Source organism: Lepidochelys olivacea (assembly GCF_965140295.1).
Source record: "Lepidochelys olivacea isolate rLepOli2 genome assembly, chromosome: 24".
NCBI lineage: Eukaryota > Metazoa > Chordata > Testudines > Cheloniidae > Lepidochelys > Lepidochelys olivacea.
This window is the reverse complement of record NC_140434.1, coordinates 17,495,445-17,636,623: the sequence shown is the minus strand read 5'-3', so window position 1 is coordinate 17,636,623 and position 141,179 is coordinate 17,495,445. Positions and strand designations below refer to the sequence as shown.

The window sequence follows — 141,179 nt, the reverse complement described above, 5'->3', positions numbered from 1 at the left end:
TTCATTGTAGCTGGATGGCCGGCGTCGTATGGCAGAGTACAAATCCACATCCACTTTGGAGCGCACAAAATAACACTTCTTTCCCATCCCCTGGATCTTCCTGGCCAGGTCGGCATGGCTGAAGCTGAACCGTTGCGAGGTAATGAGGATGAAGGTGTCATAGCAGCTGAAATTCACCTGCTGGAGGCAGCCGCCTGCCTGAAAGGTTGGGCTCCCAATTGGCGGCAGTTCCCATATGGTCACATTAGGGTGTGTGGGAAATGGATATGGAACTGGCTTTTGTGTTGTTTCTACAACTCCGGTTATTGCAGCATTCTCATCTTCATCATCCAGGTCCCGGATGGCGTTGATGAAGGATGATTTCCCAGAGCCGCACTCCCCGATGACGGCAATGTTGAGCTCAGCATTTTCGGAAAACGTCAAGGCTTCTCTCACGGCAGAAGCCATATCTCTTGGCCTTCCAGCTCTCACAGTAACCTTAAGTATTTCTATATCAATGGCATTTTGTCTGCTTCAAAAGAAAACAGTATCTCAGGAATTGTTCCTATCTGTTGTTATTATTATTATTACTTGTTATTTACACAGACTTTTTTACTGATAATTAAGGAGGCAGCCTTGAAAGCATGGAAGTAACTTATTTCAGAAAATGTTTATAGGAAATTACCAGTTTAGAATTGGTTTTGTTTTTTCAGGTTTTGGTCCTTTGTTGCTAGGGCTGTTTTTGATGCCTCCCCCTTTTTACAATTTGTCCCAGAAAAATGGGAGTTGGGAGAAGAGAACGGGTAACTTTAAAAATTCAACAATTTCCCCCCTCCCGGTTGTTTTGTTTGCCACATTCATTGAAAAAAATCCAAAACATTTCACATATATATACAAATTTTCATTTTAGAAAAATGGCCAGTTTTTGATGAAAATATTTTGTACTGAAATATATTAACCAATGCTGTGTGTAACGTTATTTTACAGAGAGGTTACTATTGCTACAAGGTTTTGTGTTACAGTGTACATTTATGCCTTGTCTAAGGGCCCTTTATTCAATCAGAGCTATTTAAAGAGGCCTCTGTGAACATAAGAATTTAAGGCATTTTTTACAAAAAAAAAAAAAAAATCACAGCTTTCTTAGTTCTAGTTCTTCCTTGTGCCCCCAAATTTAGCAATGAGTTACTATATGCCTGTACCACAGTTTAAAGTTTCTCTCTTTTAAAACAAAATATTTTTTACACGGTAGGAAAAGTGTTTTTATAATGCAGAAACAGCTGAAGGGATGTGTCTTAAAAATAAAAACTGTCACTCCCTGGGATAACTAAACATGGATCATTTCTGTACCCCCAAAATTCAATGGTTCGGAACGTCACAAAGGTCTGAAAAGAGGAAATTAGAATGGAAAGTATTGTGCAACATGACGCACTTGAACCTGAATACCTTAGAACAGCGGTTTTCAAAGTTTTTAGGCTGCGAACCCCTTTCCAAATAATGTAGTTTATGCATACCTTCAGCTGAGATAGGGTCATAATATATCTGTGATTAGATTGCCAAATCTTACTAAACAAAATACGCTGTCCGCCATGACAGGATTTTTCTGACCTACCCTCTCACGAGAGCTCGTGTACCTTAGTTTGAAAACCACTGAAGATCTGACCCTAAGTTAAATAAGGTTGCCAGCCCTCTGGGATTGGCCTGGAGTCTCCCGGAACCAGCATCGCTCTCTCGGTGACTAGTGAAAGAAGTCCGGGAGATTTTAATAGGATATTTTAAGAAAATTACATTATGTCACGGGGGGGTCTCGTGGAATAGCTTCAGTCAGAGTTGGAAATCCTAAAGTTAAATCATTCTGGTGCTTTTGAACATTTTACCCCTATTGCACACAGAAATAGGATACCCACACAACACACACACCCAGCTGGTTATTTTGACAAAATCTAACAAGATGGAAGATTCAACAGCAGGCCCCAGCTGTGTATTCAAGAGCAGGCTTCAGAGCTGTGAAATCCATAGTGTGTGTTCACACTGGGCAGCCATTTTTAAGGGCCACGCAGCCATTTTAAAGAAACCCTTCAGCTTTTAAGCAAATAACAGCAAGTGATTAAATATAGTAACAGAATCATTTTAAAAGGCACAAACCAGAGGAGATGGTCTTACCTTCCAGTCGCAAATGCCTCTGTTAGTCTGAGCTACATGGAGAAGTAAAGCAAATGAACACAATGTTGGTTTTCGGTCTCCTTCTTTCTGTCTCTGCCCTCTGTGGCTTTCCGTCTGAGTCAGAATGGAAGTGAAAGCACAAACGTCTCTTGCAAATTGTCACGTATCAGAGTCCAGATCACAATTCTGAACGTGCATTCCCTAGTTACAGCAGCAAGATGGGACCAACGCAAAGCCAGATTCTTGAATGTTAAAAATAGCTTGACCAATGCCTGACTGACCTCGGGCACAGTCAGGTTCTGAGAAAAGTGAGTTTGGTTGGATTGTTGTAAAAGTACTCTGAAAAGATTTCCTGCAGCAACTTTGAATTTAATCAAATCAGCTCTCATAAGATAAACAGGATTGGGCAGAGTCAGAGTACAGACACAGATCTCCAAGAAAAACATAAGCACTTCACTAGGGTGCACTATAATTGCAAGGTCTGCCCTCACGTGCTCTATCCCATGAGACCTCCAAGATCTGGGGAGAGAATCCAGGAGTTCTGACTCCCACCCTGCTGCTCTAACCACTAGTCCCAACTCTGCTCCCAGAGTTGGAGAACCCAGGAATCCTGGCTCCCAGCAGGGGTGCCATTTAAGGGACCCAGGGGAGGTCTCCTGCCCCCCCCCCCCAGTTTCTTACCACCAGCTGAAGCAATGTTGCTCACTCAGGAAGGACTCGCTCCTCCCCTCCCTTGCCCGAGCAATGTTGCTGGCTCTTCTCCCAGCCCAGCCCCTCTCCTCCCTGGCTATTCTCTGCTCAGCCAAGAGGAATGCAGAGGTGGATCTAGCAGAGCCAACAGCAGGGCTGGGACCTTCTGCAGCAGTTTCTCAGATTCATTCCTGGCACAAACACACTCAGGGAGTGGTCAGGGGAAGAAGCTCTGGGCTTAGGTCAGGAGATGCCTGCTGCAGATTTCATCATGATCTGCCCCCACCTTCCCATGGCGACATGTACAAAGGCAGGAGCAGCCCCTTGGCACACCAGTAGACACAGAGCTGCTCAGGCAGGGGAGGGGGGGGGGCTGCTCCAGGCACATTCAGGGGTTAAATATCCCCACAGCCAGCCCCACTTTGGGGGTTTCTGGCTGCAGGAGCAGTGCTGCAGAATGACCACCTGGAACCTCTCCCTGCTGGGAAGAAACAAACGTGCTGTCACACCACAAATAGTGTTTAAATTACACTGAACCTTTCCCATGTTTTCCAACTCGCTATTTTTGCAGTGAATGGCAGTACCCCAGTGTGGCCCTTTATTCTACCATTTAGTCCCACGTGTCTGTGGGAGCTATTCCTGTGCCAGCAATGGGCTTTGGGTCAGGCCCATAGGCTGTGACACAGAAACACTGATTCCCCTGTGAATGTCAGGATTTTACCAACTCTCCCCAGAGTGGGGTCATGCTTTTATGGGACCTTTTTCCCAGATACCTTTTCAGGAGCTGCTACCCCTCAACTTATTACCAGCAGGAGAGTGGGGTGTGAGGAGGCATCTTCTCATGCTTTGTCTGTATATAAAAAGATCTTGTAGATTCTCTACAGAATGCATCCGATGAAGTGAGCTGTAGCTCATGAAAACTTATGCTCAGATAAATTGGTTAGTCTCTAAGGTGCCACAAGTCCTCCTTTTCTTTTTGCGAATACAGACTAACACGGCTGTTACTCTGATACCCCTCAACTGCTACCCTCAGGCAGCCTGTCATGGTTCCTTCCCCCCTCTGAACTCTGGGGTACAGATGTGGGGACCCGCATGAAAGACCCCCTAAGCTTATTTTACCAGCTTAGGTTAAAAACTTTCCCAAGGCACAAATTCCACCTTGTCCTTGAACAGTATGCTGCTGTCACCACCAAGTGATTTAGACAAACAATCTGGGAAAGGACCACTTGGCATTCCTGTTCCCTAAAATATCCCCCCCCAAGCCTTTTCACCCCCTTTCCTGGGGAGGCTTGAGAATAATATATCAACCAAATAGGTAAACCAAACCCTGGGGTTTTTAGGACACTAAAAACCCCAATCAGATTCTTAAAAGAAGAATTATATTTAAAGAAAAGGTAAAAGAATCACCTCTGTAAAATCAGGATGGAAGATAACTTTATAGGGTAACAAAAGAATCACAAACACAGAGGAACTCCCTCTAGGCTTAGTTCAAAGTTACCAAAAAAAACAGGAATAAACCTCCCTCTTGCAAAGGGAAAATTCACAAGCTAAAACAAAAGATAATCTAACACACCTTACCTGGCTTTACTTACTATTTTTGTAATATTAGAAACTGGTTCAGGATTGATTTATAGGAGAAGGAGTTTTCTGACCTGATGCTTCTCTGCTTCCCAAGAGAACACACAAAACAAAGCCTCCCCCCACCCCAGATTTGAAAGTGTCTTCTTTCCCCATTGGTCCTTTTGGTCAGGCGCCAACCAGGTTATTTGAGCTTCTTAACGCATTACTTGTAAGGAGGAATTCTAGGCTATGATACAGCCATTTTGCAGCTTTCTGCTGTATCTCCTTCTCTTCCAGCTGGTAAATATTCTTATCTCCTGTTGTACTTATTGTTTAACATTTCTGAAGGGGGCAGAGTCTCACGAACTTGAATATCATTAGTGAATTTCCTGGAGGTGATGTTTACTCTCAAATCCTTACAGCAACACAAGAAACCTCCTTCCAACTTAATCTTTTGTATTTATCATAATTAGTTGTATAAACCCTTCAGTGAACATAACCCTAAGCCAATCTGAACAATTTGGCTGCCAAAATCTGTTTGTTATAGATCTATAGGTTAGGGTTAGGGAATTGGTCCTGCTTTGAGCAGGGGGTTGGACTAGATGACCTTCTGGGGTCCCTTCCAACCCTGATATTCTATGATTCTATGATTCTATGCTGCTAACATCCATCATTTAATTATATTCAAGGGAATGATTCTTTTTAAAGGAGTAGACCGTAGTGTTAATAAAAAATTTGTTTACATAAATAGATCGGGCTACTTGGGGGCTAGTTATCCACATATATATATATATATATATATATATATATATATATACCCATATCCACAGAGCCAGTTATGTTTGGAATCATTAGGAATCATTAGGAAAGGGACAGATAATAAGACAGAAAATATCATGTTGCCTCTATATAAAGCCATGGGATGCCCACAGTTTGAATACTGCGTGCAGATGTGGTCGCCCAAGCTCAAAAAAGAGATATTGGAATTGGAAAAGGTTCAGAAAAGGGCAATAAAAATGATTAGGGGTATGGAACAGCTTCTGTATGAGGAGAGATTAATAAGACTGGGACTGTTCCGCTTGGAAAAGAGATGACTAAGGGGGGATATGATTGAGGTCTCTAAAACCATGACTGATGTGGAGAAAGTAAATAAGGAGTAAATGTTTACTCCTTCTCATAACTCAAGAAGTAGGGGCCACACAATGAAATGAATAGGCATCAGGTTTCAAACACACAGCAGGAAGTATCTCTTCACAGTTGAACTCCCTGTTAGAGGATGTTGTGAAGCCCAAGGCTATAACAGGGTTCAAAAAAGAACTAGAGAAGTTCATGGAGGATTGGTCCACCAATGGCTATTAGCCAGGATGGGCAGGGACGGTGTCCCTGGCCTCTATTTGCCAGCAGCTGGGAATGGGCAACAGGGGATGGGTCACTTGATGATTCCCTGTTCTGTTTATTCATAGAATCATAGAGTATCAGGGTTGGAAGGGACCTCAGGTGGTCATCTAGTCCAACCCCCTGCTCAAAGCAGGACCAATCCCCAATTTTGGCCTAGATCCCTAAATGACCCCCTCAAGGATTGAACTCACAACCCTGGGTTTAACAGACCAATGCTCAAACCACTGAGCTATCCCTCCCCTCCCTCTGGGGCACCCGGCACTGGCCACTGTCAGCAGAGAGGATACTGGCCTAGATGGACCTTTGCTCTGACCTAGCATGGCCGTTCTTATGTTCCGTTCTGTGTCTTGGTAAATAAACTTTCACTAATTTTCGCTATAAATGTGTCCAGGTGCTGGGTGTTCAAGTGGAGCTGTGAGCTGAGGTGGAACTGGTAAGCTGGGGTGATGCTGCTGCTTTGGAAGCAGCAGATTGCAGAATCCTGCAAGCATCCAGTGGACCCGGGGCTGGATGTTCCAGGGGGGGTGCTCAGAAGGCTTAGAGATTGGGATGTGCCTATTGCTAACCTGTAAATAACAGCAGGGCTTGCAAGGCCTAGAGAGGAGAGCTTATGTTGCCTGTTGGTGGAGGAGTTGGGGAGCTGACCACTGGCAGGAATAGACAAGGCTCCCTCATGCTGATAGCGAAGTGACTCACAACCCTGGGTACCCACGGAAAGCATCACCGGGCTCTGCCAGCATAGTGCTACCAATATTGTTGTATTGGCAAAGCCTTTCTTGGGTAGACAAGTCCTTGGGTGCCTTATTCTTGTTCAGTGTTGCTGCATCCATCATACTACAGGCAGCATCCCTCCAGGGATGGATTCAGGCTCTCAGCAAACTCTGGCAGATGTCACTGCACTTGGCACACTCAAGCCATCTCTTTGAGGTTTTCTCTGCACCCAGAGCAGCCAGAGGCCAACTTTTAAAAAGAATTGAAAGCTGAACTTTGAGAGAGGTGTGTAAATCAGGAGTAACTCCATTGGAGTCAACGGGGCCCAATTCCCCTCTAAATCAGGAGTAATTCCCATTGGAGTCACTGAAGGAGAATCAGCATTTATTTCACAAGTCATATGACATAATATCATGGCTCATTCAGGAGAAGCTTATATTAGGACCCCCTGTTCCTGATGTTTATCGACACGGAAGACACCAATTCATTCATACAGCGTAGACAACGACTTTGCTGAGCTCCCCCGCAGGCACAGCACCCCCTACAACTGCGCTGGGATGCTGGGGCCAGCTCTTAGGGGCGCCATTTCAGATTTTGGTGTGTGTGTGTGGGGGGGGAGACTTTAACCATGATTCCCGGAGCTATTTTCTACTGCTTCAATAGTCCACAGTCACTTAAAACTAACCTGCTTGCTTGCCTATGTGTATTTTTTCTTATGGATTTCTTATTTCCTTTTGGTTTTGATTACTTGTTTTATTATAATAGATTACAATAGGTTTATATTAGAGTATATTTGGCTGTAACGCAAGGGACTTACAGGCCATATCCTCTATGTTGAGCTACGGCAAAGTTAGGGTACATATGTCTGGGACATTTCACCTAGATAGCAAAAAGAAAAGGAGGACTTGTGGCACCTTAGAGACTAACCAATTTATTTGAGCATGAGCTTTCGTGAGCTACAGCTCACTTCATCAGATAGATGGTGATGAGCTAAAGCATAAGGTCCACATGTGATGTGTTAAAGCAGGTTGTCAGAGGGGCTTTCCTAAGTTTCATACCCTTCTCAACTTAATGGGTACACCACAACTTGGAAAAACCCAGAATAGTCGGTTAGGACAGAAATAACAAATGTGATACCTAACCACAAAAGGGCCATGGTAACGAACTGAGGCATATGATGATAAGTTGAGATCAATGATATACTGACCTATAGGAAAAAGACACTCCAACATTAGTAAAGTGAGGAAATACAAATAAGGAAAAGGGGAAAATCCCCTTCTGAATATGCATCAAGCATAATGGCGTTGGCATCACATTGTATAAAAGATGGCCACTGGTGACGATGAGGAAGGTGAAGGTGATGATGAAGATGATGGATAACACTTCAGGTTGTTCTATAAGGGATGATGTGAGCATATGGAAGTGCAGAAGTAAAGCTTTTGATACGGTTTCCCACAGAGTTCTTGCCAGCAAGTTAAAAAGGTACGGCTTGGATGAATAGACTATAAAGTGGACAGAAAGCTGGATCAATCGTCTGGCTCAACGGGTAGCAATCAACGGCTCGATGTCTAGTTGGCAGTCCCCAGCAGTCAGTCCTGGGGCCGGTTTTGTTCAACATCTTCATTAATGATCTGGATGATGGGATGGATTGCACCGTTGGGGGAGAGGTAGATATGCTGGAGGGTAGGGATAGGGTCCAGAGTGACCTAGACAAATTGGAGGATTGGGCCAAAAGGAATCTGATGAGGTTCAACAAGGACAAGTGCAGAGTCCCGCACTTAGGACGGAAGAATCCCATGCAGCGCTACAGACTAGGGACCGAATGGCTCGGCAGCAGTTCTGCAGAAAAGGACCTAGGGGTTACAGTGGACGAGAAGCTGGATACGAGTCAGCAGTGTGCCCTTGTTGCCAAGAAGGCCAATGGCATTTTGGGCTGCATTAGTAGGAGCGTTGCCAGCAGATCGAGGGACGTGATCGTCCCCCTCTATTCGGCACTGGTGAGGCCACATCTAGAGTACTGTGTCCAGTTTTGGGCCCCCACTACCGAAAGGATGTGGACGATGAAGGGCCAAAATCCATATGTATGTAAAAACCTGACACAGGCCCAAAGTCCAGAGCTTGACCAAAGATCCAGAGGCTGAGGCATAACAAACAGAGAACAATATTTGCTTAGAGAAGCAGAACAAACAAGAGACAACCTTGCTTTTTTACTAAGATAAGCATGGTCAGCAAAAGGCCAGGTGGGAAGCAATAATTGGGGCCTTTATCTGAAGCTGCAAACAGACCAAAGGAGCTAGAGAGGCCCTATGTCTGAATCTGTGTATACTCCTCGGCAAGAAGAGATAACCATGCTCTCCTCACATGCCAACCTCAAGTTCATGGAAAGGTCCAAGCATGTCAGTATGAGATATGACATCCTCCCTCCCAGATACCGGTGTCTGCCTTTAGAAACACAAATGAGCAACTGAAAAACAATTTCTATTGACAAGTACTTTTCAATGTTTCTTTTCTTTTAATCCCCAGGTATGTATCTGTTGGACATCAGAGAAGCTACTTCATTCTATGGACTCCAAATCAGAATTCAATATATATTTTATACTAATATACTTTACACATTGTTTAAAGAAAAACACCTGTGTACTAATTGTATCATATGTTAACCTGAAACCATGGGCGGAGACATTAAGTAATCGTTAACGATTGGCTACTGTGCTTGTCTTATCTTGCTGCTAGACCTACCCAGGGGTTTGGGACTGCCTACCCCGTCTCTTCCCTCCGCCCATGAAAATCCATATAATCCATTGTAATCAAATGATTGGCAGTGCCTCTGAGCCTACTAAGCAAAGTGACACCCGCCAGCGCTGTGTCGTAATAAACCCACGTGCTTGATTCTACACGGTGTCCATTTTCATTCCTTCAGACAAATTGGAGAGAGTTCAGTAGAGGGCAATGAAAATGATTAGGGGGCTGGGGCACATGACTTATGAGGAGAAGCTGAGGGAACTGGGCTTATTTAGTCTGCAGAAGAGAAAAATGAGGGGGGATTTGATAGCAACCTCAACTACCTGAAGGGGGGTTCCAAAGAGGATGGGGCTCAGCTGTTCTCAGTGGTGGCAGATGACAGAACAAGGAGCAATGGTCTCCAGTTGCAGTGGGGGAGGTCTAGGTTGGAGATTAGGAAACACTATTTCACTAGGAGGGTGGTGAAGCACTGGAATGGGTTCCCTAGGGAGGTGGTGGAATCTCCATCCTTAGAGGTGTTTAAGGCCCAGCTTGACACAGCCCTCAACTCAAAAAGGATATACTGGCATTAGAAAAGGTTCAGAGAAGGGCAACTAAAATGCTTAGGGGTTTGGAACGGGTCCCATGTGGGGAGAGATGACTGAGGCTGGGACTTTGCAGCTTGGAAAAGAGGAGACTAAGGGGGGATATCATAGAGGTCTATAAAATTATGAGTGATGTTGTCACGGAGTCCCTGGGCGATGCTCTGGAACTGCTCCCCATGAAGCCAGGCAGGACTCTGGGGCAGTCGCCTTTCTGTGAGCAGCCTGTCTTCAGGACACACAGCTCACCCAGCTTCCACCTTCCTGGGTCTGACCTCGGAGCATTCAGCCTCCTCTGCCCCTCCGTGCGCTTCCCACAGTGAATCTGCTCAGGTGTGGTCCTGGGGAAGCCAGAGGGTCCTGCCCCCAACTCCGCAGTCAGACGTGACTCTCAGCCAGCCAGTAAAACAGAAGGTTTATTAGACGACAGGAACACGGTCTAAACCAGAGCTTGTAGGTGCAGAGAACAGGACCCCGCAGCTGGGTCCATTTGGGGGGGGGGGCAGTGAGCCAGACAACCATATCTGCACTTCACTCCATGGCCCAGCCAGCCCCAAACTGAAACTCCCTCCAGCCCCTCCTCCTCTGGGCTTTGTCCCTTTCCCGGGCCAGGAGGGCACCGGATTCCTTTGTTCTCCAACCCTTTAGCTCTCACCTTGCAGGGGGGAAGGGCCCAGGCCATCAGTTGCCAGGAAACAGGGTGTCGGCCATTCTCTGTGTCCAGACCCCTACACACACCTGCCCTCTAGGGCTCTGCAATGATCATACACCCTTATCCCACCACCTAGACACTTAAGAACTGCCTAGGGGAAACTGAGGCAGTCCCACACTATTCAGAGGAAACATTAAGAACAGTCCCACTTCGCCACAGATGTGGAGAAAGTGAATAAGGAAAAGTTATTTATTTGTTCCCATAATATAAGAACTAGGGGCCACCAAATGAAATGAATGGGCAGCAGGTTTAAAACAAATAAAAGGAAGTTCTTCTTCACACAGCGCACAGTCAACCTGTGGAACTCCTTGCCTGAGGAGGTTGTGAAGGCTAGGACTATAACAGGGTTTAAAAGAGAACTGGATAAATTCATGGAGGTTAAGTCCATGAATGGCTATTAGCCAGGATGGGTAAGGAATGGTGTCTCTAGCCTCTGTTTGTCAGAGGGGGGTGATGGATGGCAGGAGAGAGGTCACTCGATCATTACCTGTTAGGGTCAGTCACTCTGGGGCACCTGGCATTGGCCACTGTCGGTGGACAGGATACTGGGCTGGATGGACGTTTGATCTGACCCAGTACAGCCCTTCTTATGTTCTCATGATTTAGTTGGGATTGGTACTGCTTTGAGCAGGGGGTTGAACTAGATACCTCCTGAGGTCTCTTCCAACCCTGATCTTCTATGATTCTGTTCACTTTTTTGACTGCCACTGCACATTGAGTGGATGGTTTCAGAGAACTGTCCACAATGACTCCCAGATCGCTTTCTCGAGTGGTAACAGCTAATTTAGACCCCATCATATGTATAGCTGGGATTATGTTTTCCAATGTGCATTACTTTGCATTTATCAACACTGAATTTCATCAGCCATTTTGTTGTCCAGTCACCCAGTTTTGTGAGATTCCTTTGTAGCGCTTCACAGTCAGCTTTGGACTGAACTCTCTTGAGTAGTTTTGTATCATCTGCAAATTTTGCCATGCCATTGTTTACCCCTTTTTCCAGATCACTTATGAATATGCTGAATAGGACTGGTCCCAGTACAGGCTCCCTGGGGGACACCACTATTTACCTCTCTCCATCTGAAAACTGATCTTTTATTCACATCCTTTGTTCTCTTTTAACCAGTCACTGATCCATGAGAGGACCTTCCCTCTTATCCCATGGCAGCTTACTTTGCTTAAGAGTCTTTGGTGAGGGACCTTGTCAAAGTCTTTCTGAAAATCTAAGTACACTATAGCCACTGGATCCCCTTTGTCCACACGCTTGGTGACCCCCTTCAAAGAATTCTAGGAGATGGGTGAGGCACGATTTCCCTTTATAAAAACCATGTTGACTCCTCCCCAATAAATGGTGTTCATCTATGTGTCTGATAATTCTCTTCTTTACTATAGTTTCAAACATTTTGCCTGTTACTGAAATTAGGCTCACCGGCCTGTAACTGCGGGGATTGCCTCTGGAGCCTTTTAAAAAAATTGGCCTCACATTAGCTACTGGTTTCCCATGGACCCAGAAGAGGAGGAGCACGTCTCTACACTCTGGTGGGCAGAGCCACAGCAAACTCCCTCCGCTCCCCGCCCCCTCCGAAACCATGGGGCGGGACCTGAAATATAAAAGGGCAGAGCAGAAGGCTCAGTTGGAGCACAGCCACCGGAGGGGATAGACCCTTCCCCTGAGCTCCCGCGCTGGGAGGCTCCAGTAGATTGGGAGGAAGCAGACGACTGACCCAGACCACCCGGACCACTGACTGACTGGACCCCCGTGGAGCTGCTTGCGGTCACAGACACCCCCGTTGTTGGCTCGGCCCTGGCTACAGGCCTGAGCAGTGTCTTTCCAGGCAACGCTAATTCCCCACATAGAGCGATGCCTAGAGACGTAGTGAGGCGGGCTGGCTCCCCACGGACCCAGCAGGGGAGAAACACCCCCATAACCTAATATAGCTACCCCCCCAGTCATCTGGTACAGAAGCTGATTTAAATGATAGGTTGCAAACCGCAGGCCTGCAATTTCACATGTGAGCTCCTTCAGAACTCTTGGGTGAATCCCATCTGGTCCTGGTGACTTATTGCTGTTAAATTTATCAATTTGTTCCAAAACCTCCTCCGATGACACCTCAATCTGGGACAGTTCCTGAGATCTGTCACCTGAAAAGAAAGGCTCAGGTTTAGGAATCTCCCTCACGTCCTCAGCTGTGAAGATGGATGTAGAGAATTCATTTAGTTTCTCTGCAATGGCCTTATCGTCCTTGAGTGCTCCTTTAGCATTTTGATTGTCCAGTGGCCCCGCTGGTAGGCTAGCAGGTTTTCTGCTTCTGATCTGCTTAAAATTTTTTTTTGCTATTACTTTTTGAATCTTTGTCTAGCTATTATTCAAATTCTTTTTTGACCTTCCTAATTATTTTTTTACACTTCACTTGCCAGCGTTTATGCTCGTTTCTATTTTCCTTAATAGGATTAAACTTCTGCTTTTTAAGGATGCCTCTTATTCCTTCTTTTACTTTGTTGTTTAGATACAGTGGCACTTTTAAAATCCTTTTACTATGTTTTTAATTTGGGGGATAGATTTAATTTGAGCCTCTTTTATGGTGTCTTCAGGGGTGAAAGTAGATGCCGGGACTTACTGGTGCACCCTGTACTGGGCCTGATGTCCTTGGCGGGGGGGCAGGGGCAGCTCTGGGCCCCCCGGAAGGGGTGGGGTTTCAGACTGACGGGGTGGGTCTGGGGGCAGATTGCCCAAGCCACTCCTTCATGGCCTCTGCTTCTGCAGCGGCCAGGAGCCCTGGGCCCTTTTAAATCTCCGGGCCCCGTGGCAGCTGCCCCTTTTGCTCCTCGCCTTTTGGCAGCCCTGCTGGTAGGGTCTGGCAGCGGTGCCATGGCAGCGCTTTAACATCGGGTGTGTGCGGGCTGGTACCAGCAGCATACCGGCCCACACCGGCCCACTTTCACCTGTGGGTGTCTTTAACCAGTTTCCATGCAGCTTGCAGAGATTACACTTTTGGCATTGTACCTTTTAATTTCTGTTAAACTAACTTCCTCCTTTTGTGTAGTTCCCCTTTCTGAAATTAAATGCTAGTGTTGGGTTGCTGTGGTGTTTTTCCTGCCACAGGGATGTTAAATTTAATTATATTATGGTCACTATTACCAAGCGCTTCAGTTATATTCACCCCTTGGACTGGATCCTGTGCTCCACTGAGAATTTCCTCTCTCCTTGTGGGTTCCCGGACCAGCTGCTCCAAGAAGCCGCCATCTAAGGTGTCAAGAAACTTTCTCTCTGCATCCCGCCCTGAGGTGACCTGTACCCCGTCACTATGGGGGTAGTTGAAATCCCCCGTTATTACTGAGTTTTTAATTTTGATAGCCTCTCTAATCTCCCTGAGCATTTTACAGTCACTATCACCATCCTGGCCAGGTGGTCGGTAATATCTCCCTACTGCTATAGTCGTATTATTAGAGCCTGGAATTTCTATCTATAGAGACTCTATGGTACAGTTGGGTTCATTTAAGATTTTTACTTCATTTGATTTTACCCTTTCTTTCACAAATGGTGCCACTCCCCCACCAGCACGACCTGTTCTGTCCTTCCGATACGTTTTGTACCCTGGTGTTACTGTGTCCCACTGATTATCCTCATTCTACCAAGTTTCTGTGATGCCTGTTACATCGATATCCTCGTTTAATATGAGACACTCTAGTTCACCCATCTTATTATTTAGACTTCTAGCAATTGTATATAAGCACTTTAAAAACTTGTCACTTTTTAGCTGTCTGCCATTTCGTGATGTAATTGAATAGGACTGTTTTCATTTGACTGTTTCTCATCAGATACTACCCGTCTTTTATCTTTCATCCTCTCCTCCTTACTAGGACATAGACAATCCCCATTAATAGATCATCTGCTAAGGGATGTCTTTGTTCAAACTATATGCTTCTCTACACCTGTCAACTTTCCCCCAGCCCTTAATTTAAAAACCACTCTATGGCCTTTTTAATTTTAAGTACCAGGAATCTGATTCATTTTGGTTTAGGTGGAGCCCATCCTTCCTTTATAGTCTACTTCTTTCCCAAAAGTTTTGCCAGTTCCTAATAAATCTACAAACCCCCCCACCCCACCCCCACACACACACCATGGTCTCATCCACGCATTGTGACCTTGCAGTTCTGCCTAACTGGCCCTGCGTGTGGAACTGGAAGCATCTCAGAGAAGGGTACCATGGAGGTCCTGAATTTCAATCTCGTACCTAAAAAGAAAATGAGGACTTGTGGCACCTTAGAGACTAACAAATTCATTTGAGCATAAACTTTCGTGAGCTACAGCTCACTTCATCGGATGCATTCAGTGGAAAATACAGTGGGGAGATTTATATACACAGAGAACATGAAACAATGGGTGTTACCATACACACTGTAAGGAGAGTGATCACTTAAGATGAGCTATTACCAGCAGGAGAACGGGGGGAAGAGGGGGGTATTCTATCTGCTACCCAAGATCCATAAACCTGGAAATCCTGGGCGCCCCATCATCTCAGGCATTGGCACCCTGACAGCAGGATTGTCTGGTGATGTAGAGTCCCTCCTCAGGCCCTACGCTACCAGCACTCCCAGCTACCTTCGAGACACCGACTTCCACAGGAAACTACAATCCATCGGTGATCTTCCTTATAACACCATCCTGGCCACTATGGATGTAGAAGCCCTCTACGCCATCATTCCACACAAATATGGACTACAAGCCGTCAGGAACAGTATCCCAGATAATGTCATGGCTAACCTGGTGGCTGAACTTTGTGACTTTGTCCTCACCCATAACTATTTCACATTTGGGGACAATGTATACCTCCAGATCAGCGGCACTGCTATGGGTACCCGCATGGCCCCACAGTATGCCAACATTTTTATGGCTGACTTAGAACAACGCTTCCTCAGCTCTCGTCCCCTAACGCCCCTACTCTACTTGCGCTATATTGATGACATCTTCATCATCTGGACCCATGGAAAAGAAGCTCTTGAGGAATTCCACCATGATTTCAACAACTTCCATCCCACCATCAACCTCAGCCTGGACCAGTCCACACAAGAGATCCACTTCCTGGACACTGCAGTGCTAATAAGCGATGGTCACATAAACACCACCCTATACGGGAAACCTACTGACCGCTATTCCTACCTACATGCCTCCAGCTTTCATCCAGACCACACCACACGATCCATCGTCTACAGCCAAGCTCTGCGATACAACCGCATTTGCTCCAACCCCTCAGACAGAGACAAACACCTACAAGATCTCTATCAAGCTTTCTTACAACTACAATACCCACCTGCGGAAGTGAAGAAACAGATTGACAGAGCCAGAAGAGTACCCAGAAGTCACCTACTATAGGACAGGCCCAACAAAGAAAATAACAGAATGCCACTAGCACCTTCAGCCCCCAACTAAAACCTCTCCAACACATCATCAAGGATCTACAACCTATCCTGAAGGACGACCCATCACTCTCACAAATCTTGGGAGACAGGCCAGTCCTCGCTTACAGACAGCCCCCCAACCTGAAGCAAATACTCACCAGCAACCACACACCACACAACAGAACCACTAACCCAGGAACCTATCCTTGCAACAAAGCCTGTTGCCAACTGTGTCCACATATCTATTCAGGGGACACCATCACAGGGCCTAATCACATCAGCCACATGATCAGAGGCTCGTTCACCTGCACATCTACCAATGTGATCTATGCCATCATGTGCCAGCAGTGCCCCTCTGCCACGTACGTTGGTCGAACTGGACAGTCTCTACGTAAAAGAATAAATGGACACAAATCAGACGTCAAGAATTATAACATTCATAAAGCAGTCGGAGAACACTTCAATCTCTCTGGTCACTCGATCTCAGACCTAAAAGTGGCAATTCTTCAACAAAAAAACGTCAAAAACAGACTCCAATGAGAGACTGCTGAATTGGAATTAATTTGCAAACTGGATACAATTAACTTAGGCTTGAATAGAGACTGGGAGTGGATGGGTCATTACACAAAGTAAAACTATTTCCCCATGTTTATTCCCCCCCACACACACACACACACACTGTTCCTCAGACGTTCTTGTCAACTGCTGGAAATGGCCCACCTTGATTATCACTACAAAAGGTTTTCTCCCCCCCCCGCTCTCCTGCTGGTAATAGCTCATCTTAAGTGATCACTCTCCTTACAGTGTGTATGGTAACACCCATTGTTTCATGTTCAGTGTGTATATAAATCTCCCCACTGTATTTTCCACTGAATGCATCCGATGAAGTGAGCTGTAGCTCATGAAAGCTCATGCTCAAATAAATTGGTTAGTCTCTAAGGTGCCACAAGTCCTCCTTTTCTTTTTGTGAATACAGACTAACATGGCTGCTACTCTGGAATCTCGTACCTAACAGCCTAAATTTGGCCTCTAGGACCTCTCTCCTATCCTTCCCTATGTCACTGGTACCTACATGTACCATGACCACCGGCTCCTCCCCAGCACTACACATAAGTCTGTCTTGATGTTTCGAGAGATCCGCAACCTTTGCACCTGGCAGGCAAGTCACCATACGGTTCTCCCGGTCATTGCAAACCCAGCTCTCTATGTTTCTAATGATTGAATCTCCCATTACTAACACCTGTCTCTTCCTAATAACTGGAGTTCCCTCCCGCTGGGAGGTATCCTCATCTGGAAGGAGGGTCGCAACTATGGGATCGTTTCACTCTGCTCCAGTTGGATGTTCTCCTTCTCTGAGATTTTCATCCTCCTCAACAGCACAGAGGCTGTCAGACTGGGGGTGGGACAGTTCTGCTGTGTCCCGGAAAGTCTCATCTATTTACCTCTCTGTCCCCCTTAGCACCTCCAGTTCAGTCACTCTGGTCTCCAAAACCCGTACACGGTCTCTGAGGACCAAGATCTCCTTGCACTGAATGCACACATATGCCACCCACCCATAAGGCAGGAAATCACACATGCTGATGTTGTCAGATGTTCGGCTGTGTGTTTGGGTTCTTTCTGTGTGCTAGACTGGCTCTGGCCAGATAGCCCATACAGCAGGCTCCGGTTGAACTTCCCAATAAGATCATAAACTTTGTTTAGTAGTGAAGGCATCTGGCTAGGTTATTGCTGATGAAGAACGGTGCTAATGCCCCAGTGCAATGGTTGCAGGTACACTAACACAGGTATGCCCATAACAACGAACCAGCTCAGGCAGTGGTGGGATTTTCCACTGCCTTAGGCCAGACAAAGGGTTAAGGCAAGGTATTCCAAAATTTATAGACTGAGACAAACAAACAACTTGAGATAAACTTACATATCCCCTTATGCATTTCCTGACATTTTTGTTACCTCCCCTTGTACTTTCCTCCCAATGTTTCAGACAAAACATCTCTATTCATCACTTCTGTCAAACCATTTTATCGTGTGCGAGGTTGGGGTGTTCTTGTGCTGGCCTGCTGGAATGCTAGCAATACCGGTGCCGAGTTTGTGTCCCGGACATCGACTTGCAGGCAAACAACAGCTTTTGACAGGGCCTGACAGTTGCTCAGAGCATAACTTGTACTTACTCTGGTTCAGGCCTCAGGCTTTGCACCAGGCCCATGCCTCAGGCTCTCTCTTTCTACTACAGATGTATTCAGTGCAATTAACTGGATAGCCCCCCAGTCTGTTGCTGGTCGTCTGCCTGTGTTCTCTTTTTACTCCTGCAGTGGGTTCTTTTGTTGCTGTTTTCTTTTCTTAGTAGGGAGGGTTTATTACCTTAAGTGTAAAGAATGGTAATGAAGTATGTCTAGCCCCTCATTCTCAACTCCCTCACAAAACTCCTGTTAGCTGCTCCTGGTTGCTGTCTCCTCTGGTGGCTTAGGAGTGGGCTTTTGAAACCTCTGTTCTTCCTGAGTAACCCTGCTGCCTGGTTAAGGGTTGATGGGTGCTAAAGAGCTTGGGGATCAAAGCCTCATTAAGAAGCTCTCAGTCTTGCCTAGCAGGCCATGAGGCTCAGCACACAGTCCCCCAGACAAACAGACCACATTATGACAATAAGTTACAAGCAAAGTAAAATTACAACACACATTCTAGAGTCTAGACTTAATTAACAAGGTACTCGCACGCCTTGGAAGAGTGCTGCTCACCCAAAATCTCTGCAGCTAGGCTGGCTGGAACACCCCTTTCCTGAGACAAGCATGCTGTCAGTTTGCCTCCATGGTGAAGAATTCATTATGTCCCTTGGCCTCCCTATATACGCCCAAACAATCCTTTGTCTGCATTAAAAAAACAGGACACCCTCTGCCTGCTGTTTGTTTCATCGTCCTGATTTCCTTTCTTGTAGATTTCACAAGCTCTTGATTAGTGCCAAGCATAATATGCAAATAGTCTCAAAGTGCAAGGTAGATGATACACACACGGCCAGACAAGGAGACAGCTCTCTGTTACCTCAGAGGTGTTCCTTTCAGACAGGAAGAATGTGACTTCCTGACGACCAGCCCTAACTCCAAGAACATAATTTCCAATATAGGTAACTCCTTAAATATTATCTGCACACACATTTCACCACCTGAGTGACTGGTTCCTGGCACAGACCTCACATGCTGCCCTTCAGTGAATTATTATGCATAGATCTGACCCAGGGGATTCTCTGTAAAACCCTATGCACCTGTTGGCACCAAAAGTTCCCTGGGACACAAGCCCCCTAATGGAGACACAATTCAAGTCTCTAGGCACAGCCAAGTTCTTCTGCTAGACAATGAAAGTCATGCTGGTCGTATTCATTGTGAGAAAGGAGAAAAAGCCGTGGGGTGTGGAGCCCTTCTCTTTCCAGGCATTCTATGCAGGTGTTCTTGATTTGCTCCAGGATTCTTGACTCACTGAAGTTTCTCTTTCTTCTGTTATTGTACAGGTCCACATCCACCTTGGAGCGCACAAAATAAACCTTCTTTCCCATTCGTTGGATCTCCTGGGCGAGGTTGGCATGGAGGGTTGTAAAGTTGTCAGAGGAGAAGATGAGGAACACATCAGACTTGCTCAATTCGATGTCCCTGTCCAGTGAAAACTTCCCCAGGATGATTCCTGGCATGTCCCATATCGTTACGTTTGGGTGTTTGGGATGCTGATAAGACTTCCTCTTCTTTGTTGTCTCAATCACCCCAGTCCGGGCAGCATTGTCATCTTCATCTTGCAGGCCCCGAATTGCGTTGATGAAGGAGGACTTCCCACAGCCTGTCTCTCCCAGGAGAGCAATATTAAGCCCAGTGCTTGGTAGTGACTCATGAGAACCAGAAACTGAGTCTGAAAGGTCTCCTGTTCCAGAAGCAGCCCCTAGTTCTTCACCACCATCTTGAGAGAGATTGGTGCTGTCTCCGTCAGGACATAGGAGTCGTTCCTTGGGCTCCAGCAGACAGTCTTCAAAAAGGAGGAGAAATATTTTGGTTACTCTTTGCTTTAAAGTTACTGGTTGAATACTAAACTCTCTGCACAAGCTACAGCCTTCAGCATCGTTCTCTGGGGGCTAGAGGTGAGTTGCAGCAAACTATGAAACAGTCTGTTAAAGGAGTTTGATAACAACACCTTCCCGATCCCCCACAAAAGCACAGTTTCCACTAACTCGGGAAGTCTTGGGCTCACAGGGTCAGATCCCAGGCTCTTTGCTCTGCTCTGGTTGCATCAAGGAGTCACAAAACTGCCCTCATTGGGCAGCTGAAGATACCCCCAAGTTTTGTGGAGCTACCGTTGGTGGCTCTATGCCACCCCACTCCCAACACCCTGATGGACAAGCCTCTTAGAGTGTGCCCAGGGCATCAGATGTGCATTGCCGTGATCTGGCTATCCTCAACCAGCATAACAACCCCTTGGGGTCAGTTAGCAGAGAACATAAATTAGGACAGCCTTAGGGCATTTAGTTGCCACAGGGTTCAGGGAACACAAATATGGCATATAGTCACTTTTGCCCCCATCTCGGGTTCTGTGCCAAGCACTGCTTGGCTGTACCTTTGGATTGGGCAATTAATTACAAAACACTGGGCCCAGATGATGTAACATGTAATTTATCACTCATCTTTTGCTGCTGGAGTGATATAAAAGGGTTTAAGTGTCACTGATCAGGTCCACTGAAATCACATGCAGTTAACCTTGTTTATGAGGGCTTCGCTACAGGTCAGCCCAGACTTGCAAAAGACTTTGCAGTCTCTTCACGTTCATAAAGCCATGAACAAGGCCAGGTTTGCCTGAAGAGTTGCAAAGCCTTTTACAAGTCTTTATGAGCCATGGACCACTGTCACGGATCAGCTTGCAGGACTGGGGCCATATATTTCCAGAATTAGGGCCATATTATAGAGAGACAGTGCCAGAGGGCTTCCAATCTATTTAATGTGTCCTTTAATTATCTAGAAGAAGGGAGGAAACTGCATGTTATTTAAATTCACAGGCCATTCTAACTCAATGTTGAGCTGCAAACACCGATGAGGACATAGGAATAATGCAGTGTGACCTAGAGAAATTAAAAACATGTGCTGGTCTATGAAAATGCACAGGAATATTGGTGGGGAACTAACACACCATGAACTGTGCTGCCTTCCAGCTAGCTGGACAATGGATAGGTGTAAAATAATATTTCAAATAAAAGGGACATTTCTTGCAATGTTTATGTGTCCCAACTTGCCGGAATCCTGATGTCTGTAATTCAAGAAGGATGTTGATAAGGGGGTGAGAGAAGAGCCACAAGAATGATTCTGTGTGGGCAACAAATATTGGATAACGGGCTTTTCAGTCAAGCAGAGGAAGGTCTGACACAATCCAACAGCTGGGAGTTGAAGCTAGACAGATTCAGACTGGAAATAAGGCATCAGTGTTTAACAGCGAGGGAATTAACCAATGGAATAATTTACTCGGGGTCATAGTAGATTCTCCATCACTGACAAGTTTTAAATCAAAATGCCTCAATGCATCTTTGAACTAGCTTTTCTTCTTGCACCCAAACACACCTTCTTCCATACAGAATTATTTTACCTTCTTCTCTGGGATTCAGTGTCCCCCTTTCATGGTCCCCTGCTTCAGACCTACTCTGGATGATTCCATGGCTTTGAGGTCTTGGATTTTCATTCCTGGCTGGCCTCTAGAAAAGATTCATATTTGAAGAGGAAGAAAATTGGTTATTGTTAGGAACCAAAGAATATTTCCAAGGCTATGTCTACACTTCACAGCTTTTAGCAACAAGGCTTTGTCAACACAGCAGTGTAGCCGCTGTTTGTTGGCACTTTCGCTGACTAAATACTTCTACCCTCCACGAGCGGCGTTCGCTTTGTTGGCAGGGTCTTTCGCAGGGAGTTTTGTTGCTCAATTGCAAGTGTAGACATACCCTAATAGTAATACCTAGAAGAGCAGGTCCCCTCAAGCTGTTTACCCTTAGCCACTGGGTACATCTATACTGCGGTTTAAAGCCTGTGGCAGTGAGTCTCGGCGCCCGAGTCTACGGCACTAAAAACAGCAGTGTAGATGTTGAGGTCAGACTTCTTCACAAATCAGTTGTCCTCCTGGGTGGTGTTACTGGGGCTCTGGAACAGGGCCCATCACACATACACAAACAAAGAAGGAAATACAAATGGTCTGGAGAGTTACCTGGAGGCAGTCATCAGGGGGGTGTGGGGCTGTGGTGCATACTCCTGACTTCTGGGTTTCCCAGGGTCTAAATGGCTGCAGATTCTTGAGTGACTGCAGCAGGGAAGGATAGCGGCTCTTAAGGATAATATATATTAGTGGTGGAATGGTAACACAAAGCAGAAGAAGCCAGAGCCATGATGAGTGGGCATTCTCAGGAGCTGTAAGAGACAAAAATAATTGCAAGAGATGCCTAAAAACACAACTGAGAGAGGGGAAATTTCAAAATCCTTCCCTTTGAAATACGCAAGGAGCTCTGCAGCATCTTCATATCATAGAATATAATAGCCAGACTGGCAAATGGAAATATCGCTTCCCGTTCCCGCACCCATCCAGCCTCTCCACTCTCCCCTCCCATTCCTCCCCACACTTAGCCTCCATGCCCTCCTCATCCCACTCCCCCACCCTGCCTGGCCCCCCGTTCCCACATCACCCACCTCCCCCACCCTTCCCTCCCATTCCCTTGTCACCCAGCCCTCATCCATCTTACTCAGCCGCCCTCCCCTCCCATTTTCCCTCCTTGCCTAGCCCCACTCCTCTCTCACACCATCCCCCCAACCCTCCTCTTCCAGTTCCATCTGGTCTCCGCATTGTGCATCCCCATCAAACCCTCCATTCCCCAGCCCCCACCTCCAGTGCCATTTACAGCTCTACAAGATCCCTGTGCCTACACTGAGCTGTCCAGGTCTTTTCCCTGAGTAGTTATGGCTAGTTCAGAACCCAGTGATACGTCTGAGTTGATCAAATGGTCCTGGCTACCAAGCTTTGGGATTTTGCTGCATTCTGAAAGTGGAGCCCTACCTTTCTCCACGGTCACTCTCATTCGCATGGAAAACCTGCCCAGTTCCGGCTTGACGTGGCAGGTGTAGAAACCCTTGTCCTCCAGCCGGACGTTCTTGAGTCTCAGGGACGCATTTCCCTCGTGGAATCTCTCCGGATACAGCTGGGTCCGGCCCCGGTAAGCCTCATCCTGTGTTTCCAGCTGGTCCAGCTGAGAAAAATAGCTGTGAACCAGGAGATCTGATCCCTTCTTCCAGGTGATGTTCAATAGTTGAAGGTTTGACACAGGTCCGAAGGAGCAGTTCATGATGACGTCCTCCCCTTGCTGAGCGCTGATGGTCTCCTCTACTTGAATCTCCCCTTAGAGAGAAGAAAATTGGGATTATTCATCCCAGCTCCACCCACACTTTTTGCCAAATATTTTTGTTTAATTTTTCAGAAAACTTCCACCAACAAAACACACAAAGAACCTTACTCATCACACACACAACAGCCCATAAACAGATTTTGCATAATCTAAGAAGAATTCACAGCATATTATTTCTCTGTCAATATTTTCTCTAGGGAAAAATATGTTCTTCACCCATGTTCCTCCACCCCAAAATTTACTACTATAAAAATGTGTACAACAACCATGCCAGCCACCCCACCATTGGGATATCAGTGGGGATGGGACCTCGACACTTTCAGTGCCAAAAACATAAGTTTCTACTGCATGAGCTAAAAGAGTAACTCCTTTACCTGGCAGCAGTAGTTGGTTGTTCTCATTTTACGTGGAACAGGCACTAGAGGGGGGATAAAGACACTGTGGGATAGTGTGACCTACACTTGTGTGGAAAGGCAGAGTTTCACAGAGTTTAAGGGAGATCATCTAGTCTAATCTCCTGTATAGCACAGACCATTAAATTCCACCTAATTACCCCCATATTGAGCCCAGTTACTCTAATTAGACTAACACGTTTCAGTTCTCATGCAGAGAGCAGGAGAGCCAATTATTTTCTCCGCCGGCACAACTGGAGATGTGCAAGGTGCCTCCAAATACCCAGGGAGTGGTCCAGCACTACACCTCCTCTTGCAATGGGCGGTGTCTAACAGGCACAACTGGTGTTGATTTATGCAGCACCATCAATGATTTATGCCACAACTTTTCCCAGAGGAGAATTATACAGCCTCTGACACAGCCATGTAATCATAGTGCCCGGGGCCGTGACAGGGCGAGTCCGCACTGGAGAATGGAAGCTCGTCAGATGCTAGGAAAGTGCACAAGAATCACCATCATACTTATCACTGAGAGTGGCATCGTTCTAGAAGTTGAGTTCAGTTCAGAGTTGACATAGCAGCAGTACGATCCCTCATCCTGCATGCGGACACTATGGAGTTGTAAGGATGCATTTCCTTCAGGGAATCGCTCTGGGAAAAGCCGTGTGCGGCCCTTGTAATCTTTGTCCTGTTTATATAGTTGGTCCATCCCCCAGTAGTATTTGTGGACCAGCAGACCTGGTCCGTTGTCTCTTTCCTTCTTCCAGGTGACAATCAAGCGCTGAAATTTCACCCCAGATATGAAAGGGAAGGTGCAGTTCAGGATGACGTTCTCTCCATACTGAGCAGTGACGGGTGACTGAGCTCCAGCAACCCCTTAAAGGCAAGCAAAGGTGCCAGAATCTTTTAACTTCAGCCTGTTTCCCCTCTCTCTCCCCAGATATTTGTACAGGTTCTTTGAAAAACCTACCACACAGGTGAAAGGTCTGTTCCATTTCCTACAGAGACACGGTGGTTACATAGTTCATTATTAATAAATAATATATTGTTAAAAATCACAATACAATATTCCTCTGTTCTAAATACCAGTTGTTAGTTGGACCTCAGCTGCTGAGTAGATTAGTGGATCTGGTCAAAAATGTCTCTCCCTCCCCCTATGGAAATATTCTATAAAAAACAAGGAAAAATAGTTTCCACCAAAATTTTCAACTGATGCCTCATCGAGTCCTGGACATGGTGCATCATGGAAGATGTAGTCCAGCTAGGGAGCTTGGCCCATACAGGAAAATGAGGACGTGAGGACAACAACTCCTATGAGGCATCACAAAGCATTTTCAGCCAAAAACCAGAAACGTTTCGGGTTTTAGACATTCAGTTTTTCTAAAACCAAAATGCAAAATTCTGTTCTTTGCTTTCTGAAATCTGGAAAAATCAAAAAGCTTTGGGTGAAAATGTTTTGTTCAAAAATTTTCATAGAGGGGAAAAAATGTTTTTTTGTTTGTTTGTTTTTGCTTTTTTGACTAGTCCTTAGTATACTTAAGAAGTCACACTGGAGATTTTTACAATTAATGCATTGTTATTGATCCAATTTAAGCCTTTTCAAGGTGCCCAGATACCACAGTAGTGGGCATCTTGTAAATACTTAAGTTAAACTCCTTTGGAATGGTTAGTTATTCTTCTGTATTGTATTTAATCTCCCTGAAAAGGCCATTTTATCTTTCAGTTGTGACAAAACCAGCAGAGTAATTTCTGCAGCACTATCATCAAAGATAAGGACTGACTTCAGGATAGGAAGGAGGCACATGGCAAGAAAGCTGTGGGTGTGCGTGAGCGTGTGTGTGTGTATAAAGAAGACTATATTAATCTCTTAAGAGATGCAGAAGAGCAAAGCAGGAAATACGTACCACCGAGAGTCCACAATGTAACCAAGCGAATCAACCAGCGGGGCTCCCACCTCATCATGCTGCAGACAGGCTGGCATCTGCAAGAGAGAGAGTAAGAGGTTCTGTCCAAAGCACCATTAACTTCAGAATTGTAACCCCAAGATCTGATTCCCCTTTCTCTCACCCGGGAGGTGGTGGAGCTCCCCATAAAAATCAGCAAAACCTGTTCAGTCCATGGGATGGACTGAGAGTGGAGGAGGGCTGTGTGATGAACCAGGCTATTGTCTGTAGGACCCCTGTCTTATGGAAGGTGTATAGTGACTGAGGCAGGGGATGTCAGAAAGAGAAAAGCTGGCACCCTGGTTGAGGAACCTGCATGCCAATGCTGGAGAAGTGGATTCTATCCCTGCCACTGTCCCAGAGCTGATCAGGGAAATGCAGTTTCCATCCTGCAGGAAATTGCAAGTTCTGAAAAGTTTTGATTCAGACACCACAGGATGTTAAAATTAAGAAGTGAAAAAAATGAAAAAAGTCAAGCACACTGGAAAACCTAATCCCAACTACACATATACACTGATGGGGTCTAAATTAGCTGGTACTACTCAAGAAAGGGATCTGGGAGTCACTGTGGACAGTTCTCTGAAAACATCCACTCAATGGGCAGCGGCAGTCAAAAAAGGGAACAGAATGTTGGGAATCATTAAGAAAGGGACAGATAATAAGACAGAAGATATCGTATTGCCTCTATATAAATCCATGGTACGCCCACAGCTTGAACACTGCATGCAGATGTGGTCGCCCCATCTCCAAAAAGATCTATTGGAATTGGAAAAGGTTCAGAAAAGGGCAACAAAAATGATTAGGGGGATGGAATGAGGAGAGATTAATAAGACTGGGACAGTTCAGCTTAGAAAAGAGATGGCTAAGGGGAGATATGACAGAGGTCTATAAAATCATGACTGGTGCAGAGAAAGTAGATAAGGCAGTGTTGTTTACTCCTTCTCATTACACAAGAACTTGGGGTCACCAAATGAAAGTAATAGGCAGCAGGTTTAAAACAAACAAAAGGAAGTATTTCTTCACACAACGCACAGTCAACCTGTGGAGCTCACTGCCAGAGGATATTGTGAAGCCCAAGACTATAACAGGGTTCAAAAAAGAGCTAGATAAGTTCATGGAGGATAGGTCCATCAGTGGCTATTAGCCAGGATGGGCAGGGACAGAATTTGGGAATAGGCGACAGGGGTCACTTGATGATTTCCTGTTCTGTTCATTCCCTCTGAGGCACCTGGCATTGGCCACTGTGGGAAGACAGGACACTAGGCCAGATGGACCTTTGGTCTGACCCAGTCTGGCCACTTTTATGTTCTTATGCCAGATTGGCTCAAACCCACAGCTCATCTAGTCCAGTGCCCTGTCCCTAACAGAGACTCTCACCAGACGTTTCAGAGGAAGCTGCACGAAACCCACAGCTGTGGATGGTCTGCCCGACTTGTGCAGTCTCATGCTAATCTTTTATAACTCGAGATTGGTGTAAGCATGTGGTTCAGTCTCACTTCCAAAATGTTTGTTAGCATTAAGTCCTCTAACTTTGGATCTCCCTGTTATGCAGATAACCGTCCAATCCCTCTTCAGATCTTGTCCAGGTCCTGGGCTCAACCACATCATGTGGCAGGGATTTCCACAAGTTCACTGTTCCATGAAAAAGTACATCCTTTAGTCAGTTTTGAACATGCTGCCTTTTCATTTCTTTTTTCCTCTGGTTATTTATTAGCAGAGCCAATAAATTGTTACAAAAGCATTCATATAACTAATGTCACAGCCCTGAAAAGACAAGGTTTGGTGTACTTACAAGACCTGGCCTTCAGAAAACAGTAAAACTAGGATGGTGGCCAAGCAGTAAGGTAGCAGTTTAACACTTCTTCACTCCCTCCTTAGTATTCAAAGAATGTCGGCCCAACTTGCAGGCTGGGGGCCTCTCTCCTGGGGAGCAGGGACTCTGAAAATGATTTAGGGGTCATGGTGGATAATCAGCTGAATGTGGGTTCCCAATGTGACTGTGTGACCAAAACAGCTGATGTAATCCTGGGATGATTAACAAGGGAATCTCAAGCAGGAGCAGGGAGGAGATTTTTCCTCTGGATTTGGCCCTGTTGCCATACTGTGGGCGTACCATAGAATCATAGAAGATCAGGGTTGGAAGGGACCTCAGGAGGTCATCTAGTCCAACCCCCTGCTCAAAGCAGGACCAACCCCAACTAAATCATCCCAGCCAGAGCTGTGTCAAGCCGGGCCTTAAACACCTCTAAGGATGGAGATTCCACCACCTCCCTAGGGAACCCATTCCAGTGCTTCACCACCCTCCTAGTGAAAAAGTTTTTCCTAATATCCAACCTCAACCTCCCCCACTGCAACTTGAGACCATTGCTCCTTGTTCTGTCATCAGCTACCACTGAGAACAGTCAAGATCCATCCTCTTTGGAACCCCCTTTCAGGTAGTTGAAAGCAGTTATCAAATCCCCCCTCATTCTTCTCTTCCATAGACTAAACAATCCCAGTTCCCTCAGCCTCTCTTCATAAGCCATGTGCTTCGGCCCCATAATCATTTTTGTTGCCCTCTGCTGGACTCTCCAATTTTTCCACATCCTTCTTGTAGTGTGGGGCCCAAAACTGGACACAGTACTCCAGAGGAGGCCTCACCAATGCCGAATAGAGGGGAATGATCACGTCCCTTGATCTGCTGGCAATGCCCCTACTTATAAAAATGCTGTTAGCCTTCTTGGACTGCAGACTTATATCCAGCTTCTCATCCACTGTAACCCCTAGGTCCTTTTCTGCAGAACTGCTGCCGAGCCATTCGGTCCCTAGTCTGTAGCGGTGCATGGGATTCTTCCGTCCTAAGTGCAGGACTCTGCACTTGTCCTTGTTGAACCTCATCAGATTTCTTTTGGCCCAATCCTCCAATTTGTCTAGGGCCCTCTGTATCCTATCCCTACCCTCCAGCATATCTACCTCTCCTCCCAGTTTAGTGTCATCTGCAAACTTGCTGAGGGTGCAATCCACACCATCCTCCAGATCATTTATGAAGATATTGAACAAAACCAGCCCCAGGACCGACCCTTGGGGCACTCCACTTGATACCGGCTGCCAACTAGACATGGAGCCATTGATCACTACCCGTTGAGCCCGACAATCTAGCCAGCTTTCTGTCCACCTTATAGTCCATTCATCCAGCCCATACTTCTTTAGCTTGCCGGCAAGAATACTGTGGGAGACCTTGCCTGTTATCCCATGGCAACTCATTTTGCTTAAGAGTAAACTGTTCTGTGCTTAAATAGCACCCAGCACAATGGGGCTCTGGTCTGAGACTAGGGAATTGTGGTGCTACCGTAATACATAGCAATAATAACATATGCCCCCTAGTCTTGGGCCATGATTGGGGTGCCTGGATGCTACCGTAATACACCTAATAAATAGCAATAGTAATGCACAGCACTGAGCACAATGGGGTCTTGCGCCAGGGCTGGGGTACTTGTGTGTTACCGTGATACACCTAATGAATAGTAATCATAATGTATCGTGCCGAGCACCTTGGGGTCCTGGGCCTGGATGGGGTTCCAGGGCGCTGCCATAGTACACCTAATAAATAGCAATCAGAATGTACCACACCGAGAAAAGTGGGGTCCTGGGTTGAGACTGGGGCTCCTAGGCACTGAAGTCGTTATCAGCAGCATCATGAGTCATCAATAAGACAGAGGCGAGCAGAGCTGGAATACTGACCGCAGAGAGTCCACTGCACTCTCGTCATGGAGCAGCCTGCGTCTGCCAGTGAAGGCAGGACAGTCTGTGAAGAGCTGGCTCCTGCCCCAGGCGATCCGCTGAACATCAGGAACGAAGGCACAGGGCGCGATTCCCCTCTCGCTCACCCCCGTAGCGCTCAGGCGTAACTCCGGGCTGGTTCCAATCTCTCATATCCTATGTAATTTAATAGCCAGGAAAGCAAAGGGGTTGCAGACGTATTTGGCAGGGTGCTGTGGAAACGCCTTTAAAAAATGCAGACCTGGTTTCTCATTGATGCTCACACCCCTTTCCCTGGTGTAAATGACATTGAATGCAATTCCGTAGCAGGAATCCAATTCTCTCCGGCATCCCAGGGGAAGCCGAAATGAAGCACCAGCCCTCTAGAGCAGACTACTGTACCCCTTTTAGCAGGGGTTCTCAAATTGGGGTTGGGACCCCTGAGGGGGGTCACTAGGTTATTTCATGGGGGGTCATGAGCTGTCAGCCTTCACCCCCAAACCCAGCTTTGCCTCCAGCATTTATAATGTGTTTAAAAAGTGGTTTTAATTTACAAGGAGGGTTGCACTCAGAGGTTTGTTATGTAAAGGGGGTCACCAGTATAAAAATTTGAGAACCACTTCCTTCCAGGAGTCTGATTTGTCTTGTGTACCCCCAAGTTTCCCCTCACTTAAAAATGACCTGCTGACAAAATCAGACATAAAAAGACCAAAGTGTCACAACAGCCACACTATTACTGGCAAATTGCTTCCTTTCTCGTAGTTAGCATATAATTATAAAATAAATCGATTGGGATATAAATATTGTCCTTACATTTCAGTGGACAGTATATAGAGCAGTGTAAACACATCATGGTCTGTATGAAATTTTAGTTTGCACTGACTTCGCCAGGGTTTTTTATGTAGCCTGTTGTAAACCGAGGCAAATATCTAGCTGAGTTAATGTACCCCCGGAAGACCTCTGGTTACCCCCAGGGATACACGTACCCCTGCTTGAGAACCACTGGTCTAGAGAAAGGGGATCGTTTTCTATTACAAATAGAAAATGGAGGGGGGGAGGATGTTTCTGTGCTGGGAACTGAGGGCTTGTGCCTCTCCCAGAGAACGTGTCCTCCCGATCAGACCGGAGAGCCTCCCCCATGGCCACATGCTGCCCAGCGTCCTGCATCGAGTGGCCTGACCCTGGCTAACTCGATGGCTCGTGTGGAGCGTTAGGAGCAGAGCCCAGCTCAGGACACCTAAAATGGCAGTTCGTCAGCAGCTGCTACAGTGCCTCTTTGGCCTTCAAACAACCAGCTGCTGACAAAACAAGGCCCAAAGCCAAGAAAGGCCACTTACCGGCTTCCCTCCCAGGTGCCCCGACTCTGCAAAGAGCTTACAGAGTGATTTGTGTTCGGTTTCCCATCGCTCTCATGGCCTCTCTCCCACCATCACCGAACAGGGTGAATGATCTGGAAAGTGAAAGCAACCGGCAGGTTTTTTTTTCTCCTGTTTCACTTTGAAAGCAGTGAGCAAACAGCCCAGTTCCAGAGCTGCCGGCTCCCCAGCCGACGAGCCGGGAAGCCGACCCGCACCAAGAATCCTGAACGTCACAGACGGTGGGAGATTAGGGGCAGGTCTGCACTAGAAATGGACATCGGCGTGGCTGCAGCACCCCCTCGCACATCTGGGGAGACGCTCTAAGCCAACGGGAGAGAGCTCTCCCCGTCAGCTTCGTAACTCCACCTCCGTGAGAGACACTCTCCCATCCACATGCAGCTGTCTACACTGCAGGTGTGTGGATTTGTCACACACACACACCCCCAACCCCCCTGAGTGACACAGTAAGTGTGTAGTGCAGCCCTGGCCAAAGAGCTGAAGGTGACGCTGCCAAATTTCCTGGGAGGACGCTCTTTGACTCTTGCCAGAGGGTTTACACATGCCCTAATGGGGTCCCCTGGCAGAGAGCTGGGTTAGCATGCCCCAGGCCAGTGCTAGGGGGCGCTGTGCTGCAGGGGGCAGGGACTCTCCCCTGGCACTCAGGGCTGGCCCCGATGCCCCAGCAGGGTGCTAGGGGTCACCAACCTCCTTTCTGTGGTGTTTCCAGAGAATCATGGCCATGTCGGGCTGAATGGGATCATGACGTCCAGCCCCCTGCGCCAAGGCAGGACCAAGTAAACCCAGACCTGCCCTGACTGGGTTTCGTCCAGCCCCAGCAGGGCTAGATGACCTTGCTAGATGTGTCATTTGTGGGTTGCAGTGGGTGGCCAGGAGAGGTGGCAGGGAATTGTCACTCTTAGCTGACCAGTTGGGCACTTGTGTGCTCCCCACCTTCTTGCCATGGCTTTAGCTCTCTCTGGAGTAAGGCCAGATAGGGGTAGTCCCCTAGTCCTGGGGGACTGACGGGGAGATGCTCATGAACTCCCTCCTGAGGGGTCACGGTTTCAAAACCCCATGAAGCTGTTTGGGGAATTGGATAATATCCAAATAAACAAGAACCAGGAGTAAACATTTCAAAAGTGCCTTAGGAGCTAAGGGCTGGATTTTCAAAGGTATTTAGGTGCCAGAGGATGCAGAAAGGCACCTAGTGGAGTTTTGGGAAGTGCTCCAGCAGGGTAGCCACCCAACTCCCATTGGTTTCCAACCCCTCTTTGCATCTTTAGATACCTAAATAGCTATGGAAATATAGCCCTCAGTCACTTATGAAAATAGAACTTTGGTGCCTAAGTCCCTTAGGCTTTGCTATGACCTGAGTTAAACAGTCTCCATTATCTACGTGCTCTCTCTGAGATGTCTCCATTTTATCCAGTTCCTGGGAAAGTCTTTGGGAGTGTGGATTCCCTTTAGTAGACCATCAGTGCATCTGGCTCCTCCGTTGCTGCACCTGAGAGGCTGGTTGTGGGTGTTCCCAATAAGGCAGCCCTCCCCAGAAACCTTCTGGAAAGGATTGCAGAGAACCTTCATGAAAGTTTCCTCGAGATCTCCATGGAGGATTCCTGGGCCATCCCTGTGCACATAAACATCCTTTTTGGGAGAGAACCCTCTGCGTAGTTGGGGCGGCCACTGGGAATCAGCTACACACTGCACCTCACTTTTCCTTCATATTAAACATAAAATATAAGAGCATGTAACCCCTACAGTTTCATTGGAATTGCATCCCCACAAGAGGTGCCTTCCCTGGCATCACACCTGACCACGATGCTGTTCTGGGAATGGCTGGACTGCTCTGGGGTTAAAAGTAGCTCCTGGCTCTCAGGAAGAATGGATCCCCTGCTCGCCTGCCTTCCATTCTCCTCCTCCTGCTCTTTGTCCACAGTGTCCTCCTCGTTGTTGCCTGAGGTAGAATCATAGAATATCACAGTTGGAAGGGACCTCAGGAGGTCATCTAGTCCAACCCCCTACCCAGAGCAGGACCAATCCCCAACTAAATCATCCCAGCCAGGGCTTTGTCAAGCCTGACCTTAAAAACTTCTAAGGAAGGGGATTCCACCACCTCCCTAGGTAACACATTCCAGTGTTTCACCACCCTCCTAGTGAAAAAGTTTTTCCTAATATCCAACCTAAATCTTCCCCACTGCAACTTGAGAGCATTACTCCTTGTCCTGTCATCTGCTATCACTGAAAATAGTCTAGATCCATCCTCCCGGTTTTGTTCAATATCTTCATAAATGATCTGGAGGATGGTGTGGATTGCACTCTCAGCAAATTTGCGGATGATACTAAACTGGGAGGAGTGGTAGATACGCTGGAGGGGAGGGATAGGATACAGAAGGACCTAGACAAATTAGAGGATTGGGCCAAAAGAAATCTGATGAGGTTCAATAAGGATAAGTGCAGGGTCCTGCACTTAGGACAGAAGAACCCAATGCACAGCTACAGACTAGGGACCGAATGGCTAGGCAGCAGTTCTGCGGAAAAGGACCTAGGGGTGACAGTGGACGAGAAGCTGGATATGAGTCAGCAGTGTGCCCTTGTTGCCAAGAAGGCCAATGGCATTTTGGGATGTATAAGTAGGGGCATAGCGAGCAGATCGAGGGACGTGATCATTCCCCTCTATTCGACATTGGTGAGGCCTCATCTGGAGTACTGTGTCCAGTTTTGGGCCCCACACTTCAAGAAGGATGTGGATAAATTGGAGAGAGTCCAGCGAAGGGCAACAAAAATGATTAGGGGACTGGAACACATGAGTTATGAGGAGAGGCTGAGGGAGCTGGGATTGTTTAGCCTGCAGAAGAGAAGAATGAGGGGGGATTTGATAGCTGCTTTCAACTACCTGAAAGGGGGTTCCAAAGAGGATGGCTCTAGACTGTTCTCAATGGTAGCAGATGACAGAACGAGGAGTAATGGTCTCAAGTTGCAGTGGGGGAGGTTTAGATTGGATATTAGGAAAAACTTTTTCACTAAGAGGGTGGTGAAACACTGGAATGCGTTACCTAGGGAGGTGGTAGAATCTCCTTCCTTAGAGGTTTTTAAGGTCAGGCTTGACAAAGCCCTGGCTGGGATGATTTAACTGGGAATTGGTCCTGCTTTGAGCAGGGGGTTGGACTAGATGACCTTCTGGGGTCCCTTCCAACCCTGATATTCTATGATTCTATGATTCTATGAATGGGGCAGGTGACAGTGTGGAGAGGAAAGGGGATAGGGTGGGAGGAAGGGAAAGGGGGAAGGAATGGGGGAGTGGGATGGGGCAGGGGGAAGAGAAGCGGGAGGGGATGGAGGAGTGGGAGAGGGGCAGGGAGAGGAGAAGGGGATGACTGTGAGTGCCACCGCTGGGGAAGCGTTAGCTCCTCGCTTCTGTGCGTCCGAGCCAGAGGTGAAGGAACAAATATGGACACCGTGTAGAATCAAGCACGTGGGTTTATTACGCACAGCGCTGACGGAGAGTCACCTCGCTTATTAGGCTCAGAGACACCGCCAAACAATTGATTACAATGGATTATATGGATTTTCCATGGGCGGAGGGAAATGACGGGGTAGGCAGTCCCAAACCCCTGGGTAGGTCTAGCAGCAAGAGAAGATAAGCACAGTGGCCAATGGTCTAAAAGGTTACATAATGTCTCCGCCCATGGTTTCAGGTTAACACATGACACTTAATTAGTACACAGGTGTTTTCCATTAAACAACATATAAAGTGTGTTAGTAGAAAATATATATATATGTTGAATTCTGATTTGGAATCCATAGATAATGAAGCCGGTATCAAGTGGAGTGCCCCAAGGGTCGGTCCTGGGGCTGGTTTTGTTCAATATCTTCATAAATGATCTGGAGGATGGTGTGGATTGCACTCTCAGCAAATTTGCGGATGATACTAAACTGGGAGGAGTGGTAGATACGCTGGAGGGGAGGGATAGGATACAGAAGGACCTAGACAAATTAGAGGATTGGGCCAAAAGAAATCTGATGAGGTTCAATAAGGATAAGTGCAGGGTCCTGCACTTAGGACGGAAGAACCCAATGCACAGCTACAGACTAGGGACTGAATGGCTAGGCAGCAGTTCTGCGGAAAAGGACCTAGGGGTGACAGTGGACGAGAAGCTGGATATGAGTCAGCAGTGTGCCCTTGTTGCCAAGAAGGCCAATGGCATTTTGGGATGTATAAGTAGGGGCATAGCGAGCAGATCGAGGGATGTGATCATTCCCCTCTATTCGACATTGGTGAGGCCTCATCTAGAGTACTGTGTCCAGTTTTGGGCCCCACACTACAAGAAGGATGTGGATAAATTGGAGAGAGTCCAGCGAAGGGCAACAAAAATGATTAGGGGTCTAGAACACATGAGTTATGAGGAGAGGCTGAGGGAGCTGGGATTGTTTAGCCTGCAGAAGAGAAGAATGAGGGGGGATTTGATAGCTGCTTTCAACTACCTGAAAGGGGGTTCCAAAGAGGATGGATCTAGACTGTTCTCAATGGTAGCAGATGACAGAACGAGGAGTAATGGTCTCAAGTTGCAGCGGGGGAGGTTTAGATTGGATATTAGGAAAAACTTTTTCACTAAGAGGGTGGTGAAACACTGGAATGCGTTACCTAGGGAGGTGGTAGAATCTCCTTCCTTAGAGGTTTTTAAGGTCAGGCTTGACAAAGCCCTGGCTGGGATGATTTAACTGGGAATTGGTCCTGCTTCGAGCGGGGGGTTGGACTAGATGACCTTCAGGGGTCCCTTCCAACCCTGATATTCTATGATTCTATGATTGTCCAACAGGTACACACCTAGAAGTTAAAGCAAAAGGACAAATGAAAAGTAACTAGCAATAAAGGTTGTCTTTTAATTATTCATTTGTGTTTCTAAGGCAGGTACTGGCAATGACTTGGAGGAGAGGTGCACGTCTGTGAGAGGGAGGATATCATATCTCATACTGATATGTCTGAACCTCTTCCATAAACTCAAGACTGGTGTGTAGGAAGGCACCTCTTCTACAGAAGAAACAGGGCCCCTTTCAATCCCATGGTCTGTTCGCAACTTTGAGATAAAGCCCCCAATTATAATTTCCACCTGGCTTCTTGCTGACCAAGCTTATCTTAGCGAAAAGCAAGGTTGTCCTTTGTTCTGCTTCTTAGCTAATATTGTTCACTATTTGCTAGGCCTCTGTCTTCTTGACCAAACTCTGGATTTTGGGCCTGTTAAAAGAGCTGACACAGTCTATATATCAGGTTGTAACATAAACAGCATATGGATTTTAGCCCTTCAAGAGGTGTCCGGAGAAATGGTGTGTGTGTGCGTGGGGGGGGAATATGTCCCCTCACTAGACACAGCTACATGTCGCCTCTGGGGGGGGATGAGCAGGCTGCAGCTGCCCTGTAAGTCTCGTCTCTGCGGGGGGAGAGCTGGTGTGGGGTGGAAATGTGTCCTGTGGGCGGTTTCCCAGCGAGGGTCCCCATGGCAAGGGGGGTAGGATCACCTCTGCTCTGGACTGCCTGGGAGCAGGCGTGGAGGGGCATGTGCCTGACCGGGCACCCACAGCAGGCGGGGTGATCTGTATATTCAGAGCCCTGCATGGACACAAAATTATGGATCCGCGGGTGCCAGAAACAACGTGCATCCGACCCGTGACCCGCATCAACACCCGCTTCAGCCAGCCGGCTCACAGGGGCTAGCGGGGGGGCGTGTGGTCTTGCAGGGAAGAGGCGGTGTGAGGGCGGGGGTTGGGGGTAAGGGCAGCATGAGGCAGGAGGCGAAGGGGCAGCCCCATCGTGTTCTGCTCCCGGGGGCGATGCGGGACTCACAGACACTGATCGGGCACGCCTAAAATCAATTGAAAAGTGGCTGGGTGGAGCTCACAGAAATTAGACTTGAGCTTGCAATAGACTGCGTGGTACTTTCAGTTTCCGTATTACTGCATCGCAGACTTACAGGAAGAGAGAGAGAGACACACACACAGAGAGAGATGGCTGAAACACAGAGGATTACCATATTTCTTTAACTTCTTCGTGATGGTCCCAGGAGTGGAAGGAAGGGTGGAAGGTAAGAGATTTTCTGCTCCAGGGTGGGTTGGTGAAATTGATTGCTGGTGTCATTTTAGCAGCTTCTTCGTGTCTGTAAGTTGACGGCACAACTGACTGAAAATGGCTGCTATGAAGGGCTCCCTGAAAACAGCTTCTAGATCGGGGTGAGCAAACTTTTTGGGCCGAGGGCCATATCTGGGAAGAGAAATTCTATGGCGGGCCACAAATGCTCACAAAATTGGAGTTGAGGCATGGGGGGGGTGGGGGCTCTGGCTGGTGGTGCGGGCTCCAGGGTGGGGCCAGAAATGAGGAGTTCAGGGTGTGGGAAGGGGCTCCGGGCTGGGGTTGGGGAGTGGGATGCGGGGGGGAGGTGAGGGCTCCGGCTGGGGGTTGCAGGCTCTGGGGTGGGGCTGGGGATGAGGAGTTTGGTGTGCAGGAGGGTGCTCTGGGCTGGGATTGAGGGGTTTGGTGGTCGGAAGAGGGATCAGGGCTGGGGCAGGGGGTTGGGACGTGGGGAGAGGCTCAGGGGTGCAGGCTCTGAGCGGCGCTTACTGCAAGCGGCTCCCGGAAGCAGCGGCATGTCCCCCCTCCAGCTCCTAGGCGGAGGCGCGGCCAGACAGCTCTGCATGCTGCCCCGTCTGCAGGCAGCGCCCCTGCAGCTCCCATTGGAGCAGGGCCATTGGAGCGCATAGGAGCTGGAGGGGGGCCATACCACTGCTTCTGGGAGCCGCGTGGGACCCTCCGCCCCGGCTGGGGTGAGCAGGATGGGAACCCAGGGCTGCAGTGTCTGTGTCCGTGTCCCGAGGGGCTGGTGTCTGGAATGCAGCTCATCAGAGCATTTTATCTCCTTTTCTTGCAGATGCAAAATGGTCAGAAGCAGAGTGGGAATGAGCCCTGGCTGGTCATTGCTTTTGACGGCTCTGTGGACTCTCTATGGTAGGTACTTCCTGCTTCACTCTCCTGCCTCTTTTGTGCGATCTGGGATCGCTTTAATTGTCCATTTCCCTACTGGGTTTGCCCCCCGCCCCTTTTTTTTAGCTGGTCCCAGTTTGTGCCAATGGCGCCGTTTCCAATGGGGGGGCCCCGGGGGCCAACTTTAATGGTGATTTCAAGGGGCTACGTAGGCACCTGAAAACTAGGTTTTTTGCAAAAAGAAAAGGAGGACTTGTGGCACCTTAGAGACTAACCAATTTAGTTTTTTTGCAGATAATAAGTTAGAAATTCGCTGACAGGAGCCCTGTATCTAAGTCTTTCTACAAGAAAGAAAAATATAGCTACCAACACCAATTAAAGCCATATCTTAAGTTTATATATAAGTTTAGAACAATCAGGAGACAATACAGATTTTATTTGCATATGAATTTTAAGTTATTTTACAGATATAATTAAAAATACAATTTGCAAATAATTGTACAATCTGCACAGTGTCTAAAATTACGTGTTTAGCTAATTTTTTTAAATTGGCACGGCAAAGGTGAGCACAAGCTAAATTTACGTTCTAGAAGGGTCCTGTCATGGGCGGTGGGTAATGGAGGTGCCTCCCCAAACCCCCACTAATGCTCACTGCCATAGCCCCAGGACCAAGCCGCGGCGGGGCTCAGAGCTCCCCTAGCAGCCTGGGCTCAGGGCTCCTCCGTGAGAGGGGGTGTGTGTGGAAGGGGCGGAGTGGGGGCGGGGCATTGGGCAGAAGGGGCAAGGCCTTGGGTGAAAGGGGTGGGGAAGGGGGCTAGCCTCCCCGAATGGGGGGTGCATGTGCCTCCCATGGAAACTATTATTTGATTGTACCCCACTGAACAATGGATGACAAAGCACAATAGGGTAATAAAAGTAATAATGATAATTGCTCCAGCCAGGACAGGTTAGACATTTCAGACCTCACTACTGAAAGAATTACATTTAAGCATAAGAGAGAAATAAAATGATGAACCGCACAGAGCAGCCAAACAGCGAAAATCGCAGGACGGTAATCCTTAAACTTTGGAAGAATAGAATTCCAGAGAATATATCTGCCTTGAGCATTTCGACAGGAAGTACCAGGAAGTAACTGCAACAACAACACAAGTGTGTGTGTGAGACTGTGGGTTGGGGAGTGTGGGAGGGAGGCGGTGTGTGCCCCGCGTGAGTGCGTCCACGTGCTTTAAGTCTCCTTAAGACCAGCACCCAGGAGCTGAACACTTTTCAGTCCCGCAGCAGCTGCAGCTCCCACTCCTGAGCCCGGGGCACCGGCCCAGACAGGGTCTCTGCCCCCCCGCCCCGGCTCAGCGGAGATCCACGTGGGCACAGCCACCTCTGGCATCGGGCGAGCCACTGAACTGCTTCCCAAAGAAGGGGAGACTGCCGCAGCGGTGGGGGCTGGGCGGCCAGAGAGCAGCTGGCAGCTCCTGGCAGGGTGCCCAGGTCTGGGAGAGGTGGCGATGGGGGGGGCTAACGCAAATTTTGGGGTAGCTATAGCCCCTGAAAACCTCCCCCGCCAGGGCCACGCTGTATGTCGGTTATGTATGTGCTGTTCCATTGATACAGTTATACTGGGACAGCCCCTAGAGCGCGTGCCCCGACTACGATGTAAAGCTGCCAAATACCAGTCTCGTGCAGCGTTACTGGGTCGCAGCGTGTCAGGCCCTGGGTTGCCTTGCCCAGCACCCAGGGACCCATGCGGCTCTGCTCAGCCCTGCCAATCAGGCTGTTAAAGGTCCCGTGGGCGGTGCTGCCCGGCTAAGGCAGGCTAGTCCCTACCTGTTCTGACACCACGCTGCGCCCGGCAGCTGGTCCGACTTCTAGGGAGTGGGGCCACGGGGCTCCACGCGCTGCCCCTGCCGTGAGCACCGGCTCTGCACTCCCATTGGCTGGGAACTGGCCAATGGGAGCTGCGGTGGGGAGGGCAGTGACTGCGGGCAAGAACAGTGCGGAGCCTCTTGGGTGCCTCCACCTAGGAGCCGGACCTGCTGCTGGCCACTTCCAGGGTGCAGCGCGGTCCGTGGTGCCAGGACAGGCGGGAAGCCTGCCTTAGCCCCCCGCTGCGCCACTGACCGGGAGCCGCCGGAGGTAAGCCCACGCCCGAACCCCACGCTCCAATTCCCAGCCCTGAGCCCGTGCAAAACCGGGATCCCCTTCCTGCACCCCTCATCCCCGGCCCCACCCCACAGCCCTCACCCCACACCCCAACCCTCTGCCGTAGCCCTGAGCCTCTCCCACACCCCAAACCCCTCATCCCCGGCCCCACCCCACAGCCCTCACCCCACACCCCAACCCTCTGCTGGGGATGAGCCTCTCTCACACCCCAAACCCCTCATCTCCAGCCCCACCCCTGAGCCCCTCCAACACCCCAAACCCCTCATGCCCAGCTCCGTTGAGTCGTGGGCATCAACAATTTTCTTCAGCTGGGTCCCCAGAAAAATAGGTTTAAAACCACTGGTCTAGGGTATTCCCCTTCACATACAGGAACTAGCTACACTGGTTTGAAACCCCTTTATACTACTGCAGCCATGTCTACACTACACACTTGTGCCCGCACAGGCTCTGTCTACACTGTGAACTGGGCGTCCCATTCCCCAGCTCGCGGCAGTTAAGTGACAGCTGGGGCGAGTATAGAAAGCAGGGTACGTGCAGTCATACAGACAGCAAGAGCTGCAGCCAGTGGGCACATACTCAGCCTGGCTAAGCCGGGTCTCTGCTGCCGTCACTTGTCCTGCCGTGGCCCTGCAGCTTATTTATACCCCCTACACTGGGTCTAGTTAACGTCTACAACCCGCGAGTGTAGACGCAGGCTCGGTCTGCACTAGGAGCACTTGGCCAGGATACAATCCCAGCAGAGCACTCCTCGTGTGGCCCGGCCCACAGCATAGTGCAGTAAAACCATCCCCTGTGAGCGCAACAAGCCAGATCCATACCCCGATTGGCTGGGATAGCTGTGTCCACAAGGGACTTCCTCCAGCCCAGCTGGGTTAACAGAGGAATTGTACCTGGCGGTGCTCTGATGCTTTTTGTTACCAACTAGTAACTGTGCACTGGCCATGTGTCTCTGGGAATGGGGACCACCTTCCACGGATGCACGTGTCCGATGGTGGCAGGCTAGTCAATGCCGATATTTGGGGAGGGCTTGGAAATGGGGGTTCAAGGTGAAAGGCTCCCACACCTACCTTTGCTTCCCTTTAAGGAGTCACTGGAGCACGGCCATCCATCACAGCTCAGGATGGCGAGGACATCACCCTAGACTGCACCTTCGACCACATACTGGAGGTAAAACTCCATCGACTGAACATCACCTGGAAGATGCAAAGAGCCGAGGGAGCAGATCTCCTGGTTCACAGCTACTATGGGAAGACGGACCTGTGGCAGGGACAGGACAAAGCTTACGGGGGCCGGACACAGCTGTACCCGAAGGGAATCCAGAAAGGAAACGCGTCCCTGCGACTCAGGGCCGTGCGCGTCCAGGACGAGGGCTCCTACTTCTGCTACATCACCTCTGAGCTGGGAGCCTGGTCCCAGGAGATTTCACTGGCAGTGCTAAGTAGGTTTCCTCTGCCTGTGTCATCTGAGACCCACTCACTCGCTGTGTACAATGTGATCCCCAGCAGAGCCAGGTCTGGTTAACGCCCCACAACCCCACAGTGCAGACACAGGCCATGTCTGTGGTAGCAGCGTTTGGCCTTGACTTTCAGCCACTGTGTAGCCTTGTGTTCTTCCCCATAGGTTTAGCCCACACAAGCGCAGTGCTTGCCTTTGTCCCCCGCCAGCGGCCCTATCACCTAAAGAGACAATAGCCTCCTAGCGGTATCCACTGTTGGAGTTGTTCCTTCAGTTCATGTGACAGCGGTGCGTGCTTTTGGTTCCAAAGGTCACGGGTTCAAATCCCCCTCACAGCCCAGGCGGAGCACTGGTAATGTTCTAGGCCTTTCTGTGGGTGTGAATTTTGAAGGAAATGGTACGTGGGTGCATACGCTTTACTGCAGAGAAAACGCGAAGGTGTATAACCCTGTTGGTCTTCTTGGTAACGTGGGAGGTCTGTGTGTGTTGTTCGGCGTGTGCTGTGTGAGCATTGTGCGTGTGTGTCATGTAAGTGTGGTGGGCTTGGAGAGTTGTGACGGCGGCGTGACTGTGTGTAGTGGGTGTGCGGGGTGTCTGTTGTGTTGTGTGCATGTTACGAGTGTGGCATGTTCGTATGGGTTACTATGGCTGGTTGGTTTCTATAAAATAGAACGGAAAACGTGACCGACAATTGCCTCTGGAGCTGGGGTAAATAATTCTGAGCCTGGTTTCTCCATAAGGGAAGCGTGAAATGAAGTCCCCTATCGTGGCTCAGCTGGGGCAGGACGTCACCCTGAACTGCTCCTTTGAAGTTGGATTAAACCGCCAGTTGTTGAACATCACCTGGAAGAAGGAAGAAGCCGAGGGGCCGGATCTCCTGGTTCACAGCTATTATAACGGGATGGACACGTTGCAGAGACAAGAGGTCACTTACAGGAACAGAACACAGCTCCACCCGGAGAGATTCCCTGAGGGAAATGCGTCCCTGACGTTAAGGAGAGTTCGCAGCCAGGATGAGGGATTCTACATCTGCCATGTCAAGCCGGAACTGGGACGGTTTTCTGTGCGGATGCAAGTTACAGTCGAAGGTACGGGACAGTGTATAGTACAAGCCCTGAGGGGTTTTCCTACACTTGAGAAAAGTGCTTGAGGTTAGCTACCTCGATGTAACCTTAACCTTTTCCCCAGCCTTGTCAGGTTCTAGCTCCATAGATCTGGTCCAGGCTGTCCCTGCTTCCCCATAGGGTTAATATGAGCCATATGCGCATTGCTGGCTTCTGAACCCCGCCATAGCCACACAAGCAAGAGGCCTTGCGGATACCTCAACTAAAGCTGCTGCTTAACATGCAGTGGCAGGGGAAAAACAAACCAGACGCTAGGCTGCACAAGAGATGGGAAGGAAAATACTAAGATTATGCCAATAGCATCCAAAAGTTTTTATTTTGTTTTCTGTTTGTCTTTTACAGGCATTGTGAGTGACCAGCCATCATCAGTTGTGTACTGGGTCTTCTTGTGTTTACTTCCGTTAGCAATTATAACATGTATTATTATTAAGAAGCACCATCCCTCCCTGCTGCGGAAATTAAGGACTTTTCAGTTTTGGCCCCAACAGAAACAGCAGGAGGGCAGAGACCAGCCTGAGTCAAACTTGTTGACAGCCAGTGAGTCAGAAAAGCCAAACACACTCCTGCCACCACCTGGCTACTCCTTACAGGTGAGGCACAAGACATGTTTGTTTCCTTCCTGTTTGCATATGTTGGGGGTTCCCAGTTCTGCCACACAGAGCAAACCCCTCTGGAAAGGCTTTTCAAAAGGGCCTTTCAATAGGAATTGTGTTCCTCAGTCCTTAAGATGCTTTTGGAAATCCTGCCCTTCAACTCCATTAATAACGTGGACCGTATCTCACAAGAGGTTGCAAGGGTAATTTCGTGAATGACTGGGAGATGCTCAGCTGCTACTGAGAAGGAGGGCTATGTAGTTGCCCTATTTGGCACAGAACAGATAGACCACCCATGTACCCAGAGCAGCTGCATCACATGTGATGCATTTAGGTCATCGGGGAAGAGAGAAATACACAAAGATAGCCAGGAGGGAAGTCTGGTGCTGTAACAAGGTGTTAGTTTCATAGAAAGTCCCCTTGCTATGATTCCAAACAAGCCACATGTCATGCACAGCACAGCTGGGGATCCATAGCTCCTAACACAGATTTTCTTTCCTCTCCCCAAATGTGAATCTTTTCTAGGCAACAGACTTGAACTCACAGCCCTATGGAGAGGTTACCACCAGATGCCCTGGAGGCTCTCGAGTAATGGAACATGGTGACACACAGTCTTCCAGCTCCTTGGGTAAAATACTGTGTTTTTCATGCTTTGGGGGTTTATACCCAAATCAGCCTCTGGCCCTAGCAGGACTTGATAGTTAGCTGAATTAAGACAGGACAAAGCCACTCGTTTATTAGGATGAGGAATTGTTCAAGCTGGTAGAAGATAGAGGACAATGTGCCAGATCTGGAACTACATTGATTTAAACCAGCTCAGGATCTGACCCTGGGCACTTCAGTATGCTCGGGAGAGCAAGTCAGGAGATCACGATTAAAATTTTCAAATGTGCCAAAGTGACTTAGGCGCTTGAGTCCCATTTTGTAGGATGACTGCGGCACTTTGGAACCTAATTCCCCATGATTCTCAGGGAAAGCAGAACTGATTTAAGTGACAGGCAGGACTAGTTCTACCATCCAATTATTGGGGAGGGGGAGAATTGAGTAATTTGGGCCCCCCGGGATATTGCTATTTTTAAAAAACAAACCACTTTCCAGGAGTCCAGAGGCTAACTCAATCCCTGGGAAATCTTAGAAATTAAGAATTTAAAAAAGTAAAATTTGGCCTCAGTGTTGGTATTTTGCTGTGATTTATGTAAAGGGTGAAGCCTCTTCAATCTGCCGTAATTCCACTGCTTAGCACTGGGTAACTTTGTACATAAAAGGGCCGTCCTGACGATGGGTTGGGGGCCCTTGAAAATTGTTTTTCTTTGTGGGGTGGGAAGGGGGACAAATGTGCCAGGCCTGGTGAAAGAACAACCAGGCCCCACAAATCCAGAGCTTCTAGAGAATTCAGTAAAGATTCGAGTGCTTTGCTGAATCAAGGTCATAATGAGCTGGAGCTTTCGCATGTGACAAAAGCAGCCTTCCTTAAATGTCATCAGAATCTTGTTGCCTATTGACTAGAGATCATATTGAGTGTAGCTGTTGGTTCTGATTGTATACTGCCTGTGGAAACGAATCGATCCATAACTGAAATGTGTCATTCCCTTTCCTTAAGACCGGCAGCCAAAGGAGCATGAACAACAGGAAAGAGCTGCTACAGATGTGGTTTGGGAAGATTTCGACATGCTCTCTGAAGGAGACATTGCAGAACTGAAAGCTGCTGTTGCAACAAATAACCCGTCAGGGCTGGCTTCCGCGCTGCAAGAAGTCAGTGAGGCCATCAAGAATGCAAAGCTCGAAGTTGCTGTAGTCGGAGAGACGGGATCTGGAAAGTCATCTTTTGTCAATGCCACCCGGGGTCTGAAAGAACAGGATACAGGTGCTGCTGATACTGGGGTGATAGGAGGAATCATGGTGGAGCCCAAGGCTTATTCACATCCCAAACACCCCAACGTAACGCTATGGGACCTGCCAGGGATCGGGACAAGGAATTGTCCCTCAGACACTTTCCTTACGCAGCGTCACTTCAGACAGTACGACTTGCTCATTGTCATCTCCTGTGAGCGCTTCACAGATACCGACACCAGACTTGTGGAGGAGATTCAGATGCTGGGCAAGAGGTTTTACTTTGTCCGTTCCAAAGTGGACTCGGACGTGTTGTCTGCACAGAGAAGAAACGGCCGTGAGGCGAGCGCCCTGCAGATGATCAGAGAGGACTGTATATCGCGCCTGGGAGGAGAGAAAGATGTTTTCCTTATATCCAGCTGGGACCCTGACAAGTTTGATTTCCCACACCTGCAGCAAACGTTAGCCAAGGAATTCCACAATCATAGGGCGTGTGCTTTGCAGCGGGCTCTCTCAAAGAGTTCTTTACCCATTTTGCAAAAGATAAAAGTGACATTGTAGGAGCCAACATGGGGCCAAACTCTACCCAGGTAGCTCCAATTTACGCCATCAGAGAATTTGACCCATGTCCCATTTTTGTGTCCTTCTGCCAGAAAAATCAAGTGCCTACGCTTTATTAGGAGTCCACTGGCCAGGGAGTCACAGTTCCTTCCCCGCTCCTCTGGAGGGTTGGTGTGATGGTCTGGGAAGATGTCTACAGACCTTCTGAATTCTGGGTGGAGCATGAAATTGCATCACCCTGTCGTAGAAAGCCAGATCCACCTCTGCCAACAGTGCACGCAGCCGGAACACGCCGGGAAGGCACTTGACGTTCAGCCATGGCACTTCGTCCGCACTAGCTCTGCTAAAGAGCTGCAGCCTACGGGAGAACAAAACAAAACAAAACAGGTTTATCGTCCCTGTCCAGAGGGAAGGGAGAAAATACAAAGGAAGGAAAAAAAAAAGGGTCCAAGGCACCAGCTCTTAGTGCCCGGGTCAATTGACTTGGATGTGCACTGCAGGGCTAAGAATAGACATGCCCGCTTGGCAAGTGCACTATTTACAGAGGGCGGGCACCTGCCCACCCCCCACCCCAGGTCCGTATCACAATGGCGTGCAAACAGGAGAGGAACTGCGAAGGCCGTGGGTGGGGGCTGAGAAGTTGCTGCTGGCACAAGGCTGTCCCCACCCCCACCCCGCCTCTCCCACTCCGGGCTGTGGGAACTGTAAATTCCCCAGCTTTGTCGTCGCAGCTGAGAACTGTCCGTATGGCTCTGTGCACCCCCACCCGGAGCAGAGCGGGTATAATGAGTTCCCTACATGCCCCCTCGGGCTGGGCGGCTGAGAGCCTGGGCGCCCATCAGCCCCCCCAGCCAGCATCAGCGCTAGCAACCCGGCACCAGAGGGCACTCAAAGCCCTTCCTGTGGGGAAATAGCTCCTCGTTCCCCCGCTGGTGGGATGGGAGCCAGGGGAGGGCAAGTCCTGTCCAGCCTTGGCCCAGAGAAGGGACCTGGTACGTGCTGATCTCCACGAGTCTCCCCCACAAAGCTGGGCCGTTTTATTTCCACTGTCACCGTCGGTGCTGCCCTGAGACGTTCAGTCACTCCTGGTGGAAATCAGAGGACGTTATTGTCCGTACCTTGGCGTCTCCATCAGCAAATACAAATGGTTTCTTTCTGAAATTCTTCTATGGACCTCTGGGACTTTTTTTTTTTTTTTAAACGGTTCCTGTAGGGGTCTTAATCCTCCCTGGTTATTACAGCCTTAGAAGTGGTTGCTTTCCTAACTTCCTTAATATGTGAGTATGCGCTAGAAAGGACATTGTTTAGAGGGCAAATTTTCTTAACATTTAAGAGGTCTAGTGTCATATTGTATTTTCATTAAGGCACAGTTAAGAATGATCCAGTTGGGTCATTGTTAGTATATAGCTGGTTTGTCAGCATGAGAGAGAATTTTGGGTTTGATTTTTGATACTTTTATACCCTTACTAATATGTGCGAACAAAGACAATGTGTGTCGCTTCTGTCTGGACAAATGGGTTTGGCAGTATAACGGGAAGAGATAAGGGATAGAGCTAAATCGTTACAAGGCATGGTGGGAGAGTAATATATGCGCATACACTGAAAGGCTGCCTGGCTCATTTCTCAAGCCAAGGTCAAGCAATTAGTTAGGAGAGGCAAGAGGGATGCGGGAGACATAAGAAACACTAAAAGCCTGGCCTTGGCCAGAAAACAACCTCACTCCTTACCCCTCCCATGGGATACAAAAGAGGTGGGACGAAGATCCCAGACTCACGACACCCCAAAATGGAACATGACCATAAGTTGTAAGGGGTGTGACTAGGGTTGAGCACAGCAGGTATATTGGGGCTGCTAAGAAGGAGATGGTGGGAATGGGGAACAGGGACACAGGTCCGGCTCTGCAGCGTCAGAGCTGGGAAGGGGGAAACAGACTCTGCCGGCATGTAGAGCTATGGATATGCTTGCTTGGAACTAATGCCAATAAACATTGCATTGGCTGCACTTCGGACTTCTGGTCTTCTGCTTTTTGCATGCGAGACAAGAACCAGGGGAGGGGGTGAAAGGAAACCCCTCTAACATCACTGTAGATACATACTTAGGATTCCTATATTACGTAATAGAACTGAAGAGTTTCCAGAGGCTAAAAGTTCAATTTTTAAATTCATTTTCCTTTACGCTGGAGAAATATCAAATGCATTGTAGAAATAGATTACAATGTTTAAGACTTTATTTCTAGTTACTGAGTAACTTAAGAAAAGAAAACACATGGCCACTGGAAAAAGTCATATTTTTATATATTGGAAATACACCTTCAGGTGTGTCAGAGCTGATGGGAAACCCGTGTTGGCCAATCTATTGTAATATTTTCTTTCCAATTATCACTTTAAAAGCTTTTTGACTATCCTTTTTGTTTAGATAGTGCCAAAACGAATTCGTTCTTCAATTTGTTAGTCATTCCATGTTTCAGAAGCATGTTTGAGGAGAAACACAACTACTTTAGACTTCATAACTTTTTCATAAGAAATGAGATTCACAAATTAAAAGTGCATATATTTGCTTGCTTATAATTTTTGCAAAAGTAATATAAATGAAAATAAACAAGTGTGCGGGTGTTTGTGGGAGATTGGTGTGACGTGGTAATGACAATGATATTGAGCAAATATTCTGCATGAATGTTATTTGCTGGTTAAAGTTATTAGTTCTTGTATTAAGGCTCCAAAACTGGTAAAGGAAAGTAACTGCAAAGTAATGCACATCGGAAAACATTATCCCAGCTATACATACAAAATTATGAGGTCTAAATTAGCTGTTACCATGCAAGAAAGATCTTGGAGTCATTGTGGATAGTTCTCTGAAAACATCCACTCAAGGTGCAGCGGCTGTCAAAAAAGCAAACAGAATGTTGGGAATGATTAGGAAAGGGAAAGATAAAAGAGAAAATATCATAATGCCTCTATAGAAATCCATGATACACCCACATCTTGAATACCATGTGCAGGTCTGGTCACCCCATCTGAAAAAAGATATATTGGAATTGGAAAATGTACAGAGAAGGGCAACAAAAATGATTGGGGGTAAGGAACGGCTTCTGTATGAGGAGAGATTCACAGGACTGGGACTTTTCAGCTTGGAAAAGAGACGATTAATGGGGGTTATGATAGAGCTCTATAAAGTCCTGATGGGTGTGGAGACAGTGAGTAAGGCAGTGTTATTTACTCCTTCACATAACACGAGAACTAGGGGTCGCTCAGTGAAATTAATAGGCAGCAGGAGGAACAAACAAACAAACAAACGGAAGTATTTCTTCACACAACCCACAGTCAACCCATGGAACTCTTTGCCAGGGGATGTTGTGAAGGCCAAGACTATGATAGGGTTCAAAAAAGAACTAGATGCATTCATGGAGGACAGGTCCATCTACAGTTATTAGCCAGGATGGACAGAGATGGTGTCCCTAGCTTCTGTTTGCCAGCACTGTTTTTTTTATTCCCTCTGGGGCACCTGGCACTGGCCACTGTGGGAAGACAGGATACTGGGCTAGATGGACCTTTGGTCTGACCCAGTCTGGCCGTTCTTATGATATTTCCAGGCTTGGCTAGGAATATCTTGCTGTATTATCTCCGGATTGTTCTAAATGTATATATAAACATAAAATATGGCTTTAATTGGTGTTTGTATTTATATTTTTTTCCTTTCTTTATATAGGAATTAGGTGCAGTGCTCCCGTCAGCTAATTTCTAAGTTGTTATCTCCCAAAAACACTTGAGTTTTCAGGTGCCTGAGTAGCTCCTCGAATCAAAGTTAAAGTTGCCCCCGCCCAATCTAAAATGGCACTGCTGCCAGACACACAGCCAGAGACAGCCGAGATCTGGGCCCAGTCATGTCAGGCACTGCCCAGACACACAGCCAAAGACAGTTCCTTCCCCTAAGAGTTCAGAAACGGACAAAAGGTGGGAGGGGAAATGGAGGCACAGAGCGAGACCCCAAGCAGGCCAGAAACACACCCTGCGTCTCCCCACTCCAAGGCTAGTGGGCTAAAAAAAAACCGCATGCCTCACTTCCTCTCAGTCTTTTAACTCCGCTTCCTTGTTCACCACTCAGCAGCAGGATCCGTGCCGCCTGGGACGGGGCGTTCCCGGGGGGCTGCCCAGGTCCTGGCATCTCAGCTCAGCGGCAGCGTTACGGGATGAGAAATCTGGACTGGCAGCTGAGCCACCTGTGTGGTCGCTGCGGGAGCTGCTGCTGCTTTCCCCGCAGCCTTAGGGACGCCTTTGCACAGTGGGGGCAGAGCCAGGGGCGTGCAAATTTCTGCACCCTCGTGCTGTTCTCCTCTGTCCCAAGCCTCCTGCCAGACTAGCCTGGGGACCTCAAGAAGACGGTTGCTGATAGAAACACCATGTGTATCGTTATTAATGCTGTAGGTCTCCCGGCTAGGAAATGGGTCTGAGTCCCTCACTCGCTGTTCGGTCTGTGTTACACCTCCCTCTGCACCCTGAGCCAGCCAGTCCCCACCTGGGGCCAGATTGGGGCTGGCGCCTCGTGGAGGGAAAAGGCCTCATTTCCCATTCCCCACTTCCCGAGCCAGTCATTTCAAGCAATAGCATTACAAACCGGGCGAGAGCTGATGGTTTATACCTTTAAAAGGTAATTGCTTAGCCTGCTCACCGTAGGTTAGCAAGACGCGAATACAGTGTGTCTGTTCACTAGCCTGTGTAATCCCCTCGTCAGACTTGCTTTATACTCCACTAAACAGGCATCTTTCGGGACTGAGCGTTTGTGTTTCTGAACCTCGTCACTCACAGAAGACTGCATTAATTCAGGGCTGGTGGACGGGTCAGTGCTGGATCGCATGCACGGAAGTAAGTGTGTGGTGAGCAGAAAATCTTAGGCCTTGTCTACACTACAGACGTTTGCCATGCGCCGTACAGTCTGGTACCTCTCAAAGGCTTGAGATGCAGGTCTAGTCCACCTACAGCATTGTTTGCCAACCATGCTGACTGCTGCCCAGCATCCTCTGTGCTTCATCAGGTGTAACTTAGCCCCCAGCTGATTCTAAGTCAGCACATTTATCCTTAAGGTGAAAGCATAGCAGAGAAAACACATTCAACACAATAAAAGTGCCCGCGCTAATAATCTCCCCAGAGCTCACCCACAGTCTCAGCAGGGCCCTGGTAGCTGATCAGTCCTGCAACCCCCCATCGGGGGTTTTCTGTGGTTACAAGTTCATCACAGCTGTTAGCGCAGAACAGGAACCCCCAGGAATAGGCCAAGTCCTCCCAACCCTTCCCAGGAAGGACTAGAGCTCTCGGGAGATTGTGCAACCAGAGCGAATTCACCTAATAATCCTCCACCCCAATGTTCTTAGATCCCAAAGGCACTGTGGTTCCCCTCTTCCATGGAATTACATACAATCCCTGCATGGGCCGGGGGTGGAGCCCCCATTTCAGGGAGACTAGCCCCAGCTCCGCCCCTTCTACCTGCCCCCCCACCCCTCCCACGGCCAAAGACCCGAGACCCCCGTCCCCTCGGATGGAGGAGCCCTGATCCATCTGGGACCCCCTCCCGCCTCCCCACAGCCAGTGTAGTGCGAGAAATTGCTATCTCCAATACAATACACCCACACAGCGTATACAGCCTTTGATTCCCCCCATCCTGGAGTTGGTGTGAATTGGCCAGTTGCCAAGGGCAAGTGAGAATGTCTCATTACAGGGGGAGATTCCCAGCAAGACTTACAAGAACTTTGCTGTGCACAGTCTGGCAAAATACCTTGCTCGCCTCAGCAGGCTCCGTCCTTTTTAGCCTTGGAGGCTCAGGTTTGGGGCAAGGCAAATCCTTATAGGTGGCACAGGGTCCTGCTACTCCTCTCCTCAGTCAGTCCCTTGGGCCTGTTTTCCTTCCCTCCTGGGGAGTGAGTGCAGCCTCCCTACTGGGAAGGTCTGGTGTCTTGCTGCAAACAGCCTACTAGCCCTTCCCGGCTCCCCTCACTCTCCCCCTCCTTCCACCAGGGGAGGGGTTTAAAAGGTCCCAAGCAGTTGGAGTCAGCCGAACCGAATCGCTTCCCTAGCCACCCCTTTCCCAGCTGAACCTTATTGCCCCCTGGTTCTCTCTCCTCAGTGGATAGGGAGGGGCCTTTTAATCCCCTGGGACTAATTACTACCCCCCTTTTGTAGCTGTTTGTCCTGGGTTTACCCCGATAGCAACATTACAGCTTTCAGGTTAGCTTTGAGAGCATCAGGGTAATTCAGGCACCTGGCTTGGCAAGGATGTAAACAATATGGTCCCAATAAGGCAATAAAATCAACAAACTTAAACAGCTTAATGTATACATCTTACACACACCAGCCGAGTCTCTCTCTCACTCACACACACACACTAGTTCTATCCATCGTGCGCTTGGCTGGTGTCGATCTTCAGAATGCGTTCCCTTTTCTCCTTTCTTTCATGGGTTGAGCAGTGAAATAGTTCACAGTGTGGCCATTAAAAGCTTTATTTGCAGTTACACTAAAGCCTCTTGAAAGCCCCTTGACACTGGCAGAGCAACCGAAAGTGGGTGTATATTATAGACACCCCCTCTGAGGCCCTTCAGGATCATCCCAAGTGTTTGAGTTCGCGCCCACGGGAATGAACGGGGCAATTCACACCTCACAGCAAGCGTTTCAGGCTCTCTGCAACCTTAGGCTTGGTCTACACTTACAACTTAGCTATGTACAGCCGCGTCTGCACTACAAAATAAACTCAACCTCGCTTCGGTCGGCAAACAGCCGCTGCAGTAAGTTCATTGCTGGGGCATGTCTCCACTTCGCTCCTTGTGCCGGCTGTGTGCGTCCTTGCTACGGGCGTGTCTGTCGACTGCACTGTCAGAGTGGGTGTAGCGGGGCAGTTACCCTGCTCCGGGGGAAAAAGCTCGGCTGATTGGGGGAAGCAGCCACAGCTGGCCCTGATATAAGGGCTGAGGGAGGAGCTGGGTCAGTCTCCCTCCAGCCTTGGAGGGGGAAGGACCTGGCTGCCTGGGAGACAGGGTACCTTGGGCAGAGCAGGGCTGGGGAAGGGCAGGAGGAGGAGCTGGGGTGCTCCAGCCTGGCAACTCCCCAGGCTGAGGCCTAGTTAAAGGCCTAAGGTGGTTCTGGGGCTGCAGAGGGGCAGCCCGGGGACAGGCAGAGGCAGCTGGTCCAACCCCCTTGCCCGTGATGAGCGGCCATGACAGTCTGCAGCCTGCCCCGGTGAGCAGGGGCTAGATGAGGACTGGCAGTAGCCACTGAGGCGTGCTGGGCCCTGGAGCACCCACGGAGTCGCACCTGTGCTCTGTAGCGAGGTCTCTGTAGTCAGAAGTTACCAGTGCAGCACTCAGCTCGTGTTGGGCGATGGTAACAGTCGGCTGCGTGCGCGTTCCCCCCGTGTGCTGCCCCGGCTCTGCGCAAATCGCTGACACAGCAGACCCCGAATGACCACAGGCTCTAGTAAGGTACGAAGGCACGTCGGCCAGGTTTATTGCTCAAACGAAGTGCAGGGATAGTTCCCCATAGACTCGACAGGGCATACTATGAATTTGTGCTCCCTGGCAATGGACACAGCTCAGTCAGCGGCGGGACTTTCCGCTGCCCCCTAGGCCGGACAGAGACACCCCGCCCCCAGGGATGTATCTTATACACAGGTACAAACAAGTTACACAACGTTCCTGGTGTATCGAGGTGCAACCCCTTTCCGTAACTATGCACCACCCTTCTACGCAGTGAGGTGCCGCCTCTCACCTTGTCCGTGTTGGTTCGAACAAAACAACTCTCTCCATCATACTAGCCTTTTGCCCCTGTCCTTGTTGTCTATGTGGATGGTATCAGAATGTTCTTGTACCATTTGTAGACCGTCCTGGTATCCAATACACTTTAGATCTATGTTTGTGCAACAGCATATCTTTATGCACCATCAGCCTTTTCCTTGCCAGCTTCTGCGAGCAGGGTCTGCCTCTGGCTCACAGCTTAACTTTGCTTTATGTTAGCAAAGTCTTGACCATTACTTTAGCTCAGGCCTTAGCTCTCATACCTGGCCTCTGATACCAAGGGTTTATGTTTCAGGGCCGCATCTTACTACCGTCTCAATCAGGGATGTGAAAAAGCCACCCCACCCCCCACAGCCAGCATTGCAATGTGTAGATGCAGCTGTGCCAATGGAAGAGCGCTTAGCTCTTCGTTCGAGGAGGCAGTGTTCCTACAAAAACTCCTGTCAGCATCTACGCCTGGTCTATACTTAAGAGTGAGGTCGACACAGCAACTAGAGACTTAATTTTGTTAAAAAAAAGAGAGAGAGAGACTAAGAGGACAAATGAGAAGTCCTGAGAAAGCCCTGGCTGGGATGATTTAGTTGGGATTGGTCCTGCTTTGAGCAGGGGGTGGGACTAGATGACCTCCTGAGGTCCCTTCCAACCCTGAACTTCTAGGATTCTATGATTCTAAGTCTGCTCAAAAATTTTTATAAAACAATTTCTTTTGTAATATGCAGAATACAGGTTTTATCAGCAAGAGTTTGGAAGGACCTGGATAATTCACACATAGCTTTCCACTCATGCAAAGGAGCAGAGCTGAGACCTCTATGACACATGAATTAAGCTAAATGTAAGGCACCAGTTTAAGGTGTCCTCAGAGGTTTGCTCTAGTCTAACTAAATCAAATTAAAAAAGGGATTTTGGTTAAAGTGGTGCAACTTTTGCCTGTAGACCAGGCCTGAACTTGGTATCATGTTGTCACGCTGCCCGGAGAGACTCAAGGGCATGGGTACCAACCTCAGGGCAAACTGCCAGAAATAGGGCACAAACCCCCAAACTGGGTGTGAGGTCTATGTTTCGATTTCACAAAAACCAAGTATCAAGTGTAAACTCCTCAGGCACCATAACAGCCCAATCATGGAGTCACAGACAGTCGCCTGGGGTACCCTGCTCGATTTTGCCACCCAGGCAAGCCTGCCTTTGTGATGGATGGTCACTTACACCAAAAATCACAGCAATATTTAGCATCCGAAGAAGTGGGTATTCACCCATGAAAGCTTATGCTCTAATACGTCTGTTAGTCTATAAGGTGCCACAGGACCCTTTGCCGCTTTCACAGATCCAGACTAACACGGCCACCCCTCGGATACTTAGCAATATTTAGGTTTCTCCCAGTTCCAAAGGACCAGTCACTTATACCATGCCAATTGCACTTTAGATCTCGCACCAAAGATGACGCTTGTGGCCACTCCTATAATAAACTCACTAAGAATTGATTCATTAAGAAAAGGAAAGAAGAATTCCTTATTTACAAGATTAACGCAGGTAAACAGACATGCACACATGGGGTGGGAACCGTGGTAATAGGTCATCTCCATACGCTCCTTAGGGTAACCCAGGCTAACCTGGGATTCTTTTGCCTGTGTTATGTAGCTCTTTTGCACTTTTAGAGTTCAAGCCACATAAAGATGATGATTTTTCTTGTCTGGCAGTTTTAGTCCCTCCCTTCCCCCAGAGTTTAAGCTGACAGGATGAGCGCTTCTGCCCCTCCCCTCTTCATGGGTGTGCAGGGGAACAACCAACAAAGTCTTTGGTTTATGACAGTGGCTCTCAACCTTTCCAGACGACTCTTCCCCTTTCAGGAGTTTGATTTGTCTTGTGTGCCCCCAAGTTTCCCCTCACTTAAAAATGACCTGCTTACAAAATCAGACCAAAAAATACAAAAGTATCACAGTGCTGTCAAAGCGCACTATTACCGAAAAATTGCTGCCTTTCTCATTGTTATCGTACAATTATAAAATAAATCCATTGGGATACAAATATTGCACTTACATTTCAGTGGACAGTCTATAGAGCCGTGTAAACACGTCATGGTCTGTATGAACTTTTAGTTTGCACTGACTTCGCTCGTGCTTTTTATGTGGCCTGTTGTAAAACTAGAAAATGCCTAGATGAGTTGATGGACCCCCTGGAAGACCTCTGCGTATCCCCAGGGGTACATGTACCCCTGGGTGAGAATCACTGGTGTATGATGTCCCACAATGGCCTGTTTGGATCCAATAAGCCTTCCTGATGGGCAGGAGATAACCCTTCCCGGGGCAAACCAGTATTTCACTCTTGATGAGGTTTCTTTCCTGGCTGGGTTTACGGTTTCAGAGCAAACGTTTTACAAAGCCCTCAAGTAGTACCACTAGAGCAGGGGATACAGACATTACAAGTGAAATTAAGGCAGGCAGCAACTCACAAGCATTTCCTAAAGTCTGAACACATTTTTGTAAGCTTAACATCTATATTAACAACCCTCACACACAGACTGGTTTCCAGCTCTGAATTTGTCAGGGCTGAGGCCTAGAGTCTTGGCATGAGCTGGCACCTGGTCGGCCAGCGTCACACCTGCCTCCAGCTGAGATTGGATTGGTTGGGGTTTTTTCATGCATTACAGGCAAATTGATTTCTTGGTGATGTTGTTTTGACTTTTTCTCTTCTCCCTCCAAAGCCTTTGCCAGGACTCTTTGGGTATCTTCAGCAAGGTCGCTTATAAAGTTATCCAGCATAAACTTTGTTGTGCCAAAAGAAACCTGTGCAGAAAACAGTGACCCGACCACTGGCATACTCCAGGCAAAGTAAGTCAGATACATCACTCCCTCACCTGCAGACTTTTCCAGCAGCTTCAGTACAAGGTCAGTTGTTATTTCGGTAACCAGTGGAGAACTTATCACGGCCTTCAGATCTTCCTCCCGCTTCCCAACCTGTTCAGCGAGTGCAGTGAGGGAGTCAGAATTCAGGCCAAAATTCTTGCAGTAATCTCTCATGCAACCCACCAAGATAGACATGTCAGCAACAAGAGAGAGACCTGGAAGAGGAATAGCACCAGGACCGCCCGACAAGGTAGCTGGATTACATGTGGTCTTCTGCATAGCTGTTTTCTTCTCCTGCAGGGTCGAGCATGAGGTATCGAGCAGCTTTTGCAACATAGCATGGCAGAGTTCTTTATCCAGAGTTTCCTTCAGGAGGGGAAAATCGTGCTTGTCAGATTCCCAGCTGGAGAGGAGAAAAACCTGAGGGTCATTCACCCCTGCTCTTTGCAGATGGGCTTTGCAGTCCTCTCTGATCTGTCGCAGGGTTCTCACCTCACTATAGTTTATTTTTCTCTTTTCCGCCCCCAAGTCTTGGTCCACTTTGGAGCGCACAAAATAAAACTTCTTCATGTTCTCCTGGATCTTCTCTGCAAGGTTGGCATGAATATCTCTGAAGCGTGTAGCAGTGACAATAAGGAAAAAATCATATCCTGACAAGTATTTATCAGTCATCTTGTGTTCAATTGACTGAAAATTTGGCGTTCCGATTCCTGGAAGGTCCCATAAGAAAACATTAGGGTATTCAGGATGTGAATACATGGTTGACCACACTGTCGTTTCCACCACCCCGACCTCAGCGGCTCCTATATCACCATCAGCTAAGCCCAGGAAGGCATTGACAAACGATGACTTTCCAGAGCCCGACTCCCCGATGACAGCAATTTCGAATAATCTGGGTGACTTGATCATCCGCTGTGCTATCGAAGCTGCTTTTTTAAGGTTTCCTTCTTGGACAGCAGCTTTGAATTCTTCTTCGCTCATAGTGGGAGATTTTTTCCCAACCACTACTGGGTCAATGGACTTTTACTGAGACTTCCTGTGAGCCGCTCAATCGACCTAAGCTGCCTGTCTTTGAAAAAGAGAACAAATATTTCAGTTATTAAAAATAAATGGAATTAATCTCCCCTATGACCCTGCCATTATATCTCCCATAAGTCCTCAAGACCTAGGGCCAGATCCTGGAGCTACGGCTGTTTTATCCCAGCTGGGAATCTGTCCCCAATCACCCCAGGGGAGCTACGGCCCCTTGACCCAAGCTGGCAAGCTGCCCCTTCATTACTGTGTTATTAGTACTCTTCTATTTTGGCCAAGCAAAGTGAGGTCCTACATGCAACTTGATGGCATTTCTCTGTTTGTTTGTCTGTCCGTTGGACAAGCAGAACAGACTGTAGAGCCTGGTGGTGAGAGCACCCACCTGGAAAACACAGTGTGGAGTTCGCCCGCTCACTGACCCTTCAATTATCTATCCACCACGGAACAGCGTCACCAGGAGAGACTCGGGGAGCCGGCGTCAGCCAGTCACCTTATGCCAGGGGCTACCGCAGCTGCCACTGGCTGCCCCATTTGAGCAGTTCCGGGTTCACCACGGCGCTGGGCCCACACTCAGAAGGGGCCCCGGTGTCCGGACTTGCTGCTTCAGCCTCCAGCGACCAGCCCGATTCCCCGGCCGGCTGAGCTGGCCAGGAAAACTGCCCCTGCCGCCAGTGAGTGCCGGGGGCCAGTTCCCCCCTGCCCCCCAAGTCCCAAGGCAGGAGCCAGGGGAGTAGAGTGGAGCGGGCTGGGGCTGGGTCACTCCACTTCCCGTCGCCCCGTGACTGCGGGGTCGGGCCTGCCTGCTCCTGCCCCCCACAGACCTTGGGTACCGTCCCCCTGCCGTGCGGAGGCCTGGGGACACCCCTTCCTTCCGCTGCATAGGGCACCACAATGTCGAGGGATGGCCCTGCTGGTCCTGGCTGGTTGTGCCGCTTCCGGGGGGCAGAGGGTCCCTGACTGGCCCCAGCAGTGTTGCTGGTTGAGCTCCCCTTCTGTGTGCTGGGAGCCATCCTGTTTTCCCTACGATGGTGAGTGCCTATGGGGGGGAAGGGCAGGGGCAGGCTGGGGCTAGGGGGAAAGAGGCAGGGGGGAAGGAAGTGGGTGGGGTGGGGAGGAGAAGGGGGCAAAGGAAGCGGGGGCCAGGGAAGCAGGGGCTGCGGGAAAGAGGCAGTGAGGACAAGGGGGGTGGGATGGGAAAGAGATGGGGCAGTGGGGAAGGGGCCTGGGATGGGGAAGGGAAGAAAAGGGGCCAGGGGAAGCAGGGGCTGGGGGAAAGAAGCAGTGAGGACAAGGGGGGTGGGATGGGGAGGAGATGGGGCAGTGGGGAAGGGGCATGAGATGAGGAAGAGAAGGAAGCAGGGGAAGCAGGGAAAGAGGCAGTGGGGAAGGAAGGGGGTGGGGTGGGGAGGAGATGGGGCAGTGGGAAAGGGGCATGGGATGGGGAAGAGAAGGGGAGGGGGAAGTGGGAGCTGGGGCGGGGATGGAGCGGTGGGGAAGGGACATGGGATGGGGAAGAGAAGGGGATGGGGGAAGTGGGGGATGGGGGAAAGAGGCAGTGGGGATGAAGGGGGTGGGGTGGGGAGGAGATGGGGCAGTGGGAAAGGGGCATGGGATGGGGAAGAGAAGGGGAGGGGGAAGTGGGAGCTGGGGCAGGGATGGAGCGGTGGGGAAGAGACATGGGATGGGGAAGAGAAGGGGAGGGGGAAGTGGAGGCAGGGGGAAGAGGCAGTGGGGAACGAAGAGGGTGAGGTGGGGAGGAGATGGGGCAGTGGGGAAGGGGCAGGGGATGGGGAAGAGAAGGGGATGGAGGAAGCTGGAGCCCAGCCTGTGGCATCCCCTTGGCAGAAGCTGGGGCTCCCCTGTTCAGCAGGCCCATCGAACCCTCACCCTGATAAGCCCCACCTCCCCTGCATCTGTACCACCCCGATGAACCCCCCTGACACCCTCCCCACTGAGCCCCAACCACCTGCAACTGGACCCCCACCCAAATGAACCCCACCTCCCCTGCACTAGACCCCCCTGCTGAACCCCAGACACCTTCACCTGGATCCCCTGCAGAGTCCCATTTGCCCCTGCACCTGGAACCCCCCAATGAGCTTCTGTGCATCCAGATCACCCACTGAGCCGCCCGCACCCAGATTGCCCCACAGCGAACTCTCTTACCCCCACCTGGATCCCCCCACACTAAGTCCCTCTGCACTTGGATCCTGCTGCTGGGCTGAGCCTGCTCACCCACACCTTGTGCGCCTGGCACAGGGGGGCAGGGCCCCAGGGTGTTGCTGGGACAGGCCTGGCCCTTGCATTGTGTCAGGGTCGGGTGCAGCCTCACTGCTGAGTCCCTGTCCCGGGGTGGGGTGGGGGGAGGCTGCAGGGATCTCCCACCTCCATGCAACCAGTGGCCTGTGCTCCTCACTGCCATGTTGGAGCCTCCACATTTATTTATTGGACAAATAAAATTTGCAGAATTTTAAACTATTACGCGCAGAATTTTTATTTTTTTTGGTGCAGAATCCCCTCAGGAATATGGGGTGCTGTGCAGCTGTGATGGTGGGCTGTGAGGAAAGTGGGGGGCAGTGGGGAGATCTATGGGCAGGGGGCGCTGGGCATAAGGGTGGGGCACTGGGCAGGGGGGCGGTGTGGTGCGGGCCCACCCTCAAGGGGAAGGGTCATGCTGGCAGCACAGGGCTGGGCAGGCCAGTGTGCGTCTGGCAGCTGCAGATTTGTAACCGTGCCCTCCTGCTGGGCTGTGTGGACCAGGGCTGCTCCCGCTGTGCTGAGCCTCATTGCCCCCAGCCCGTCCTTCACTCTCGAGACTGACCATCCCGCCCCCCTGCACCTTGCCCCATGGGGGCCCACAAATATGTATGGTGCTGGGCCCACAAAAAGTTAATCCGGCCCTGCATTTGAGTTCTGATAGCAAAGGGAGTGGGCTGAAGACTGTCCACTCTGGAACACACAGGCCCTCCCAGAAAATAGCCCGGGGTTAGTGAGCTGGTTAATTTTATTTCTGATTTTGTAACTTATGGCAGGGGCACGCAGCACCTTGAATAGGCCCCTTTATGCTTTTGCATACAAAGCTACATAAATTAACACAAACAGGTTTTAGTGACAGTCAACACCCCAGCAGAGGGAAGAGGCATTGGTCCACTCCCCACCTGGGCCAGTTGCTGGGGGGACACTTGACCTGCATGACCCCCCCGACCTGTGGCCTTGGGTGTAAATAATACTTTGTCCTCTCATGAGTGCTAGGAACTGGACTAAAAACCCTCTTGAGCTCGCTTCCAGTCCTATGACTCTGTGAATCTAGAGCTGGGAAAATAATGGATTTCACAGTTTGCTGGCAATTTTGAAAAGTCAGGGGAATAAAAAGCATTTGGGGTTGAGCTGAAAACAGAACTTTTTAAACCTGTCAGCTCATTAACGAGTTAAATTTCTGTTTTGTTTTGGGACAAAGGAAACATTTCATTTCAGTTCTGCCATTTTTTTAGTCATTGTGGAATTAAAGAAATCAGGAAATTGTGACACAAAAAGCCACTCTAAAACTTTTCATTTACAAAATGTCATTAGGAAACATTTCTGTTTTTTCCTGCAATTAGGGTGCCCCTCCCCCCAAACGAATAACTTGGCAAAATCAACTGAAATTCACAAAACATTTCAGTATCACCAAACCTGCATTTTTTGCACCGCCCCCCCGCCCCCCCCACACACAAATGTTTTGGGCAAAACTGTTTTGACGACAAGCCCCTGGAGTTGTCTTTGGCTGGGTGACCAGGGGGGAGCTGAGTGTCGAATGGTAAATACGGAAGTATCTAGAAGCTATTTTCAGCGAGACCTTCATAGCAACCATTTTCAATCACTTGTGCCTTGAATTTACAGACATGAAGAAGCTGCTAAAATGACACCAGGAATCAATTTCACCAACCCACCCTGGAGCAGAAAATCTCTTACCTTCCACCCCTGGGTGCTTCCATTCCTGGGACCTTCTCGGGAAGTTAAAGAAATATGGTAATCCTTTGTGTTTCAGCCATCTCTCTCTCTCTCTCTGTGTCTCTCTCTTCCTGTAAGTCTGTGATGCAGCAATATGGAAACTGAAAGTACCACGCAATCTACTGAAAAAACACGCAGCAGAGCTCAAGTCTAATTTCTGTGAGCTCCACCCAGCACGCAGCCACAGGGCGGCAGGAAGTGGAGTGACCCGGCCCCAGCCTGCTCCACTCTACTCCCCTGGCTCCTGCCTTGGGACTTGGGGGGCAGGGGGGAACTGGCCCCAGCCCGCTCCACTCTACTCCCCTGGCTCCTGCCTTGGGACTTGGGGGGCAGGGGGGAACTGGCCCCCAGCACTCACTGGCGGCAGGGGCAGTTTTCCTGGCCAGCTCAGCCGGCCGGGGGATCGGGCTGGTCGCTGGAGGCTGAAGCAGCAAGTCCGGACACCGGGACCCCTTCTGAGTGTGGGTCCAGCGCCGTGGTGAACCCGGAACTGCTCAAATGGGGCAGCCAGTGGCAGCTGCGGTAGCCCCTGGCATAAGGTGACTGGCTGACGCCGGCTCCCTGAGTCTCTCCTGGTGACGCTGTTCCGTGGTGGATAGATAATTGAAGGGTCAGTGAGCGGGCGAACTCCACACTGTGTTTTCCAGGTGGGTGCTCTCACCACCAGGCTCTACAGTCATTCTCACGTGCCCTCTGTCTGGCCCAGTCTCTCTTTAACTATTGATCCAAAGCTTCAACAGGAGAGCCTGAGGCCTGGTCTGTGCTACAGAATTTGGTTGACATAAGTCACTTTGCGTCCACCTCTCTGTGCACGTGTCTACACGCTAATTTGTCTCCGGACAACGTAAGCGCCCCGTTACGCCGATGCAATAAAGCCACCCATGCCAGAATGTCAGTCTGTACAACCATGAGGTTTAGGTTGGACATCAGGAAAAACTTCCTAACTGTCAAGAACAAATTGCCTAGGGAGGTTGTGGAATCTCCGTCATTAGAGGTTTTTAAGAGCAGGTTAGACAAACATCTGTCAGGGATGGTCTAGTTATTACGTAACCCTGCCTTGAGTGCCTAGGACTGGACTAGACGACCTCTCGAGGTCCCTTCCCGTCCTGCAATTCCATGATTCTATGAATGGAAGGAGAGAGTGAAGAAGGAAGTGTTATTTACCCCTTCACATAACACAACCAGCAGGGGTCACCCAGTCAAATTAACAGGCAGTGGGTTTAAAACAAACACAAGGCAGTGCTTCTTCACCTAACACACAGGCACCCTGTGGAACTTGTTTGCCCGGGGATGTTGTGAAGGCCAAAAATATAATTAGGCTAAAAACAGAATTAGATACGTTCATGGAGGGTAGATTCATCAATGTCTATGAGCCAGGACGGGCAGGGATGGTGTCCCTAAGCTTTGACTGCCATGAGCTGGACAGAGCAAGAGGGGATGGGTCACTTGATGCTTCCCTGATTATTCTGTTCATTCTCTCTGGGGCACCTGGCATTGGCCAATCTTGGAAGACAGGATACTGGGCTAGATGAACCATTGCTCTGACCCAGTCAGGGCTGGATAAACTTTTTGTGGGCCCCGATGGGAGCAATGGAACATGGCGCAGGGAGGTCGGTCCTTGGAGCGAGGGGCTGGCCAGGGGCAAGGCACGGCGGGGGCGGGCACGCCCAATGTGGGGGCACTGTTTAGAAACCAGCAGTCGCCAGACGCACACTGCCCCGCCCAGCCCTGTGCTGCCAGCGTGCCCCTTCCCTGTAGAGGTGGGTCCATGCCGCACCACGCAGCCCCCCCTGCCCAGCCCTCCCTGGACCCGCTATGCCCAGCACCCTCCCACACAAATGCACTGAATCCAGCCCCGCCCCCATCCTCAGCCCCACTGCAACTTCCCAGTACCCCACGCAGACCCCCCTGCCCAGGACCCCAACATGCATGGATCTCCCCCACTCCCACAGCCCAGTACCCTTCATTGGGGGTGGTTTTATTTCGTGGGCAGGAGAGCTCTCTCCTGCGTACCTTACAGAGCATGGCTGCAGCGGCACAGCTGTGGTGGTGTGAGGAAACCTGCCATAGTGTAGACGGAAATCCTCTCTTTTGTTAGGCTCAGTGAATTCAGGTACAAGCGATAAAGACAAAAATGATGACAAGCAAATAAAAGTAAATAAATATGCTTTCTAGCGGCTAAGACTTAACAAGTTACAGTCTGGGTTCAAGGTAGATTTCTTCCCACTTTGTCTTCTTCCAGCCATACCTGACCTTCTGTCTCTCCTCAAGCTTCCTGGGTGCCCCCACGCATCCCCCTCTATTTGAAAGACTCCCTATCCCAAGCCAGGGGCTCTGTATGCTTCCCATCCCCCTCCCATTAATATATCTTTTCTTTCTGTCTGTGAGATCAGTCATTAAGATGTCGACATGTTCCGTTCTGTTGGGAGAATGTTGTTTGTGGTGTAGCTGTAGCCACGTGGGTCCCAGGATATTAGAGAGACAAGGTGGGGGAGGGAATAGCTTTTATTGGACCAACTTCTGTCCGAGAGAGAGACGAGCTCCGGAGCTACCCAGGGCTCTTCTCCAGGTCTGGGGAAGGAGAGACTGGAGAGCTGTGAAGGTGTTAATAGGGCCATCAACTGGTTCTTGGATTTTGTCTACACCACACATTTACTTTGGTCTAACAACAGTGCTCGGGGAGGGGGGGTGAAAAAATCCCCTGAGAGACCTGGTTTATACCAATCTGACCCCCTGTGTAGACAGCAAGGAAATCGTCTGCCCTGACATAGCTGCTGCCTCTCACAGAGGTGGAGCCATGAAGCTGATGGGAGATCTCTCCTGTCAGCTGAGAGCATCTTCACCAGAAGCCTTACGGTGGTGCAGCTGCATCGGTGCCAGCCTGTAGTGTAGACCTGCCCTTACAGAGTTGGTTAAAGCTGCTTGGCCAGCTAACCAGTTGCCAAGGGCTCAGTGGGTACATCTACACTGCAACAAGACTCTAGGCCTCAGCCCTGACAAATTCAGAGCTGGAAACCAGTCTGTGTGTGAGGGTTGTTAATATAGATGTTAAGCTTACAAAAATATGTTCAGACTTTAGGAAATGCTTGTGAGTTGCTGCCTGCCTTAATTTCACTTGTAATGTCTGTATCCCCTGCTCTAGTGGTACTACTTGAGGGCTTTGTAAAACGTTTGCTCTGAAACCGTAAACCCAGCCAGGAAAGAAACCTCATCAAGAGTGAAATACTGGTTTGCCCCGGGAAGGGTTATCTCCTGCCCATCAGGAAGGCTTATTGGATCCAAACAGGCCATTGTGGGACATCATACACCAGTGATTCTCAACCAGGGGTACATGTACCCCTGGGGATACGCAGAGGTCTTCCAGGGGGTCCATCAACTCATCTAGGCATTTTCTAGTTTTACAACAGGCCACATAAAAAGCACGAGCGAAGTCAGTGCAAACTAAAAGTTCATACAGACCATGACGTGTTTACACGGCTCTATAGACTGTCCACTGAAATGTAAGTGCAATATTTGTATCCCAATGGATTTATTTTATAATTGTATGATAAAAATGAGAAAGACAGCAATTTTTCGGTAATAGTGCGCTTTGACAGCACTGTGATACTTTTGTATTTTTTGGTCTGATTTTGTAAGCAGGTCATTTTTAAGTGAGAGGAAACTTGGGGGCACACAAGACAAATCAAACTCCTGAAAGGGGAAGAGTCGTCTGGAAAGGTTGAGAGCCACTGTCATAAACCAAAGACTTTGTTGGTTGTTCCCCTGCACACCCATGAAGAGGGGAGGGGCAGAAGCGCTCATCCTGTCAGCTTAAACTCTGGGGGAAGGGAGGGACTAAAACTGCCAGACAAGAAAAATCATCATCTTTATGTGGCTTGAACTCTAAAAGTGCAAAAGAGCTACATAACACATGCAAAAGAATCCCAGGTTAGCCTGGGTTACCCTAAGGAGCGTATGGAGATGACCTATTACCACGGTTCCCACCCCGTGTGTGCATGTCTGTTTACCTGCGTTAATCTTGTAAATAAGGAATTCTTCTTTCCTTTTCTTAATGAATCAATTCTTAGTGAGTTTATTATAGGAGTGGCCACAAGCGTCATCTTTGGTGCGAGATCTAAAGTGCAATTGGCATGGTATAAGTGACGGGTCCTTTGGAACTGGGAGAAACCTAAATATTGCTAAGTATCCGAGGGGTGGCCGTGTTAGTCTGGATCTGTGAAAGCGGCAAAGGGTCCTGTGGCACCTTATAGACTAACAGACGTATTGGAGCATAAGCTTTCATGGGTGAATACCCACTTCTTCAGATGCTAAATATTGCTGTGATTTTTGGTGTAAGTGACCATCCATCACAAAGGCAGGCTTGCCTGGGTGGCAAAATCGAGCAGGGTACCCCAGGCGACTGTCTGTGACTCCATGATTGGGCTGTTATGGTGCCTGAGGAGTTTACACTTGATATTTGGTTTTTGTGAAATCGAAACAGACCTCACACCCAGTTTGGGGGGTTGTGCCCTATTTCTGGCAGTTTGCCCTGAGGTTGGTACCCATGCCCTTGAGTCTCTTCGGGCAGCGTGACAACATGATACCAAGTTCAGGCCTGGTCTACAGGCAAAAGTTGCACCACTTTAACCAAAATCCCTTTTTTAATTTGATTTAGTTAGACTAGAGCAAACCTCTGAGGACACCTTAAACTGGTGCCTTACATTTAGCTTAATTCATGTGTCATAGAGGTCTCAGCTCTGCTCCTTTGCATGAGTGGAAAGCTATGTGTGAATTATCCAGGTCCTTCCAAACTCTTGCTGATAAAACCTGTATTCTGCATATTACAAAAGAAATTGTTTTATAAAAATTTTTGAGCAGACTTAGAATCATAGAATCCTAGAAGTTCAGGGTTGGAAGGGACCTCAGGAGGTCATCTAGTCCCACCCCCTGCTCAAAGCAGGACCAATCCCAACTAAATCATCCCAGCCAGGGCTTTCTCAGGACTTCTCATTTGTCCTCTTAGTCTCTCTCTCTCTTTTTTTTAACAAAATTAAGTCTCTAGTTGCTGTGTCGACCTCACTCTTAAGTATAGACCAGGCGTAGATGCTGACAGGAGTTTTTGTAGGAACACTGCCTCCTCGAACGACGTTAGCTAAGCGCTCTTCCATTGGCACAGCTGCATCTACACATTGCAATGCTGGCTGTGGGGGGTGGGGTGGCTTTTTCACATCCCTGATTGAGACGGTAGTAAGATGCGGCCCTGAAACATAAACCCTTGGTATCAGAGGCCAGGTATGAGAGCTAAGGCCTGAGCTAAAGTAATGGTCAAGACTTTGCTAACATAAAGCAAAGTTAAGCTGTGAGCCAGAGGCAGACCCTGCTCGCAGAAGCTGGCAAGGAAAAGGCTGATGGTGCATAAAGATATGCTGTTGCACAAACATAGATCTAAAGTGTATTGGATACCAGGACGGTCTACAAATGGTACAAGAACATTCTGATACCATCCACATAGACAACAAGGACAGGGGCAAAAGGCTAGTATGATGGAGAGAGTTGTTTTGTTCGAACCAACACGGACAAGGTGAGAGGCGGCACCTCACTGCGTAGAAGGGTGGTGCATAGTTACGGAAAGGGGTTGCACCTCGATACGCCAGGAACGTTGTGTAACTTGTTTGTACCTGTGTATAAGATACATCCCTGAGGGGGGGGTGTCTCTGTCCGGCCTAGGGGGCAGCGGAAAGTCCCGCCGCTGACTGAGCTGTGTCCATTGCCAGGGAGCACAAATTCATAGTATGCCCTGTCGAGTCTATGGGGAACTATCCCTGCACTTCGTTTGAGCAATAAACCTGGCCGACGTGCCTTCATACCTTACTAGAGCCTGTGGTCATTCGGGGTCTGCTGTGTCAGCGATCTGCGCAGAGCCGGGGCAGCACACGGGGGGAACGCGCACGCAGCCGACTGTTACCATCGCCCAACACGAGCTGAGTGCTGCACTGGTAACTTCTGACTACAGAGACCTCGCTACAGAGCACAGGTGCGACTCCGTGGGTGCTCCAGGGCCCAGCACCCACCGGCGGGCCCTGCCGATCAGCTCCTTCCTCTCCCTCGCGGTGCCCCCGGCTCGCCCACTGCAGGTCAGCTGTTCAGCCGCAGGCAAGATGCTCTGGGGGAAAGGAGGAGGAGCAGAGGGCAGGAAGAGGTGGAGTGAGGGTGGGGCACGCTGGGGGGAGGGGTCAGAAAGGAGCAGGAAGAGGCCGAGTGGGGGTGGGCCGTGGGGGAAGGGGTGGAGTGGGGGGCAGGGCCTGGGGCAGAGCAGGGGTCGAGCACCTCTGGGGAAACCAGAAGGTCGGGGCCTCTGCTACGGAATTAGGTCGGCGCAAGGCAACTTATGTCCACCTAAGCACGGGAGCGTCCACACTTACATTTCACGCCCGCCGACATAACATCCCTGCCACCCCAACGTAATGACTCCACCTCCACGAGCGGTGCAGAGTCAAGGTCGTTGTAGTTAGGTAGATGCAGTGACAGGATAGACACTGTGTTGCTCACATCCACGGTTACCCGCTGTCAGGAGCCGTCCCACCATGCCCCACTGTAGCAGATCGATGACTCACTGGCGCACCGCCTCCTGCTGGCCGGTGTCTCTCCCGCTCAGCGTCCCTCCCAGATCCCGGTGCCCCTGACCCTGGGGTTCTGCCCCACGGCAGTCCCCACGCTCTGGGTCTTCCCTCCCAGGGGAACCCCCAACCCTCTAAACCCACCTCGCCTCAGTGGCTACTGCCAGTCCTCATCTAGCCCCTGCTCACCGGGGCAGGCTGCAGACTGTCATGGCCGCTCATCACGGGCAAGGGGGTTGGACCAGCTGCCTCTGCCTGTCCCCGGGCTGCCCCTCTGCAGCCCCAGAACCACCTTAGGCCTTTAACTAGGCCTCAGCCTGGGGAGTTGCCAGGCTGGAGCACCCCAGCTCCTCCTCCTGCCCTTCCCCAGCCCTGCTCTGCCCAAGGTACCCTGTCTCCCAGGCAGCCAGGTCCTTCCCCCTCCAAGGCTGGAGGGAGACTGACCCAGCTCCTCCCTCAGCCCTTATATCAGGGCCAGCTGTGGCTGCTTCCCCCAATCAGCCGAGCTTTTTCCCCCGGAGCAGGGTAACTGCCCCGCTACACCCACTCTGACAGTGCAGTCGACAGACACGCCCGTAGCAAGGACGCACACAGCCGGCACAAGGAGCGAAGTGGAGACATGCCCCAGCAATGAACTTACTGCAGCGGCTGTTTGCCGACCGAAGCGAGGTTGAGTTTATTTTGTAGTGCAGACGCGGCTGTACATAGCTAAGTTGTAAGTGTAGACCAAGCCTAAGGTTGCAGAGAGCCTGAAACGCTTGCTGTGAGGTGTGAATTGCCCCGTTCATTCCCGTGGGCGCGAACTCAAACACTTGGGATGATCCTGAAGGGCCTCAGAGGGGGTGTCTATAATATACACCCACTTTCGGTTGCTCTGCCAGTGTCAAGGGGCTTTCAAGAGGCTTTAGTGTAACTGCAAATAAAGCTTTTAATGGCCACACTGTGAACTATTTCACTGCTCAACCCATGAAAGAAAGGAGAAAAGGGAACGCATTCTGAAGATCGACACCAGCCAAGCGCACGATGGATAGAACTAGTGTGTGTGTGTGAGTGAGAGAGAGACTCGGCTGGTGTGTGTAAGATGTATACATTAAGCTGTTTAAGTTTGTTGATTTTATTGCCTTATTGGGACCATATTGTTTACATCCTTGCCAAGCCAGGTGCCTGAATTACCCTGATGCTCTCAAAGCTAACCTGAAAGCTGTAATGTTGCTATCGGGGTAAACCCAGGACAAACAGCTACAAAAGGGGGGTAGTAATTAGTCCCAGGGGATTAAAAGGCCCCTCCCTATCCACTGAGGAGAGAGAACCAGGGGGCAATAAGGTTCAGCTGGGAAAGGGGTGGCTAGGGAAGCGATTCGGTTCGGCTGACTCCAACTGCTTGGGACCTTTTAAACCCCTCCCCTGGTGGAAGGAGGGGGAGAGTGAGGGGAGCCGGGAAGGGCTAGTAGGCTGTTTGCAGCAAGACACCAGACCTTCCCAGTAGGGAGGCTGCACTCACTCCCCAGGAGGGAAGGAAAACAGGCCCAAGGGACTGACTGAGGAGAGGAGTAGCAGGACCCTGTGCCACCTATAAGGATTTGCCTTGCCCCAAACCTGAGCCTCCAAGGCTAAAAAGGACGGAGCCTGCTGAGGCGAGCAAGGTATTTTGCCAGACTGTGCACAGCAAAGTTCTTGTAAGTCTTGCTGGGAATCTCCCCCTGTAATGAGACATTCTCACTTGCCCTTGGCAACTGGCCAATTCACACCAACTCCAGGATGGGGGGAATCAAAGGCTGTATACGCTGTGTGGGTGTATTGTATTGGAGATAGCAATTTCTCGCACTACACTGGCTGTGGGGAGGCGGGAGGGGGTCCCAGATGGATCAGGGCTCCTCCATCCGAGGGGACGGGGGTCTCGGGTCTTTGGCCGTGGGAGGGGTGGGGGGGCAGGTAGAAGGGGCGGAGCTGGGGCTAGTCTCCCTGAAATGGGGGCTCCACCCCCGGCCCATGCAGGGATTGTATGTAATTCCATGGAAGAGGGGAACCACAGTGCCTTTGGGATCTAAGAACATTGGGGTGGAGGATTATTAGGTGAATTCGCTCTGGTTGCACAATCTCCCGAGAGCTCTAGTCCTTCCTGGGAAGGGTTGGGAGGACTTGGCCTATTCCTGGGGGTTCCTGTTCTGCGCTAACAGCTGTGATGAACTTGTAACCACAGAAAACCCCCGATGGGGGGTTGCAGGACTGATCAGCTACCAGGGCCCTGCTGAGACTGTGGGTGAGCTCTGGGGAGATTATTAGCGCGGGCACTTTTATTGTGTTGAATGTGTTTTCTCTGCTATGCTTTCACCTTAAGGATAAATGTGCTGACTTAGAATCAGCTGGGGGCTAAGTTACACCTGATGAAGCACAGAGGATGCTGGGCAGCAGTCAGCATGGTTGGCAAACAATGCTGTAGGTGGACTAGACCTGCATCTCAAGCCTTTGAGAGGTACCAGACAGTACGGCGCATGGCAAACGTCTGTAGTGTAGACAAGGCCTAAGATTTTCTGCTCACCACACACTTACTTCCGTGCATGCGATCCAGCACTGCCCCGTCCACCAGCCCTGAATTAATGCAGTCTTCTGTGAGTGACGAGGTTCGGAAACACAAACGCTCAGTCCCGAAAGATGCCTGTTTAGTGGAGTATAAAGCAAGTCTGACGAGGGGAACACACAGGCTAGTGAACAGACACACTGTATTCGCGTCTTGCTAACCTACGGTGAGCAGGCTAAGCAATTACCTTTTAAAGGTATAAACCATCAGCTCTCGCCCGGTTTGTAATGCTATTGCTTGAAATGACTGGCTCGGGAAGTGGGGAATGGGAAATGAGGCCTTTTCCCTCCACGAGGCGCCAGCCCCAATCTGGCCCCAGGTGGGGACTGGCTGGCTCAGGGTGCAGAGGGAGGTGTAACACAGACCGAACAGCGAGTGAGGGACTCAGACCCATTTCCTAGCCGGGAGACCTACAGCATTAATAACGATACACATGGTGTTTCTATCAGCAACCGTCTTGTCGAGGTCCCCAGGCTAGTCTGGCAGGAGGCTTGGGACAGAGGAGAACAGCACGAGGGTGCAGAAATTTGCACGCCCCTGGCTCTGCCCCCACTGTGCAAAGGCGTCCCTAAGGCTGCGGGGAAAGCAGCAGCAGCTCCCGCAGCGACCACACAGGTGGCTCAGCTGCCAGGCCCAGATTTCTCGTCCCGTAACGCTGCCGCTGAGCTGAGATGCCAGGACCTGGGCAGCCCCCCGGGAACGCCCCGTCCCAGGCGGCACGGAGCCTGCTGCTGAGTGGTGAACAAGGAAGCAGAGCTAAAAGACTGAGAGGAAGTGAGGCATGCGGGTTTTTTTTAGCCCACTAGCCTTGGAGTGAGGAGACGCAGGGTGTGTTTCTGGCCTGCTTGGGGTCTCGCTCTGTGCCTCCATTTCCCCTCCCACCTTGTGTCTCTTTGTAAACTCTTAGGGGCAGGGACTGTCTCTGGCTGTGTGTCTGGGCAGCGCCCGGCCCGACGGGACCCTGATCCCAGCTGGGGTCTCCAGTAAGTGTTGCTGTAATATAAATAGACAGGAAAAGAAACAATACAAGAACGAAAGAACTGTGAGCAGGAAAGTAGAACAGGGCCAGCTGCCTGGGCTGGGAATACACGAAGGACTCAGGCTCTCTGCCAGCATCTTTCCCACACACCTAAATTCAATCATTTCACTATTCATCCGTTGACCCGGGTTTATGATGCTGGTTCTTCCAATCTAAGCCCGTCTTGTGTGACAATCTTAGCCCAGTTCCAGTGTCCAGTGGAAGCTGGTGGAGTTATGTGCTGGAGGATTACACCAGGGGAGCTCCAAAAGGAAGGACCAGAACAGGGACAAGAACAGCAGAATAAGCACATGGTGCTCGTGAAGTGTGTGCCCTGAAAATTATGGTCCTGGAAATCCTTCCTCATTTGAGTTGTCTCGTTAGCTTTCCCTGTTGTCATATGGACTGAGCTTCTGTAGGATTCTTTGGGCATCTTCAGCAGCACTGTTGAGAGAGGTTTTCAGCAGGATATACGTGGTAGCCAATGAAATTCCACCAGCCCCCAGGAATCCTACTGCTGCAACTCCTCCAGACAGCTTGAATCCTAGCACCTGTAAAGGACACAGAGACAAACCAGCTCCTGTGAATATGCCGCACCCAACCGAGGACAGGAGCTGCAAGACCACATTAATTCTAATTTCCTTGGCCAGCTGGGGCTTCATAATGGCCTTCAGCTCTTCCGCTGGTTTGCCAAATTGCCTTGTGAGAGCCGTGAAGGAGACATCATCCAGGCCAAAGACCAGGCAGTGGTATCTCATGACTATCAGCAGGATGGTTATGCCAAGAATGGTGGAGATACCGGGTATGTGAATAACCGTGATAAGAGAGGACACAAGGGCTATTTTCCAGATCTGCTTCTGCAGGGCTTCCTTTTTCTTTTGCAAGATTTGCGGAGAGGTGTTGGGCAGGGCTAGTATCAAAGCCCTTTTCTTGGCACCTGGGAGTGCTTTCTCCATGCTGTCTCGCAGGTGGGGAAAATCGTACTTGTCTAATTCAAATGCGGAAAGGAGGAAAACCTCAGGATTGATCATCTCTCCCTCTCCCAGGCACCTGATGCAGTGGTTATGGATGTCATGCAGTATATTTTCCTCATCATAGGTGGAGGGCCGGCTACGTTTGGCAGAATCCAAATCTGCATCCACCTTGGAGCGCACAAAGTAACACATCTTCCCTGCCTTCTGGATCTCCCGGGCCAGCTCAGCATGCTTACGTGTGAATCCCTCTAAACCCATGATGACGAAGAAGTCGTAGTGGACAAATTTCACCGGCTGGAGACATGGCTGAAAATCTATTGGCAGTCTCCAGAAAGTCACACTTGGGTGTTTGGGATGCTGATAAGCTTTTGGCTCCATCATCATTTCTTCCTCCCCGAGTGGGGCAGCACCTTCGTCTTCATCACATAGCCCCCGCATGGCATTAATGAAGGACAGTTTCCCACAGCCTAGCTCTCCCATGATGGCGATGTTTAACTTGGTGTACTCCAAAGCCTTCTGCTGCATTATAGAAATCAATGTAGGTACTATTTGAACTCCAGGAGCAGCCCTTGGTTCTCCCCTGTCTTTGGCAGTCTGTCCCTGAAAACACAAAAACCCAGACCAAATATTGATCATGTATTCTCAAGGGCAACATTTATAATGTAATCAGCTCACAGGAGAACCACAGCAGGCTGGAAGCGTATTTGCAACAAGCTGCAGTTAAATTGAACAAATCGCTGGTGGGAAGGGGACTGAGGACACTTTGTCCTTCTTCTTCCCCCACCCCTATACACATCAGACCTTCAAAGGTCCCTCACCAGGACCAGTGAGAAGTGGCAGCACTATCATAAAGGTGTATGTCCAGCCCCCTTTCTGCAAGGAAGGTGTGAGAAACATTCGCAGAGGATCCTTTCTGAGCATGCAGCCCAGATGCACAACTGGAATCTGATAATCTCTGCCTGTTTTGGGGACCCAGGGCAGTTTTGGAGAAGACATACCAAAGTTACACTGTAGCAGGGTGGTCACCCTGCTCTGGCTCTGAAAGGGTTAAAAGCCAGCCCTTGGAGAGGGCTAGGGCTGGGAGCCAATCAGAAAAGTCGGAGAGGCAGCCAATCAGGGCCAGTCTGGGCCCTATAAAAGAGCTGCAGGGGCAGGAGGTAGGCAGTCTTGCTCTAGCTTTGGAGAGAGGTGGAGCTAGCTGCCTGAAGGAGTGAAAGGTACCTTTGACAGAGCAGTGCTGGGGAAGGGGCAGGCTGAGCTGGGGAGCTCAGGCCTGGCAACCTCCCAGGCTGAGGCCGGCCAAAAAGACCTAGGGAAGTACTGGGGCTGCAGGGAAAGGCAGCAGGTCCAACACCCTTGCCAGTGATGAGTGGCCTTTACAGACTGCAGTTTGCCCCAGAGAAAGGGGGCTAGATGACGACTGGCAGGAGCCACTGAGGCAAGGTGGGCATGGGAGAGGGGGTTCCCCTAGGAGGGGAGACCTAGAGTGTGGGGGTACTGCTGTGGGCAGAACCCAAAGTTAAAGGGCACTGGGGTCTGGGAGGGACATGGGGCCTGAAGCAGGCAAGACACCAGCTAGCAGGGAGTGCTCTGAGGTTGATGAACTAATTCCCAGATGACCAGCAGGAGGCATAGCACCGGTGAGTCTGCGATCTGCTACATACACCTTCACAACTTTCAAACAGCTGGTGCAATTGTCTTCAGAATTGGCTTGATCTTTAGAGCACCAAGGATCTACCAAACAAGTTAGGTTTCATATTTCTGGCTTCAGTAAGTGTGAGTTAAGTATGAGCAGAAACTTTCTGAGTCGAGTGTCTGTGAGCTGGTTACACAGTTTGCAAAATCAGGTTAAGGAGCAGTTTGCAAGGCCAGTAGGAAAATGCAGCCCCTATTTGTTAGCTGGGGCACCTGTGATGAGAACTTTCAGGGCCAGGTCCTCAACTCCTGCTCTGGTTGGAAATCTGACCTAGAAAGGTAGCAGGTGGTGTGGGAGTGAGCTGGCTTCTGGTACAAGGGTCCTGTAAAGCTGGCCTAACTGGCTCTCTGCCACTGACATCTGCATGGTGCTCTGGGAAGATGTATACTGGAGGTTAGAAGAGGCTTTGGAAGTGGATTAGGCTAGCTCCAAATAAAGCACTCTTTGTCCAGAATAAGAGCGTTCACACAGGGAGTTAATCAGGAATGGTTAGTCAGAAATAATGCCCTGTGTAGGCAAGCCCTTAATCCACTTTGGACAAAAGAAAAAGGCACTCTCATTCTGGAATAAGAACATCCCCTTATGGTGTTGTTCTGGAATAGTTACTCTGCTTTAAATTCACACTTTACCTTATTCCGGATTACCTTTCATGTGTAAACAAGCCCTTAAATAAAGCAAATGTGAAGTCTCTGTGCCAAGAGGCTTTGAGTTGTGACGAAAGAAAACATGAGTCTTCAAAACCACAATCCTGATCCCTTTTTCCACGTTTGCCTGACAAATGAATAATTTCAAACGGGCAGCACGGCCGTGTGAAATCCAAAGAGAGAGACCTAGTGACCCAGCCTCCTCCCCTCGAACTAACAACCTCACACACAAACGAAGAAGGGACACAAAATGTCTGGAGCCATACCGGGGAGGAATGTGCAGGTGGACTGTGCGTGGGATTGGCCTCTCCTGGCTCCACAGAGGTCAACGGGGATGCCCGGAGTAGATGACTTCTCTCCTCTTTGTCTTTTTTATGGTCAGACACAGTCTGTTGGGACTCACTGCGAGGCGACTTTTTGTTCAGCAGCAGTTTCCGCAAGGAAGGATAATACATTCGAAGGAGAGCAAATGCTAATATCACCAGTAATACTCCCAGATCAATCAACCACAGACCATACAGTGTTGGTGGGCTCTGGACAAGCTCAGCAGCTGGAAAACACAAAATAAACCCAATGGGATGCAGCATGAGATACCTGAAATTCCCCAGGGGCACATGAGGAGGGAGTTAGACATGTCCAACAAACAGAAGCCGGAGGCTCTCAGGCATTTCCCTAGCGTGGATCACAGCTTCCTAGAGAGAGCGTGTCATGGACACCCGCCCTTCCACAGACCCCACTCCCCTTCCCATTTGCCATCACTCAACCTCACCTCCCACCTCACTGGTTATCGCCTAGACCCCCCCCCGCCCTCCTCTGCACACAGCTCCACTCCCTGCCGAGTGGAGCAGTTCCTAGCGGCCCAGCTGCCCGGACCCTGGGACTTGTGCGGTGCCCTAAGAGAGGAGCCCTACCCTTCTCCACAGCCACTCTCATCCGCACGGAAAACCTGCCCAGTTCGGGCTTGACGTGGCAGGTGTAGACCCCGTCATCCTCCAGCTGGACGTTCTTGAGTCTCAGGGACGCGTTTCCCTCATGGAATCTCTCTGGATACAGCTGGGTCCGGCCCCGGTAAGCCTCATCCTGTGTTTCCAATGGGTCCAGCTGAGAGCAGTAGCTGTGAACCAGGAGATCCGGTCCCTCCTCTTCTTCCCTCTTCCAGGTGATGTTCAGTGGCTGGTGGTTTAACTCGGATTGGAAGGAGCAATTCAGGATGATGTCCTCCCCTGTCTGAACTATGATGGGCCTTTCTGTTTCACTGTCACCTGAGAGGGAAACAAACATCCAAACAGAAGGGGGGAGTTAGGGCCCGAGCCTGGGACTCCAGAATCCTGACTTAATTCCCTGCTCAACCACAAAACCCCTGGGTGAACTTGGACAAGACACTAAATCGCCCTGTGCCTCGGTTTCCGCATTTGTACAATGGGAACAACAGCCCTGTCCTACTAAACAGAGGCCCTGTGAGGAGGAGTACATTAAACTTTGAGAAACGGCTAGATCCTATGGAAATGGAAGAGTGATAAGTGCCTACAATCAAATCCTCATTTTTCCCCCAAATTTTTTTCACCCATTTTTCCTGAAATGTAGAAATTACGTACACAGAACATATCCATGGGGGTTGGATTGAACTGGCTCATGGCCCCTTAGACTTCCCCTGGTGCCAGCCTTGTTCAGGTCCAGAATCTAAAATCTCATTTTAAGAACATGTCACACTCTAGCCTTTATGGTTGTGAAACTTATCCAAAAGTAGAGGTGGCATGATTACCATCTATAAGCACCTTCACAGGGAGAAAATACCAAGCACTAACGGGCTCGTTAATCTAGCAGAGACAGGCAGACCACGAACCAATGGCTGCCGGTATCTGCCGAGAGCCTGAAACAATCTCTTTGAGAAGCAGGAGCTGCACTGAATGTTACCCATTTCTCCTCACCACATAAAACCTGCATGGAAAATCATACGGCTAGATGGCGCTTTAAGTCACACTGCAGGGGGAGTTCTCCTTCCCCTGCCTGGGAGGTGACAGGTAGAACAGAAAGCAGACAAGATGAAGGCCAGACGAGTGTGGCATTTTTGGTGGATACACTGGCTTTGCAATGAGGCACCCATTTGCCCTGCTGGGTGATCACATGGTACACCGGGCCTGGAGCGATTGTCACGGGTGCTATGATCGGGGTACAGGAAGAGGAACCGTACTTAGCACTGTAAGTGAAATCTTCTGGGACCAGTTTCCCAGCTCACAGGTGACGCTGCAGAGGTAGGATCCCTCATCGTGGAGGCGAACGTCACTGAGTCTCAGGGATGCGTTTCCCTGGGGGAATTCCTGTGGATATAGCTGCGTTCGGCCCCTATAAGCCTCTTCCTGTCCCTCCAGCCAGTTCATCTTCAGATGGAATTTGTGAACCAGGAAATCCTGGCCCTGGGCACCTTCCTTTGTCCAGGTGATGCTCAATCGATAGAAGTTTATCTTAAATTTGGAAGGGAAGATGCAGGTCAGGGTGACGTCTTTCCCGTACTGAGCTGTGATGGCTGTCTCCTCTCCAGCAACCCCTTAAAGGAAAGTGAAGATCAGCATCAGAGTCCTTCGTCCTCCAACCTCCACCATGACCCCCGAATCTTTTTCAGATTCGCTGCTCCCCAGGAGAGAGACCCCCCAGCCTGTAAGTTGGGCCGACATGTTTTGAATACTAAGGAGGGAGCAAAGAAGTGTTAAACTGCTACCTTAATAGTTGGCCAACCTCCTAGGCTTACAGCTTTCTGAAGGCCAGATCTTGTATGTACACCAAACCTTGTCTTTTTGGAGGGTGTAAAGCTAGTTACAGGAATGCTTTTGTAACAATGTATTGGCTAATAAATAGAGGAAAAAAAGAAATGAGAAGGTGGTATGTTCCAAACTGATTAAAAGATGTACTTTTTCATGGAACAGTGAACATGTGGAACTCCCTGCCACATGATGTCATTGAGCCCAGGAGCTTGACAAGATCTAAACAGGGATTGGATGGTTAGCTGGATAACAAGGAGATTCAGAGTTAGAGGACTTAATGCTAACATACATTTTGGAAGTGAGACTGAACCTCACGCTTAAGCCAATCTCGAGTTATAAAAGATTAGCATGAGACCTGATGAGTTGGGCAGACCATCCACAGCTCTGTGTGTGTGTGTGTGTATACTGTGTATTTATATATAATTAGTACAAGTTTTAAACAGACGATTGAATACTGTACACAGCAATGATTGTGAAGCTTGGTTGAGGTGGTGGAGTCAGAGGGTGGGATATTTCCGCGGGAATGCCTTTCTGCTGAATGATGAATTAGCACTGGGCTGAGCCCTCAAGGGTTAACACGGTGTTGTTAATGTAGACTTGCACTCTACAAAGCAGCACGAACGGAGGGAGGAGACACAGCAGGGCAGTGGCTACAAACATTCACTGTGGAAACTGAACGTGATGATGAACCCAGGCTATCCCACTGGAACACACCACTCCCTCCACTTTCCAAAGTGCTGGGGGGGGGGGGGTGTGAGAGAGAGAGACGCGCATTGCCCCTTTAAGTACGCTGACCCCACTCTAAGTCCATTGCCTTTTTAAGTAGATCAGCAAGTTGAGACAGGTTTCAGAGGAGCAGCCGTGTTAGTCTGTATTTGCAAAAAGAACAGGAGGACTTGTGGCACCTTAGAGACGGACCAATTTATTTGAGCATGAGCTTTCATGAGCTACAGCTCACTTCATCGGATGCATTCCAGAAGCTGCGGCCAGCAAGCTCCCTCTGTCCCGAGCCCTGTCATGTCCTCCTCCGCTCTTTGCAGATGGGGTAAAGGAGCGGGGAGAGGGGGATACCCTGACATTAGCAGCCCTCCCCACCCCCCTTTGCACAGCAAGCAGGAGGCTCCCGGGAGCAGCTCCAAGGCAGAGGGCAGGAGCAGCACACGGCAGCGGGGGCGGGGGGAGGGACAGGTGAACTGCCGGCAATTGATAGTCTGGGAGGCTGCTGGACAGGGAGCTTAGGGGGGCTGATGGGGGGGCTGCCGGCCCATCCTGGTTCCAAGCCCCCACCAGCTCGCTCCAAGGGGCTGCTCTTCCTGCAAGCAGTAGCCAAAGCAGGCGGCTGCCAAACGACGTTAGAAGGGAGCATTCCGCAACTTTAAACGAGCATGTTCCCTAATTGACCAGCGACTTAACGTTAACAGGATGCCATTGAGTGAGGAGTTCCTGTAATAATGCACAGCACTGAGCACAACGGGGCCAGGGGCCAGGAGTGGGGTTCTTGTGTGTTACCGTGATACACCTAATAAACAGCATCAGAACGTACCGCACCGAGCAAAGTGGGGTCCTGGGTTGTGACGGGGGCTTCTGGGCACTGAAGTCGTTATCACCAGCATCATGACTCCTCAATAAGACAGAGGCGAGCAGAGCCGGAATACTTACCGCAGAGAGTCCACAGCACAATCGCGTGAAGTGAGCAAACAAGACTGACTCGCGCCATGGCATGGAGCAGCCTGCGTCTACCAGCGAAGGCAGGACAGTCTGTGAAGGGCTGGCTCCTGCCCCAGGCGATCCGCTGAACATCAGGAACGAAGGCACAGGGTGCGATTCCCCTCTCGCTCACCCCGGTAGCGCTCAGGCGTAACTCCCGGCTGGTTCCAATCTCTCATATCCTATGTAATTTAATAGCCAGGAAAGCAAAGGGGTGGAAGGATTTGGCAGGATGCTGTGGAAATGCCTTTAACAAATGCAGACCTGGTTTCTCATTAATGCTAACCCCCCCTTTTCCCTGGTGTAAATGACATTGAATGCAATTCCATAGCAGGAATCCAATTCTCTCCGGCATCCCAGGGGAAGCCGAAATGCAGCACCACCCCTCTAGAGCAGCAGCTCTCCGCCTTCCCAAACTACTGTCCCCCTTTCAGGAGTCTGACTTGTCTTGTGTACCCCCAAGGTTCACCTCACTTAAAAACAACTTGCTGACAAAATCAGGCATAAAAGTACAAGTGTCCCAGCCACACTATTACTGACAAAGTGTTTCCTTTCTCGCTGTTGCCATATAATTATAAAATAAATCGATTGGGATATAAATATTGTACTTACATTTTCAGTGGACAGTGTATAGAGCAGTGTAAACAAGTCATGGTCTGTATGAAATTTTAGTTTGCACTGACTTCGCCAGGATTTTTTATGTAGCCTGTTGTAAACCGAGGCAAATATCTAGCTGAGTTGATGTACCCCCTGGAAGACCTCTGGTTACCCCCAGGGATACACGTACCCCTGCTTGAGAACCACTGGCCTAGAGAAAGGGGATTGTTTTCTATTACAAATAGAAAATGGAGGGGGGGGGCATGTTTCTGTGCTGGGAACTGAGGGCTTGTGCCTCTCCCAGAGAAAGTGTACTTCCGATCAGACCGGAGAGCCTCCCCCATGGCCACATGCTGCCCAGCGTCCTGCAACGAGTGGCCTGACCCTGGCTAACTCGATGGCCCGTGTGGAGCATTAGGAGCAGAGCCCAGCTCTGTGCCATTATTCATCGGTATGTGGCGTTCAGGACACCTAAAATGGCTGCTCCTCAGCAGCTGGTACAGTGCCTCTTTGGCCTTCAAATAACCAGTCGCCAACAAAACAAGGCCCAAAGCCAAGAAAGGCCACTTACCAGCTTCCCTCCCGGGAGCCTCTGGTGCCCCGACTCTGCAAAGAGCTTAGAGTGATTTGTGTTCGGTTTCCTATCGCTCTCATGGCCTCTCTGCCACCGACGCCGAGCAGGGTGAATGATCTGGAAAGTGAAAGCAACCGGCAGGGGTTTTTTTTTTCCTGTTTGCTTTGAAAGCAGTGAGCAAACGAGCCGGGAAGCTGACCTGCACCAAGAATCCTGAATGTCACAGACGGTGGGAGATTGGGGCAGGTCTGCACTAGAAATGGACATCGGCATGGCTGTACCCCCTAGAGTATCTGGGGAGACGCTCTAAGCCAACGGGAGAGAGCTCTCCCCATCTGCTTCGTAACTCCACCTCCGTAAGAGACACTCTCCCATCCACATACAGCTGTCTACACTGCGGGTGTGGGGATTTGTCACACCTCCCAACCCCCCTGAGTGTAAGTGTGTAGTGCAGCCCTGGCCAAAGAGCTGAAGGTGACGCTGCCAAATTTCCTGGGAGGACGCTCTTTGACTCTTGCCAGAGGGTTGACGCGTGCCCTGATGGGGTCCCCTGGCAGAGAGCTGGGTTAGCTTGGCAGGAACTGGTCAGTCTCAAGCTAAGAGGGCTTGCACGTACTCAGTGCTTGGCTAGGAAAGCTCCCAAAATCCAGAGAGCGCTGCAGGGAGCAGAGTTAGTGATCCAGTGCTCAGGGGCACTCTCCCCAGACAGTCAGGGCTGGCCCCAATGCCCCAGGCCAGTGCTAGGGGGCGCTGTGCTGCAGGGAGTGGGGTCAGGGGGCTCTCCCCTGGCACTCAGGGCTGGCCCCGATGCCCCAGCGGGGCGCTAGGGGTCACCGATCTCCTTTCTGTGGTGTTTCCAGAGAATCATGGCCATGTCGGGCTGGATGGGATCATGCCGTCCAGCCCCCTGCATCGAGGCAGGACCAAGTAAACCCAGACCTGCCCTGATTGGGGTTCGTCCAGCCCCACTGGGGCTAGATGGCCTTGCTAGATGTGTCGTTTGTGGGTGGCCAGGAGAGGTGGCAGGGAACTGTCACTCTTAGCAGACCAGGTGGACACTTGTGTGCCCTCCATCTTCTTGCCATGGCTTTAGCTCTCTCTGGAGTAAGGCTGGATAGGGGCAGTCCCCTAGTCCTGGGGGGCCGATGGGGAGACGCTCACGCTTCCTCCCAAGGAGTCATGGTTTCATAACCCCAAGACATGTGTGATTTCACCTTTGCCTGTTAGCTGCTGGTTACAGGTGTCTGGCCATGTTTAGTGAGCTGATCCTGGGCACAATGCTGCCTCTCTCAAAGGCAGAAGGAAATGGTGCATCTTGGGCTAAACCTGGAGGGGTCTGTATGGGTCTCACTTCATTTATTTATTAGGTGCATTACGGTAGCTCCAGGGCACTCTAATCATGGGCCAGGATCCCCATTTCGCCAGGCGCTGCACGGACACAGAATAAAGTCAGTCCTTGCCCCAAAGACCTTCCAGTCTAAGAGAAGAGAAGCCAGCTGGAGCCAGACAAACGGAAAGGGGAGGGCAAGGAAATCACAAGGCAGTTTAGCCCAGAAGATGTTTACAGGGAGATCCCCCCAAGCGTGAAGGAGAGCGCGGGGGTGTCGTGTCACCGAGGGGCTTGTCTGGAAATGTACCAAGCGGGAGATCGAGGCTGGCAGCAAGGGCTGACCCACGGTGGGAGTGCGAATGAGAAAGGAAAGGTCGGGTGGGGATTGGCCCTGAAGGCCTGTCTGAGTGAAGAGAAGCAGCTGACATTTGAGGAGCTGGAGAAGGGGAAGCCAGTGCAGGGCTGCAAAGCAAAGAGAGGGGTGGCGTAGACAAAGCAGTGGGCTCAGGGAGCGATCTCGGAATACCAGGATGGGCAGGGATGGTGTCCCTAGCCTCTCTTTGCCAGAAGCTGGGAATGGGTGACAGGATCATTTGATGATTCCCTGTTCTGTTCATTCCCTCTGGGCCACCTGGCACTGGCCACTGACAGGATCCTGGGCTAGATGGACCTTTGCTCTGACCCAATAGGGCCGTTCTTATGTTCTTATGCATCTGAGCAGGGCAGGATTGCATTTATCAAGGCTGGAGAAGGGGATGTCACAGCAATCGAGATGTGAGCCAGGAGGAGTTTTAGCTCTGTGGATGGATGGGAAAGGCTATTTCTAGGACCTCTATTTTGGCGGGGGGTTAATTTCATTTCTCAGGGTTTATTTTTAGCAATTTTGCAGTTCTCTGCAGAGGTCCAAAAATTGGACTTTGATTTTGTAAATACTCACTCCAAAGAGTAATGTCCGTTATATGCATTGCTCATTACAATAGTATATACTTGGGCTTGGCAGACTTCAACTAATAATAGTGATGTTTGTTTTTAAGCCTTTTGTTCCATTTGTATCTATTTAAATTTCACAGTTGCGGGAAAGTATGAAGGGGGATCAGATCAGTAGCGTGGCTGGCGGGGAGCGGGGCAGCGGCCGCTCTCCCACCGAGCAGAAGTGACCGTCAGGTCAGGCAGAGCTCCGGGTCTTCGGCGGCGGGTCCTTCACTCGCTCTGGTCTTTGGCGGCATTGGGTGGGCGGAGGGTCCTTCAGGGCTGCTGAAGACCAGAGCCAGTGAAGGACCTGCCGCCAAAGTGTTGCCGAAGACCCGGAGCGCCGCCTGACACCCCCCCCCCCCGCCGAAGACCCGGAGCTTCACCTGTTTTCTCCACCTGGCTACGCCACTGGATCAGATACTAAGTGTTGAATGATGGTAGATGCTGAGATTCAAAAAGTAAAAGCTTTATAACCATTAAAACACAAATTGTCAATATCCCATGTCAAAATACACCAAGTAAATAGTCTTCAATCAAACTTCGATAAGTTCTCAAGCAGTGTTTCTCTGACTCTGCCTTTCTGTACATTTCAGTTATTATCAATGGAGATATTTTTTCCTTCATGTTTTGTGGATGTCCGGTGAAATTGATGCTTACTGACATTTACCAATAAAAACAAATCCTTCCATGCCTGTAATGAACAATCTCTCTCTGGAACGTTTCCCAGTGCGCGTTTACTGTAGGACTGTTTCAAACTATGGCAAAAAACACTAGTGAGCCTCTAGTGTGCAGCAGCCGTGCCCACACAGAGAAATTAATGCACCCCATGACGGAGCGGTTTAGAAACCACCCCCCTGCAGTCAGCGTTACCACTCGGGGTGGGTACAAGTAAAAGTTTCTGGTGTTTTGGCGGGATGCATTGGATAAACGCCATTGTGGTTTTGTATCCGTCCAAAGAGCGCAGTGACTGTCTCGGTTCGCCCATCTATTCGACATTGGTGAGGCCTCATCTGGAGTACTGTGTCCAGTTTTGGGCCCCATACTTCAAGAAGGATGTGGATAAATTGGAGAGAGTCCAGCAAAGGGCAACAAAAATGATTAGGGGTCTGGAACACATGAGTTATGAGGAGAGGCTGAGGGAGCTGGGATTGTTTAGCCTGCAGAAGAGAAGAATGAGGGGGGATTTGATAGCTGCTTTCAACTACCTGAAAGGGGGTTCCAAAGAGGATGGCTCTAGACTGTTCTCAATGGTAGCAGATGACAGAACGAGGAGTAATGGTCTCAAGTTGCAGTGCGGGAGGTTTAGATTGGATATTAGGAAAAACTTTTTCACTAAGAGGGTGGTGAAACACTGGAATGCGTTACCTAGGGAGGTGGTAGAATCTCCTTCCTTAGAGGTTTTTAAGGTCAGGCTTGACAAAGCCCTGGCTGGGATGATTTAACTGGGAATTGGTCCTGCTTCGAGCAGGGGGTTGGACTAGATGACCTTCTGGGGTCCCTTCCAACCCTGATATTCTATGATATTCTATGTAGTTGTTATTGCTCAATATGCTATACGATCTGTCCCCGCTTGTATTTCGCTGTGGTATTCTGATACCTTTCCCAGACCTGAAGAAGAGCTCTGTGTTAACAGGGGGGCAGGTTGGAGAAGTTTTGGTGGTGCCCAGAACAGGTCCAAGTCCCCGTCCCCCCTGCTTAAGGCTCTGGGAGGGAGTTTGGGTGCAGGGTGCGGGCTCTAGGCTGGGGCAGGGGATTGGGGTGCGGGAGGGTGTGCAGGGTGCAGGCTCTTGGAGGGAGTTTGCGTGCGGGAGGGGGTGAGGGATCAGGCTCTGGGAGAAGTTTGGGTGTGGGGGGAAAGGGGTCAGGCTCTGGGAGGGAGTTTGCGTGCGGGAGGGGGTGAGGGATCAGGCTCTGGGAGAAGTTTGGGTGTGGGGGGAAAGGGGTCAGGCTCTGGGAGGGAGTTTGGGTGCGGGAGGGGGTGAGGGGTGAGGCGCTTACCTGGGGCAGCTCCTGTAAGTGACCCGCACCCCCTTCCGGCAGCAGTTCTTAGACCGGGGGGCGCAGGGGGTCTCCATGCGCTGCTGCCTGCAGGCACCACCCCCACAGCTCCCAGTAGCCGCAGGGGCAGCATGGAGAGACCGTACCCCCACCCCCTGCCCAGGGGCCGCAGGAAAGGGATCTGGAGTGGAGTGGGTGGGCAGGAAGCCACCTGGGCCCCCCTGCGCCGGGGGCAGCATGCAGGCTCAGGGGACGCGCCACGGGAGGCGTGCATAGGCAGCCGCCGGCACGGCCGGGGGAGAGACCTGGCCCTGAACTTTGGTGGAGCCGGGCCCCCGTGCTCTGAATATTGGTGGAGCAAGGGCACCACAGGCCCATCCAACTCGCCACCCCTGTCTGTGTAAGCTCCAAAGCTTGTCTCTCTCCCCAACAGAAATGGGTCCAATAAAAGCTATTCCCTTCCCCGCCTTGTCTCGCTAATATCCTGGAACCAACACTGCAAACAACACCATTGTGTTGTCATTTTCTAAGATCGCTCTGGCTGTTCTCGTTAGCTATATAAATGGCCAACCCCTCTTTGAACCTTGCTCAACTCTTCGCCTTCATGACATCATGGGGTGGTGAGTTCCCCACACTGTGTGAAAAAGGAGCTCCTTTCTTCGATTTGAATTCCCAACCTTCACTTTTATTAAATGCCCCCTTGCTCTTGTGTTAGGGGACAGGGAAGACAGAAGCTCAGCGGCCAGGGGAAAGGGGGTGGGGGCAAAAGGGGCAACGACATTAAAGTCAGCTGGGTACGGGCCCTTGATCATTCTCATGGTCCTTCTCTAAACCCCCTCTAGTTCTGCCATATCCTTTTAGAGATTTATATGAATATTTTCGGTATTATAACTTGAAGTTAGGGCTGGTTTCTGACTCCGCCTGGCTGCTTTTTCCTTGTGCAAGATTTTTGGGGAACAAGAGCTCAGCCAGGGAAACGACTCCCAAATTCTCTCTGTAATATTTCCTCTAGAAGAGGGAAGTCGTGCCGGCCATATTCAAAGCTAGACAGGAGAAAAACCTGCGGGGAAGTCACCCCTTCTCTCTGCAAGTGTGTCATGCAGGTGTCTCTGATTTTCTGCAGAATTCGCTCTTCATTATAGGTAGAAGGCTGATGCCTCCGGGCAGGAAGCAACTCCTGGTCCACCTTGGAGCGCACAAAATAAACCTTCTTCCCCGCTCGCTGGATCTTCCGGGCCAAGCCAGCATGGGTGGCTGTGAAGTGATGGGAGGAGAAGATAAGGAACGCATCGTATTGGCTCAAGCTGAAGAGATCAAGGTCTGTGTCTGATTGACGCTTTGTCGGCCCGAACCCCGGCAGGTCCCATATAGTAATATTGGGCTGTTTGGGAAGCAGGTAAGAAGTTGGTACCATTGTTGTCTCCACCACCCCGGTTTTAGCAGCACCTTCCTCTTCATCACCCAGGCCTCTAATGGCATTGACAAAGGATGATTTCCCAGCGCCCGTCTGCCCCAGGAGAGCGATCCTACACCTGGTCTTTTGTGATGACCCCCCATCCTCCTGCCACGCAGAGTCCACTTCAGAAAAATCACTTGCTTCAGAAGTGAACTTGTCGCTCCAGGAGTCCGCACTATCCCCATCCGAGCCCAGCCGCCGGCCTTGGAAAAGGAAAAGAAACGTTTCAATTGCAGTTGGCTTTAAAAGTCCCTGTCAAACATGAAACTCTCAACTCTGATTTCAGCCTCCAGTGATGTTCCATAGGGGGCTGGCAGGGCTCTTCCCCACGCATGGCTGGGACGCTGCTGTGGGCTGCCCATTCGTGATTCCCTTGTGGGTCATTGCCAGCCTCTGTCATTTACAGCATCCGTTAGGCAGGGCTTGGAAACATCCAGTACATGCCCATATCTGTAGCTGCCCCTACCGAAAGCTGCTCGCTTGTTCTCCAGAATCACGGCTTTCCTTTTTTAAAGTAACTCTCTAAGTGTTATGCTTGTGGAGAGAATCTCAGAGTGATGAGTTGAGGGTAACAAATGCAGAGATGAGTCTACAGATAACCTGGGGCAATAGATGTGAGAGGAGGAACTCCCCGAGTGTTACTGATGCAGCGCTTGCCTGAGTCTGCAGAGAGCCTGAGACCATCGCTGGAATAGCAGGGGACTGCAGGTCAGGATCAAGGGTCACTGGCAGGGCTGAGGGGGTGGGGAGCTCAGGGCTGGGGTGGCGGGGGCTGCAGGTCAGGACTGAGCTGTGTCTCTGCCTTGTTTAGTGTCTCCTCCTCTTGCCTTCCGCACTCACAAGTTGGATTTACAATGGAAGTGACATTTTACCATAGATCACACCCCATCCACAGCCCAGGGTGGCCAGGAGACAGCATGTGGGGGGGGGGGGTCAGGGGGGGAGGGTGGCTGGAATGTGTGTGTGGGGGACACAGCAGCATTTCCCGTCCCAGTCACCAGCAGACCCAGTTGATGCTTTTATCTCTGCTCCAGGCTCTGTGGGGAAAGCTATTTTCAGCCTTCTGAGCTCGCCCATGACTGTCTGCCTGGGCTGAGGAGCTCGCCCCCAGCTGCAGTTCCTGGCGGCCTTATTGGAAATCCTGGGAGGTGGGCGGGCCCTTCCCCCGTTCCTGGGGGGACAAGAAACTTACAAACGGAACCAAGAGCCAGAACCTGGTCTACAGGCGGCTCCCGCCCATTCAGCTGGCTGTGATGGTCAGGAATCAGGGCCTGCAGCAGAGCTGGTCTCTGGGCAACCTAACGAGCACAGCCTGGAGTGGGCTCCCTAACTGGCTACTCCGCCTGATGAGCTGAAAGAGTCAGCAGACCGGCTCTGGAGAAGCAGCAGTTTGGGGGCTGCTCAAAGCATGTGCCCATGGCTGTGATGATCCTGCCCTGCTTCTGCCTTGCTCCTCTCCAGGTAACCTGGCTCGACCCGCAGCCCCAGTTCCTGATTTCTGACGTGGAGTAACGCACACGCAAACCAGCCCCTGACTTTGTATTAGAGTCCAAACACAGAGCGGGGGCCCCGTAGCACTGGGCACTGCACACCCTGACCGAAATCAGGGCTGCATATTGTTGGGTGCTGCACAGATGCCAACCAAAATCTGGGGCCCCACGGCGCCAGGCGCTGCACAAACCCAGAGAGAGACATTCCCCTGCCCCTAAGAGCGCCCAATCTCTTTAACATCTTCATTCTGCTCTGGAAGAAGGGAGCAACTTGTTAGTGACATGCCTAGATATGAAATTGGGAAGACAGCAAACACGTGTGAGAAATAATCCACAGAGACCTAGAGAGTTAAGAAATAATGGGAGGTCTATGACATAAACCTTTTGAATTAGTTTTTTTGAATTAGTTTTTTAGAATCATTCTTTTGAATTAGTTTTCCTTCTTCTGTGAAAATAGCACGGCTTACAAGTGGGACTTTACCTTTCTTGCTAGGCTTCCGGGCAATATTTCTGGGAACCTTTTCCCTTGCAGGAGACTTTCCACGAGAGAATTTTGGCTGTTTTGGCTTCTCCCATGCGCGTCGTTCATCCCAGGCTGGTGTCTAGAAAAGATTGACATTGGAGTGAATAGAACGGCTGCGTTTACATTGCAATCGGCACAACTCTGATTGAACTAGCTCGTTTAAAATAGAGGCGTGACTGCAGGGGTACAGGCAGCGTCTCAGGCTAGCTGCCCCAGGACGTGTCTAGGATCTCGGACGGGATTGTACCCGGGGGCTACGGCTTGCGTCTCCACGGCCCCGCTGCGAGGGGCTAGCTGGATCGGAGCCGGCATGTGCATCTCTGCCCACGCTGGGAATGATACGTCCCAGCTGCAATGTGGATGAACGCTCTGCATCACCTCTGCTGGGCTAACAGGAGTGAAGGTAGGAAAGGCATAAAACCGTATCCTCCGCCTGAAGGCCTTGGCGAAATCCTTGGGGCAGGTGAGCGAGGCAAGGCTGGCAAGCCATAAGCTGAAGCAAGCTCCTGGTGCCCCGTTTCTTCAAAATCTCAACAGGGAGGGAAGCAGGAGCCCCTTTTCTCCTCCTTTGGGCCTGGCTGCAGATGGCTTCTGGCTGCGCTGGGGAGGCCTAATCCACAGGCTGGTGTTTACTGGGTGCGTTACCGTCTCGGCACAGGCTGGGTGGGGCCGGTAAGGACTAAGGTGGCCGGTTCTTCGTGCCAGCAGCCCCCCCCCCCTTCACCTCAGCTTCACTCCTCTGACTCCCTGTTCCCCTCGGCACCCCCTGTACCCCCCTTGCCCCTTCCCCTGTGCTAATGCAATGCGCCTCGTTTCCAGCCCTCCCATTGCTCGCTCCGCTGGTGCGTTCTCCCCCTTCCCTGACCGTGTCTATTTAGACAATAGTCTTTCATTGTTTCCTTGCCCTCCCCCGTCCATCTGGCCGTCTCCAGCTGGCGTCTCTTGGCTTCTACATAGACTAGAAGCTCTTTGCGGCAGGGACTCTGTTCTGTGTTTGTGCAGCGCCTGGTGCACTGGGGTCCTGGGTCAGGATAGGGGTGCCTGGGCACTACCGCGATACACCTAATAAAGGACACGAATAATGCACAGCGCCCAGTGCAGTGGGGTCCTGCAGCAGGATAGGGGCGCGTGGGTGCTACCATAATACACCTAATAAAGGGCACTAATAATATCACAGTGCCTAGCACAGTGGGGTCCCAGGCCAGGTTAGGGGTGCTACCGTAATGCACCTAATAAACAATAGGTTTTTATTATTAGGGGTTAGACTTGATGACCTTTGTGGTCCCTTCTAACCCTGTGGGTCTATGAGTCTATTATTATTATTTATTATCACATTTCAATTTTCTGCTGTAATTTTCGAAACAAAACAAATTCAATTCAAACCAACTATGTTCATTCTCAAAATGTTGATTTGTTTCCCTTTTTTTAATTTTCAGGAAGTGGTTTTTTTTCCCTTTTTGGCATTGGATAAAGGCGGGGAAAGGTTTTTTAAAAGTATGATAAAGTGAAGGACAACCTGCTTCTCCCACCTTTCTAGTGTTTTCCAGCTAGAACCTGGAAAACAGTAAGAAAGGGATTGAAAATGTATTTTTTCCACACTAAAAGAAAAGGAGGACTTGTGGCACCTTAGAGACTAACAAATTTATTTGAGCATAAGCTTTCGTGAGCTACAGCTCACTGCATCGGATGCATTCACACTGTTTACCAACTTTTGCCAATTGGAAAAGGGGGGGGGGCAAAGTGGCTGGAAAACCAAAAATGGGAAAAACGTGGTTTTTGAAAATCATTTTCAGCACAAAAAAAATATAGTTTCCAAAACCCTTATTTTTTAACCTGGAAAGTTTTAAAAACTGGAAAACTTTGGTCAAAAAGCCATTTTTCATCATAAGAATGTTTCAACGGTACCATTTTGACCAGCTCTAATTAGACTTCACCTTGACCAGAGGCGGATTAAGATTTCATGGGGCCCTGAGCTCTTCCACTTGCAGTCCCCCCCTGTTCCGCCCCTACCCCCTTCGGCCCCACCCTGTTCCACACACAGTCAGCCCCATTCTCCCCCTACCCCCCCACTGCGGCCACACAACATTGCTCCTTTCTGCTCCCCCCCACCCCATGGCCCCGAGACTGGAGAAGCTCTGTCCCCCTCCCCTGCCATAGCCCTGAGGCTGCAGCAGGGAGCTGGAGTCCCGGGGGCCCTAGGCGTAGTTTGACTGCTATATCTCGGGGGACAACTTGCGCCCATGCAGGCTGAAGCGAGTCCCCTGGGTTCACTGGCTCTCTCCTCCAGCCTACAGTGGGACCTGGGCTGCCGGTGCTGTGGAGGGGACAGGACTGCTCTGGGACTGCTCCAGTTACCTCCTTGCTGGGGCTGCTGCTGCGCAGGGAATGCCACATGCTGGGCTCCTGGTTCCCCCCGCCTATCCCCTTCTCCTCCCCTCACCCCACCTCCCTTTGCTATGCCCCCCCCCCTTCCCCGTGGGCACTCAGGGTTGTAGAGGAAACAGACGGGAACTAAGGAGGCGGCATCCAGCTGCTAAGGCAGGGCCCTCCGCTGCTTCCTTCCCCTCCGCTCCCCGGGAGCCAAAACATGCGGGGTGGGGGGGTAGGGGGGGGAGCGTTCACAGAAATTGGTGGGGGAGTTGCATGTGACCCCCCCCCACATGTCTTGCCTCTGTTGGGAGGGAAATGCGCCCGCCCCCCCCGCACCCTCCTAAGTTACACCTATGCCCGGGGCTGCAGCTGGGGTCCAGGCACTGCGGCTTCTCCTGCAGGGGAGCAGGGTCAGAACACAGGGGCCCCATTTTTCCAGGGCTCCCCAATTGGCCAGGGCGCCTGCACACAGGCCCCATCAACCCAGTGGCTAATCCGCTACTGATCTTGACGGGTCAAAAGGAATGGATCACAGAACTAAAAATGAGTGGCTGTTTAGAAGCAAGTGGTCATGACTTGGTCACATTTGTCATGTGCAATCAGAATAAAGTCCCAAGCGGTAATATAGATACAGGGTGTTTTAACAGGGCCAGTTTCTGAAAACAATTACAATATGTATCAGCTGGGAGAAAGAATGTAAAGAGAAAACTGTCAATGATAATTAGGAATGGTTTAAGAACATTTTACTAGATGCCCAGAAAACTACAATCCCAGATGAGAAAGAGTTTAAAAAAACAGCCTGCTTAGAGATGAAGTGAAAAAGCTTCAAAAAATAATATGTAACAACTGGAAGAAAGGAGAAGTTGATAGCAATGACTACAAATTAGAAGCTAGGCATTGTAGAAAATTGATGAGGGAAGCAAATGGACACAAGGAGAAATGTACAGCCTCCAGAATTAAGGCAATAAGAATAAGATCACAGTCTATAAATACCTACATGGGGAATAGAAAATTGATAACAGAGGGCTCTTCAGTCAAGCAGAGAAAGGTTTGACATGATACAATGGGTGGAAATTGAAGCTAGACAAACTCAGACTGGAAATAAGGTTTAACTGTGAGAGTAATTAATCACTGGAACAAATTACCAGGGATTGTGGTGAATTCTCCATGACTGGCAATTTTAAAATCAAGATTGGATGTTTTTCTAAAGGATCTTATTGGGGCAGTTCTCTGGTCTGCGTTATCCAGGAGGTCAGACCAGAAGATCAGATTTGTCTGCTCTGTCCGGAATCTATGCATTCCTGAGCAATTATAAACTCCTCACAGTCCATCCAGGTGCGGGGTACCTGCACCATGACATTTGGTGTCAGAAAACTATCAGCCTTAAAAATTCTGGTGGAGAAGGGGAGGCAGGGAATTTTTTTCTTTGTGGCTGGAGACTGCTGAGTGCAAATGTAATTAAACAGAGGGATTTCAAACAGGTAAAAGAAAAATGCTCAAAGCGGCATAAACCCTCCTCACATCTGTAACGAAGATGCCTTCCAATAGACACACCAAGGAAAGAAAAATGTTTTGAAACTCACCTGCCAGGACTCTCGAGTCTGTTTGGTGGTATCCACTCTTATGTCCCACAAGAAATATGCTTCCGGCTGCGCTCTTCCCTCCACGTTGTCATTTTTCTCCTCATAGTCATCAGACAGACGGATATCTGTCTGTTCAGCCTCCAATTGGAAGGCGTGTTTGGATGGCCTCAGTTTCCATCGGACGGGAAGACGATGCATTTTAATGATGATAACCATTACCAACAGGGAAAGAGCAAGAAGAAGAAGAAGAGGTGCCCAAAAGAACCAGACACAACTGGCGCCTGTAAGAAATGGGGGGTGGGAGGGAAGAAAAATCCACAAAACCCAGAATGCTTCTGTGAGCACAGCAGGGTCCCAGGAAACGCCCCCCAAGAGGGGTTGGGAATTTCAGATACCTTTCCCACTGCCACGAGTCCGGGGGATGGCCAATATTGTCAGAGCTGCACAGAGAGATCATCTCTTGGAGACTTCTCCTCCCATTTGCTCGTAGGGTTCCCACCTTTCTGCTGGTAACCAGACCCACGAGGAAGCCACGCCCCCTTCTTCATCTCTTCCCACCAAGGCCCCACCCCGTTGCTTGCTCCTCTCCCCACATTGCTCGCTGGATCGTCTCAAGGGGCCCACCAGCAGGTAGGAGGTGGCCTTGGTTGAGCAGGGGCTGGGGTGGGGTAATGACCCGGTGCCTCCCTCCACCCCGCGGTAACTGGACTTTTGGTTTGGGTGCCACTGAGGGTTGCCAGGTCCCAGAAAACCACCCAGACAGAGAAGCCAAAAACCAGAGTACCTGGGTAAAAACAAGACCGTTGGCAACCCTATTTGCCTGTGCTTGGGCCCTCTGACCTCTTCCCCTTTGCTACCACTGAGATTCACCAGCGATCGCCTTGGCCCCCCATGTACCATCTCGCTGAGCCGTCTGACTCTGCTCCCCAGTGGGTTATGGTGATGTGATAACCCACTGCCACGTGGAGCAGTTCCTAGCGGCCCAGCTACCCTGACCCTGGGACTTGTGCGGTACCCTGTAAGAGGAGCCCTACCCTTCTCCACGGTAACTCTCATCCGCATGGAAAACCTGCCCAGTTCGGGTTTGACGTGGCAGGTGTAGACCCCGCCATCTGACAGCCGGACGTTCTCGAGTCTCAGGGACGCGATTCCTTCGTGGAATCTCTCCGGATACAGCTGGGTCCGGCCCCAGTAAGCCTTATTCTGTCTCAGCATCTGGTCCCTCCCATTATAGTACGTGTGAACCAGGAGATCCCGTCCCTCTGCTGTTTCCTTCTTCCAGGTGATGTTCAACAGCCGGAGGTTTTGCTCAGGTTCGAAGGAGCAGCTGAGGGTGACGTCCTCCCCTTCCTGAACTACAACGGGTGACTCTCGTTGTCTTGCCCCTTAAAGAGAAAAATCAATATTTTTTTGTGGAATTTTTCAGACACCAACCAGTGGCTCATGCACACACAACTTGCATACGCTGTAGTCTAAAAGGTAACCACAACACAACACTTCTCTGTTGGTGTTTCCTCAGGGAAACAGCCTGCACCCATCTTCCATTCCACCCCAAAATCTGTAACTGCCAAACCTGAGTGGATTCGCAGAAGGGGAGATGGTGGTTAATACTGGAGTTAGTGATGGAGGGTGCCAGAGAAGCTTTGGTATCAAGGCCATGGATGCACCAAGACAGGGTGAGAGGATTTCCAAAGGGATTCAGGTGCCTACAGCTGCAGAGAGGTGCTTTTGAGAATCCCTCTATGTGCCTAAATCCCTTGACTTCAATGGGAATTAAGCAACAAAAAATGGGAAAAACATTTTTTAGGGGGGGTGACAATTTGCATTTAGTTGAAAAGCTGTTTTCCACCCAACAAACGTTTGGACAGCATCATTTCGACCAGCTGTAGCCTCAGAGGCCAGCAAAGCCCATTGTAGGAGGCGACATACTCAGCACTGTCAGCGACATCTCCTCAGACCACGGGCCCAGCTCAGAGTTGACGAAGCAGCTATAAAACCCCTCGTCCTGAATGTGAACATCCCTCAGTCTCAGGGATGCGTCCCCTTTGGCGAATCCTTCTGGATCCAGCTGCGTCCGCCCCCTGTAAGCCTCAGATTGTTTCTCTGTTCCCAAAGAGTAGCTGTGGACCAGCAGGTCTGGTTCTTCGGCTCTTGGCTTCTTCCAGGTGACGTTCACTTGTTGATTTGCTGCCAAGCCGAGTGTGGGAAAGGTGCAGCTCAGGGTAATGTCCTTGCCGCACTGAGCTGTGATGGGTGACTGTGCCACAATGACCCCTGAAAGGAAAGCAAGGGTCGGTATTAGAGTGTTAAAATGACAAGCTATCTCTTTAACGGGTAAGAGGTTTCCGGGTCCCACTCAAAAACTGGGGGTCTGCAGGGAAGTGTGCGATCATCAGTCTGTCTGCAAAGAGCCAGCCTAGAGTAAGATGGGCTGAGTTATACCTCTCTCCCTTTGTCTCTCTCTGGTTTTGGTTCTTCTGTGTTAGGGTTCTGGATTCTTAAGAAATAAGTTTGTGTTATGTCATAATCTTTCCATAAGTGGATTTGAAGTTTGTTTCTAACTTCTCTAGTTGTAATATGTCAATATAACATCTTTCACTTTCAGATCCAGTCTCTCTCTGCCTGTACATTTTTCAGCCCTGATTCCCATTGACACTGAAGCTGCTTTGTGCCACTCTCACTGCATGAAGGGATCTGAAAGTGGGTGAAAATTACAGGGCCAGTGTGGGGCTCAGGCGAACCAAGAACCAGAAGCATAGATGTTAAAGCCAGAATGGACCATTATGACCATTGGCACAACACAGGCCAGAGAGACTCATTTCCTGGCCTGCTTTTGCTAGGCTAAACAAGCCTTTCAGTCTCCTCTCATAAGATCAGCTCTCCATTCCTCTGATCATCCTAGCAGCCCTTCTCTGCACCTGGCTCAGTCCGGATTCATCTTCCCTGAGCAGAATTGGACACGGTTTTCCAGATGAGGTCTCCCCAGTGCCTCATATGCTAGCATGAATGTTTCTCCCCGAGTGTGACAAAGGCAGCGTGTTACAGGGACCAAAATCATTTGGAAGCAGGGGAGTACAGGGGCAGGGGAAGAAAATCATCCAGGCCAGAGGTAAAATGTCTCCAAATCCAGATGGGACAAACGTCAAAACATTTTGTTAATGCTAGGGTGGCCATATTTTCCCAAAGGGAAAACAGGACACCACATGGGGCTGGCCCAAGGCCCCCACCGCCCACCTGCGTGGGGCCAGCCTGAGGCCTCCCTCAACCCCCTGCACGCGGGGCCAGCCCAAGACCCCCTGTCACCCGCTCATGTGGGGCTGGCCTGGCCTAAGCCGCTCTCCCGAGCCCTCCCTCCCATGCAGGGCTGGCCTTGCCACTCGCCCCCCTCCCCACACGTTCCTCCGCCTCCTGCTAGGGGTCGCTCCCCACCTGTTTGACACAACTGTGCATTTGTGCATTTTGCTTTTGCCAACTGAGCCAGGACAGGACTTAAAAATGGGAGTCTCTCGACCAAAGCGGGACGTATGGTCACCCTCGTTAATGCAGAGTTAAGGACACCCAGTCATAGCTCCTGTCTTACCAGAATGTCGAGTTCAACAAAACTGAGGCTTCTGAAAACCAGGAAGTATTGAGATAAGGTCAACACCCCTGTAACCTTAACTCTGCCCCCCTGGAGTTGGCACAGCAAGAGAATGATCGGTGTGCGCGCTACTTGCCTTCAAAGGGTGGGGCGTAGCTGCACTGAATGGTGGAGGGACTAGTTGGAGCCGCGTGGGAGAGCGGTGAGTGTGATGTGCGGGAGATCTGGGACTGAGCCTCTCCCCGGGTGTGATCCAAAGACCGAGGCGCACGTGTCCGAGCCTGCGTCATTACAATCAGAACTGTACTGAACCGGGGACTTACCGTAGAGGGTCCACAGAGCGAGCGAGTGAAGTGATAACGTGGGGCCAGTTCCCATTACGCTGAAGGCTGTCGGACATCTGCAAGAGAAGGAGCAACATGCTCTGAACGGCTGGATCCTGCCCCAAATGCCTGTTTGAACGCTGACGACCTGGTTCTCGGCTCGGCTCAGCAGGGTCCTAGCGAAAGGTCTCTACAAACCTAGGGTAAACTAATAGAGACTGAAGCGAGGTCTAGGCTACAAACTTACATCGCTATAACCACCTCGCTCAGGGGTGTGAAACATATCCCCCCCCCCCGGCTGAGCCACGCAGTTACACCGACTGACCCGCTGGTGTGGAGGAACGTTCCCGGGGGGGGGCACAGTGGGCCAGGGCCAGCCCCCACAGGGATGGGGAGGAAGCGACACCCAGCCCCGCTCTGCCCCCATCTCAGCTTCAGGCCCACCCCCACCCTCAGCCCCTGGCTGCGGGCCTGCTACCGGGCCCCAGCCTCGGCCCCCTTACCCCATCCACATCCTCCCCACCCCGGAAGTGTGGCCATGTTCCCAGCCCTGATTCGGGGCGGGAGGGCGACAGGGGTAAGTGGGGGATGTGACCCTGAAAAGTTTGGGGACCATTGGTTTAGACACATACTGGGGATTCAGGGCTTCTCCCCCTCCCTTCTGCCTAGCCACAAAAGTCTTCCCCCATCACCACATGTTGCTCGGCACCATCATCCCACGAAGGCTGGGGTCCCCCTGACTAAATCCGCGGGCCACGTGCAGCTGTTACGGCCGTGACTCCGTTAGAACAGCAGAGGTCGGTTCGATCTAGAGCTATTAACGTGCAGTTCCGTGTTTAGCAGCCATTTTCGAGGTGCCACTCAGCAGGCCTTCGAAACGTATTCTGGAGAAAATCCCAGCAAGAAATCAGGCCCAGGCGGCAGGGGAATCTCTTACCTTCCACCCCAAAGGCATCAAACCCTCCGATCTTCTCGGTGTGCTGGGGGAAAGGGAATAATTCCTGTTCGTTCCCCGGCACCCGCCCCATCTCTCCCCCCTACGAGAGCAGCCTCTGAGTAACAGGGAAAGTGAAAGTAAACAAGCAACCGCTTATTGAAACAGCACAAAATTCACGCAGCAGCCAGATAATGTAGCTAAAGGAGGCACAGACCTGGAACGCGCGTCCCGAACGCCACAAAAGGATAAAGCCCTAATGTTTGGAGATGGCGCTTTATGGATTCAGGACAGGAACCTCGAGGCCTTGTCTACACACACAGAAGTTACATGTCTTCAGCTGATTTATTTCAGTTGCTTCTTAATTGCTTTAAGAAGAAATAAGAGGGTCCAGGCAAGGGTTTACACTCAATCAGTTAAGTCGTTTTAACAAAGAAACGTGAAAGTTAAACCACTTCAGCTCTGTTTCATCCCTGTAAAGTTGTTGCCCCGATGTTCCCCTGGCACACAGCAGCCTTGATCTCACAGACTCAAGACAAGCAGAGCTGGCAGCGCTCAGTGCTTGGGTGGGACACCAGAAAATTTAAGGTGGCTCCAGGGTGTGGGGTCAGTGACTCAGTAGGGGGTGCTCTCCCCTTGCAGTCAGTGCAATGAACCAGGGCAACACTAGAGGCGCTGTGCTGTGGGGGGCGCGCTCCTGCGGCAGGCAGGCCTGGCCCTAATGCCCCAGAAAGGCACTAGGGGGCGCTGTGCTGCATGGGGGCGGGGTGGGGGTTCTCCCCTGGCTGTCAGGGCTGGTGCTGGTGCCCCGGGGCGGCACTAGGGGGCGCTGTGCTGCAAGGGGGCGGGGTGGGGACTCTCCCCTGGCTGTCAGGGCTGGCCCCAATGCCCCAGGGCGGCACTAGGGGGCGCTGTGCTGCAAGGGGGCAGGGTGGGGACTCTCCCCTGGCTGTCAGGGCTGGCCCCAATGCCCCGGGGCGGCGCTAGGGGGCGCTGTGCTGCAAGGGGGCGGGGTGGGGGTTCTCCCCTGGCTGTCAGGGCTGGTGCCGGTGCCCCAGGGCGACACTAGGGGGCGCTGTGCTGCCAGGGGGCGGGGTGGGGACTCTCCCCTGGCTGTCAGGGCTGGTGCTGGTGCCCCAGGGCGGCACTAGGGGGCGCTGTGCTGCAAGGGGGCGGGGTGGGGGTTCTCCCCTGGCTGTCAGGGCTGGTGTCGGTGCCCCAGGGCGGCACTAGGGGGCGCTGTGCTGCAAGGGGGCGGGGTGGGGACTCTCCCCTGGCTGTCAGGGCTGGCCCCAATGCCCCGGGGCGGCGCTAGGGGGCGCTGTGCTGCAAGGGGGCAGGGTGGGGGTTCTCCCCTGGCTGTCAGGGCTGGTGCCGGTGCCCCGGGGCGGCACTAGGGGGCGCTGTGCTGCAAGGGGGCGGGGTGGGGGGCTTAACAGACCTATTTGAGCACCTCTAGCGGTTAAAGAGTTACAGCTTTCTGTATGTTTGCCGGCTACTGAGCTTGGGTTTCCTGTTTGTTCTGGAAGGGGAAATGGGTGGGAACATGTGTTCAGAGCTAATACTGCCCTCTGCAGGCTGCCGAATGACATAAACACACGGGACTTGGATGGCTCAACTCAGGGCTTCCAACTGTTCCTCATCATTCAAAAGGTGCAGAACTCATGGGTGATTCGCAGCTTCTTTTATAAGGGACGTTCCTTTTTTTGGACTCTAATGTGTCTGCATTCTGCTCTCTTCCCCCAACACACACACAGAGTGTCTCTTGATTTTTTTATTATATTTGCATTTCACAACACAAAATCCTGAAATCACAAAAGTGCTAGCAAGTGGTGTTACCTCACACATTTATTGGCTTCTGATGTATTATTTTGTCCCTCCTTTGGGAGTCTATTGGTTCTACGTTTGGATATCGGCAGGGTGAGATGAAGCTGTTTGGGGGAATTGGATAATATCCAAATGAACAAGAACCAGGAGTGAACATTTCAAAAGTGCCTTAGGAGCTAAGGGCTGGCTTTTCAAAGGTATTTAGGTGCCAGAGGATGCAGAAAGGCACCTAGTGGAGTTTTGGGAAGTGCTCCAGCAGGGTAGCCACCCAACTCGCATTGATTTCCAATCCCTCTTTGCACCTTTAGGTACCTAAATAGCTATGGAAATATAGCCCTCAGTCACTTATGAAAATATAACTTTGGTGCCTAAGTCCCTTAGGCTTTGCTGTGACCTGAGTTAAAGAGCCTCCATTGTCTACGTGCTCTCTCTGAGGAGTCTCCATGGTATCCAGTTCCTGGGAAAGTCCTTGGGCGTGTGGATTCCCTTTAGTAGACCATCAGTGCATCTGGCTCCTCCTTTGCAGCATCTGAGAGGCTGGTTGTGGGTGTTCCCAATAAGGCAGCCCTCCCCAGAAACCTTCTGGAAAGAATTGCAGAGAACCTCCATGAAAGTTTCCATGGAGGATTCCTGGGCCATCCCTGTGCACATAAACATCCTTTTTTGGGGGAGAACCCTCTGCATAGCTGGGGCAGCCACAGGGAATCAGCTACCCACTGCACCTCACTTTTCCTTCATATTAAACATAAAATATAAGAGCATGTAACCCCTACAGTTTCATTGGAATTGCATCCCCACCAGAGGTGCCTTCCCCGGCATCACGCCTGACCACGATGCTGTTCTGGGAATGGCTGGACTGCTCTGGGGTTAAAAGTAGCTCCTGGCTCTCAGGAAGAATGGATCCCCTGCTCGCCTGCCTTCCATTCTCCTCCTCCTGCTCTTTGTCCACAGTGTCCTCCTCGTTGTTGCCGGAGGTGGCCCGGGGCTCCTGGGAGGTAGCCATGCTGCATTTTGGGGGTAGCGCTGGGGTCGCCGCTGAGAATCGCACGCAGCTCGTTGTCGAACCAGAATGATTGTTTGCCTCCCTTGTCTTCTGATACCCCTGCCTGCTGAAGTGCTTTGGTTTTCACACGGCACTGTTGCATGTCCCGGGTGTAGCCTGTGTCCCCCGTGCCCCACGCGATCTTTGCGTAGGTGTCGACATTTCTTTGGCTGGATGGGAGCTCTGCCTCCACAGACTCTTCTTCCCACATGGCAATAAGATCCACCGCCTCCCGTGTACTCCACGCTGGGGCACATTTGGGGCATTGAGTCACCATGCTCAGCTAAGCTGTCGACCCATCAACATCAAATTAATTAAGTAATTAAGTCAATGCTACAGGCGGGTTAGGTTGGCGGAAGGGACCTCCTACTGTAGACGCAAAGGCGGCTTCCTTTGACCTAACTTTGTCGTGTAGACCAGGCCTTAATTAATTAATACAACTGGAGCTTCATCACCGCTCATCAGCAGGTCTGCACTGCCCTAGCGAGATGGCCCAGAGGGCAGCTCACAGTCTGGCCTGGGATCCAGGCCACTGGTGGGTGGGTGTGTTACTGGCCGACGATGGGGCCCAGCTCTTGTCGGGACGGAAAAGGGAATGAGCCAGAGATTAGGGCGACAACATAGAGTCCAGAGAGAGACAGTCAGTATGTGAGGGTGAAGAAACGAGGGGCTGGGGGGCAGCAGGGATGGGCTGGAGGGGTCTGGGACAGTAAAAGGGGCAGTGACATGGGGGGATGATTTGGAGCAGGTGGGGGGGATGGATTGTTTTTACATGTGGCAATTTGCACCCCTCCCTGGGAGCAGGTCAGGGTTAGGAGTCAGGGAAGGAATGCTGGTGGGTTGGAAGCCAGGCCCCCACGCTCTGTCAAATGACAGGACCCCTTGTTCAAGGAGACTCTGAAGAGCCAGAGGGGAAGCTGTGGCCGGGGCTTCACAGAGCAGGGAGCTCCTGCCTGGGATGCTTCACTCTGAGGAGGGGTGTTTGAATGGAGAAACTCCTGTGTGTGGTGTTCGGTGAGGAGCCCTGAAGAAGGGAAACTGAGACAGGGTGCTGTGGAGCTGCTATGCCCACAAGGGGGCGCTCAGTGGGCAGCTGGACTGGTTACCTGGAGGCTCTGGGGTGCAAGGAGAGAGCACAGAAGTTGCAGAGGGGAGTTTTGGTGGTGCTTTGGTCGCAAGGCGAGGTGAATGTGTGAGCAGCCACATCCCCTGTTCTCTTACTGCGTTCACCACCAGCTGCAGGTAACTTCCAGACGGTGCTTGTGCAAAGCTGAAGCACTGGCCTGGCTTGGTCAGTGTTGCTGACTACTTGCCAGGCGGGGTGTGACCCCGATAACAAAACACCTGCACTTTGCTCCTGCCTCGTCACAGAAGAAAGCTGGGAGCTGCTGTGGCTGCAAGGCGGAGGAAGCTTTGAGGTAGCTGGGGCGGGGAGGGCGTTGAGGGGCGGGGAAGGGGGGCACAAGGGGAATGATGGGGAGCCCTGGAGGGCCCCTGAGGGGCCAGGTGGGGCAAGGCAGAGTTGTGGAGCTCTGAGGTACCGAGCGGGGCAATTATAGGGCGGGGGGAAGATACCAAGGAACTAGGGAGATTCTCAGTTACACTAAATCCCCTTCATGCCGCCCGAGTGGTGAGATGAAGCTTAACTGAGATTTCGGACCCCGCATTCCTCTCCACAAAACCCAAAGGCTGTTTCTGTCATTTACAAGGCCCGAAAACGAGGCATTAAAGAATGTGAGAAATCTCTCACCCGCCACAGAATACACATAAAAATACAACCACCAGTTTGGGCTGTTTAATCTCCCAGAGATTTAAACCCTGGAGCTGGACTGGAACCAGCGCTGTGGAGGAGAAAGGCCCATAGCGAGGCCTGGCAGAATTTGTATTTTTATTTGATATCAATGTTTGGTTTTAAGCATTTGTTTTATTTGTATTGATTTCAGTTTTCTCAGTTGTGCACAATTATGGGCTTTAAGGATGTTTATTGATTTAAATGTTCACAGTTGCGGGAAGCCAGGGAAGGTCAGACAATCATAGAATCATAGAATATAAGGGTTGGAAGGGACCCCAGAAGGCCACCCAGTCCAACCCCCCGCTCGAAGCAGGACCAATTCCCAGTTAAATCGTCCCAGCCAGGGCTTTGTCAAGCCTGACCTTAAAAACCTCTAAGGAAGGAGATTCTACCACCTCCCTAGGTAATGCATTCCAGTGTTTCACCACCCTCTTAGTGAAAAAGTTTTTCCTAATATCCAATCTAAACCTTCAATCGGGGGGGTCAGACAAGAATGACAGTAGACATTGAGACTCAGAAGAAGTTGAAACTTTGCAGCTTTTAAAACACAAACTGTCAACGTCGCATGTCAAAACTTTGACCTTAAATCAAATTCTAATCAGCTCTGAAGCAGCATTTCCCGTACTTGGCTGATCTGTCAGTTTCAGTTATCGATGGGAATATTTTCCATTCCCAGCTCCCGTGAGCCAGCCAACGCCCTGGAGAACACAACGCAAACAGGAGCACGTTCTCTTGGCCCTTCCTCCTATGACAGTGGGCCAGCACCCGCAGCTCTGCTCAGTTAAGATTTAGACCACCTTTCGGTATCTTCTAAGTGCTCTAAAGTCTGCATAGTTAATTAGATCGCCTTGATCCAGGGTGTGCCTCATGGCTAGGGTTACTGATCCAAATGTGGGGTCATTTAAGCCAGGGATTCCCAAAATCCAGTGCTTTCCCTCTTCTCCCCCCTCCCCCCCCCAAAAAAATCCTTTTCTTAAGGATCACGGGTTCTACCAATGATTATTTGGTGCCAGACCTGATGAACTCTGTGAAGTTTGCAAGCTTGTGTCTCTTCCACCCAGAAGCTGCTCCCATAAGGATATTCCCGCACCCACAAGGGTGGCGAGATGTATGGAGCATGGGGGGGCCAACTCCACCAAAGTTGGGGGCCAGGTCTCTCCCGCAGCTCCGCCTGCCGCCCCCGCGCACCTCTCCTGGCCTGTCCACCCTGTCCCCATGCCTGCCCCCCATGTGGGAATCGGGAATTAGGAGCGCTTCGATCTCGTGGAGTGGTCTGAGCCCCTCTCCCTCCACCCCTGTGCCTGTCCTGGGTGGTCCTTGGCTTTCACTCCCATCCCCAACTCATCCCCAAAAGCAACACGTACTCCAGACATCACCAGACACCCCTGCTGGCGACCTCCTGCTCTCCTGGCTCCGCAGAGCAGCACATCTGACGGCCCCATCGACTACTCCTGGGAGAATTCTGCTCCAAAGTATTAAAAATATGCACAGCTCGTTAATTATACACGTGCACAGTAGCGCAGAATTCCCCCAGGAGTAACAGTCCGTGCACCAGGGAGGTTCCCCAGTATTTACAGTGCTTCAGGTGTCTGCACCGTGGGGACGGGGATGCAAGTTCCAGCACACGTGCTGGTGGGCGTGAAACCAGCCCCACGGCTGCAAGTCTGTACGTCGCTACCTGAACCGGTTTATTTTTTTAAGGCTGCATTTACACTGACTGAAACGTGCCGTTTCCTTTTCTTGTCTTGGGAAGAGGGAATCTCTTGTAGGTGCCACGGATATGGAGCTGGTCTCAGCGCTCACGAAGGGTATGGAGTCCGTCTCAGTGCTCCTGAAGGGTATGGAGTCCATCTCAGTGCTCATGGAAGCTCTGGATCTAAGCTCGGACCCAAAGGAATTCTTCGATGGCTCCATAAAGGTGTTTGAGGAGTTCATGGATCTTTTCAAAGACAAAGGACAGGCTGAAGTGGCTTCCACAGTGCAGGCGGAGCTGGAGTCGTTCAAATCCACCAAGCTCGACATCGCAGTCACGGGGGAGACGGGTGCCGGGAAATCGTCCTTCATCAACGCCCTCCGGGGACTGACCGCTGAGGATGACGGGGCTGCCCCAACTGGGGTGACAGAAATGACGACGGAGCCGACTGTTTATCCCTATCCAAACCACCCCAACGTGAGCCTGTGGGACCTGCCCGGCATTGGCGCCCCAGATTTCCAGCCAAACACATACCTGCGGCAGGTGAAGTTCAAACGCTATGACTTCTTCGTGATCATCGCTTCGGAGCGCTTCAAGTGCAACCACGTGGCCCTGGCCCAGGAGATCGAGAGGATGGGGAAGAGGTTCTATTTTGTGCGCTCCAAGGTGGATGAAGACTTGCGCAACGAAGAAAGGGATCACCCTAGAACATTCAGTCAGGAGAGCATCCTGGAGCGACTCAGGATGGACTGCAGGAAACACCTGCAAAAGATAGGGATGAGCAACCCAGAGATTTTCCTTCTCTCCAGTTGTGAATTCACTAAGTATGATGCTCCTGCCCTGGTCAAGACTTTGCAGGATGATCTCCAAGGTCTGCAGAGACTTGCCTTTCTGCTCAGTCTGCCAAACCTGTCTGCAGAAATCATAGAGGAGAAGAAAGCTGCCCTGCAGAAGCTGATATGGCTAACCTCTGTCGCATCGGCTTTAGTCAATGTCATTCCAATCCCGCAGCTCTCTGTTGCTTGTGATATTAGCATCCTGCTGGGATCCATGATTGCCTTCTACAAGCACTTCTGCCTAGATGAGGGCTCCTTGGCTAATCTGGCCAGGCAGACTGGGAAACCGATAGCAGAGTTGAAGGCCGTTATCAGATCTCCTGGGGCAAAAGAAATAAACAGAGATGTTGTAATCAAAATGCTTCTAAAGGGGGAGAAGGGTTTACCTAGATTAACTGCAAATCTGCCAGTGCTTGGTCCCATGTTAACTGCGGGAATCTCTTTTTTAACCACCTACTTCATGCTGTTGAGCTTTCTCGATAAAGTGGCTGAAGATGCCGAAAGGGTTCGGAAGACTGCTTTGAAGGAAGACGGGAAAAAGCGTAAATGATCAGCAGACCTGTTCATGAATAAGAGACCCAATCCCAGCTGGAGATTGGGCCACCTCACCCCCAAATGTTAAAAATCAAGCTGAAAAGAAGCGGCTCTTTCATTCTTTAATTTCCCCCGGTGAGTCGGGTTTCTAGTCTTTCTGTTGGACTTGTTAGGATAGCCAAACCGTTTGTCTAAAACGGGAAAACCAACAAAATAAACCAAGATCCTCAACTAATGTAAATCAGTGTCGCAAACAACTTTGCCATCAGCTGCTGTCTCTTTCGTACCTGGCCTGCACGACCATCCAGCCACTGCCTACAGCAGACTCTGTGCACCTTCTAAACAATGCCTTTGATCTGAAGAAGTGCAGACCATGGCTAGTTTGTGTGCTAGCAGCCGGGTTACAGATGAATGAGGGTGCTGGAACAAGCATTTCCCAGCAATGTCACTGCAAGCATTCAGAAATCACCACTCAGGCCCCTCAAAATCATGAGATTTTTAAAAATGTTGTTTTTTTTTTCATTTGCCTCCTGTTTTGAGGGTTTGCTGGTCACTGCGTGCTGCTGTTCTGCACAGCCCCTGAAAACCAGGGCCAGAAATTTCTTTTTTTAAATAACACCTGAGAGTCTCCCATGACCACATGACGCCAGGAAGCTTTACAGGGAAGTACCAATAACTGCACGAATCACAAGAGTTTGCAATGCTCATATAGCGACTGTAACCAAGCTGTGTTTTGCATCAGGTGATCCGAGGAGCAATTTAATCATAGCATGATCCCAACAGCCCGGGTGAGCCCTTGGACAATCCAGCGTATTGCTACGAGTTGGATATAGAAGCTAAATCCTATGTCGGTGGTTTTCAACCTTTTTTTCTGGTGACCCCGTTGAAGAGCACTGTTGATGCCCGCGACCCAGCAGAGCTGGGGATGAGGGGTTTGGGGTGTGGGAGGGGCTCAGGGCTGGGGCAGAGGGATGGGATGCACGGGTGAGGGCTGTGGGGTGGGGCTGGGAATGAGGGTTCAAGGTGTGGGAGGGGGCTCTGGGCTGGGGCAGGGGGTTGGGGTGGAGGAGGGGGTCAGGGCTCTGGGCTGGAGGTACAGGCTCTGGGGTGGGGCCACGGATGGGGGGATTGGGTGCAGGAAGGGGCTCCAGGTTTTGGGGGGGCTCAGGGCTGGGGCAAAGGATTGGGGGGCACGGGTGGGGCACGGGCTTAGCTCCGGGGGCTCCCGGTCAGCGGCGCAGCAGATGTGCTAGGGCAGGCTTCTCGACTGTCCTGGCACCGGGGACCGCGCTGCACCCGGAAGCGGCCAGCAGCAGGTCTGGCTCCTCGGCGGATCTGCACAAGCGTGGAGCCCCGTGGTTCCCCCACCTAGGAGCCGGACCTGCCGCTGGCCGCTTCCGGAGCTCAGCGTGGTGTCAGAACAGGAAGGGACTAGCCTGCCTTAGCCGGGCAGCACCGCCCACGGGACTTTTAACGGCCCGGTCGGCAGTGCTAACCAGAACCGCCGCGACCCAGCGCCTTCCGTTCCGCGACCCAGTGCTGGGTCGTGACCCACGGTTTGAAAACCACTGTCCGATGTAATCTATGGCCAGTGCAACTGCATTCATGCTGTATCAATAATTAGTGTGCTTGTTTCTTTATGATTACTGCTCATGCATATATAGTCGTCTCATGTAATAAATTCAGTTATAACCTGAATTAAGCCTCTGTGTAGATCATGATGACAATGGTCAGAGAGAAAAACCCAGTGGCAGGGAGTCCCATGGGTTAACCCCAGTAATTCCCATTGCCAGAGAATCCCACTGGTTAACACTGTTAATGCCCAGTGGCAGGGAGTCCCGTGGGTTAACCACTCTAATTCCCAGTGGGAGGAGTCCCACTGTTTAACACTGCTAATTCCCAGTGACAGAGAATACCACTGGTTAACCCCATTAATTCCCAGTGGTGGGGAGTCTGGTGGGTGAAACCCACTAATTCCAAGTGGCAGGAAGTCCCACTGGTTAACACCACTAATTCCCAGTGGCAGGGAGTCCAATGGGTTAAAACTGTTAATGCCCAGTTGCAGGGAGTCCTGACTGCAACAAAATGCTTAGGCAACCCAGGGATGAGGGGCTTGGGGTGCAGGAGGGGGCTCTGGGTTGCAGGGGGCTCAGGGCTGGGGCAGGGGGTTGGGGCTTGGTGGGTGTGTGTGTGGGTGTGGGTGTGCGTGAGTGCTGCCCCCTGCTGGAGGGGCTGAGCCCTGCATTGTGTGTGTGTGTGATAACTGCACACTGTCACCCCCTGACTGCATGGCAACATTTAGAGCTGTGTCCACCAGGAAATGGGCTGGGGGGCTGGGGGCCTACACTCCAGGCATGGCAAGCCAGCCTGGGCGATGTTGCTCAGCCCCCTCCAGCTGGAGTGAAAAGTTACTGTGACTCCTGGTGACGAAGGCGTGCCCCTGACAGCAGGTCTCCTCGTTCCACCCGTGCAAACTGCGGGCTCCCCCACTTTGCAAGCAGCTCGGCCCTGTCCCTGCCTGGCTCCCGCACTTGGGCCCTGAGTGACGGGCTCCCGCCCACAGACCAGGGGTGCAGCCGCCCTGCTCCTGCGGCAGGTCTCGGCAGCGTTTGCCACCGTGCTACCGCCTCCGAAGGATGGCTCCGGCCTTTCATCTCTGACCGAAGCCCAGGGCCATTCTGGGCAACCACTCCGCAGCCGCGAGGGCTCCCGTCTCCTGGGGCTCATCCTCTCCCCTCCCCATTCAGCAGCTGCAGGAAACTGGCAGGTGAGCTGCCCAGATGCCCAGGCGGAGGGGCCAGCAGGGCACAGACCACACCTAGCTTTGCTCTGGCTTCGTGGCCAACGTTACCTGCCCTGTCTCCCAGGCCTCTCGCTGCCTGGCCAACGTCAGCAGTGGGGTGAGAGGAGCAGCAGCAGCCCCCCACACGAGGCGGAGCTGATTCTGGCAGTGAGAGCGGACTACTTTGGAGAACTCTGCCAGAGAAACCCCTTCCCTTGGCCCTAGACAGCTCGAAGGGCCCCTGGCCTCGGGCACCTCCTGGGCTGGTTTACCTGGAGCGGGTGTTCCTGTGCCAGGCTGTGTGGACACTCCTGCCTGGGAAGCAACGTGGCTAGAACGGAGTTAGCTAAATTGGGTTTGTTACCAGCCATCCCTGACTCCACCCTGAGCCAGGTTTGTTCCAGAGTCAGACCATCCACACAGACCTGCAGCAAAATACCCGCATCACCACTCGGCATCCCGTTTAGGGAACCGTCTGCCTCTGCGCAGGCCAGGCTGATTCTGCCCCACTCCTGCGCAGTCCCCCAGCGGAACACCCTCCCATCTGTCTGCATCCGGCCAGCCGGTCACCGCTGCTGAGCGGGCCGCGAGTTACGGGAAAGGCCCTGATAAGGCAGCTGCAGTTTCCTGTCTTCAAGAAACAAGGCCGAGCTCTGAGAATGCGCCGCGTGGTTCACAGTGCGGCAGCGTCTGCCCAGCCCCACGGGCTCCCAGGGACACGTTGCCCGGGTCTTCGCTCTTCTGGCTCCCCACTGAACACCGCGTTCGGGCTCCTTGCCCTCGGTTTCAAAGCCCCACATGACACTGGCCCCATCTGCCTGAGATACCGGCTTTCTTCCCCCTCCGCCATGACTTCCCACAACAGCTGCTAACTGACGGGGGAGACCGACAACTGGGTTTGACAGAGTCCTCACAGGAACCGGACCCAGGCGACGCAGCTCGCTGGCACGGGAAACCCCAGCCTGGCTGCCTTCAAAGCCGATGCAAACCCCGTCACTGTGGCCAGCACCACACTCCTCTGCTGCCTGGCACAGCGGGCTCCGATCTCAGTCAGGATTCATATGCACTATTATACACCAAATAATAAATAATGATTAAAACCAAACAACTCCTGTTTTTCCCATACTTCCCCTGCCTCCTTCAGTGCCCGGGCCAGATACGCAAGGGGAAGAGTTATGGTTGCATAGGCTACCATAAATATGCCTTTTCCTAACTTTTGAGTGCTTGACGTTGCCACCATTAGTAATCCGCTGTCGGAGTAGGATTTTCCAGAGGTAGCAATAACTAGGAGCTGAAATGTTTCTTCTTCTCTGCAGTAGATTGAGCACCATGGCTCTCGATGGGTTCAAAGCCGCTGTCTATCAAGGGAGCCTGACAGAAGCTATTTCTAATGTGCAGGATTTTTACAGCCACACCCTCAGCATTGCCGTTACAGGGGAGTCAGGGTCCTGGAAGTCCTCCCCCATCAACGCCATGCGGGGGCTACATGCTGGTGATGAAGGTGCTGCTGAAACCGGGATGCTGGATGTCATGAGCGAGCTGATGGCTTATCCAGATCCCGTCCTTCCAGGAGTCACCCTCTGGGACCTACCAGGGGTGGGGGTGTCCTATTTCCCTCTAGACATCTACTGTGAGCGGTTCAATTTGAGCCAATTTGAGTTCTTCATCATCGTCGGCTCCCAGCGCTTCCGCTCCGACCACGCCAGGCTGGTCCGTGAGATCCAGAGACTGGGCAAGCGGTTCTACTTTGTGCGCTCCAAAGCCAACGTGGACCTGGACACTTCCAGGAGGCAGCGTTCCTCCAGCGACAATGGGGAGAGGATCCTGCAGCAGATCAGGGAGGACTGCAGGAGAGGCCTGGGAGCAGAAGGAGTGGGCCACCCACAGGTTTTTGTCGTGTCCAGCTGGGAACCCAACCACTACGATTTTCCCCTCCTGCGGCAAACTTTGCAGATGGAGGTGCAGAGCCTGAAGAGATACGCCTTCCTGCGCAGCCTGCCTGCTATCGCCTTGCCCATCGTCAAGCAGAAAAAAGCCGCCCTGAAGGGGCAGATTTGGGAAACAGCCCTTTTCTCATGTCTTCTCACTGCCGTTCCTGTCCCAGGCCTCTCTTTCTTGTGCACCTTCTTCATCTTCAGGAAACACCCGTTCCGATACTATAGCAGCTTCGTCGTGGACGACAGGTCCCTCTCTGCTCTCGCCCAGCAGGTTGGGAAGCCCATAGGGGAATTGACGGCCGTGATGACGTCCTTGGGAACGACCCTCATGATGGCTCTGAAGCTGCTGTCGGACTCGGTGGGGGCCACCGTGATGGTAGCAGAATATTCATGGAAGCGCCTCCCCGTATTTGGTGCCATGCTGCCCGGAGGGGTGGCGCTGCTTACCACGTTCTTCGTGCTGCAGCAGTGTTTGGCCTCAGTAGCTGACGATACCCAGCGGGTTCTGAGCAAAGCGCTGGAGGCAGAAGCGGAAACACCATCTAGGATTGGATGTCGTGTCGGATGTGCCTGCTGCTGTCTAGCAGACATGGTCTTGGACTTCAAGCAGGAAAGCTTCATGCTTCTCCATCCAGGAGTCCCATGTCCAGTCCCCATAAACCATTTAGGGGTGTTGTTGCACGTGGGTCAAAGTGCCCATAACGAAGGAGACAGACTCAGTGACAGCTCAACGCTCCTGAGGTTTCGCCCCACAAGGAAGGAGGCAGCTTCCTTCTTGATATTCATACAACAAAAATGAAATTATACTGAATCCAGTTCTACCTACCTGTGTCCCTCTGTGCTCCTCCATCACTTCGGTATATGAGCACCTTACACACGTTAACGGACCGGATCCCCACACTGGGGCAAATCGGCTGTAGCTCCTTTGGAGTCAATGGGGCCGGATCCCAGCTGGGGTCAATCGGCCGTAGCAGAATGGGAGTCAATGGGGCCAGATCCTCAGCTGCAGGCCATTGCTCCATTGAAGCTTAGAAGCTGAAGGTCTTGTCCTCATGGGAAACTTTTTCGGTAGAACGTAAGCTGTGAATTTAAACGGACAGAATGACCCTGGTGTAACCTCCTGTGTGGATGCTCTCACTCCAGCAGAAGAGTGGCTTTTTTCAGTTTTGTTTATGTCACTTGGGAGAGGGTTTAAGCTGAGCCGGAGAATGTCACTGGTCTACCGGCACAAGAAGACAAGGCAAGGTCTTGAAGACAAGGCCTTGAAGACAAGGCCTAAAAGCCTCATTAAAAGTCAATCCACCCGAAGCTCACCAATCATGTGGGACGATCCTGCCCTGTGAATCTTGTCAGTTGCCTTTAGCTGCAATGCTGGGGCAGTGGGTTTGCTGTGTTTGCTTTTTCATGCTGATCAGTATCGTCTTGTTGTTTCCTTGCGCTTTTTCTCGGCCTGTTTGTTGAATCTACGTACTGCCAATAGTCTTCCGCTTAGATTGAAAGCCCTTCAGGGCAGGGCCTGTCTCTTTGTTATATCTTCGTACAGTGCCTGGAACAATGGGGCCTTGGTTTCTAGATGCTACCGTAATACAAATGTAACCCTTCTGCCCGTCAGAGTTGGCAGCAACAAGGGCCGGGTTCAATATCTAGGGGTTCCATTCCAATAACACAATGCAAACCGGCTCGAGCCCCCACCCAGTGACCTGGGACCAATATATACCACCCCCGCTGGGCGCCTCCAAGAGGCAATACTTCCCCTCTCGCAAGCACATAGTCTGAGTGTAGCAAAAGTCTTTTAATAACAGAGAGAAACAATGTGGCATTATGTTGGGGAAACACCACCAACAGGATTCATAACACAACCCATGAGCAAAAACAACCCCACCCCAGGCAAATTGGGGCATGCCCTTTTCCCTTTGGTTCTTGAGTCCAGCAACCCCAAATCACCCAAAGTCCCAAAAGTCCAATGCCCCAAAAGTCTCTGTCCCTGGTCAGGGCAGCCCCAGAGTTCGAAAGTTTATCGGCGGAGCTTTACCTCCCAATCTGGGTGGAAATGGGACAGGGGTAAGAGGCACCTTACGTGATCTGAAGCTGACCGCCCCATAGCTCCATAGCGGCGCTCCGCTCCGCCAGCCGCCCCACGAACTCCTTCGCTCAGCTGCGCTCCGCTCCGCCAGCCGCCCCACGAACTCCTTCACTCAGCTCCACGGCCCACAAGCAGCTCCTGCCATCCACACACTGCTCCGCGTCGAACTGCTTCACCAGCCGTCCCGCAAATTGCTCCACAATATATCTTCAGGCTCCCCCACTACTTAACACAACACTCAGTGATTTCAGCTCTTAGGTGAATTCAGCTTATAGTAGGGGAGCCCCAGTGCTGGTGCACTGTCAGCCCAAAGTGAGCTCAGCAGCCTATAACTAGACTGCTAATGAAATCAAAATTAGCTCTGATATTCCACAGTGGAGAGAGGAGGAAGTGCAATCAGCATGTAAGGCCCTCACCAAGGGGCCCATGCCACCAAGTATTAATACTTGTCCCCAGCCTCTCTCCATTCACACAGTTTTGGAACCCATGACCCTTGCCTAGCGAGTGCTACTTAGTTGATGGTGAATCCCTCCATCATAACAAAAGGCCACGTACAGTTCCAAGCACAGTTCCCATAATCAGGGTAATAGCAATTTATTCTTCCTGCCCCAATAACAGAGACACTGGGGATCCCACAGCAGCCAAAGTGACCATTTGGGCAGCTATGGTCTCATTCTAGGCGTGGTGGGTGTGCCTATGCAAATGAGATCGGCCCCTGAAGTTCTTTTCCACAACTTGCCACACCTCACCACCAGATGTCAGGGTGGAGCTCATCCTGACACTGCTTACATCCTCCCCCCAGCCGAGACTTTGTCGTCCCGACAAATCACACTCCCTTTATACCAACTCATTGGTTTCCTCCAAAGGGCCTCAGGAAGCCCACTTTAGCTTCCACAAGCCTGTGTGCTAAATGTATTGGCTCCTCACTAGTCACCCCAGGTGCATCATAAGTTAACCGTTTCACTGGTCTTATCACCCTGTCTCGTCTATTGAGAATCTCTGTTGCCGAAGTAAGGGGAACATCCTCTTGAGTGACGGATGGAGAGGCTTCCCTGGAGGGTCCCTCGGCTACTGGCGTAGGCCCCTGCACTCCTAGTTCTAACGCTGGAGGGTCCAAGGTGCCCAGGACATCCTCTACCTGTCTGTCCCCATTGTCCAATAACCTGTGTTTGTCATCACAGGGGGGTCTCATCAGCAGCACCGGGGTATCAGAAAGGGGCCTAAATAGTTCCGCCAATGGGTTTAGGGCGGAAAAGGGAGAACTCTCGTTTGGTTCAGCTGATCGAGACTGAAATCTTGTCTCCATCCCAGGATACACCAGGGTTGTGTCTTCCTCCTCAGACTCACTCTCAGATGTGCAGAATAGGGGTAAGTTAGCTGCAGGGGGCCCACTGTCTGTGTTGGATGGCGGCTTTGGTCTAGCACCTCTGTTCTGCCCGGCGGCCCTGCCGTGGCCCATCTCACAAGGGGTGCTTACCAATTCCCCCACAGGGAGCAAAAGGTTTCTATGCACCGTCTTTATTTGCCCTGGACCGTCTTCAGGTTTGATCTTGTAGACCGGCAGATCTCCCAGCTTTTCCATCACCAGGTAAGGTATTGCCTTCCATCTGTCAGCTATCTTGTGTTTGCCAGCAATACCCAAATTTCGCAGCAGGACTCTGTCCCCCGGCTGGAGCTCCTGCGAACGCACTCTAGCATCATATCGATGTTTGTTGCGGTCTGCGTTCTTCCGAGCCGCAGCGGTAGCTAAGCGATAAGCATCCCGCAGCTTTTCTCTTAGTCGGGATACATATTGCTGATGAGTTTCATAGCTATCTCCATCCTCTGATACACCAAAGCACAAGTCTATGGGTAATCTTGGTTCTCGCCCAAACATCAAGAGATATGGGGTGACTCCCGTAGCATCGTTCTTTGTGGCATTGTAGGCATGCACCAGAAATGCGACATGCTGGCTCCAGGTTGCCTTCTGCTCTGGTCGCAAAGTTCCCAACATATCTAATAGGGTTCGATTGAACCTCTCTGGCTGAGGATCACCTTGGGGGTGATAAGGCGTTGTCCTAGACTTTTTAATTCCTGCTATCTTCAGCACCTCCTTCAGAAGGTGACTCTCAAAATCCCGCCCCTGATCAGAGTGTATCCGAGCCGGGAATCCATAGACTGAGAAATATTTGTCCCACAATACTCGAGCAACGGTGGTGGCCCTCTGATCACGTGTGGGATATGCTTGTGCATACCGTGTAAAATGGTCAGTCACTACTAGAATGTTTCCAACATTCCTCTTGTCTACCTCTACAGACAAGAAATCAATGCATACCAACTCCAAAGGTTTGTTGCTGGTGATGTTCTTGAGATATGCAGCCCTCGTGGGCAGAGTTTTCCTTTGAACACATCGAGCGCAAGTCTCACATTTCCTGCGAACATCTTCAGCCATTCGGGGCCAATAGAACCTACTACGAATAAGTTCCAGGGTCCTCTCCATCCCTAAATGCCCAAAGTCATCATGCAGGGCCCTCATGGCCAGGGCTCTGTACTTTTTTGGCAGTACTAGTTGTGCTCGTTGTTTTTGTAAAGGGTCAGTGGTCATTCGGTGTAGCACTCCCTGAATCAGTTTTAGTTTGGTCCATTCTCTCAATAGTAGTTTACCCTCCGGGTTAGGTGGGACAACCGCAGTTGGGCTTCGCCCCTCCCTTTTGGCAAGTAGTGTATCACGAATGTCAATATCTTGCCGCTGGGCTTCTTGCCAGTCAGCCGCATTGAGCATGGGCAAAGGAGATTGGTCTAATGCAATATAGTTCACCGAAGCAGAAGGCATGCATTCAGGGGGCAGGCCCAAAGCTTCTGCAACACATCCCTGAAAGTCTTCACGGGCCTCTGGCTCTCGGCGACTCACACTGCAAATAGCTCTCACTCCATCTGTGGGTATCACAGCAACTTCTGGAGCCTGCGGACGCCTGGACAATGCATCTGCATCTACATTGCTTCTCCCTGATCGGTACTGAATGCTGAACTCATAGCTAGCCAAGGCGGCCACCCATCTCTGCCCTGTAGCATCCAGCTTAGCACTTGTTAACACATAAGTCAGTGGATTGTTGTCTGTCCACACCTGGAACTGAGCACCATACAAGTAGTCTCGAAATTTCTCAGTGATGGCCCATTTCAAGGCCAAAAACTCCAGCTTGTGGGTGGGATAGCGAGTTTCACTATCAGACAATCCTCGGCTGGCAAAGGCTACAGGTTTACATTTGCCTTCCACTTCCTGGTACAGGACGGCTCCCAGACCCTCCAAACTGGCATCAGTATGCAGGATAAATGGTTTGCTTGGGTCAGCAAAAACTAGGACTGGAGCATGAGTTAGGCAAGTAATGATTTCTTGAAAAGCCCTTTCACATCTCTCATCCCACCGTGGCCCAAATGGTGCAAAGGGGCCATTGTGTCTCTGCACAGGAGGCTTTGGGGACCTCCCCTTATTCTTGGACTTAGATTTGTTCTTGCTGAACTGATGTCCCCTGGTAAGATCATTCAGAGGCTTTACAATCGTAGCATAGTTTTTCACAAATCTGCGGTAGTAGCCACTAAATCCAAGGAAGGTCTTGAGTTCTCTGTAGTTACTTGGACGTGGCCATGTAGTGAGTGCTTCTATTTTATCAGGATCAGTACTCACACCTTCTTGGGACACAATGTGACCCACATACTTCACTGAGGTTCTGCAGAACTGGCATTTGTCAATTGAAAGCTTCAGACCATAATCCTCCAACCTATCAAGCACTTTAAGAAGTCTTTCTTCATGCTCCTCTAAGGTTCTTCCAAACACAATCAGGTCATCCAAATAAACTAACACTTGCAGTAAATTCATGTCTCCCACAACTTTCTCCATGAGACGTTGAAAGGTGGCAGGTGCTCCAGAAATCCCTTGGGGCATGCGTTCAAACTCATAAAACCCTAATGGGCAGATGAAGGCTGTCTTCTCCTTATCTTCTTCTCCCAGAGGGATCTGGTAGTATCCACTTCGAAGATCCAACACAGAGAACCACTGGCTTCCCAGCAAACAGTCTAAGGCGTCTTGCACTCGAGGCCTAGTGTACTGGTCGACCACAGTACGGCTGTTTAGGGTGCGGTAGTCAATACACATCCGGATTTTCCCATTCTTTTTGCGGACTACCACAATGGGTGAGGCGTATGGGCTGCGGGACTCTGTAATGATGCCATTCGCAGCCAGCTCCTGAAGATGATGTCGCACATCTTCCATCTCAGAGAGAGCAATCTTCCTAGATCTCTCCCTGAAAGGTCGAGAGTCATGTAGTCTGATATTGTGCTCTACTCCTTTTGCACATCCCACATCCCACTCATGCAGTGAGAACACCTTGGATCTTTCACAAAGTTTCTTCCTCAGGCGATCTTTCCAGTCCTCGGACACTGGTGAATCTCCAAAGTCAAACTTTGCTGGGTCTATTGCCGAAACTGGAGTTTCATACTGGGGTTTTACAATCGACTCAGGCTCAAAGAGGTCTGCTATCTTTTGTCCTTGCTTCACAAAAATATCACGACTCGTTTCATTAGCAATCAATATAGTCACCCTTTCCTGGGCTTCAGCAGGTAGGGTTATGACTCCACTGGGGACCAGCACTCCTTCAGGGAGCTCTCCTCCCATCGGCTGCTCTATCATTGCTAACGTCGCTTTACTGCCTTTCAGACAGGTACTCATGACAAGCACTTCTTGCTCCGTCCTTGCAGGCACTACTAAGGGGGTTGTGCCCGCGTACTTCAGTGCCCCAAGCGGTAGCTCAGATGTGTCCCTTTTAGCGCTCTCAATTTTCCTATAGGCTTCAGCACAAAGCGTATGGATCATCAGGGTATTCAGGTACTGGTCCCCAGCCCGCCTTCTGCAGTAATCCGCGAGTACCTTGAAGAGACTGGAGTTGGTCCCTATCAGCACAGACACATCAGAAGTCCCTTTAGGGTCAGGGCATATTAAGGCAGCTGTGTCTACCTCTTCTCTTACCCCAGCAACCTCCTCTGGGAATTCCAGGTGCACTATGACATACCCTTGATAGGGGTATTCATCCATGCTGAGGCCACATAGGCCAAGGCCAGTCAGTGGCTGTATAGGCAGGTGCCTAAGCATCTGTTGGTAGAATGACTGAAATATAATAGTCACTTGAGATCCAGTGTCAAGCACTGCTTTACACTCCACCCCTTCGATCCTCACCATGACCTCTGCTCGAGGCCCTATCAGTCCTGCAGGGATCCCAGCTGGACAGTCTTTTCTGGGGGAATCTTCAAATCCTGCAGACCTGGGGGGTCCCCGTCCCCAGACCCTCTGGCAGCTACCGGATCTCTCCCAACTGATCCTCAGCTTTCCATACACTAAGGAGGGGTTTTCTTCATTACGGCACTTGGCAGCACTGTGTCCATCCTGACCACATCGGTAGCAGAAGAATTGACCTTTCCCCCTTCGCCTGGGGGGGATGGTGGCTCTAAGTGCGGGCTTCTCAATCGCCACAGTTTGAGGCTTCTTATTCCTAGAAGTCTTAACTCGGTCAACGGTACTTTGCAGCTCAGCTATCCGTTCCGTCAGGACCTGCATTTGTTGGGCAAGTTCCTCTCTGGTGCTCACCATCAGTACACTGGCCATTTGCAGTGGTGTTGTGCTGGCTGGCTCCGATGTTTGGGCTTCCCAAAACTCACTGGCAGCCTGCCTTTCTTCCTCCTCTCGGACCTCTTTTATCAGCTGGGAGTAACTTGGGGGATGTTCCCGTCGTTCTCTTAGCCGGAGATGAAGTAGAATCGGGTTCTGATACTGAGTTCCTCTTACAATTTGAGCCAGTCTGGTCTGATCCATCTGCTCAGCAGTCACTGCTCCCCTCATGACAGCTCTCTGAAGCAGTCTCTCCAGTCTCTGTATGTAGGCTGAAGCCTTCTCGCCCTTTTGTTGTCGGGAATTAAGGAACTTACAGTAGCTGTCTTCAGGGCCCTCTACGCTCCCAAAGTTGTGTTCAAGGGCCTCTAGGCAGTCCTTCACACTGACCCCAGGGTCAATGAGCTTCAGGGTGCGAATCACATCTAATGCTGGGCCGCCAAGGCTCTCTATAAGGCATCTTCGCTTTTCTGCATCTGGTACGGCCCACTCTTGCAGCATTTCAGTGGTATGCTCTAACCAGGGTTCAAACTCCTCCTCCCCAGCAAATAATCTTAACTTACGACAAGAGTCTGACTCAGCATGGGGAAGCACAACCTTTTCCAATATTTGCCCCAGAGCTTTTGTCCAATCATCAGCCGAGGCTGCAGCCTCTGAGCTAGAAGCTGCTGAGCCAGGGCCCAACAAACCTGACATATTAGCCATTATACAAACAGTAATTTCCTCAAAATATAAGCACAAACAAAAAAAAATATAAATTGTTTCCCAATGTAGTGGATCACTCAACAGGTGCTTGCGAGGGGTACTGACCCAGGCGATCCCGGACGAGCCCCCAAAAATGTAACCCTTCTGCCCGTCAGAGTTGGCAGCAACAAGGGCCGGGTTCAATATCTAGGGGTTCCATTCCAATAACACAATGCAAACCGGCTCGAGCCCCCACCCAGTGACCTGGGACCAATATATACCACCCCCGCTGGGCGCCTCCAAGAGGCAATACTTCCCCTCTCGCAAGCACATAGTCTGAGTATAGCAAAAGTCTTTTAATAACAGAGAGAAACAATGTGGCATTATGTTGGGGAAACACCACCAACAGGATTCATAACACAACCCATGAGCAAAAACAACCCCACCCCAGGCAAATTGGGGCATGCCCTTTTCCCTTTGGTTCTTGAGTCCAGCAACCCCAAATCACCCAAAGTCCCAAAAGTCCAATGCCCCAAAAGTCTCTGTCCCTGGTCAGGGCAGCCCCAGAGTTCGAAAGTTTATCGGCGGAGCTTTACCTCCCAATCTGGGTGGAAATGGGACAGGGGTAAGAGGCACCTTACGTGATCTGAAGCTGACCGCCCCATAGCTCCATAGCGGCGCTCCGCTCCGCCAGCCGCCCCACGAACTCCTTCGCTCAGCTGCGCTCCGCTCCGCCAGCCGCCCCACGAACTCCTTCACTCAGCTCCACGGCCCACAAGCAGCTCCTGCCATCCACACACTGCTCCGCGTCGAACTGCTTCACCAGCCGTCCCGCAAATTGCTCCACAATATATCTTCAGGCTCCCCCACTACTTAACACAACACTCAGTGATTTCAGCTCTTAGGTGAATTCAGCTTATAGTAGGGGAGCCCCAGTGCTGGTGCACTGTCAGCCCAAAGTGAGCTCAGCAGCCTATAACTAGACTGCTAATGAAATCAAAATTAGCTCTGATATTCCACAGTGGAGAGAGGAGGAAGTGCAATCAGCATGTAAGGCCCTCACCAAGGGGCCCATGCCACCAAGTATTAATACTTGTCCCCAGCCTCTCTCCATTCACACAGTTTTGGAACCCATGACCCTTGCCTAGCGAGTGCTACTTAGTTGATGGTGAATCCCTCCATCATAACAAAAGGCCACGTACAGTTCCAAGCACAGTTCCCATAATCAGGGTAATAGCAATTTATTCTTCCTGCCCCAATAACAGAGACACTGGGGATCCCACAGCAGCCAAAGTGACCATTTGGGCAGCTATGGTCTCATTCTAGGCGTGGTGGGTGTGCCTATGCAAATGAGATCGGCCCCTGAAGTTCTTTTCCACAACTTGCCACACCTCACCACCAGATGTCAGGGTGGAGCTCATCCTGACACTGCTTACACAAACATCTCACAATAATTTGTCGGGTATCATGTGCCATCGCTGTATCAACAGGCTGACAGTCAGTATCGATTCTAATCACGTCGTCTTGCGATCATGTGATGCTTTATTGACTCATTCACTCCCTGACGCAGATCATGTTTAACGTAATAACGCCATTAGATTCCACACCCGCCAGCCAGTGCCTATCCACATTTACCTTCATTCACTAATCTTGGTATTTGTTGTGTTTGTGTGTGTGTGTGAGAGAGAGAGAGAAAGAGAGAGATTGTGTGTGTTTGTCTGTAATCATGAATCTCAGATGCTGTGTGTTTTTCCATGTGTAAAAGTGAGTGTTGGACTCTGGCTGTGTGTAATCATGAGTTTCATATTGTGTGTGTGTGTCTGTGTGTGATCAGGAGTCTTGGACTGTCTGTGCGCATCTGTGTGTGTGATAGCAAGTCTTGGATCACGTGTGTTTAATCATGTCTTGGATTGTGTGTCTGTGTAAGTCAAGGGTGGGAAAACTACGGCCTGGGGGCCATAACCGGCCCTTCAGATGTTTTAATCTGGCCCTTGAGCTCTCGCTGGGGAGTGGGGTCCGGGGCTTCTCCCACCCTGCATGTGCCATGGCTCCGCACGTCTCCTGGAAGTAGAGACATGTCCCCGCTCCGGCCCTACACCTAGGAGCAGCCAGGGGGCTCCGTATGCTGCCCCCACCGCAAGCGCCACCTGCGCAGCTCCCATTGGCCAGGGTTCTTGGCCAATGGGAACTGCAGGGGCAGCACCTGCAGACAGGGCAGAGTGTGGAGCCGCCTGGCCGTGCCTCCACATAGGAGCCGGAGTGGGGACGTGTCGCTGCTTCCGGGAGCTGCTTGAGGTAAGTGCCACCTGGAGCCTACACCTCTGACCAACTCCCGTGCCCCTTCCCTAGCCCTGATCCCCCTTCTGCCCTCTGAGCCCCTCAGTCCCCAGAGCACCATCCTTCACCCCCAACCCCTCATCACCAGCCCCACACCAGAGCCTGCACCCCCAGCTGGAGCCTTCTCCCACCCCAACCCCCTGCCCATCCAGAGTCCCCTCCTACACCCTGAACTCCTCATTTCTGGCCCACCCCAGAGCCTTCACCCCCTCCCACACCCCAATCCCCAATTTTGTGAGCATTCATGACCTGCCATATAATTTCCATACTCAGATGTGACCCTCGGGTCAAAAAGTTTGCCCACTCCTGGTGTAAGTCTTGGACACTGTGTGTGTGTGTAATCCTGAGTCCTGGATTGTGTGTGTAACTGTGAGTCTTGGATCATGTGTCTGTGTGTGAGATAGTGAGTCTGTGCGTGTGTGGATGTGCATCTGGGATTATGTGTGTGTGTTTGTGATGACTGGGCTGATTTCCCCTGTGTTTAATTCTAGCAAGGGTCGTGGGGCTATCAGAAGCCGCACCCACCCTCCTACGGGCCCTAGAGTCGTTTGGAAAATGGGGTTTGGTTGGGGGGGGTATTTCTTAGAATATTCCATTTTTTTTGTCATCCAACTGAAAAATGTTCAGCTGAAAAACCCGGTTTTTTTAAAGCGTAAATATTTTTTTTGTGGCAGGACCCACCAACCAGGGCTGGAGACCCTAAAGGGTTAAAGCAGCTTCCCCTCCCCGCTACGCCTGGGGATGCCAGGGCAGCTCTGCTTCCTGAACAGAGCAGTTGTTGGAAAGATACCGGGCACCAGGACTGAAACTTGGACTTGCGGGGAGGACGAGGGGGGAATAAACGCAGGAGTAAATGCATTTAACCCTGGAATTAAAGGAGATGCATCTTTCGCTGTGCGGCATAGCAGCTCCCTAAACCACTTTCCAGGATCCAGCCACTAGCGGGGGGAAAGACACACACTGGTAGGTTTCAGAGTAACAGCCGTGTTAGTCTGTATCCGCAAAAAGAAAAGGAGGACTTGTGGCACCTTAGAGACTAACCAATTTATTTGAGCATGAGCTTTCGTGAGCTACAGCTCACTTCATCGGATGCATACTGTGGAAACTGTAGAAGATCTTTTTATACACACAAAGCATGAAAAAATACCTCCCCCCACCCCACTCTCCTGCTGGTAATAGCTTATCTAAAGTGATCACTCTCCTTACAATGTGTATGATAATCAAGTTGGGCCATTTCCAGCACAAATCAAGGGTTTAACAAGAACGTCTGGGGGGGGGGGGGGGGGAGGAAAAAACAAGGGGAAGTGATCCGGGTTACATTGGTGCTACAGTAAACCACCCCACCGAGACGGTGGGGGGAAAGCGAGATTAGGATCAGGTAGACGACCCCCTAACCCTGTGGAGCTGCCCCTTTGAAACCTTAGATTTAAAGAAGATAAATGATACCTTTTTTTCTGTTGTGTTGGTGTTAATGTGCGGAACTCCCTGCCACTGAAAAGTGGATTGAGACATGGCTGGCCATTTCGATGGACAGTGAGATGATCCACAGCCCCATTAGAGACATGGGTGTAAATGGGACACATGCCTGCCTGTTTTTGAGCCCATCAATCTCTGACTGAGGAGGCAGGAAAGAGCCCTCCCCCATGGCTCAGATTGTTCCACCAGTGAACATTAAGGGGCGTCATGCACCATCCCATGGAGCAAGTAGGCCAGGCCCCCATCAGAGCTGGGACTATCATAGAATCATAGCAGATTAGGGTTGGAAGAGACCCCAGGAGGTATCTAGTCCAACCCCCTGCTCAAAGCAGGACCAACCGCAACTAAATCATCCCAGCCAGGGCTTTGTCAAGCCGGGCCTTAAAAACCTCTAAGGATAGTGATTCCACCACCTCCCTAGGGAACGCATCCCAGTGCTTCACCACCCTCCTAGTGAAAGAGTGTTTCCTAATATCCAACCTAAACCTCCCCACTGCAACCTGAGACCATTGCTCCTTGTTCTGTCATCTGCCACCACTGAGAACAGCTGAGCTCCATCCTAATTGGACTAGCTAGTGTCTTCCATTCACTTGCTCTGTTCTGTGATTACCCAGAAGCGGGCCAGGCATGTAAAAAATAGTCAGATCCCCAGCTGGTGTCACTTGGCCCCGGATGGAGGGAGAGAGAGAGAGAGGCATATCTCAGGATAGATAGATAGAGGGGGTGTACGGGGATAGATAGATAGATAGATAGATAGATAGATAAATAGATAGATAGATAGATAAGCTGGGGGTCTATTACAGACCCTGTCCATCCATGACACCCATTCTCTCTGATTGTCTCCAATCCCTGCAAACCCGTGTTAGAAGGATGGCTTGAACGGACTGCCTGACCCGCAGACCGTGTGGCCTGGTGGATCTGGGGTCCCCACCCTCAAGGGCACTCGGTCTGAGACCTATGGCTGTGCTGGAAGCAAATAGTAATTATTATTGATCCACTGACTGATTATTGGGGTGCAGAAGAGCGCACCTCGTCTTCTGGTGGAGATTCAGATGGGCTGGGGCCAGGGGAGCAGAGGGGCAGGGGGAGGCTGTGGGGGCCACACAGGTGGGGTGTGGGGAGCAGAGGGGCAGGGGGAGGCTGTGGGAGTCACACAGGTGGGCGCAGGGGGGGGCCACACAGGGAAAAGAGGGGGAGGCCGTGGGCCAGCAGGTGGATGTGACATTTCTCATCTGAGCCTCCCCGTTTCTTGCTGCATGATATAATGCCCCCTCTCCCCAGGCTGATCTTTTGCGGGGGGTGGCTGTATCTCGGGAACTGCTGGCTTAAACAACCCCACGTTTGGAGCGCTAACCCTCTCCACGGCCCCACCCAGGGGACAGCGATTTTCTAGCGGGTCCCATTCAGCACGTGGATATTAGACAAACTTAGAGGCTCTGGCCCGTCAACAGGAAGCAGGGCCTCAGACACATAACCAGAGCTCGAGCAGGGCTTTCGCTCAGCTAATGTAGGTGACATAACCTCTCTGCAGCAGCTCTCCCGTCCCGGGGGGCCTCTCCCCACTCTGTCCCCCACCACAGGCAGGATCTTCCTCTTTCATTTGTTTTGCTCAATAAAACAAGCCGGTGAGAGAGAGAGAGAGAGAGAGAGAGTCCAATTTAGATCAGAACTCCTGGCTCTAGCTTTGGGAGGAGGGTGGGGTCTAGTTGTGCTGGATGCTGCCCGGACACACAGTGAGCGTCAGCCCCTGTACTGAAGAGCTTACTGTCCGCACAGACAATGTGGGGTGAGGGGAAACTGAGGCACGGGGTGGGTGGAAGGATGCCACTTGCACGAGGTCAGCAGGAGAACCAGGACTAGCACCCAGGAATCCTATTTATGTCTCTCTACAAAGAAAGAAAATTCCTAGGAACTGACTTGGGAAGTTGTCAGGGTCTGAAAGCAGGGGGTGAAGAACAGAAGACGTTTGGGAAGGTCAGCTCCAGCGGGCACGTCCGGGTGGCCCAAGAAGAGGGAGGCTTCGGCTGCATCGGTCAGGTTGCTGGACCCAGACTGATCTGGTGGTTCTGTCCATCTCGAGCGCCGAGCCCGCACGGCGTCACCTCCCCACGAGGAGATGGCAGCCACAGAATGTGACTTGCTCAGTCTCTGGTGATGCCCCAGGAGAAACGAATCAGAGGGTACGGATTTTATTTTTGTTATTAATATTGGGGGGTCTCACACTTCGGTGCACCCATTGGCAGAGAGCATTGCCCACCCCAGGGGCTTGCCTCCATGCCCTTCCTCATGCCAGGGGCTCTCTGTGCCCCACATCCCCCTTCCTCTACATGCCAGGGGCTCTGTGTGTGACCCTCCCCTTCTGCCCCCCATGCCAGATGTCAGTGTACCGTTGTGATAACTGAGCCTACAAATTTACCCTCATTGTGAGCCCAGCCGTAAAAAGTGAGTGAAAGATTATATATGTCCCTAGAACAACCAATGTGGCTGGGACAAGTGGGAGGTGAGGGGGGACAGGACAACGGAACAAGCCCAAAGAAAACAGCAGCCTGATACAAGTCAAGGGCAGCATTAAGATCATGCCTGGTAACCACAAACAGCGCAAGCCTCCAAATCAATGCACCACAACTGGATGTCGGAAATGAGGGCTAATCGGTGGATGAAATATCGAGGGGATGGGCTGTTCCACCCACCACTCCCTTTTGGGGTCCTGAATGAAGGAGATTTGGGGGTGAGACTTGGCTTGTTTGACGGCAGCTGCTGGCTGGGAGCTGGGTGGACCGGAAGGAGTGATTTTCATCATCGTAGTTTCCATCCCCACAGTCTCCTGGGGCTCTGGGCTCCACCACGACGCCGCTGGGGGAGGTCGAGGGGTGGGGGGGGGGGTCGAGGGGTGGGGGCAGCAGCTCTTGGTTCTGCACCTACCTTGTGTGTCCTTGAGTGAGTCAGCGATATCGGCGAATGAAGCCTCAACTTCACTTCCTCCCATGCTGACCCCCCAACCCCCAGCTGCATGGGGCTGACTGCCCAAGCCCCAGCCACCCAGGGCTGACAGCCCGAGCCCCAGCCACCCAGGGCTGACCCCCCAAGCCCCAGCCACCCAGGGCTGACCTCCCAAGCCCCAGCCACCCAGGGCTGACCTCCCAAGCCCCAGCCACCCAGGGCTGACAGCCCGAGCCCCAGCCACCCAGGGCTGACCCCCCAAACCCCAGCTGCATGGGGCTGACCGCCGAAGCCCCAGCCACCCAGGGCTGACAGCCCGAGCCCCAGCCACCCAGGGCTGACCCCCCAAACCCCAGCTGCATGGGGCTGACCGCCGAAGCCCCAGCCACCCAGGGCTGACAGCCCGAGCCCCAGCCACCCAGGGCTGACCCCCCAAACCCCAGCTGCATGGGGCTGACCGCCGAAGCCCCAGCCACCCAGGCCTGACAGCCCAAGCCCCAGCCACCCAGGGCTGACCTCCCAAGCCCCAGCCTCCCAGGGCTGACAGCCCGAGCCCCCTCCCATCTTAAAATAAGGGATAGAAAGCGCTTTGCCAGTTCTCCAGATTATCTGATTTTTTAGTATCTGGTCTGGCCCTGTCCCAGTGAGATCAGACAAATGGGGTTCCGCTGTAATGATCAGAGTATTGTCATGCCCCCATATAACCATACTGTGCGGCATAGGCGTGGACTCCATGGGTGCTCCGGGACTTGTGCACCCACCGGCAGCCCCACAGATCAGCGCCTCCCCCTTCCCTCCCAGCACCTCCCACCCACCAGCGCCCCACTGAGGAGCTCCTTCCCCTCCCTCCCCGCACCTCCCGCCCACCATGATCAGCTGTTCAGCAGCATGCAGCAGGTGCTGGGGAGGGGAGCGGGGTCAGGAAGAGGCAGGGGGAGGGGTGGGGTGGAAAGGGGTGGAGGCTTGGGGGAAGGGGTGGAGTGGGGGCAGGGCCTGGGGCAGAGCTGGGGTTGAGCACCCCCTCCCCTGGAAACTGAGGAAGGCAGCGCCGGTGCCATGGGGACACTCTATTTTGGTGGAAGAGTGGCTTTCGCTGCATCCCAAGCAACATGAGCGAAACTGAAAAATGCCCACTGTTATATCAGCAGAAAAGCCTTTCTTCAGATCACATACTAGAGGTTGTCACAGTAGAACTAAATTGGTATAAAAATCACACCCCTAACCAATGTCATTATATTGGTACAACTTTCTACCGCAGGCAGTCTTCTTTTTTCCTGTGGCTTAAACCCAGCATGGTTACATGTGGAAGTCTAGGGTGTGGATCCAATTGATCGCTTCCAGTGATGTGGCGCGGGTGGCTCAAGGTACCGGGATATGACATTTGAGCTGTTGGCCGATGAGGGGTGCCATAGTTTGAAGTCTTTCCGCTGCAAGCAGGGCTGCGTTTTGTTCCCATTTCCTGAGAAGGTAGGTACGTCTGCCATGGGACGTGTGGATGCAGTTCCAAGTAGATCATATACTTCATGGGAGTGAAAAGCCACCCGTGCAGGAGATGACAATCTTCTCGTGGTCTGCCCTGTTACGTGCCAAGGCACAGCCAATGTGATCAACGCAGCATCTGATGTCGTTCAGTGCAGTCCCAGATCAAACACCAATGGAAAGAAAAGGAGGACTTGTGGCACCTTAGAGACTAACCAATTTATTTGAGCATGAGCTTTCGTGAGCTGCAGCTCACTTCATCGGATGCATCCTGTGGAAAGTGTAGAAGATCTTTTTATATACACACAAAGCATGAAAAAATACCTCCCCCCACCCCACTCTCCTGCTGGTAATAGCTTATCTAAAGTGACCACTCTCCTTACAATGTGTATGATAATCAAGGTGGGCCATTTCCAGCACAAATCCAGGGTTTAACATGAACGTCTGAGGGGGGGTGGAGGGGGTAGGAAAAAACAAGGGGAAATAGGTTACCTTGCATAATGACTTAGCCACTCCCAGTCTCTATTCAAGCCTAAATTAATTGTATCCAATTTGCAAATGAATTCCAATTCAACAGTCTCTCGCTGGAGTCTGAGTTACTTTAGTGTAGTCCAGAGAGTTCATGTGTGGGTGGGTGGGGGGTGCTGGTTTATAGCGGAATACTTATATCCGTTAAATTCACACCTTAGGGTCTATTGAAAAAAAAACTTTCCCATGTAGGCAAGGGCCTCAGTTTAAACACTGACTGAAGCTGGACTGGTGCAACTTCTCCTGTATAACTTCATTCTAAAACGGGACAAAATCCAGGCTGTATTGAAGCCAGTGGGAGCTTTGCCATTTACTTCAGTTGGGTCAGGATATCATCCACTTTGTTCTTTTTTAAAAAAGAGTGAGAGATGATTCCAGGCAGGAGATGAAATTTTGGTCTAAAACAAAGGACATAGCACCATTAGGATTGACCCAATGTCCATCTAGCCCAGTATCCAATCTCTGACAGCGGCCAGCACCAGGTGATCCAGAGGAAGGTGTAATAACCTCGCAGTAGCAGATGTTGGCTAATCTGCCCTTTACATTACATCTAATTGATTTAAGCCCCTCAGCATGTGGTTTAGTAGCCCTTCCCTAATTGTTGTTTTTAATTATAATAACTGTGGTTATTCTGGACACTTGCTAGCCCATGCCATCAGTGAAATGATATGAAAGCCAAGGAGACACATCGTAGTAAATTCCACTTTCAAAAATGTATTTAATAGAGGTTGAATGACATTGTTGCTATTGTCAGCAGAGTCAGGATGAGCTTTACCCTGACATCTGGCGGCGAGTCATGGTGGGTTGTGGAAAAGAACTTTAGGGGCTGATCTCATTTGCATAGGGTGAGGGGTGCAGGCTCTGGGAGGTAGTTTGGGGGCAGGAGAGGGTGTGTGTGGGGGGGTGCAGGCTCTGGGAGGTAGTTTGGGGGCAGGAGAGGGTGTGTGTGTGGGGGGGTGCAGGCTCTGGGAGGTAGTTTGGGGGCTGGAGAGGGTGTGTGTGGGGGGGTGCAGGCTCTGGGAGGGAGTTTGGGTGCAGGCTCTGGGCTGGGGGTGAGGGTGTAGGAGGGGGTGAGGGGTGCAGGCTCTGGGAGGGAGTTTGGGGGCTGGAGAGGGTGTGTGTGGGGGGGTGCAGGCTCTGGGAGGGAGTTGGGGGTGGGAGGGGGTGCGGAGGGAGGGGGTGCAGGGGTGAGGGGTTTGGGGTGTGGCTGGGGATGAGAGGTTTGGGGTGTGGGAGGGGGCTCAGGGCTAGGGCAGAGGGTTGGGGTGTGGGGTGAGGGCTGTGGGGTGGGGCTGGGGATGGGGGGTTCATGATGCAGGAGGGGGCTCAGGGCTGGGGCAGAGGGTGGGGGCGCAGGGGGGTGAGGGCTCCAGCTGGGGCTGGGGATGAGGAGTTTGGGGTGTTGGAGAGGCTCAGAGTTGGGGCAGAGGGTTGGGGGTGCAGGCTCTGGGGTGGGGTGGGGCTGAGGATGAGTTTGGGGTGCAGGCAGGCTGCCCCAGGGCTGGGGCCAGAGAGGAGGACTCCCCCCAGCCCTCTCCCCAATGGCAGCAGTCAGCTCTGGGGGAGGGGCCCCCTCTCCCCCCCCCACCCTGCAGCACCCTCACCCCACACCACTGCCACTGCATGTGCTCCTAGGGGCCCTCTCTGGTCCAGGAAGCCCCCTCGCCTCCCCTGTGGGGGCTGCCGGTTGGGGGGGGGCTGCCATCACACGTGGCCTCCTCCCCTGCTGCTGCCCCTCACTGTAGCCTCACCGGGGGTGAGGGATGGGGCAGTGACGGCGGCTGGCGGGGTGCGGCCCTGTGCTGGGGGAGGGTCCCACCGGACAAGGGAAGGGTCCGAGGCGGAGGGGTGGGGTTCGGCTCAGCCTGCCCTGACACTGGAGGACGGGGGGGCACGGGAACCCTGTGGCCGCAGTTGATGCCGGGAGCCGGCAGAGCCGAGAGGCAGGGACGCCCAGGGCCCCGGGGAAGGTGCGCAGGGGCAGCAATTGGGGGCCGGGGGACACTCGGGGGAGGCGCGTGGGGGCGGCAGGCGGGGCCGGGGGAGAGACCCGGCCCCGAACATTGGTGGAGCCGGGCCCCCGGGCCCTGAATATTGCTGGAGCCCAGGCACCATGAGCCCATACAGCTCGCCGCCCCTGCATATAGGTTAGACATACGCGCACTGTGTTAATAGTCTGCTATACCCAGCGCCAGAGCAGTTATGTGAATGGGATTATATTATGTCTTTCCACAGTGCTGTTCACTGGGGTGTCCCACAACGCCTGGGACCGGGACAACTCCGCATTCGGCATAAGTGGGTCAGGAAAGAGTCCAAGCAAGAGACATTTGTCTGATGTCCCAGCACAGCCAACTTTAAGCGCAACTGGCTTAAAATGCAGTGTCCGTAGCGGAGATAAGGAAAGGCTCTTAGGAGGCGAGTCTGGGCTTTCTCGCTTGTTAGAAACCCTGCTACACCTGGAAGTGGTTTGGGGAGTGTATTTTTGAGCCACCCCTTCTGTGTCAGGCAAATGGAAAACGGTGGGAGAAACAAGCGTCCCAGAAAGATCAGGGTGGTATAAACTCTTTCCTTTCTGTATTGGCCTATTTTGTCTTCGACAATAAAATTGACTGAGTTTGGTTATTGGGTCTCGTGAACATTTTTCGTAACACACCAGCCATATCACTCCACTGGATTTTCCTTCTGGAAGGGAGTTTCTTTGACTCACACCCTATCAAGGGAAAGCGTTGGAAGGTCATTTGGGACGAATGCTGGCAGAATTCCACCGCCTAGAGAGGAATCCAAACCACCGTCTCTTCAGTGTCTAGAGGGTGAGGTAAAGCATGTCTTCTTTCTGTATTCTTTGTAGCGCGATATTCATTTGATTAATAATTTTTGATTTAATAATTACACTTTTACATAATAGGTTTTAATCTGCAATCATTAGCAAATTCAAACATGCAACAAACTGGAGACCCTGACATGATTGTCAGTAACAGGATCATTTGGATCTGGATTCCCTGGCCTAGTGACGGATGTTTTCCATTTGGACCTGGATTACCTGGGCTAAGGACATATGTTTTCCAGTAGAGGCTAGGAACAGCATAAACATGTTTTATTCAACTGTTACAAAGCCTGGGTGAAGAGCTCACTGCCGTGTCTGTCAGGTGCGGTGGGGTGGGGTGGGGAAGAATAAATAAAACAATCAGAAAGCCTCAAAACAGGTTAAATAAAATAAGAAAAAAAGTTGGCCGGCAATGGGAAAACACTAAAGAACTGTATAATAAACAGTATTATTGATGAAGGGGCTGCTCTGTCTGCATGAAGAGCGATGAATAAAGCAGCCCTTGGAAATCTGTTTGTCAATGCGTTAAAAAGGATGCAGTGGGGAAAAGATAAAGCGCACACAACGAATCAGAAGACTCTTTCGTTTGCGCAGGTGGCAAAATGTAACAGTAACTTTGTGCTGACTCTCGGTGTACAGCACAACGGGAGAACAAAGATACAAAGGCAAACTGCCAAAACCAGGCTCTTGCTGGCCGGCAGGAAATCACAGGAAATCATGCAACAGCCAGAGGGGGATTAAAGGAGCAAAATAGAGAATTAAAGCAACAAAGAGAGGGGGTGAGTAAATGAAATACCTCCTTGTCTTGTCAGGCACAGGAGTGGGAGAATTTCATGCACTGAGCTGTTGGCAAGCTAAAGAGAAGGGACAGGTCAGATTGTTCAGAACAGTCTCCAATCCCATTTCCCCCACCTCTGATGGTTTTTTCTCTCTCTTAAACTTATTTGTAGCTACGGTTTATGCAGCTGCTTCCTCTCTGCTCCCCTTGCTGGCTTTTCTCCTTCTGTGGGTTGTGAAATGCCCAGACAAATTTCTGCCTTTCTAAACTTCTTTAATGGGTACCTATTTGGCTTCTCTATTCCTACTGTGTCTTATATGATTTCTCTCACCTTAAAGTGTTTTTATGTAAGGACGGGGAAGAGGGAATACTTCACATTCTTTCCTCTGTAGCATGTTTCTGACTACAGAACTGTTACTGGTTTATTTTGTTATTTCAAATAAAGAAAAAAACCCACCTGTGTGATTTGGTTCACTTCTAGATTTTGGGAATGTGTGTTTGATTTGCAAAACCTTCTCTTGTCTCACTTCCTCTGTTTTTAAAGAAAAGCTCACACGTCTGATTTTGCAAACAGTTAAAGAGGGGAGGAAGGAGAGAATAAATCGTTTGATGTGAATGGTAAAACCTACCGGTGTGACACTCAGCCCTGTAAAACCACAATGCTTCCTTTGTAAAAATACAGTGTCATCCAAACTAAGAAATCAGGTGCAAATAAAAATAAAGTAAAATAATAATTCACAAAGGACCAAAATGCTAAAAACAAAAGGGCTTCAGTAAGTCCAGTAAAACTAATGATTTTAACTCTTGTTAAGTCCTAAGGTCAAGCATGTGATATGCTTTTCAAGGAACAAAACATACTATGACTTTCAAGCAACAAAATGGTCACGATTGTTTTGTTTTTTTTAAATCCTCGCATAACTATTCATCTCTCGTCCCTTTTTCGATATAGCTGTACTCACAAGGTAAGCGCAGTGTAAATTGCTTTAAGTCAATTGAATTAGTACAATTAAAGGGACAAGGAATTAATATAAAATGAATGAACTTTGATTGAAAGATTAAATAAAGGGTCACCTGCCTCATCAATTGTTTGGTTTTTGGTTTGTTTTCTAACATGCATTGTTTTCATTCATTGTCCTGTAAGTGGAGCAGCATTCGTCTTGTCCTATACATGTGTTATGTGTTTGTGTGGGTCACATCATTATTTTGCTGCTTCTTCTTGCAACAATATCATCCGTAGCCCTGTTTCACAATTACCCTTCCTCTTCCGCGGGCGAGGGAAGCGGGCTCTGTTATTGTCTAGCTACCCCCTGTCTGATAATAACTCGTACCTGGCCATGGGTACCTCAGAGGAGTGCTTGGAGCTGTCAATAAGCTGGTGAAGCTACCATAAGAGGCTGATCTGAAATGTCACCCAGCCAAGACACGTCTGCTCACTCAGTTTCCTTTGAGAAATTACATTGTCTAGAGACAAACAGACACCAGCTCAACAGCAGGGAGACCGACATTTGCATTCACCTTTGCCTGTCCGTGTATCTGCCTTAAAATCTATTCTAGGCCTTACGGGCCACAGCAGAAATGTTAGACCCTCCTCAGCCAAAGTGATGCTGGACATCGGACCTCTCAAAGGCAGTTGCTCTTATGGAGAAAACCTGTAACTTCTGCCGCGGTTCTGGTCCCGCCAAACCTTTCCATCAGGAGGTTACTACAAACAAAACCGAGCTATGGTACGCTCGACTCAGCCCAGGACGCGACTCTCTGCTGTGGTGTGCGCACGGAAACGCTTCGCCTCGCCTCGTCTGCACTTGCTTTTCCTGTCTAACTCGATGGGGTTCTGTCCCGCCCTGGCAGAATTCCTCCCCTTCTGGAGGAAAACGAAGGAGAAAGAAGGAAATGTCCCTCCAAGAATTGAGATTTTCATTACAAAAATAAAGTGGGAAAATGGAAAGGGAGAAGATAAAAGTAAAATTTTCATCCCATTTTGATGGAAAAATTTGAGCCAGTTCCAGCTGTGGCTTCGTTTCGATGGGAGCTGGTTGCAGATGGCCTGGGACTATTTCCCAGGGTAGGAATTCAAACCGGCACCTCCCAAACTCAGGGCTCTGTTCCCAGCTCTGTTACAAAACCTCCATCGCAGACCTTGGCCGACAGTTTCCAAAGCGGCCTGTGATTTAGGTCCACCTGCTCCTGGGGCTCTGCAAGCGGCAGAAGATGCAGGTGTTAGTTGTGATGGACATAAGTAGTTTGGAAGGATACGTTTTTCCTCAGGTTTCGGAATAGCAGCCGTGTTAGTCTGATAGGAGAGAGGTCCTAGAGGCCAAATTTAGGCTGTTAGGTACGAGATTCCAGAGTAGCAGCCATGTTAGTCTGTATTCACAAAAAGAACAGGAGTCCTTGTGGCACCTTGGAGACTAACCAATTTGTTAGTCTCTAAGTTTTTCCTCAGTAAATGTTGTTAAACGCTGATTACACCAGACACACCCAACCCAAGGAACAGATCTTTGCAACAAAATCACAAAATTTTCCGATAGGCACAGTAAGAAAAATGCTTGTGAGAATTTATTGGAGTTTGATTTGAGGCTCTTTGCTTTGCATATTCTGACAGGTGGTGTTGACACTTTGTGCTTTAACAGTTAGAAAACTTTAATTTTTTGAATCTCAGCATCAACTGTCATTACATCATTATGGCCCCCGTCATTTCCCACAACTGTGAACGTTTAAATGGATAAAAATAGAAAAAATGCTCAAAAATAAAGATTTCTATTATCTATGGAAATAAAAAAGCTAAAAATAAAACTCAGCCCGCCGGAGATATAAGAAGATGCTTTATCAAGAATTGTCGCTCCCAGCTGTGGTGCCTGATTTCACCACTAGGGGTCACTCTAAGACTAAGCAGCCCCACCCACTAGAATTAAAATTTTCTCCATCAAAATAAAAAATCTCCAGAGGATTTGGTCTCTGGTTTGTTTTATTCAGTGCAACAAAATAAAGGGGAAGCGAATCCATCTGGGAGCGCGGAGCCCCTGGGAGGGAACAGTGGCTGCGGAGAGGAGCAGACGCAGGCAGAAAGTTGTGTTATTCCGTGCGGTGTGGCCACTGCATGGGCGGGGGCTCAGGAGAGGAGCTGCGTGAGGAGGAGCCCAGCGAGGGCTGGGATGAGGAGCCCGGCTGGGCCCCGTGCTGTGCCAGGTGCTTTGCATTTGAGAGTTAGATCCACACGGACGCCTGCAAAGGACCCCGAAACCTCTGTTTCATTTGCACAGACAGCCTCAGTAGCACAGCCCTTCATGGTCACCGGTGTGACTGTCCCATCTGTGTGGGAAGGAAAAGCAGGTGACGGGTGTCAGGGAGCAAATCCCCTCCTTGAAAGGCTTGGGACACAATGGCCTCTCCTGCCTCTCCTCTGCTCCTCAGAGCTCACTCCAGGTCCCTCACAGCCTCCATCTCCCCATCTCCTCCGCTCTCCACAGCCTGTCTGGCCCTGGATGGTCTCCCCAACTTCTCCTCCGCTTGGATCCAGACTCACTCTGTCTCCTTGAGCGAGTCACTGGCAGCTCTGATCTAGATCCCACCCAGACTGGAGCAGGCCTGTATTAGCCACAACATTCACTTAGTAAAGCAGCAGCTCACTGTTGGTGTGAGCAGTGGGATCTCTAAGAGGTTTTGTGGCACCGTGATGGGACTCTGCAATCTAGGTTCAGTTCCCAGCTCTGCCACAGTCTTCCCGTGTGACCTTAGGCACGTCTCCTTGTTTTTCTGTGCCTCAGTTTCCCCATCTGTGAAATGGGTAGAATGCTTCTTCTGCCCATTTGGATTGCAAGCTCTTTGATGCAAGAACTGTCACTATGAACTTGTTCAGTGCCTGGCACAACGAGGCTCTCCCATTTCTGACTGGGTCTGTGCAGCACCTGACACCCCAGGGGATCCCAACACTCAGACATGCCCTACCACAACGAGCTTACAGATTAAACTTTATGTGGGCAAAAGGTGGGCGTGGAAACAGAGACAAAGAAAGGGGAAGCCACTGGCTCAAGGTCACACAGGAGGCAGCACTGGGAATAGGACCCAGGTGTCCTGATGTCCAGCTGATATCTTTACGCAGCAGACCCCCACAGCATCCTGTCCTAACGGCAAGAGAGAAACCAGCCAGTGGAGGGTGCCCCAGACCTGGACCTGAGCTAATTCCCAGGTGTAACCAGCAGGAGGCACCGCGGCAGGGAGTCTCGGCTTGCTACACCCCTGGTCAGCAGGGTTAAAGACACAGGTGTCCCCCCAAGGGAAGTGAGGGCTGAGGAGCCAGGAGCCCAGTGTGGGAGCCCTGAGCAACCCTGGCAGGGGAAGACAAGTGCAGTTTCCTTGAACTGTGAACAAAGGAAAAATAACCAAAAAATAAATGAACAGAAGTTACCCTTTGTTTCAGTCCAAGCAACCTCGACGCATCAGGTCTCAGCTCCAGTACAATCTGTGATCTCTTCATGGCACTTAGCAGAAAGCATACCAACGCAGGCTGGGCAGCTCCGGCCATTGGGTTTGGGGTCGGCCGGGGGCACTGGGAAGAAGCGGAGCAAACGCAGTCAGCTCGGGGGACGAGCCCCAGGATGGGTCAGGGCCGGGAGAGCAGCTGGGGGCTGCACAGCTCAGCCCCGGGGGCCCCCTCCAGGGGGCACTGTAGCTTCGGGGACGCCGGCGGGGGAGGGGTTTGTGGCAGGGAACCCTGGATCCCGCCCTGGGTGGGGCCAGCTGGGTTCACACCTGGTGGGAGCCTAGAGCCCCGCCCACTAAACTCCACCCAGCCAGGGGCTCAGTGTTATTCCATGGGGCGCCCCCTGCAGGGCGGGAGGACCAGGCCCGGGACGTTATCGTGGGGCAGGTTCCAGGCAGCCGGAGGTGCAGGGGATGGGGCAGGAGAGGCGGAGATGGGGAGAGGTACCTGTCACGGTGGTTGTTCTGCAGGCGTCTCCCATGCAGCAGGCGATGCCCAGCTTCCCGGTCAGTCCATTCCCAAAATTCGTAGTGAGGGGGCCAACTTTACAACTTCCAGATGTCACACAGCCCTTGGCAATGATCTGTTGCTTCATTTCCACTGCATAGGAGAAAATGTAGATTTATTCCCCTTCCACTCCCACCCCATCAATGCCCTCTGCACAGTGATGGCCCTGTGACATTATCCTACCTCTACCCATGGGGAAACTGAGGCATGGAAAAGGAGAAGGAAATTCTGAAGGCACTCAACCATAAAATTGCAGAGCGACTCGCTGTGGTAGGTAACCTATCGTTTAAACCAGCCTCTGGACCAAATGGCCGAGGGTAGCTAATGTGATGGTGATTTTTAAAGAGGCCCTAGAACAGTAATGCCGGAACTAGAGGGGGTCAGAGCCCTCCCAATTTTGAAAGGGGACGGACGTGGAACATCCACTTTTCACTGCGGTGGATCTTGCCTCCTTCCCCTCCTCTTCCCCGTGAGGGCCCACCCTCCGACCAGGCCAGCACCCTGCTGGAGCCCAGCCAGGGAGCCCAGGCTGTTTGGGGAGCAGTGCGGACCCTCCACCTGCCCGTAGGGCAGTGGCCCCAAGAGGAGTTCCTGGCCTGTCTCCCTCCCTCCCAAGCTCCCCACCCGGCCCAGGGCAGGTGGAGATGGAGGGTCCACGACTCTGCGCTGGCTCCCCATATCTGGTCACATGGGTCTCCCCAACCTGACTCTGGCCAGGGGGAGGTCTCAAAGCCACAGCCTGGCATGGTAAGAGTCACAGGGGCAGCTGTGGGGAGCCTCCCTCTGCCTTGGTGTGGAGCCCAGGGGATGCATACATGGGCTGGGAGATGCTCTCAGCCCCACCCCACCCTGGGTGGGGGTAGAAGGCTTCCCAGCTCCACTCCAGGTTCTGGCTTGTCTGGAAGCAGGGCCTCTAGGGGAAAAGGGGAGTGGGCCCTTGCAGGGGAGGGGTTGGGGTGGGACCTCAGGGGGCAGGGCCTCCCACTTGTGGGAGGGCTCTGGTGCCCTTGCTCCAGAAGCAATCCTGGCAATACAAGCCGGGAAGTCTGATTTCAGTACCAGGAAAATTGGATGAAACTCTCGTAAAGAACAGAATTAACTGAAAAATAGATGAGTACAGTACGTTGGGGAAGAGTCAACATAGCTTTTGTAAAGGAAAATCACACCTCACAATCTATTAGAATTCTTTGATGGGGTTGTGACACGACACCCCCTATTCATCATGGGGGCATGATTATGACAGAATTATGATGCAATTTGTACAAGATGAATCATATTAGGAGTCATTGGGAAAGTTATGATTTGCTGAATGTGATTATCCTCTTTTGGGGCATGTGTCGTTTTTGTATTTGAAATTATGAATATTGACTATGTACCTGTATTTTATATGTGCTTACTCTGTGTAACACCCACAGCTAGCCTTTCAGGTACAACACTGGAGAAACTCAACAGTGCTGATGGCCCATCAGCAAAGACAATGAAGTATGGAAGAGCTTAGCCTTCCTGTAAATGTTTCAGCAAGCCTGTAAATAATAGCTGTCATGACTCAGCAAGGCCATGTGACCAGATCACATGACACTGAACTCCATTTTGGGTACCTGTATTTTTCAGCAAACTGGGCTGGGAATGGAATTTGGAACAAAGGGTTCCTGACATATATTAAAGCTATATAAGGTGGGGTGTGAAATCCCACCTTGTATAGCTTTGAATGAAGAGGGAAAAACAATAACAGAAAATGTGGAAATGGCAGAGGTGCTTAATGACGCCTTTGTTTCGGTTTTCACCAAGAAGGTTGGTGGCGTCTGGATGCCTAACAAAGGGAAGGCCAGTGAAAATGGGGTAGGTTCAGATGCTGAAATAGGGAAAGAACATGTTAAAAATGACTTGGAGAATTTCGATGTCTTCAAGTCACCAGGGCCTGATGAAATGCGTCCTAGACCACTGAAGGAGCTGACTGAGGAGAGATCTGAGGCATTAGCTAGTATCTTTGAAAAGTCATGGAAAACAGGGGAGATTCCAGACGACTGGAAAAGAGCACATAAAGTGCTCATCTATAAAAAGGGAAATAAGGGCAACCCGGGCAATTACAGGCCAGTCACCTTAACTTCTGTACCAGGGAAGATAATGGAGCAAATAATTAAGGAATCAATTTGCAAACACCTAGAAGATAATAAGGTGATAAGTAACAGCCAGCATGGATTTGTCAGGAACAAATCATGTCAAACCAACCTGATAGCTTTCTTTGACAGGGTAACAAGCCTTGTGCACGGGGGAAAGCAGTAGATGTGGTATATCTAGACTCTAGTAAGGCTTTTGATACAGTCTCGAACGACCTTCTCATAAATAATCTAGGGAAATACAACCTAGATGGAGCTATTATAAGGTGGGTGCCTAACTGGTTGGATAACCATTCCCAGAGAGTAGTTATCAATGGTTCACAGTCATGCTGGGAGGGCTTAATGAGTGGGGTTCCTCAGGGATCAGTTCTGGGTCCGGTTCTTTTAAATGTCTTCATCAGTGATGTAGATCATGGCATAGAGAGGACAATTATTAAGTTTGTGGACGATACCAAGCTGGGAGGGGTTGCAAGTGCTTTGGAGGATAGGATGAAAATTCAAAATGATCTGGACAAACTGGAGAAATGGTCTGAGGTAAATAGGATGAAATTCAATAAGGATAAATGCAAAGTACGCCACTTAGGAAGGAACAATCAATTGCACACATTCAACATGGGACTGCCTAGGAAGGAGTACTGCGGAAAGGGATCTAGAGGTCATAGTGGACCACAAGCTAAATATGAGTCAACAGGGTAACACTGTTGCAAAAACAGAAAAAGCGAACCTCATTCTGGGATGTATTAGCAGGAGTGTTGAAAGCAAGACACGAGCAGTAATTCTTCCGCTCTACTCCACGCTGATTAGGCCTCAACTGGAGTGTTGTGTCCAGTTCTGGGCGCCACGTTTCAAAGAGATGTGGACAAATTGGAGAAGGTCGAGAGAAGAGCAACAAAAATCATCCAAGGTCTAGAAAACATGACCTAAGAGGGAAGATTGAAAGAACTGGGTTTGTTTAGTCTGGAAAAGAGAAGACTGACACTGGTCCTAGGCTGGGGAGCTTGCGGTTATTTGGGTGTAGCCTCTCTGTTGTTGGTTCATGCAGTGGCTGATCATAGTCTACATGCAACTGCAGCTGGGTGTGTCCCTGCCTGTGAGAATACTGGTGTAAGTGTAGGACCGGGAGTGGTCTGCATCTTGTCACAGCAGCACAGGCTGAGAGGGAGCCCAGGCTGGTGAATCAGAGGGCTCAGTCCTAGCCCAGTTCAAGTAGCACTCCGGGGGTACAACCCATCACAGGGGTCAACAAGCACTCGGACAAGGGGGATCCAGTGGCTATAGAGTACTTTGACTTTCAGACAGCCTTTCACAAGGTCCCACATGAAAGACTCGCAAGAAAAATAAGCTGTCATGGGATAAGAGGGAAGGTCCTCTCCTGGACTGGTAACTGGTTAAAACACAGGACACAAAGGGTAGGAATAAATGGTCCATTTTTACAGTGGAGAGAGGTCCCACAAAGCAATTTAGTCACCTAACTGCCACCTTAGACACCAAAATCCAACATTTCAATCCTCAAGCTCCCAGCTCAGCTGCCGCCTGACCCTGTAAGCGCCTAAACTCCCTAGATCCCTAAGTTTCTGCTGATGGGTAACCACACAGCTGCCTAAATCCTGACACCCAACACCTAGCTCATGGTTAGGCCTCAGCAGGACCACACAGTAGGCATTCCCCTGCCTATCTCAGGTATGGTGTCTAATCCAGGAGGCAGACTCTGAGAAGGGAGACGTGGTTGGGCCCCCCACAAAACACAGCTGGAGGAGCTGGGATTTATGATGTCCCCCGACCCCATCATATCCCCAATAGTCCAATGGCCAGAGAGCTCCCCCAGTGTATGTCAAAGTCCCACGTAAACTAGACCCTGACTTTGACCAAATAGTTCCATCGATGATGACTGAAATTTACAGATTGGCAAAGTAGCAAAAATGCTGCTTGAGAACATATCAGAGTTTGATTTAAGGCTATTTCCTTTCTATAACTTGACACACGATGTTGAGAGGCTTTGCTTTAACGGTTATAAAGATTTACCTTATTGCATCTCGACAACTATTGTCATTAAATAATTATTGTCTGAAACCCCCATGCCATCATTTTCCTCAATTGAGAAAACTGGAATGGATAAAAAAGCTCAATAATAAACATGTTCAAAATGAGAAGAAAGGTAAAAATCAAATTCTCCCAAGAAGCTGAAATATTTAATATGAAATGGAATAGCAGCAAGAAGAAGGCTCGAGAGAGACCCGCTCCATAATCCAGTGGAAGGGGGAATTTGAAACTGGGTCTCCCACCTCCAGGTCGTGTGTCCCAGCTACTGGTGTCTCAAGGAAGGGCTGACCAGCTTCAAATGCCTGACTCCCAGCAAGGGGTTCCCAGGTGTGGATCCCAGCCAGAGTTGGGCACATCTGTGCAGCCGGGACTTAGATACTGAACTCTGGGAGGAAGGGGTTTAGGCCACGCCCATCACCTCAGCATTTCCTATTGGCTGGATTAGGCAACTGCCCGCTCAGCATGCTGGCTTTTCTGGATCCCGTGCGCTGGACAGGGAGCCTGGGCCCCTCACCGATGGTCCGTGGAGACCACTGAGGGTTCGGCATCGCAATACTGAGCCTAAGTCCCCTTGCGGGAGCTAGCCCACAGGGTCTGGCCTAGAACCTAGGTGTTCTGGTTCCCAGTCAATCCCTGCTCAGACCCATGCACCCCACTTCCTTTCCAGAGCTGGGATTAGGAGAGGACCCAGGCGTCCTAGCTCCCCAGCCTGTTCACTGAGCCAGGTTGGTTAGGGTCCGTATCACCTACCCAATGTGGATTCTGCCAGAACAATGCCACAAGAGTCAAATCCAGCGGCGCAGGTCTCTAGGTTGCCCGTGCAGCTGGTTCCTGGCCCTTTGCAAACCTCACACTGCAGACAGGCCCCTAGAGATGGAGAGAGAACATGAGCCACCTGGATTTGTCCCTCCCGCGCCTTCCCCTGGGTTTGATCAACACCAGGGGGGGATCTGGCCCCACTGACTCCAGTGCAGCTACGGCGACAGACCCCAGCGGGGATGAGACAGAAATCTAGTTCCCAGCATCTTGCGCTCTCCTTATTCAGATTCAAATCTGGTTCCTTCCAGGCAAGCTTGCAGCGGAAGATCCTCTTTCCCAAATCTCCGTGTTTATTGGCCAGCTGGGAAATGTAACCAGTCAGGGCACGTTTTCAGGGATTCCAACTCCAACCATTGCCTCCCAGCTCCAGAATTGTTTCACGCATTGCCCCAGGGACTTGGGACTTCCAGGCATCTCCTCAGGGGCTGTTTCCATTCAGACCTGGCCCCTGTTATTCTGCTGCTTCTCTTTGGTTCTTTAATAAACCATTTTGTAAAACTGGCTGCTCTGGGGTTTTGTGGCATTGGAGAAGTCAGAGCAGATCCTGTAGAAACAGACCCCACTCACCCGTCGCCAGGAGAGCAGCGAGGATGAAGACAGCAAGAGAAGCCTTCATGGTGATGGGGAAGCAGGAGATCGGCGCTGGGGTCTCTGGTGCAGCCAGGTCACCAACGGGGGGAATTATCACAGACGGGCTGAAATGAGATCAGAAGAGAGACTGAACAAGATAACAGAGCAAATAAAAAAGCAATCAGTTCGCAAACACCTACAAAATAATAAGGTGATAAGTACGAGTCAGCATGGATTTGTCAAGAACGAATCGTGTCAAACCAACCTGATAGCTTTCTTTGTTAGGGTAACAAGCCTTGGGGATGGGGGGAAGCGGTAGATGTGGTCTATCTTGACTTTAGTAAGGCTTTTGATACAGTCTCACATGGCCTTCTCATAAACAAACGAGGGAAATACAAGCTAGGTGGAGCTATTATAAGGTGGGTGCATAACTGGCTGGAAAACCTTTCCCAGAGTGTAGTTATCAGTGGTTCTCAGTCATGCGGGAAGGGCCTAACAAGTGGGGTCCCGCAGGGATCAGTTCTGGGTCCGGCTCTGTCCAATGTCTTCAGTGATTTAGATCCCTGGTGTTCACACAGCGGGCAGCAGACCGCACGCGGCTCCTCAGGGTAAGCCGCTGGTGAGCCGTGGGAGCCTGTTGACGTTGAGCGTCAGCAGGCA

The 141,179-nt window shown here is 50.8% G+C and overlaps 4 protein-coding genes and 2 pseudogenes across 9 annotated transcripts in view; 2 read left to right on the top strand and 4 right to left on the bottom strand.

Moving 5' to 3' along the window:
• The window catches only part of LOC311512262 (interferon-inducible GTPase 5 pseudogene), an 8,622-nt pseudogene extending 4,117 nt beyond the window's left edge, over nt 1-4,505 (bottom strand). Inside the window, exons 1-3 of one of the 4 annotated variants that reach the window (XR_014714644.1) lie at nt 4,422-4,505; nt 2,140-2,253; nt 1-511 (exon numbers count right to left, since the gene is read on the bottom strand). The exon at nt 1-511 is cut by the window's left edge and continues 4,117 nt beyond it. The product of XR_014714644.1 is annotated as an interferon-inducible GTPase 5 pseudogene (transcript). The other 3 variants (XR_014714645.1, XR_014714647.1, XR_014714648.1) reach the window with 3 other exon arrangements.
• A 13,348-nt stretch (nt 4,506-17,853) lies between these two features.
• On the bottom strand, nt 17,854-27,536 carry LOC311512154 (uncharacterized protein). The gene is made up of 7 exons (XM_084613212.1): nt 27,451-27,536; nt 25,620-25,696; nt 24,238-24,591; nt 22,978-23,316; nt 22,138-22,337; nt 21,529-21,634; nt 17,854-19,926 (listed from the first exon to the last, which is right to left on the bottom strand). The coding sequence occupies exons 2-7, from the start codon at nt 25,675-25,677 to the stop codon at nt 19,241-19,243; spliced, it is 1,743 nt and encodes a 580-aa protein (XP_084469338.1). The 5' UTR covers nt 25,678-25,696; nt 27,451-27,536; the 3' UTR covers nt 17,854-19,240.
• A 9,207-nt stretch (nt 27,537-36,743) lies between these two features.
• On the top strand, nt 36,744-46,652 carry LOC311512531 (uncharacterized protein). Its single transcript, XM_084613785.1, has 7 exons — nt 36,744-36,831; nt 37,672-37,748; nt 40,966-41,319; nt 42,077-42,424; nt 42,803-43,050; nt 43,579-43,681; nt 44,654-46,652. The coding sequence occupies exons 2-7, from the start codon at nt 37,679-37,681 to the stop codon at nt 45,442-45,444; spliced, it is 1,914 nt and encodes a 637-aa protein (XP_084469911.1). The 5' UTR covers nt 36,744-36,831; nt 37,672-37,678; the 3' UTR covers nt 45,445-46,652.
• A 6,250-nt stretch (nt 46,653-52,902) lies between these two features.
• Nucleotides 52,903-61,196, bottom strand: LOC311512533 (interferon-inducible GTPase 5 pseudogene; annotated as a pseudogene). Its single transcript, XR_014714643.1, has 2 exons — nt 61,039-61,196; nt 52,903-57,127 (listed from the first exon to the last, which is right to left on the bottom strand). The product of XR_014714643.1 is annotated as an interferon-inducible GTPase 5 pseudogene (transcript).
• Nucleotides 61,197-67,839: 6,643 nt separating this feature from the next.
• Nucleotides 67,840-96,887, bottom strand: LOC311512481 (uncharacterized protein). The gene is made up of 12 exons (XM_084613693.1): nt 96,783-96,887; nt 95,846-95,922; nt 93,872-94,216; nt 92,977-93,327; nt 91,943-92,223; nt 87,948-88,068; nt 85,490-86,179; nt 79,002-79,223; nt 76,775-77,128; nt 75,495-75,845; nt 74,850-75,133; nt 67,840-72,843 (listed from the first exon to the last, which is right to left on the bottom strand). The coding sequence occupies exons 2-12, from the start codon at nt 95,898-95,900 to the stop codon at nt 71,650-71,652; spliced, it is 4,248 nt and encodes a 1,415-aa protein (XP_084469819.1). The 5' UTR covers nt 95,901-95,922; nt 96,783-96,887; the 3' UTR covers nt 67,840-71,649.
• A 6,333-nt stretch (nt 96,888-103,220) lies between these two features.
• Nucleotides 103,221-110,021, top strand: LOC311512480 (uncharacterized protein; the record flags this gene model as incomplete). The annotated part of the gene is made up of 4 exons (XM_084613692.1): nt 103,221-104,318; nt 107,067-107,270; nt 107,753-107,963; nt 108,574-110,021. The coding sequence occupies 4 exons, from the start codon at nt 103,221-103,223 to the stop codon at nt 110,019-110,021; spliced, it is 2,961 nt and encodes a 986-aa protein (XP_084469818.1).
• Nucleotides 110,022-141,179: the final 31,158 nt, after the last annotated feature.

What these genes read in the sequence shown, in the direction of transcription:
- LOC311512154 (XM_084613212.1), bottom strand. Translation starts at nt 25,677, where the DNA reads ATGATGAGGTGGGAGCCCCGCTGGTTGATTCGCTTGGTTACATTGTGG. An exon ending in GATGCCACTCTCAGTGATAA is followed by an intron (nt 23,317 to 24,237) that starts GTATGATGGTGA and finishes CTTCTCTCTAAG; the next exon opens with GGGAGATTCAAGTAGAGGAG. An exon ending in ACTGAATCCCAGAGAAGAAG is followed by an intron (nt 19,927 to 21,528) that starts GTAAAATAATTC and finishes TCCTTTTTGAAG; the next exon opens with ACTGTCTGCTGGAGCCCAAG.
- LOC311512531 (XM_084613785.1), top strand. Translation starts at nt 37,679, where the DNA reads ATGGTCAGAAGCAGAGTGGGAATGAGCCCTGGCTGGTCATTGCTTTTG. An exon ending in GATGCAAGTTACAGTCGAAG is followed by an intron (nt 42,425 to 42,802) that starts GTACGGGACAGT and finishes TGTCTTTTACAG; the next exon opens with GCATTGTGAGTGACCAGCCA. An exon ending in CACCTGGCTACTCCTTACAG is followed by an intron (nt 43,051 to 43,578) that starts GTGAGGCACAAG and finishes AATCTTTTCTAG; the next exon opens with GCAACAGACTTGAACTCACA.
- LOC311512481 (XM_084613693.1), bottom strand. Translation starts at nt 95,900, where the DNA reads ATGGGAACTGGCCCCACGTTATCACTTCACTCGCTCGCTCTGTGGACC. An exon ending in AGACTCGAGAGTCCTGGCAG is followed by an intron (nt 88,069 to 91,942) that starts GTGAGTTTCAAA and finishes AATCTTTTCTAG; the next exon opens with ACACCAGCCTGGGATGAACG. An exon ending in CCGGAAGCCTAGCAAGAAAG is followed by an intron (nt 86,180 to 87,947) that starts GTAAAGTCCCAC and finishes TCCTTTTCCAAG; the next exon opens with GCCGGCGGCTGGGCTCGGAT.